This window comes from Panthera uncia (assembly GCF_023721935.1).
Source record: "Panthera uncia isolate 11264 chromosome B2 unlocalized genomic scaffold, Puncia_PCG_1.0 HiC_scaffold_24, whole genome shotgun sequence".
NCBI lineage: Eukaryota > Metazoa > Chordata > Mammalia > Carnivora > Felidae > Panthera > Panthera uncia.
Genome location: NW_026057580.1, coordinates 79,626,920 through 79,771,098, shown reverse-complemented (window position 1 = coordinate 79,771,098; position 144,179 = coordinate 79,626,920). Strand labels below are relative to the sequence as shown.

Genomic DNA, 144,179 nt, shown 5'->3' with positions numbered 1-144,179 from the left:
TTTAAAAATATTTATTGGTTATAGGGACTATCTCCTTTTCCATACTTTCTGTATGGGAGGCAAAGAAGGGACTCTGTATACAACATCCTTTTTTTTTTCTTTTGAGAGAGAGAAAGAGAGAAAGAGACAGAGTACAAGCAAGAGAAAGGGGCAGAAGGAGAGAAAGAAAATCTTATCTGCGTGGAGACTAGTGCGGGCTCAGTCCTATGACTCTGGTATCATGACCTGAGCCAAAATCTAGAGTTGACACTCAACTGACTGAGCCACCCAGGCACCCCTTCATTTCCCTTTGGCAAATACCTTTCCCTGCTCCCTAGTCTCCCTGCCAAGGAGACCATGAAATGTACTTTTGCATTTCTCTTCCCTTAACCCAAACACATAAGCCTTCAGCATATGAATATGTGCATATGTGTATATATACACATATACATACACACATATATAAATACACATACATATACATATACATATATATTATTCACATATATGTCTTCTATGTACATATACTAAAATATATAACCTTTCTATATAACAGTTTGATCAAGTCCATTCACCACTATATAGAAATATGTAAAACTATATGGTACTCACATCCATGAGGCCATCCCTAAAAAAAAAGAAACCATCTGACAATGAACAGGCCCTGTGCTAAGCAATTTGTATTTGTTATTTTGGTTAGTCCTCACAACTGTACTTATGAATAATGCCTTTTATAAATGATGAAATTAAGGTTCAGAAATATTAAATAATTTGTCAAAGATCAGGCTGCACTGTTGGTGAGTGAAAATCTTAACCCAGGTCTACCCAGCTGAGAGAGTTCACAGTGTTTCCATTTATTAATCCATTTGACAAATATGTATTGATAATGTATTATGTGCCATACACTGTGCTAGGTACTGAAGTACATGCATGAATGAGACAGACATAATCCGGGTCCTCATGTACTTACAGTCTAAAGGGGTCAAACGTATTTTTTTAAATAATAGTACAATCACTTAAGACAAAATCTGCAAAGTAAATGCACAAGGACAATTTTTTTCCTGCAAACATATTTATTTGTTCTGCATAGTATTTGTCTGCAGAGTGTCTTTATTATTTGAGTTAATTAGTAATACTTATAAATCAGAAGATTTCATACTCAGGCAGACATACACATGCTGGAAGCCGAGCTATCCCAGCCTGAGTGGCAGGACCCGGGCTGTGGACGTATTGGTGACTGCAGGGCGGCCTGCCGACAGTGAAGCTTCTTGTACTCCAGCTTTTAGGTAATTTGGCCTTATTAAATTTGGTGTCGCCTGTTGGGGAATTGCCCTCGGCAGGCCCCCTGGGAAAAGAACCATTAGAGAAGAAAATAAGGTTCCGCAAGAAATTGTGCAGCCTGGCCTTACGTTTAGCCCTTGCCATCCCCTAAGGAGACTCCTCTACTTACAGGAAGGATAGCCTCATACATTTGCCAGCAAAGAGGGCCTGTAAAGGAGAGACATATGGATTTGAAAGTCCCACTCTGGCAACTAAGGAGTGTATCTCTGGGCCCAGGTGACTTCAATCCCTAGACCCACCTGGCCCCTGGAGGCATTCCAGGTGATGACTGAACCTAGTCGGTTAAGGTACAGAATGGTTCATTGGTTCCTAGGTGCGTTGTCTCTCTGAGAATGTGTGAGGCATGGGGGTTTCTAAGGCTTTTTCGGCCCCTTCCTGGCACCTCAGACCTAGGCAAACACATTCTTCTTCTGGCCTCATGTGGTTAGGAGGTCATGTCCCTGTAACTGTTCCACTTGAGGTGTTGAGAAATAGAGGGCCTTTCACGAGAACAGCAAAGCAAATGCTTTGTAGATTATGGATCTACAAACGCAGGTACATAATGGAATAATGTAAGGAATTAATCAATAATCAAAGGGTATGCGGGAACTTTATGAGAAAATCGCCATGTTATTTCTTAAAGGTTGATTACACATAAGAACATTTTCAAAATTAGGTAATGTTAGAAAAACATAGATGACGTATGTTACAAGGAAATCACTAGCATATATAATGCCACGTTTACTACAATAAATTGGCCAGTTCAACACACTGCTGTTGTCTGTGTCCTTTTTTATTTTAGTTTTAGTTTCTTATTTTAGTTTTGTTTTATTTTCACCGACGCCTTTCTTCCTTCGGGAACCCCTGGACCTGCTGGAGCTGGACTCGGGCATACACATACACACACATAAATCTGGATTTCTGGCTGATCTGAAAAACTCAGATGTGACTCACTGGGCTGGAATTGCCTGCAAGGCAATGATTGGCTAAAGCTGAGGAGATATGTGTTTTTTAGATGGCAAGAGGCTCTCTAATACACCACACGCTCTATGGCTTCTTCTTATCACTTCATTCATTAACAAAACCTGCCAGCCATTGTAGGCATTTGAGCTTATAATCCTTGATTTGATTAGAATTTTGGTGAGTGTTCAGATAAGGAAAGAATGCCCAAATGAAATTACATATCCAAGTGAGGTAGGCAGAATTCTAAGATGACCTCCAAAAAGTTACGCCCTTGGAAACCCCTTCTCTTGAGTGTAAAGCCTGTGAAAGAATCGGATGTTAGGCTATATGGCAAAGGCAAAGAGATTTTGCAGATATAATTTAAGCCCTGAGTCAGTTGACCTTAAGTAAAAGGGAGTTTTTTCTGGGCGGGCCTGTACTAATCTGGTCAGCATTTTCAGAGAGGGACCAGGTTTCAGAGACTCCAAGCAACAGGGAAACTCTCCTGCTCACCTTGAACAAACTGTCATCCTGTGGGGTGAGCAATGCTGCAGGAAACAGCAGGCTACTTAAAGGAGCTGAGGGTCTCAGTCCTATGGCCACCAGGAACTGAATTTGGCCAGCAACCAGTGAGCTTGGAAGTGCATTTGACCTTAGATGAAATCGTATTCCAGGTTTAAACCTTCATTGCAACCTTGTGAGATCCTAAGCCGAGGACTCAGCTAAACGGTGCCCAGACTCTTGCCCCATGGAAACTGTGTCATAAGCTGCTCAATTTATGGCAATTTGCTGCACAGCAATAGAAAACTCATAGATATTTTCTAAGTACACAGGTTAAGAGAGCATTGAGAATGAGAGGAAGCAGTTTATGCAAAGGCTCTATGATAGAGATTTGGGGGGGAGGGCTTGTAGTAAAGATGTGTGTACATGTGGAGGAGAGTGGACGGGAGCTGCTGGTGTGCAGAACATGCAGGGACTCATGGCCAACATTTTATGTCTAATCCCAACATTTTAAGAAAACTTCCTTGGAAGGGTTTTAATTTACAGTATGATACACTCACTTTTGTACTTTAAAAGAATAAGTTAAATATAGGAAACCAAGTAAAAAATTATTGAAGCAGACTATGTAGCTAGGATTAAGAAAGAGGATATAGAAAGGTGAATGGATCTGAGAATTATTTAGGAGGCAAAACCATTATGACTTGGTGATTAGATGCAAGAGTGTTACAGAGTGGGGTCTAAGAGCTAAAATCTAGGTACCTCCGTTCCTAACTTAAATCCAAGTCAGTTTCTGTTTCTGAATGACTTGTCCCTTTGTCAGTTTAATTTACCTGAAAGCCTGTTCACTGTTAAAATTCCACCATTTTCTGTATGGAGTAACCATTGCTTAGTTAAGGTTTTGAAGACAAAGGAAGAATATGGAGTAACAGTGACATTTAGCTTAGGTTCTTAATACCTAAACTTTAAAGATTTTCCTTTCTTGGAGGCTTTAGGATGGTGGAACAGTAAGGGGACCTGGGCTGGTCTCATCCCTTGAACACAGCTGGATCAACATCAAACCATTTTGAACATCTAGGAAATTGATCAGAGTATTAACAGAACAATCTGCATAATTTGAGGAAGAGAACACAGCAGCTTGTCTTAACAAACAGACCAAACACACTTAGGATCTAGCTTCCTTTATTTGATTTTTTTCAATTTTTCAATTTTTATTTCATTCTATTATTGTTGTTGTTGTTTTTCCTTCTTCCAAAATGACAAGAGGGAGGAATTCACCTCAAAAGAAAGAACAGGAAGGAATGATGGCCAGGGATTTACAATGCAGATATAAGTAAGATGTCTGAACTAGAATTTAAAACAATGCTTACAAGGATACTAACTGGTCTTGAAAACAGCATAGAAGACACCAGAGAATCCCTTTCTGTAGAGATAAAAGAACTAAAATCTAGTCGGGCCAAAATTAAAAATGCTATAACCAAGATACAAACCCAAATGGAGGTCATAAAAATAAGAATGAACAAGGCAGAGGAGCAAATTAGTAATACAGAAGATAAAATTATAGAAAATAATGAAGCTGAAAAGAAGAGAGAAACAAAGGTCAGGGATCACGAAGGCAGAATCAGGGAACTCAGCAATTCATTAAAATGTAATAACATTCATATCAAAGGAGTCCCAGAAGATGAAGAGAGAGAAAAAGGGGCAGAAGGTATATGTGAGCAAATTATAGCTGAAAACTTCCCTAATCAGGGGGAAGGACACAGATATCAAAATCCAAGAAGCACAGAGAACTCCCATTAAATTCAACAAAAGCTGGTCATCACCAAGACATATCATAGTCAGTTTAACAAAATATACAGACAAGGAAAGAATTATGAAAGCCGCAAGGGGAAAAAAGTCCTTAACCTATAAACAAAGACAGATCAGGTTTGCAGCAGATCTGTCTACAGAAAGTTGGCAAGCCAGAAAGGAATGGTAAAATATATTCAATGTGCTGAATGGAAAAAATATGCAGCCAAGAGTACTCTATCCAGCAAGGCTGTCATTCAAAATAAAAGGAGAGATAAAGAGTTTCCCAAACAAAAGCTAAAGGAGTTTATGATCACTGAAACAGCCCTACAAGAACATTCTACTAAAGAATGAATGGGTTAACCAGGATTAAAGAAGAAATTAAAAAAAAAAAAACACATGGAAGCAAATAAAAATGAAAACATGACAGTCCAAAACCTTTGGGATGCAGGAAGGTCAGTCCTAAGAGGAAGTATATTGTAATTCAGGCCTTTCTCAAGAAGCAACAAAGGTTCCAAATGCACAGCCTAACTTCACACCTGAAGGAGCTAGAAAAGGAACAGCAAATAAAGCCTAAAGCCAGCAGAATAAGGGAAATAATAAATATTAGAGCACCAAAAAAAAAAAAAAAGATATAGAAACAAACAAAGAAAAACCAGTAGAACAGATCAATGAAACTAAGAGCTGGTTTTTTGAAATAATTAACAAAACTGATAAACCCTAGCTAGACTTCTCAAAAAGAAAAGAGAAAGGAGACAGATAAAATTATGAATGAAAGGGGAGAAATCAACCAACACCACAGAAATATAAACAATTATAAGAGAATCCTATGAAAAGTTATATGACAACAAACTGGGCAATCTGGAAGAAATGCACAAATTCCTAGAAACTTCAAACTACCAAAACTGAAACAGAATGAAATAAAAAAAATCAAAAAAAAAAAAAAAAAAAAAAAAAAACAATGACCAGCAAAGAAATTGAATCAGTTATCAAAAATCTCCCAACATACAAGAGTCCTGGGCCAGGTGACTTCCCAGAGGAATTCTATCAGAAATTTAAGGAAGAATTAATACCTATTTTTCTCAAACTGTACCAAAAAAAAATAGCAGTGGAAAGAAAAGTTCTACACTCATTCTACAAAGCCAGCATTACCTTGATTCCAAAACCAGACAAAGATCACACTAAAAAGGAGAATTACAGGCCAATATCCCTGATTAACATGGATGCAAAAATTCTCAACAAGATATTAGCAAATCAAATTCAACCATAGATTAAAAGAATTATTCACCACCATCAAGTGGAATGTTTTCCTGGGCTGTAGGGCTGGTTCAATATTTACAAGTTGATCAACATGACACACCACAATTGAAAAGAAAAAGGGTAAGGACTATCTGATTGTGTCAATAGATGCAGAAAAAGCATTTGATAAAATACAGCATCCATTCTTGATAAAACCTTTCAACAAAGTAGGGATAGATGGAACATACCTCAACATCATAAAGGCTGTATACGAAAGACCCACAGCTAATATCATCCTCAGTGGGGGATAACTGAGTCTATCCCTTAAGGTCAGGAACAAGACAAGATGTCCACTCTCACCATTACTATTTAACATAGTATTGGAAATCTTACCTTCAGCAGACAACAGAAAGAAATAAAAGGCATCCAAATCAACAAGGAAGAAGTCAAACTTTCGCTCTTTGCAGACAACATAATACTCCATGTAGAAATCCTGAAACGTTCCACCAAAAAATTGCTAGAACTAATATATGAATTTAGCAAAGTCGCGGTATATAAAACTAACCTTACAGAAATATGTTGCATTTCTACACACCAATAACAAAGTAGCAGAAAAAGAAATCAAGAAATCATTTCATTTGCAATTGTACCAAAACCAATAAGATACCCAGGAATACATCTAATTAATGAGGTAAAAGATCTATACTCTGAAAACTATAGAATACTTATGAAAGAAACTGAAGGAGACCCAAAGAAATGGAAAAGCATTCCATGCTCAAGGATTGGAAAAACAAACATTGTCAAAATGTCTATACTATCCAAAGCAATCTACACATTTAATGCAATCCCTATCAAAATACCACCAACATTTTTCACGGAACTAGAACAAAGAATCCTAAAATTTGTATGAAAAGACTCTGAATAGTCATAGCAATTCTGAAAAAAGAAAAGCAAAACTGGAGGCATCATGATTCTGGATTTGAAGATATATTACAAAGCTGTAGGCTTCAAGACAGTATGGTTTTGGCACAAAAATAGACACTTGGATCAACGGAACAGAATAGAAAACTCGGAAATGGACCCGCAACCATATGGTCAGCTCATCTTTGACAAAGCAGGAAAGAATATCTAATGGAAAGAAGCCTCTTCAACAAATGGTGTTAGGAAAACTGGATGGCAACATGCAGAAGAATGAAACTGGACCACTTGCTTACACCATACACAAAAATAAATTCAAAATTGATGAAAGAATGGGGCACCTGGGTGGCTCAGTCAATCAAGACATCTGACTCTTGATTTTGGCTCAGAATTATCTCATGGGTCTCATGTGGGTTTGAGCCCCAAGTCAGGCTCTGTGCTGACAGTACAGACAGTGCTTGGGATTCTCTCTCACCCTCTCTGTGCTCCTCTCTCACTCTTACTTGCTCTCTCTCTTTCATAAACTTAAAAAAAAATGACAAGACAGGAAACCATCAAAATTCAGGAGGAGAACACAGGCAGAAACCTCTTTGACCTCAGCCAGAGCAACTTCTTACTAGACACATCGCCAAGGGCAAGGGAAACAAAAGCAAACATGAACTATTGGTACTTCATCGAGATAAAAACTTCTGCACAGCAAAGAACAATCAATAAAACTAAAAGGCAGCCTACAGAATGGGGGAAGATATTTGCAAATGACATATCTGATAAAGAGTTAGTATACAAAATCTGTAAAGAACTTATCAAACTCAACACCCAAAAAAACAAATAACCCAGTTAAGAAATGGGTAGAAGACAGCAATAGACACTTTTCCAAAGAAAACATCCACATGGCTAACAGACACATGAAAAGATACTCAACATCACTCATCATCAGGAAAATACAAATCAAAACCACAATGGGATACCACCCCACACCTGCCAGAATGGCTAAAATTAACAACACAAGAAACAACAGGTGCTGATGAAGATGCAGAGAAAGGAGAACCCTCTTGCACTATTGGTGGGAGTGCAAACTGGTACAACCACTCTGGAGAACAGAGTACGGAAATTCCTCAAGAAACTAAAAATAGAAATACTCTATGATCCAGCAATTGCACTGCTAGGTATTTACCCAAAGGATGCAAAAATACAGATTGGAAAGAATACCTGCACTCCAGTGTTTATAGCAGCACTATCAACAACAGCCAAACTATGGATACAGCCAACAGATGAATAGATAAAGAAGACTATATATATATATATATATATATATATATATATATACATGTGAATATTATATATATGAATATTATATATGAATATTATTCAGCCATAAAAAAGAATGAAATACTGCCATTTTCAATGACTTGGATAGAGCTAGAATATATTATGCTAAGCAAAATAAGTCAATCAGAGAAGGAAAAATACGATATGATTTCACTTATATGTGAAATTTAAGAGACAAAACAAATGAACATATGGGAAGGCGGGGGGAAGAGAAGAGAGGGAAACAAACCATACTAGACTATTAATGGTAGAGAACAAACTATGGGCTGATGGAGGGAGGTGGGTGGAAGATGGGCTAAATGGGTGACGGGTATTAAGGAGGACACTTGTTGTGATGAGCACTGGGTGTTGTATATAAGTGATGAATCACTGAATTCTACGACTGAAACCAATATTACACAGTAACTAAAATTTAAATTAAAAAAAAAAAAAAAGGAAGAGCACCTGGGTGGCTCAGTTAGTTAAGCACCTGACTCTTGATTTCAGCTCAGGTCATAATTTCATACTTCGTGAGATTAAGCCTCACATGTGCTGTAAGCACAGAACCTGCTTGGGAGTCTCTCTCTTTCTCGCTCTCTCTCTGCCCCTCTCCCTCTCACACTTTCTCTCTCTCTCCCCTTCTCTCAAAATAAGTAAATAAACATTATTTAAAAAAATAAGTAAAATTTTAAAAAGGAAAAAATAATTTAAAAAAGGAAAAAAAAGTAAAAGAAAATAAAATAATATTCTCCCTCTTTCTTGGAAACAAAGAGTGGGTCACTGATAGGATTTATCCTTCCAACTGACCCCTTTTTCCAAGCACATATAAACTTCGTTATGTGTTATGGACATTTTCATTTACTCCTTCATATACTGGCCCCTCTCTTTATCTATTTAATTTATCTGCCATGATGAAAAAAGGAAAATGTCATTACCACAACAACAAAAGATAAGAGCAATACCCAGAATCTGGTTGTGTCAGTGGTGGATATTATCCTTCCCGACATCTCAGAAAGTTAGCATTGCTGGTTCATGAAACAATGGGATGAAGTAATGAGGTGTTCTGCATTGAGATTTGATTTGGAGGTTGGAATCAAACATTCAAAAGCCTCAAAGGATAAACTCAATGACACTTTTAAGAAGAAGTTTATTCAAGAGAATATATGTGTAACAGGAAAAGAATTTGAAATTTCAGAGAGTGAAATTGCAAGCCCCAGGAATCATGGACTTGGCATGGCAGCAACTAAGATGGGAAATGTGGAGGCATACATCATAACCTGAGTGCTCAGTCCCTCAGAAAGTCGCAGGTACCCAAATTTGGCATGTGAACGTAGTCAGTAAGACTGCCAGTTTGAAGAAACCAATCAGAGAGAAGACAAATGGAGCCTTCCCAAATGCGTGGAAGAACTAAACATACCCAAACTTGCCAAGAACCTGACAACCTCCTCTCATATCCTTTCCTCTTCAGTTTGTTCCTCTTCAGCTAAGTACCAATGTATAAACCTACTCTTTTATCTCAGCCCCAAATAGAACAATTCTTGCCCAGTAACTCCTGTCTTAACTAGAAAGAAAAATAGCATCCTCTTATGTCTTCCATCTATACTCCCTCTCTGGAAGATTTCATCTAAGCTCCATAGCATGAAAAATCTATGTCCCACCATTTCCGAATTTTTATTTTCATACCTTGGTTTCTCTTGTGAGCTCACTTCTACCTATCTGCTTATTTCTGCTTACATGTCTAATAACTATCATAAACTCAACATGTCAAAAGAAAACTACTGATTCCATATCACTGCCAAAGTCATTTTCTTCCATTCTTTCCATCTTAATTGACGGCAATGCCATCTCCGTGGGTCCCAACCTAGACCTCAACTGTGATGATTTTCACCTCATTCTCAATTGAACAGTAAAAGTTCTATTGATTATTCATCTGAAATATATTCCAAACACTACCTACCATTCCACCGTCTCTACTGCTACTTGCTAATGTAAGATAAGATTATCCCACCTAGACCTCATTAGTGGCCTCTAGGAGGTCTCTAATTCTATGCTAATGCCTTATAGTCCATTCTCCTTATGTTTTTAAACATAATCTTAAAACCCTTCAATGGTATCTGATTGCAAAAGACCAAAATCCAAATCCTGTCATTTCCTGATTTTATCATTTACTATTCTCCCCCCCCCCCTCACTAATTCCTCTCCAGAAATACTGGACTTCTTTCTGATCTCTTAATAGACCAGAATCTTCTCCTGGATCATGACCTTAGCACTCACTATTCCATGTGCCTAGAACTCTCTCCCCACTCCTCTCTTTTCCCAGATTGTTACGTTTTTCCCTCCGAGGATTAGCTCAGTTGTCACCTCTTCAGAAAGCTCTTCCCTAACCATCCTCACTGAAGTGACCCTTCCTTCCACAAGTCATTCTCTTTGCTATTGCCACCCTTATTCTATTTTCTCTACAGCACTTAGAAGTTATCACACTTACTTGTTTACATGATTATAGACTATTTTCACATTAAAATGTAAACCTCATAAAAACAGAAATGTTGTTTATTCCCTGAACCTAGAACATTGCCCAGGGTGGATAAATCTTTGTTGAATGGCATAGACAGAGTCTGACCTCAAAATCATTCATCAAAGCTTCATGTGATTTGACATATACATCCTGAGAAAAACTTTGAGGAACTTTGTTGCTTCTGGATTATGATGAGATGTTACTTAGTCCCCTGGATTATTTAACCAGATAATAACATCTACCTCAAATTTAATAGGACATCAGAGTAATGGTAAAAGTCAATATGAATTAATAAGGAAAACTGTTTCAAATATAATTCCCTGAAGAGTTATTATCTCTTAGAGTTCCAAGAAAAAAAATTCTTACCCTACTTCAAAAATAAGACCTAAAGTTACTATATTTATTTATAAATTGGCTCAAAATTAAGTACTGAATTATAATTTTTATCTTGTGATCCAGGATAATGAGTAATAATTTTTATATGAGAATATTTGATGAAGCATAGTAAATATACATTTAAGTGTTTATTTTTCCTAAAAGGATATTATTAAGTTATACATCCCCAAAATAACTAAGCTTCTATTTATTTCATAAAATGGTGCTAATTGCTTTTGGATTGAGATTCAGTTTCCCTATGTCCCTAAACTGATTAATAAAAGAGAAAGAAAAATCAACTTTTTGATGTACCTTACCTAGATAAACTCCAAATAATGTATTAGCTAGATGCATATCGATCTGAATTGTCATAAAGCTGAGATCCAGTCTCTGGTTTAAAAGCCTTTACTTGGGCACCTGGGTGGCTCAGTCTGTTAAGCAACTGGATTTTGGTTCAGGTCATGATCTCACAGTTCAAGGGATGGAGCCTTATGTCCAGCTCTGTGCTGACAGTTTGGAGGCTGCTTGGGATTTCCTCTCTCCCTCTCTCTCTCTCTCTTTTTCCCATCCACCCATCCCCCACTTGCACACATACATACTCTCTCTCTCTCTCTCAAAATAAATAAATAAACTTAAAAAAAAAAAAAAAAAGCTTCTGCTTGCTTTACACCTTCCATAGCAGGAAGGGCAACACCACACTCCTTACTTGCCAGCCCCATCCACTACCTGCCCCACTTACCCCATGACCTGGTCACAGTTTGCCTTTTCAGTCTTGCTTCTACACTGTCCCCACAAAACCTCATTTTATAGCCATTGCTGGTGGGTCATTTTCACTAAAATATTTCACACACAGGCCTCCTGTTCAGACATTGACCATGGTTTTCCCTAGAGCTAGAATGTCTTTCTCCACTAGTTAACCTGAAAAATGGTTTTCTCAGGCCTGAAGAACAAGCACAAACATTACCTCAGCTTTTGGTAATTCTGTTTTTACTCCCAACTATCTAATCTTATTCAGAAAAAAAATTGTTTCCTCATCAGGAAACATTTTATGTTATAACTCTACCACTTTTCTGCATAGCACTGGTGCTTAACACATACTTGTGCTTATACGTTTATCTCACGTACTGGGCCTTACGACCCTCAAGACACAAACTATTTCTTACTCATATTCCTATCATGGCAACTAGATGAAGCCCACCAAATATTAGATGTCCATGACATATTTGCTAAGTTGAATGGGAATAAAAGTTTGTCATAGAGGAAATGGAGCCCATAGGTTTTATTTATCTAGGTAACCTACAGAGCAATCAATCTTGCAACAATTTGTAAGAATCGTAAAGGAGTCTAAAGAAGTCCAGCCTTCAGTAGTCTTGTCATTTGACAGAAGTGAGAGCAAGAGTTGATATGCAAGTTACCTAGATTGGTTTCATTGTACATATTTACTATTGTAAATTTCCCCATAATTTGGATAAAATAATTTTTAAAGGGTATTCACTTAATAAATATTTGTTGAGTACAGATTTACAAGAGCTGAGGCATACACAGCCTTGCTCTCTTTAATTTCTCATGGACTAAATAATTTAAATCACAGCAATAAATTATTTTAAGTAACCTGACAGATATCAGCAAAGAATCAATTTTATTATAATGCCTTATGCAAAATTTTTTAGAATTATCATTTCAAATAAAAATGATTTCAATCAAAATTTAAAGTGGCATTCTAGATGCCAGAAAAAAAAAACTTTCTTAGACTGGGAGGTGGAAACAAAAATTTCCTATATTACAAGGTCAAGGATCATGAACCCTAAAGATTCATATACAGAGGGATAAATCAACATATCTCCCTATGGCATTCCTGACAAATAGCTATCTGAACAATATAAATGAAAATTATGTTCTCATTAAATAATGCCCTGGATAAATCTTAACAAATTTTTAACAAAGTCTGGCTTGAAACTCTTTCAAAGCCTTCTAATATCTCCAGGGATGATACATGTTGTTTTCATACCTCAAACTTCTATGGAGAATCAATTATTTACCTAAGTCTAAATCTTACCTTTGAATTAAATTATCTTTTAAAAAAAAATTTTTTTTAAATCTTTATTTATTTTTGAGAGAGTGAGAGAGAAACAGAGTGAGAGCAGGGGAGGAACAGAGAGAGAAGGAGACACAGAATCTGAAGCAGGCTCCAGGCTCTGAGCTATTAGCACAGAGCCCGATGCAGGGCTCAAACCCACAAACCATGAGATCATGACCTGAGCCGAAGTCAGACACTTAACTGACTGAGCCACCCTGACACCCCTGAATTAAATTTTCTATGCACTTTTCCATGGGTGAGATAGAGTTTGGGGCAAATGAAAGACCTAATTTTTCTTTTAATTTGTTAAATTCCTTATTTTAATATATAACAAATACAACATAACACAATAAAATTTGAATTTTGAGTAAGGACCATCTATCTGCTCACCTCATTTCTTCCCAGTTTAATAATATAGTAGTTTGACAGACCCAATATTCAAATACTGAGTAGCTCATCAAAAAAAAGTTAACTTGTTATAAACTGAAATAAGCATATTTAAAAAAAAAAAAGATCTTAGGATATTAAATGTTATCACCTCCTCAAAATATTGACCTCTCCAAAGAAGACATCACAGAGCCATTGCTTTTAATCATTTGTTTTAGGTAATTAATTCTAGCTTGTTAGTAGAAGGTGAAGTACTATTTCTTCACTTATAAAGACTAGTTTAAAAAGTACTCTTTAAATACTACTATAGCATGCATTTGAAATAATGGCCCTCATTTTGAGTAGAGGAAGCTGCCTCTTGCATTTTATGTCATTACTAATTCATAGTAATGAATGAGAACCCAGATCATTTTGAGTAAAGTCACAAGACCATGTGGCCATGAGAGAATACACTGCTGTCTGCTGCTCTTGCTATTTCAATGTACTTAGTGTCACAACCAATACTCATCATGATATGCTTCCACACCACAAACTGGCCAATATGCGTTCTTATTGGTCAGGAAGCCCCTTTCCCTCTGCCTCACTAATTATTAAATAATTTAGATATTACCTCTGAATAACATCCTATTAAAATAAGACTTATATTTGTCCCATTTATCACAAGCTGTGCAAGGCTATACATACCTATATGTGTGTAGGTACATTTATGTACACACACACAGAAATGTATATATTTATTTTATCATCCTTATAGGTTAATTTTTTTTCTCATTTTAAGATAGCATGAACCTGAGAAAAGATAATAACTTTCTCCATATCATTTTCTAAATAAGTGATGCCAGCTACATTAGTTTGATTTAAAATTCAAACAAAATATGACCCGGGTATTAAACAAAATTATCTCTCCAATTGCTCGCAGTATGTGACAAAAAATCATATTTTGCAGTATATAAAATTAAAGGTATATTTTGTCATAGTGCTAAGCCTGTGTTCATTGACACAAGCTGTTGGAAATGCCAGGAAACAATCACGACAACTAGATGAGGTGGGAACGAACCCTCAGGCTGTCGCAGGGAGTATTTCGCCCCTGTCATTTGAAAGCCATGGAAAATTCCGACCAATCCTTGAGGATGTCCACACAATGCAGAAATGTAGCTGGACCCACCTAGCACTGCTGCCAACATGTAACCCCGAGACTTTCCCCAGTGAGGTATCACTTGACTTCAGCATCATTGCTCGCTGTTGCCAGCATTGATATCCCACTGCACTGACAAAAGCCACCACTAGCAACCCTGATGCTAAATGGCAACTATAAGGCCTTGCTTCCAGACTGCAGCTAAGTCCCTCAGTTCATAAGATCACAATCAGGACCAAGCGTACGATGTCTCTCTTCCCCGTTTATAGTAGCCATTGCCCAGAGTCCATACCTCTCAGATTAGTCAATCATTTCCTCCATTCTCATTGCCACAATGCTGGCAACATATTTTCTCCTAGCCCAATTTCTCATTCTAACATTGTTTCCTAAACCTTTCACAGGGACCACTGATATTCCCTAAATTATCTGTTATATAAACTACTTTAACCAAAACCTAGGTATTCCCAGAAAACGTAATTTCCTTTTTATCCTTCTCAGTCCAGGTATTTTTGTTTGGTTTTTGTTTGTTTCCCTCCCACACCCTCAATGCCTAAGTGTGGGGCTAAGAAGTGGCATTAGGGTCCTCAAGGTTTTTATCAGGAAACATCCAAATGCAAAGTTCCAGAACGTTATGACTTAATTCACCCAGCTTCACCACTCTCCCCGATTCCAAATTCCAGGTCCTTCTTAAAGACTTCAGCACCTGTGCACAATCTCCATCTTTACCTTGGTTGCTATAATCATCCAAATGAGTATATCAGCCTCACGGATGAACCAGCCAAAAGTCTTGAGTCTGTGTTCCCTGGGCTTCTGAAGGATTTCCTCTACTCTACCTAAGCCACGTACTCCTTCAATCACAACCTGAACTCTGTCGTCTCAAGAAACTCAAATTACTCCCTGGGGCACCTCGGTGACTCAGTCAGTTAAGCATCTGGCTCTTGGTTTCAGCTTATGTCATGATCTCGCAGTTCGTGAACTTGAGCCCCACCTCCAGCTCTGTGCTGACACAGAGCCTACTTGGGATTCTCTCTCTCCCTCTCTCTGGCCCTCCCCTGCTCTGTCTCTCTCTGTCTCAAAATAAATCAATGAACTTAAAAAAATTAAGAAAGTCAAATTACTCCCAAAGTACCCATTTCAGATATTCCACGCTGACCCAACTCCTGTTCTTCCAGTCACTTGCTAAGCACGCCCTGTACCCCCTGAAGAAGTTGTCCATAGAACTCTGAGATTGCCAACTCACCACTTGGTAGTGACCCTACCATTTTTTACCACATCTAGCAGCCTTTCTGTCTTACCGTCTTTGCCTACACATCTTCAGTTTGGAATCATCAGTTTGGAAGCTACTCACTCACACTGTTACAGATGCTGCGAATCCCGCTGTCCTGCCCTTGATCATCACACCCAGATGAGAAAACCACACCTCCAGACGAATCTAACTATAGATCTAACTATAAAACATCTCTAAAAAAAGCTTTCTGCAAATGTTTCTTTAGTTCTTCACTTTCACTGCACTCTTCAGTTTAGTCTGGCTTCTGGCCCTAGCGCTTGGGGAAAAAAAAATGCTCTTGTAAAGGAAACTAATGCCACCAAATGGCTAAATCACAGGAAAACCTATTTGACTTTCCTAGGATTCAACAAGCCAAGCACCAACTTCTTTTGGCTTTGAAAAAAAAAAAAAAAGATTTCTTTTCTTCTTTAACAAGACATTCTCCTAGTTTTCCTCTTATTTCTCTGACAGCCCCTTCTAGTGACACTCGTGCATGCCTTCTCTGCCTCCAGACTTTTAAATGTTGGAATTTTGTAGGCTCAGATCTAGGCTATGCACATATTTGAATTTACCCTCATTCTTTAAGTGTTTATATCCCTTCCTATTTTTTTAAAATCATCAATATAAAGCACATTTATATCTTGACTTCTCTTCTAAGCCTTAGACCTATAGTCAAATGCCTAAATGATATACCACTTGGATATTTCACAATTAACTTGTTTATTTAATTAACAATTTCCCTCGATCTGCCTGTCACAGTGGCATAATGAAAAGGCAGTTAGTTTCTGTATAATTGACAGAATTTTATGTCACAAATTCAAAAGTTAAAAACTCCATTTAACAAAATAACCTTAATATTTGTTTTATTTTCCTGAATCACCATCAGGCCCCCTGTAGAGTTCTTCAAAGTATATTACACTTGGTTCTTCTGAAAAATACTGTTTTTCATTATTTTTCAAATGTAATTGATCTCCTTTCAAATGCATATTGTCAGCATTCCCTTTCAAAGAGACTTTGGAAGTTAGTTTACTTGTGAGCACAAAGTTCTTTCTTGCCTATGAATTACAAAGTAATTCTTGAAAGCCTGGGGTGGTAGTGGTTGCCCTACACATAAATGAGAACCTGTGGTCTTGATGTGTTAATGACTGAGGGGTGGTAGCTTCCCTATGTCTACCTGGTGGCTGTGTGCCTAATTTTTTGTGTATCTGTAGATCATGAGTAAACAATGCCAGCCATATTTTCAAATTCTGGGTCTGTGGTCCTTTTTTTTTTTTCTGAGAATTATGAATATATTGATGGCCATGTCAGTGAGCCAATGAATATTTCCTGCATGCCTACTATCGGTGTAAGCCTCAAATATGACACCGGAGCTGGGTCACTATATGAACTACAGGAAAAGTAAGTCTGAGGATCCAATTCAAACTATGCTTTGATAAATAACCTGCTAGAGTTCCTCTTGTGTGTGTTTCATTGAAAAGAAAAACTGTGCCCCTAGCACCGATCCATCTCCAACCCGGTGGAGGCCTGGCAGAGTGGCTTCTCTCTGCAAACCTCTCCGTAATGAAGGCCTTCTAGCAGGAAACTGCATCCTGTCTGTCTGCCTCTCACTTTGGAAAACATGTTTATCAACTCAGAGATGAATCATTGCAGCATTTATGCTAAATGGACAATTCAGGGCCACATAGTGATTTTCCACTGCTTCAGCAGACTTTCTCTTCTATTTACATCTGACTCTCAGCCCACTCCTATTGAATAGAGAGCCTGGCCTCCTTCCAGACTTCCCAAATCTGATTCTGGAGTTCCCTGAGGATAGGTCTGATTGGTGTATACTACCTTGAGGGGCAGCTTCAGCTGGCGAGAGGCGTGCTGCTCTGTTCTAATTTGTGTGTTATGGAGATGTCAGCCACTCTGAGTCATCAGCAAACATAAGTTGGAGTACAAAGTGTCCTGAAATGATGTAGAGCAAAACAGAGTCAGTCTTCAGCTTCGTTCTCCCCTGACTGCTGACAATGCACAAGACACTTAGGATAGAGAGTTTCACATTGACTTTTATAATTCCTTAAACGTAATATCTGTCCTTTGTAAAGCAGTGTTTCGTGGTGATTAAACACCTAGGTTTATGAATGAGACAGAACTGGATTCAGATCCTGACACTTACCAGCTAAGTGTCCTTGGGCACATTAATTGATGTCACTAAATCAGTTTCCTTCTGAGAATTTTGTCTAAGTATCCACACTATAGAGTGGTTTTAAGGATTAAGGTTTTAAGGATTTAAATGGAATACAGTATATAAAAGGCAGAACATAGAACCAGGTACAAGAGGAGAGTTCAAAAACTAGTAATACTATTAAGGGCATTCTATTCATTGTCTGTTTCCATAATAATCCAATGTTCTTCCAGCTGCTACTAACATCATTTATTTCTTTTTATTTAGTCATTCCTTTGGCTTAACTCACCACAGCACAACTCTTTAAATCTTACCTTCCCTTTCACCTCAGAACAATCCATTCATCTAAAGGAATAAAGACAGAAAACTATTCACGTCTAAGAAGAGACAGGAAATGAAAAATACTGATATTACTTTAAAACTCAAACACTAACTTTTTGACATTAACTGGACCCAGGGCCTACCAAAAAGCTGGGTGTGGTGTTTGCTTTATTTGTTTGTCTTTTGCTCTTGTTTGTGATTTCTAAAATATGAATGGGCTTCAGAATAGGCCATTGAGCACTAAACCATAGAATATTTATTAATATGCCAACATTCATGGGATGTTACATTAGAAATAATATAAATATAGGGCAAAACTCAAAGAAAGCCCCCATTCATACAATAGCTGAAACAAAATCTATTTCTACCTGTAGATGGGATTTACACTTGGGTTTTCAGCCACATTGGCAATCACTTGATATTTGAATAAGGCAATGGCCCACTTTGATGCCACTGTGGATCTCTCTCTTAGCCAATCCCATACTGCTAAAGACTTTGCTGAGGTAGCTACTTGATGCTCTCTTGGCCTTTTCAGTTTCTTAGATTAACTGACGTTCCTACCTCTGGTCTTCAATCAGTTTCTGGGTTTACAATCTCATATATCCCCAAGTTTGAACAGTTGTATTAGTTTGCTAAAGCTACCATAACAAAATACCACAGACTGGATGACTTAAGCAACAGAAATTAATGACCAAGATAAAGGTGTTGGTACATTTAGTTGCCCCTAAGGCCTCTCTTCTTGGTTTGCAAACAGGCTCCTTCTTGCTATGTCTTCACATGGCCTCTTCTTTGGCATTCTTTCCTCTTCTTATAAGGACACCAGTCCTATAAAGGCCCATACTTACAACCTTATTTATTAACCTTAATTACCTATTTAAAGACATATTTAAAGACCCCCTTAATTACCTATCCAAATACAGTTATATTAGTGGTTAGGGCTTCAACATAAGAACTTTGGAAGAATACATTCCAGTCCTTAACACCCTTGCAGATTATTCATTTGATAAAGATCAACCTCCTTGACCTTGTCTAGTGGTACCTGACATAGCTGGACATTATTCTATAGGTAGCTTCCAAGAAGCATGGAAGCATGACATTCGCCCCAAGGGTAGATCTGGAACTAATGCAATCAAATTACACAGGGCCTGGAAAAGGCTGAGACACGTCAGTTAATTAGGAGACCAATATTTCTTTAGTGAGTTGGATTTAAAAATTTTTTTCTTCTTTATACTGAAATATTTCAAACATATAGGAAAATGTAAAGAATAATAAAATGAAACTTAGGCACTCATCCAACTTAATCAAAACTTAAGAGAAAATATTTTTTTAATTTTTTTAACGTTTATTTATTTTTGAGACAGAGACAGACAGAGCATGAATGGGGGAGGGCCAGAGAGAGAGGGAGACACAGAATCTGAAACAGGCTCCAGGTTCTGAGCTGTCAGCACAGAGCCCGACACGGGGCTCGAACTCAGGGACCGCGAGATCATGACCTGAGCCGAAGTCGGCCGCTTAACCAACTGAGCCACCCAGGCGCCCCAACTTAAGAGAAAATTTAAGACAATTATTTTAAAAGAAATATAATTATTTTCAAAGAATGTATTTGAAGTCCCTGTGATTTTTACTTTATCATACTTCCTTCTTTTCTTCTTACAGGCAATCATTGTTTTGAATTTGGTGATTTTTACCATCAGGTATGATATTCTTATACTTTTGTTTCATTGAATAGACCGTTGTTTTTGCCATTATTAAATTTCATATAAATGGCATCAGAAGATACATGTAGCTGGAGCTATTTTGTTGTATGTCCTTCCAGGGTAGAATATATCACAATGTAACTATTTATTCTTCTCCGGATGGACATTTACATTGTTTCCAATTTGCTGGTTGTTACAAATAACACTTGAAGAATTTTTGAATCCAGCCTCCTTTCCCAGCGTGTTCAAAAGATCCTCTAGAAACTGGAGGAGAGGAAAAAGTGTTCCCAGGTTTCCAGGTTCCCAGGTTTCTTCTTTTTCTCTTCAATCTTTTGCTCAATTTTCTATGGTATTGACTGCCTTTTCTTATTGATTTTCAGGGGTTTATATATTCTAGATTCAAATCCTTTGTTGGATATATTCATTGCAAATAGGTTTTGCTGGCCTCTAGCTCATCAGAAATAAATTTGTTTATGGTTTATAATTAAGTTTATCTTTTTTATGGAGAGAATTTTAATTTTAATATAATCAAATATATGTTTTCCTTTAAAAGTTTGGGGGGAGGGAGTTGAGAAATCCTTCCCTACCCTAGCTTCAAGATATTCATCTATATTTTTCTTCTAAAATTGTAATGTTTTATTTTCACATTTAAAATCTTAATCCATTGAATAAATAAAGGTGTGTGAATCTATTAAGAATACTCAATAATTAAATTGGTAGGCATGCATACTTATAATTCTAATAGTTGAAAATTTAAGGATGGTGATATCCTTGCTGCTGTTTGTTATATCTCATTGATTCTTGTTCATAGTAAATTTGTTCCTCGTGGATTTTAAATTTTGTACTATGAACTTATTTTCAAGATTCCTTTGTATGTGGAAGTCCTGTGAAACAGGTTTAGTGTCTTCCTCCAGAGTGGTTCTGCTTTTGGTTTTCTGGACCACTCATGTAGTGTAAATTGGAACCCTAATTCCATATGGTTACCAATTTTCAGTGGAGACACTTATTTTCCACCTGGGCCCAGAGTAATGCTTGTAAGTTTCCTCATGGGGATAAATTTACCTGCTAAAGTAACTATGTTACTCCTTTAAGGAGGGTGTATCACTTTGCAGGGTTTAGCTAACTGTAGGATCTCATTTCTGATTTACTATCTCTTTCTTGGACCCAAAACCTCATTCTACTTTTATAACCAGAGCAAAATAGAGTAGAAACCTCTTCCACCTATTTCTAATGGCACCCTCCCCTATTCCACAAACCCACCACCCAATGTGATTCTAGAGCTTCAATACTTTTACTTTATGATCTTGGATATCTCCCTTATTTTCTTGCTTGCTCAGCTATGCATTTAAAAGGACTAAAAAAACATTGTGATCATTCTAGTTATCTTGTTGCTATTAAGTGTTGCTGTAAGTTGATGTTCTGCTTTTCTATTTATAAATGTTGTATATCACATAGATTCACTTAGTGATTCACTTTAATTGGGCAAAGCAGGATTTATATCCTAAAATAAATAAATAAATAAATAAATGTTCTATAGTTTCTATTTTCTGCATTTTTATACATTTTTTTTTCCTATTCAGAAGTCACTTGGGAGGTATAGCAAAGGGTTTAAAATTCAGGTTAATTTCCCATAAACAGTACAATATCATGAATTATTTATTTTCAGAATTTCAGCTGACTGCCTAGCTGCCAAATTTCTGCTGTCATGCAAATTGTAAAATAAATACAATAAGTAAAGCCCAATATTGCATAACAAGAAATGTTTCTCATCTCTACCACTTGAAACTGAGAGCAGGGGCAATTCAAATTTTTCCAATTTATGTCAATAATGTTTTGGTGTCCCACACAGAACATCTCAAGGCACTTTCCCAGCTGATCTGTTCCCAATAGCACTTACCTAGCTATACCCAGAATCAAAGGATTCAGTCTATGTAACTTTTCATATCTCATTCTAGAGAGACCATCCAGGAAAAAAAGTAAAAATCAACCAAAAGTTATTTTATGTATCTCATCTATCTTTGCTGCTTTTTTTCTTCAAACCCCCAATTCTTGTTTGCCCTTGGGAGACTAGTAAATGCCATATGAATAATATAATTAACCAAGTAAAGATCTGCTTCAATTGTTAGTATTCCCAGAAATCTGTTAAACACCTTTTTTTTTTTTTACTATGTCATCTCAAGGATTGGATGAGTAGAGACAATATAACAGATTTTCCAAAATTAAAACAAGATAAAAGTAAGCATTTAAGTGCTTGTCATTTATGCCTTTCTTTTAACTCCACAAACCTGTCCTGTGAAGGAAGAGAGCAAGAGACCCTTCCAGTGTCTCCAGTCCCCACTCAGTGGAGTTCGTAATGTATCTTAAGCAAATGCACTTGTTCATGAAGGTAAGTCATCAGAAAGTAGGTTTCTCACATTTTTCTTCTCTTATAAAATGCTTTTGATTAAAAATAAGTCTGTAAAAAGCTCCAACACATACCTGTCACATTTTTTCTCAGTTGTCAGGAACATTAGAAATCATTTCTGATGGTCATCCAAGTAGCTTCAGATAATATATGTTTCCAGCATAAATCTCTTTTCTGAGAACGTCCATTCTTATTTTCAACTCATATTTTTACTTTAGTTTTGCCTTGACATAAAAATAGTGACATTTGCCCTCCAGAACATTCACACCATCAGTCACTACACAGAACTGAAAGCACTTCAATACATGTAGATACATTGTTGTTTTAGGAGATCTTCTGTGTCTTAAATCTGTTTATTGACACATTTTGCAAATGTGCCAATAGTGAAAACTACATTGTGCTAAATAAATATGAAATTGTTTTATTACTATAAAATGACAAAAATCAATTTCAATAGCAATTAAACAATTTAATTGTTTGGATTATATAATACGTGCTATATATAATATGCCTGATATGCTGCATTTTATAACACATGTTATGATACAAAATTTCCATTAATTAGAACTCTTCAAAAAACAGAATATCCTGATCTGATATCTTTAAGTAGCAGAAAATTGTAGTAGAAATAACTTCAGCATTAGATAAGCAGGTTTTAGAATCCTGCTCCTTCTACTTACTACTCTGAACTTGTCTTCACAAAATCTTTACTTCCATCAAAGTGAAGCATGAGTTAAAAATACCTTCTTTCCACAAAAACAAAACAAAACAAAACAAAACAAAACAAAACAAAACTACTTGGCACATGTGTTCTCTCTTTTTCCATGTTTATTAAGAACATTTAAAAAATAGAATAAGCTATGTATTAAGTAATAATTAAGGTAAAGTAATATAATTCTCTCTCTTCAGTCTAATTTCATTTTCTGTACTGGTTATAATATTGAAAATAAAAATAAGCTATTGGGACTAAATCAAAATAAAAAGCTTCTGCACAGTGAAGGAAACAACAAAACTAAAAGGCAACCCTTGGAATAGGAGAAGATATTTGCAAATGATATATCTGATAAAGGGTTAGTATCCAAAATATATAAAGAACTTATAAAACTCAACACCCAAAAAATGAGTATTTCAATTAAAAATTAGCAGAAGTCATGAATAGACATTTTTTTTTTCCAAAGAAGACGTGCAGATGGCCAACAGACACATGAAAAGATGTTCAACATCACTTATCATCAGGGAATACAAATCAAAACTGCAATGCGATATCACCTCACACCTGTCAGAATGGCTAACATTAACAACTCAGGCAACAACAGGATAAGGAGAAAGGGGATCCCTCTTGCAGTGCTGGTGGGAATGCAAACTGGTGCAGCCATTCTGGAAAACTGTGTGGAGGTTCCTCAAAATTTAAAAATAGAAATACCCTATGATCCAGCAATTTTACTTCTAGGAATTTACTCCACCCCCCCCAAAAAAAAAATACTAATTCAAAGGAATACATACATTCCCATATTTATAGCAGTATTATCTACAATAGTCAAATTATGGAAACAACCCAGTACCCATCTATTGATGAATAGATAAAGATAAATAGATATATACAATAGAATATTACACAGCCATAAGAAAGAGTGAAATCTTGCCATTTGCAACAACATAGATGGAGTTACAGAGTATTATACGAAATGAAATAAGTCAGAGAAAGACAAATATACCATATGATTTTACTGATATATGGAATTTAAGAAACAAAACCAAAGAGCAAAGGGGAAAGAGAAAGAGAGAGAGAGAGAGAGAGAGAGGCAAACCAAAAAACAGACTCTTAACTACAGAGAACAAAGTGATAGTTACCAGAAGGGAGATGGATCGGGGATGGGTTAAATAGGTGATGGGGATTAAGGAGTACACTCGTGATCAGCACCAGGGGATATAGATGTATGGAAGTGTTGAATCACTGTATTATACGCCTGAAACTAATATCACACTGCATGCTAATGAACTGGAATTTAAATACAAACTTAAAAAATGATATTGATAGTGAACATAATAACCAATATTATTTAACATTCATCAGTATTTTAAGACTTTGTCAGAATTTTCAATGTTGCTTATAATACTCATCTCAACCAGGAAAGCCTTGGTCCTCTCTGGCTTCTAGTGTCATGACACTGTTGCTATTTCCCAAGTCCCCGTTTGCCCTCAGTAAGTTGCATTCTCCATTGATGGGGCATGAGTTGTTTAGTGGTAAGAACACATAAGGATAGTTGGTCTATGAGGCAGAAGACATTGGTCAAAAGCACTGTAGCAGTTTCCTCTTTCTTCAGATGGGCTTCTGAGGCTTGGAAAAGGATTAACACACATGAAAATATAAAAGATAAAAGAAAATATCTGGAGCAAAAGAGACCTCCTCTTATAGATGTTCTCCTTTATACTAAGATCAGTTTACAATGACAAAAGGGTCAATCCTTCAAGAAGACATACCAGTTATAAGTCTTTAAGTACATAAGAGTAGAGTCCCAAAATACATGAAGTAAAAAACTGACGGAATTGAAGGAAGAAATAAACAATTCAACAATAATAGTTGGAGTCTCCAATATTGAATTTTCAAAATAGATACAACCTCTAAGATCAATAAGGGAAGAGAATACATGAACACTACAAGCCCACTATCTTCAGAACATTTCATATTTTATGTTTTGTTTACCTAAATGTAAAAACAGAGAGCTTCCATTATAGAATAATTAACACTAATAGTTAACATTTGCTAGGTACCAGGTGCTATCCTAAGTGTTTTGCATGTTTCTTATTTTTTTAATAGTCACAACAATCTTAAGAAGTACAAGGATTTATCTCACAGCTGGGAAATGATAAGCAAGGATGTTATAGTATGCATTATGTCCCCCCACTCCCAAATTCTTGTATTGAAATCCTAATCCCCAGTACCTAAGAATGGGACTACATTTGGACATAGTGCCTTTAAAGTGGTAATTAAATGAAAAATGAGACTCTTAGAGTGGGTTCTAATCCAGTCCCACTCCTGTCTTATTAGAAGAAGCTCTTTGAACATGGAGAAATGTCAGGGGAGTTCCTGCACAAGAGGATAGACCATGAGAGGACACAGCAAGAAGGCAGCCAGCCATCTGCAAGTCAAAGAGAAAGGCTTCAAAACAAACAAAATACACCAACATCTTGATCTTGGACTTCTGCCTCCAGAATGGCAAGAAAATAAATTGGTTGTTCAAGCTACCCAAGCTCTGCTTTTTCGTAAGGCAGCCTTAGAAAACTAATACAAAGGACTTAAACTCAAGAGTCTGATCTGAGAGACCACAGTTCTAAATACTACTCTAGAATGACATGGCTTACATGATTATTTTTCTTTGTTCTCAATTTCTAAATATGTATGTGTTATTCTAATCCATCTATATTACTAATTCTTACTTTGAACCTTTTTATCCAAACAACTGTAGAGAGTTATTTAAGAATAAAAGTTACCTTAGGTTCTGAGTAAACTTAGCAACCTCAGGTTTTGTGATGGTTCAAAAATGTTGAATCCTATAAGAGACCACCCCTGATTCTGGACCACCCATTCTGAAAGGCATAAAATGATTTTGTTAAAAATTGTTTTAAAGGCAACCTGGAGGTTTCTGAACACTAAAGAATTTAGAGATAGAAAGAATCCCACTTGAATATTTTGGTTACTATAACATTTCCTCCTATAATCCTGCAATGATTTTATCTTTGTTATATGATTATTTGAAGAGAAGAAATCAGGGGCACCTGGGTGGCTCAGTCAATGAAGCCACCAGCTCTTGATTTCGGCTCCAGTCATGATCTCACCATCATGGGATCAAGCCCCATGTCAGGCTCTGTGCTGAGCATGGACTCTGCTTAGGATTCTCTCTCTCTCTCCCTCCCTCTCTCTCTCTCTCTCTCTCTCTGCCCCATGCCCCCATCTCAAAATAAATAAATAAACTTTAAAAAAAAATAAAGAGAAGAAATCCAAGGGAAATTACTGCCAGTTGAATACTTCCTGTGTATCCATGACCTCAGAAAATCCTGACTAACATTATGAAAGAGTGCATAGAGTGCAAATAAAATCTGAGAGCTTTTTGCCTAGGCTAATACATAAATTATCTGCAAGGGAAAAATAAGTGACAAGGCAATTGTTATTCCAAGAAAACTTACTGTCCATCCCAACAGATGTGGACTGCCTCGCTTAATGTGCACCAACAATGTCTATGACATTTATTATTAAATCAGTAGGTATTTAGCTTGCTACACCCATAATATCTTTTTTTTTTTAATTTGCAATATTGGAACACATTACATTGAGGTACATGTCAAAAATGTTAGTAATAAAAAACACATCACAAAGGGAACTCCCAAACCATGAGATCATGACCTGAGCCAAAAATCAGAGGCTTAACCGATTGAGCCACCCAGGAGTCCCAAATTTCAAAGTTCTTAAAATGGCAATCAATTTAAAAGACTTTTGCACTATTGATATATAAATACTCTGGCAATACCTTCCTCTACAGAACAAGTAGAAATGCTATATTTAAAAAAAACTATTTAAATGCTGCTAAACTGTCAATAAAATAAGGGAAATCCTCAGAGGATAAATATAAGGCAGGTGTGAGAATCCAAAGAAGGATTGATGATAGCCATTGACTTGGGATTTTTTACAAATACTGTTTCACCAGAAGTTTTGGTTTGAATAGTTACTGAAGGTATAGGAGATAAAGGAGGAGGCCCTTACAAGCCTGGAGCATTGGAAACACAGAACAATGAATGAATTCAGGACTGCCTAAGACTGTTAGACACTTGATGGGGGGAAAACAATATTTGATTTCCATCATTCACTACATAGAAACATCAATTCCACTGAGGTTGTCAAAGGCAGAGGTAAAATATTATGAAAAAAAAGAGAAAAAAATCATTTCCTACAAGAAAATCCATAGCTTTAACAATGTTTATTAAAAATAAGAAAGACTAATAGTTCAAAACCCAAATTAGAAATTTATATTAAAAAGACAAGATTCACAAAATTTAACATTAAGAGGCAAATTAAAAAAAGAATATAGTGAAATTAATGAAATAGGAAGCAAAGCTGTAATAGAGTTTCAACTAAGCTACATAAATTTATAAAGCTATATAAAGAAGGTCTAAGACAATACTAATAAAGACACATGTGAATAATCTGAGGAGTAGGAAAAGGAGATGAATACAAACAAGGCATATCTATGTTAAAAGGTAGAGATTATTATAAAATTTTAAAATCAATTTGAAAACCTCATTGAAAATGGTCACATTCCTAGAAAAAGAAAACAGTAACTGAAACTAACTTAACCACAAACTGGAAATTTCAATTGTCCTAAAATCATTGAGGATATAGGATTAAGAGTTTAAATATTTACATAAGGAAAATGCCAGTCCCAGATCATCTTAACTGAGTTCTGCCAGACATTCAAAGAAGAGATAACCCAATTTTACATGAACTAGCTGCAAAACTATGTTTTCTAGAGATATATACATAAGTAGTAAACTAGAAAGTAAAATTAAAAGTCAACATAATTTGAGATAGTTACCTTTAAACAGGAATCAGAGGGCATTATGTGAGACATAAAGGAGGATTTAAACTATTGGTAATGTTCTGTATCTTAGGCTGAGTGGTGGATACATGGTGCTCCTTCTGTTTTCTATATGTATACCGTACTACAAACTTTTTAAATATTAGCAATGTCAAAATGCTTTAAGACAATAAAAAATTCTTAAGCTTTTTTAATTTGATTTTCAATAAATAATACATTCACTAAGTTGAACAATAAAAAAATGTAGAAAGGTGAAGAATGAAAATTTCCTTCTCACCCTTACCTTAATCCATCCAATTTCCAACTCCCCCAACAAACAACAAATGTTATTAATCCTTTATATTTTTCTGCATTTCCTTAATATACAAGCAAATATGAATTTTTTATTTCCCACCCCACTTTTTTACATTAAGCATAATATATTCTCTACAATACTCTGTCCCTTGCTGCTTTTCTCAGCAACATATTTAGAGAGCTATTTCAGCACACACAAAAAATTTTTCCTCATTTTTTAAGATTTGTATGGTATTCTCATTTATTTAAACAGATTATATCAGATCTACATAGTATCCTTTCCATGGATATATCATATATTTTTGTTTTTTCTTCCAAATTTTTGGTTCTTGGAAACCATTATCCTATAAATATCTTTGGAAATATTTATTCTTGGAAACACGTTTGAATATATCTTATGAAATATTTCTCATGTGTGCAAGTATGCCTGAAGGATAAATTCCCCAAAGAGTAGGTGGATCGAAGTACAGTCTCATTTGTAATTTTGATAGATTATGCCAAATTGTCATCCTTCCTAAAAGCAATATAAGGAGAGCTTATGTCCTCATAGCTTCCTTGAAAAAGAGTAGGTTATTAAACTAGTCCATAGTTTCAATTTCTATTTCTCTCATTTTGAGTATGGCATAGCAGTTTTTCATATTTTTAAAGACACTATATTTTCTGGGAACCATCTGTTCATATCAACTGCCTATTTTTCTACTAGGGTTTTCCTTTTCTTATCAATTTCTAGAAACCTTTTAATATATTGGAAAACTTGACTCTATGTCTGTGATATAAGTTGAAAATTTTCCCCAGCTTTTCATTTGCCTTTTGTTTTGATTTTGCTTATGTTTATTCCATGCAAAAATTGTTGAATTTCATTTTTTAATTTAGTCAAATGTACCCTTTTTTAAAACTTTTTGGAATTTAAATCATAGTATAAGGCCTCTATTCTAAGATTATAAAGGCATTCTTTCATGCTTTCTACCAATACTTCTGTGGTTCCCTTTTTTTAATTTGAAATTTTTAATATATTTGAAATTTATCATAATATATGATGTGATGTATGGAGCTATGCAGTTCCTTTCCTGAAGAGAAATCATATCTAAGGTAGATCACTGTCCATTTAGAATATAATAGTATCATAAGTACATTATTTTAAGAGCACGACTCTGTGTATTATTTATATTTTCGGTATGCGTCTAATACAAGGTCTTCACACAGTATTTTAAAAGCCATAAAAAAGCAGTTAAAAAGTCGCATAAATTGATTGTGCCAAGTGATTCCAAAGCCACTGTCTTCCAAAGTCAGCAATAGCAATGCTAAAACAATCTCAAGTAAAATCTGATGCAGAGCCTTTTTTACTCCCTTTTAGTGAACTAAAGATTTTTTATGTTTAGATTAGCCAATTTATTAAGACCCTCATTTCTCTCCATTTTTTTTAAGATTTCAGAAAATCTAATCTGTTCAAAAGTCCATTCCACAAAATTCCTGTAGGATATCCTATGAGAACTGCCCATCATAAATCAATACAGTAGGGAAAACACCTGAATAAACTCATGGGAAGCTCCCAAACAGTACCTCAGCTCTCCTATACATCTGCATGGTTGCTTGACAGGCATCATGGTAGTAACATCCTGTCCCACCTGCCCTAACTTACCAACAAATATAGAGAAGGTGCTCAAGAGCTAAGTGGAGCACCTGTGTTGAGATGTTCCCAATCCCATTTTCTTCTTGAAATCAAGGAACACATGCTTCTAAACACAGTAGTTGGCTTTGTTGAATGACTATTTCTTTTAGAGATAAGCCTGATAAAGTTTCATCTTCCTTTAGGACTGGGCTCATCCTGAAGCTATTGATTGCTAAGATCCTGAATGGTTGGGAATAATGGATATGTCCAATCATCCGCCTCTGATTTGAAAATCCCTGAGTCCTGCCCTCTTTGCATGAGTAGATGTTTACTGAATGTAATGCCAGTGGAGAATTCCAAGCACAGTAAACAGTATGGAGAAAATGAAACAGGTTCATTATGCAGGCAGAACAGAGTTACATAGAAAAAGGGTTAGGGGAACAAGGGAAAGTTATTAAAAGGAACAATATCACTGGAATGGTTGAGTCTTGGTTCTACCCTTAATTTGTCGTATGACTTCCAGCAAGACAGAGTATTTATAGGCCTCCGTTAATATGCTAATAAAATTGGCAGCTTGGATTAATCTCTAAAGGATCTTCCAGTAGTGGCATCTATTATTTTCAGAGAATGCAAGAACAGAGGTAGTTTTTGGAGTTTTTGGTTGAGGTGAGGGTGCCATAGCTGAGGGATAATAATAAACTTCTTTTCCTTTTTTACTGAAGTGTTCATAATAATCTGTCAGTCTCCATTAATCAAATATATTTGTAATTGGTAAATATTCTCATAATTATTCCAATTAAAATTATGTATACTTACATATCTTTAGTTTTTTTTAAGTCTTGAATTATACATAGTTTCTTTTACTACTCTCGAGAATAGATTGTTAAAACATGTTTACAACGCCCATTAAATGACATAAGAGCAGTTGTGGCAAAATAAGATTTGAAATTCTTTTCTATAGAAAAATGTTTTCAATCACCCTTTAGTAATAAAGTTGTGTAAAAATCACTATTTTTTTCTGAGACTGGCTAAAATCCCCAGTATATATAATCAATGAGGGAAATAAATTTATAGAGACTTCATAAACAAATAAGTTCACAAAAGTAGGCAATCTGAATGGTGTCCATAACTTCCTGCTTCTAGAAACAAGATGCTTTATTATGACCATACTAAATTATGTTTTTTTCCTTCATAAATGTAATGAGTCAATTGCTGATGTTCTTAAATATCTCTTTATAAAAGTCAGTATGTGAAATAACTCAATTTTTCTGTTTATTGATTAACATAGAATCAGCCTGCCCTAACACAAGCGCTCACCTTTAGTGATTTTCTATACGAATGAAAATAGAGAAGCTCCGTTTCCTTAAGATAAAAGTCAATTTTTGGGTTTTTTTTTTCCTATATTTCAAAAAGGGAAACTTTTATTTATTCACAGCTCCTTCTAGCTAAGTTATAATCAATATTCCTGATACCCTTATTTTGAGACTTGCACATGGTGAGTTTTTAAGGTATTTTATAATACGACCACTTTATAAAGGCAAAGATTCTCGTTTCACATACCAAGCAGGAAATAATCCTTTTAATGCTACCTACATTAGCGCCTCTGGAGCTACAATGGTCAGAGTTTCCCCTAACAGTGGGACATAGAATACATCCAAACATGTCCAGGAAAATAATGGCTTTGTGGTTCAGATTAAATGGAAAGATTAAATTGAACAGTCTATCGGAATTTGTTTATCTTTGGTTCCTCTTTGTCTTCTGATGAAAATCAGTGTTCATTTTTCAGTTATAATGAGTTAAAGCAGTAGGAAATTGCCTGAAAAGGGGCAAAACTGGGCAAGAGCTGACACCTCTGGGTCACCCCAAGAGGCAGATTGTGAGATGCTATACCCCTGAGTGTCGACAGCCTTGAACTACTACCAGTGCAGAGCAGAAAGGAAGGAACCAAAAACCGTAATAGTATTCCCCAAAACAGCATGGATATGAGGAATTCCCCAATTTTGGGGAATAGTATTCCCCAAAACAGCATGGATGATACTGCATTTTTCCATGAGAAGGAAGGGGCCAGGTTATCAAAAATGAGCTCCTGATTCTGTGCTGACAGCTCAGAGCCTGGAGCCTGCTTCGGATTCTCTGTCTCCCTCTCTCTCTCTGCCCCTCCCCCATTCATTCTCCCTCTCGCATGCACTCTCTCTCGCTCTGTCTCAGAAATAAATAAACATCAAAATTTTGTTTAAAAAATTAGCTCATATTGTTGAAACAATAATTGCCCCATTTCACAGATGAGGAAATAGGGCCAGAGGTCACACAAATTAAATTAGGTGTGTTCATCACGCTTAACACACTATCTGAACACACTTTCCAGAAGGGCAGGAGCTTTGTTTCACTGCCATGTCCCTGGAACTTAGAACAGTGTCTGGGGCAGAGCAAACACTCAATAAATATCTGTTAATGTTAAAATTAAATAAACTGAAATCATCATTCAACCCACTCCACTGCTTCGGGGCTGGACTTTATAACTCATACTGGTTTGTATCTCCATTCCATCATTCTAGAAATCAAGATGTGACTTTACAGTGATTTGGAGTTTATATCAAATTTTATCAAAGATATTGGATCGAGTCAACAATAAATTCAAAATAACATTAAAATATGCCCACACATGTTTAAAATCCATTTGAAAGCATTATATGTTCCCATATGCTAACATCAATGCCATATCTCCATACTTTAATAACAAATTTATTCATAACTATTTAATATGATAGGCTTTCTAAATTTACAGGAGTTTAGTTTATGATAAAAAGATTGAAAGAAATATATACACATTCACATTTCTGAATCTGAAATTTCATTTAGTGACATTTTATTTAGCAGAACTTCATTCATCTTCAGAGATCCAAAGGGACATGAAATAACCTTGACATGAAGTGAAACATTAATATTATGGTTTTAAGAATATAATAGAGGAACTGTAAAATTTCTAAATCCATTTGAAAGCAGATAGAATTAATAAAATTTACCAATCAATATATTCCTAGGATTCAATCATAAAAATGACACATTAAAAAAACAACAAAATTCAGTATAAGATGATATGAACAACAGCATCTTCCATGCACTGTGTATACTTGAACTTGAACCCTTTATTTCTGTTGTAATGCTAAACACATTCTTGGAAACTGGCAAAAAAGGATGTCACAGAGGCAAATACCTCCCACTGTCCAGAGAATTCACACAAGAGAATTCTGCCTTTTCCCAAGCACAGGCCATTTAGTCTCTTCTCTATAGAAGGTTTTCCACATTCCTCATTAACCCTGTCATATATTTGGGTAATCGGCAAGAAATATGATCTACACTGATTACCTATATGCTACATCATGCCTATTACAAAGCCACTGAAAGACTGGTTGTCTTCCGAAACATTTTCAAACATCTATTCTCATTTTTCACATTATAGTTCCTTCTTCAATTTCACATTCAACACCATACTTATTCTCAGTGTCTTGTTAAGAGAAGACCTGGTAGCAGATTGTAAAACTGGAGGCTTGAATTATTACAATGTAGAGAAAGGCACACAGTGCAGTGGAGTAAAGGGAATAACATAGGTTTGGCGAGAAAGAGAAGAGAAACTGCAAAGGATAAAAATCAGAAACCTATCACACCAAGAACCAGTATTGAAGATATTTAGTTACTAGATTATGCCGAAGTCAGTCCAAATTGTAGGGATACAAAGTTTGGGGATAGTTAGGGGTAACAAATGTGATTATGAATTTCAGAAAATGATAGCTGCAATTGTACAGAGGAGAAGGGAGTAAACCAGTTAGAATATATGAACAATTCCTGTCATGTGGTGTCAGAACTAAAATTTCCAAATTAAAAAACATACAAAAGGTATCAAATATAAAACCCGACTGATATGACTTCTGTTAAAGTGTTGCCAGACTAAATAGTTATAATACCTATTTCTAAGATCATGAAAAGATTATTTAGAAACACCATAAAACTTCATTTATCTTGTAATTGTTTCAGAGAAGGAGTGATCATAATTTCTTTTCCCCCTTCTCTTCTCCTCTTTCTCCTTTCCAGTTAAACTAACTATCTTGGTGTTTTCTCTTAATCTAGTTTCCAATATTGGAAGAGTTATGATCTTTTAATTTGCAAATTTTAAATTGGAACTAAGATAATCAACAAAGAACAATTTACTATGGTTTTGACCTCAAAATGACTTTTCATCTGAGCTATCTTGTAGTCTTTCCAAAACTGAGTGTAAGCTATGCATATTATAGGTCAAGAATCAAATGATCTTAGAGTAACTTCCAAAGACAAAGCTCAAACAGTCATGTAAAACTGAAGTTCTGGGGTAGAGACCAGATCTGAGGGAGAGGGGAATTTAATTATTGGTTCATGTTTCCATCATCATCAGAGAGGGAAAAATTCCTCCTTTGAAGATGAATAACAAAAAGAGGTTTCTTATTAAGAAAAAAAAAACTTTTCCTTGGGGTGCGTGGATGGCTCAGTTGGTTAAGTGCCCAACTCATGATTTCAGCTCAGGTCATGATCTCATGGTTTGTGAGTTCGAGCCCTGAATTGGCATGGAACCTGCTTGAAATTCTCTCTCTGTCTCTCTCTCTCTCTCTCAAAAATAAATAAATAAATAAATAAATAAATAAATAAATAAATAGAAAAAAACTCTCCTTAAAAGCATAACATAGCATGCTGAAACAAATTAAGATCTTCATGCAGTCTTTTTGGATTTGCTGCTAAGTCCAGGCACTATTCAAGGCACCAGTAATGAAAGGACAGGCAAAAACCCCTGCTTGTGTGGAGTTCATATTCTGTTAGAAAAAGATGTAAAATAAACAAAATAAATAAGCTATTTGGTGTATTAGAAGGTGATAAAAGTTATGGGGAAGCAATAGACCAGAAAAAGGAAGTATGAAGAACCATAGGGCCATATAATCTTAAATAGGGAAATTTAGAGAGTTCTAAGAAGGTGACTTTTGAGCAAAGATGAAGGAAATGAGGGAATAAGCCACATGGATTTTGGGGAGTTGGGGGAGAGGCAGAAAGAACAGAAGGGCAAAGGTTCTGAGCTGGAGGAATGCTTAGCAAAGTCTTGGCACAGCAAGGATGACAATTTGGCCAGAGTATAAAGAGTAGAAGAAATATTCTTAAGAAATCTCTAGAAAAGCCAAAGTCATGGGTGAGAGGGTATATTGCGTAGAACTTTAGAAGCAAGAAATTAAAGTATTTAACAATTACTTTTGCATTACACAGGTGACAAGATGCAACCCAACCAGAAAATCTGCTATTCTGCTCTTCTGGTGCTTACAAACTTCTTACCAACTCTCCTCATTCTCCATCATAAGGACATTGGTTTTTAGTCTTGCGGGTTTTGAGAAAGTGAAATGATCTGAGCTCACTCTCGCTAATGTGTTATAAATCCACTCTAGGCGCCAAGGGCAGAAGCAAAGAGACCAGTTTTCAGATTATTAAAATATTCCAGGTGGAAAATGTTGAAGTCTTGGGACAGGGTAGTGATGTCCTGGTTAGAGAAGTGGTCAGCATGGATATTACATTTTGAAGGAGAGCCCACAGTGTTAGTGAGCTGATTGGATGTGATTTCGAGACAGAGACAGGGAAGAGAGGATGATTGGAAAGTTTTGAGTCCTGGAACCCAGAAGGTTGAGTTGACACTTGGGGAGATGGGAAGGCCAAAGGGGAAGCAGGCTCAGAGTGAGAGAAGAGAAGTTTGTTTTTTTGTAAATGTTAAACGTGACATGTTCATTAGACATCCAAATAAAAACGTTTAGATAAATTAATTCAAAAGAAAGAATATTACTGGTCTTCTCTGTGGATCAAAGATCCAAAAAACATTTCATAATTTTCTATCATGAAAATCTTATATATTTTTGAAAAACATTTACTTAAGCATTTACAAATCAGTAGGCAAATACCCAATCCTATACAACTGACTGATTTATGTTTTTATGTGTATAATGGCACATTTTTTCTTAAAACATAGCAAAGTGTTTATGGTTTCTGATACTTTTATGATTCCAGTTAGAAAAAAAAAGGGGCAGAAGAGAGCATACTCATTTTTATTTTTAGAGAGAAGTGATATTCAGAGACAAGGGTTTTTGATGTTGTTGCTGTGTGAAGACAGACTACACATCAGAGCCTTGACCATCATGTCCCCATGGACTCTTTTATTGGCCAAGTATTTAAGCCTTGATATCAGAAACCCTTGACATTTTGGAAATGTTTTCTGTATGTACACTTTAATACACTTTAATGTACTTTTTAGTGCGGAAAGAATTCCATATCTCTGGTTTTTCTTGCATTCTTTGGTTGTCCTGAATTCATTACCACTTGTGATGCTTCTTCAGTTGCTGCTAGAAACATGGCCCCTTCCTGACATGGCTTTACAAAGAGGCAGCAATAATGATCCTTAATAATCTCAAAAGCTGTGTACAGGAAAATCATCTGCATCTGAGCCAGAGAAAGTCATAAAGTCTATTACAGAGGGTTCTAGCTAAATGTCTCTTTCCCTCATTAGATAACTTTTCATCTATAGGTAAGTTAAATGAGGGAAACTCACAGAAGACACAAATGTGTATTTATTAAGCATTTTTTCCAAGTCAGGCTGAATAGTTTTATTTTATAGCTTGAAATGGAGTTATGTTTAATAGAATTTATTTAAATCAATGCTTCTTTATAATTTTGAATGTATGTCTAATCTCATAACTTTACGTCAAAAGTGAAAATATCAGCTATTTAATGGTCATCCGCATTGCTATATGCAACTTAAAAGTTAATTCACTTCTTCATTCAAACTATCCTTTGAAATCTTGTCTAAAACTTACAGAATACTAAAAATGACGTTTTGATTAAATGAAATATGTTTTCTCCTTTAAGCTCCAATCATGTAAATGTCAGAAGATCTCAGATATCCTAACCTAAATAGCTAACTAAAATTTCTCTAAAAAGAAAGTTATTGTCCATTTTTAGATGATATTTTAGAAATTTACATTTCACAGGTGCAACAGATCCAATACTACCAAATTCAACATTCACCATATGCAAAATTATTTTTTAAAGCAGAAATGTATTTATTCAAAAATTATATTATACCATTTATAATGTTGTATTGGAATAAATCACTCCCTCAAAAGGTCATAGGTATTTAAACCAAATAGTAAACAGTGTGCTTGTATTCTTATGTAGGACTTTTATAAATTACCTCTTAGACATCTTGTTTTGTTTTCTTTCTGGACCGTTTGGGAAAAAAAAGTATGTGGTTTTGAAATTTTATTTATCTTCTAAATAAGTCTGAAAGCTGAAAACTAGATTAGAAATAAGACAATGCTTGAAACTCTATTATATGTAAACCATTTATAGTCCATTGCAATTTTTCAAAATAGTTGGGGATTGATGAACTCTTGAAAGTTCTATTAACATTTATTTCAATTTTCACTGAGGTCTCTCTCATTCACCACAAAAATAATTTTGACAGAATAAATGAATTGATATCATTAAAGATACAAATATTTGCATTGAAACTTGAAACTAAGCCAAATACTGACCAACACCTTCTGAATTGTAACATGTCCACTATCTACTAGAAAAGTGCATTCATTGTATTTAAATCTATGCATATTTGGTTTTTTTCTTAATTTAAAAAGTATCATTTGCACCCTCCACCTTTGAAAAACAGTAAAATTTGGCTGTTTCAATCCACAGAATTGCTACTTTATATTTTTTCCCACAATGCAAAGGAATAAATTCCCACACTTATCACAGAATAGACTCCATAATAGTATCTCCATGTGTGGGGTTAACCTATGGATGTTTACAAAATAAAAACTTGAACTTGTGAAAACTTACATTCTTTAAGCCACTAAGATCAAGATACAATAATGTTTCAAAGTCAAGTCTCCTTTTGTAGTCTTACTTATTTGCCCCCTTTCAACTAGCAAATAGTGTTAAATAATTCCAATTGCACGTTGAAATCAGTTTTCTTTCAACTAAAATGAACACAAAAAAACAAATCCTTTTTACTACTGAAGATAATTACACATCCTGGATATTTAGCCAATCTTGTACTTTTGTGCCAATACATTTTATGTAACTTGCTGATTCTTAAATGATCTAATGGTATCATAAATTTAAAATGCACCACTATTTTTTAGGCTATATATCTATATAGCATACTTAAAAAGGAATATATGCCTATGAGCTTATTGATGTAAAAATGTAAATACTATATCTGAAAGTTCAAATATCATGCCAGACCTTTGCTCCTTTTATTTTGTGTGTTGAAAATCACTCTAAAATGTCCTGATGGCTGATGGCAGCTTTTCAAGTAATCATTAATAAATACACACAAAATAAGAATCAAAAAAGTTATTAACTAACCAGATCAGTTAGACATTTAGATACAACCACAGAATACATAGCTTCTCAGCAGGTTGTCTTCATATAATTTCTCTAAGGGGTCACAGACACATCCATAAACCTTTAGGTTGTTTGTAGAAGGAAAGGAAATCTGTTTCTGAAGATACACTCTGCCATGGCTCTAAGGGTTTCTTTTTGTGAGTGATAAACATGTTCCCCGAGGTCTAAAACAATGCTCCATTTTCTTGATGCATTAGAGGGACCTCTGCTCCCTCGGGAATAGTACAGAAACTTCAAATGTTTACTTTAACAATGTGACCTAGTTAACAATATTAGAGAGAACCTAGCTGCTTGGCTTTCCTGCTTATGAATGTATGAATTTCAGTATGGTAAAATAAACAAGCATTTTTCTGTGAAAAGACTCAAGCAATGTCTGCCTACACTAAGCAAACTATTACCAAAATAAAAGAAATCATGCATGCCCACTTCAAAAACTTCCTTGAACAAATACTTGTATATTGTTTTAGCATAATGCCAGACTTGTCAATAACGTGTTCAAGTTACGGTATTGAACTTACACAATAAAGACTTATACTCTATGGGAATGTTCAAAGCAAGGCCTCGATATCTTTCTTCAAATGACATTTATATTTCACCCTTATGACATAGATGCATGTATTTACTTTTCCAAAGAGAATATAAATAGAATCCATATTCTAGTATCACTGCTTTATCTCATTTTTAAAGAGGCACTTCTTCATATTTCTTAGAGTATATTTTCACGATAATCTCTTCCTTTAAAAATATCAGGCAAAAATGTGTATAAATATCACTGACAATAAAAGGAAAGTTATTTATTTTTAAACTAGCTTTGGAAGCAGCCACCCCTGAAACAATGGGAGGAAGAAAGGATATAAGAACTAGCTGGCAGAACAGGCAGGGTGAGAGAAGTATGAACAACTGGCCTATTCCAAATGAAATGTGGTAATTCTTTGAGGTCTACTATTTTCAATAACGACGGCTACAAAAGTAAAGCATAGATCTCAAAATAGGCAAATCCATGAGGGCAAACAGCTGTGTGTGTGTGTGTGTGTGTGTGTGTGTGTGTTGTGTGTATGTATGTGGGTGTGTGTGAGACAGAGAGAGAGAGCGAGACAGAGAGAGAGAGAGAGGACTATCACAATTAAATTGAAAGAATATGGGGGTGCTTATTTACGAAGTTATGTGACAATAGATATAACACAGAATATCGCATCAGGGAAAAGCATCCCTAAACGGTGCAAGTTAGCTGGTGCTGAAGGGAAAATTTATAGAGTTGACCAAATATCCCTTGACCAAGCAGCTCCAAAAACATTCCTGGAAAACGAGTCTACTCACAGATTGAACTAGATAAAGCAATTTCAAAAGGCATCATTGTTGTAATTTTTTCATTCATTTAAAAATATTTTACACAATGCAGCCAACTCTGAATTGCTCATTTGAAGAAGAACAGACACACAGCAATGGGAAATGAAGTTTCCAGATGTTGGGCAAGGGAGATAGTGGGAATCATACTTAGATAGGTATGTATACACATAAAATATGCCTTTCTGGTTATTTTTATATATGACACTAGCCTTATGAGAGGGGAAAGAAGCTGGCTATAGTGGTTGACATCTGAAGCCGGTAGAATCCTAAAAAATGCCAATAAATAGTGTATTTCAAGAGAAACACATGAGACTGAAAAGTTGACAATCCTTCTGTACTTTGTTTCTCTTTTATCCTAATGCATCCTATTGCCTAACACTTGCTTCTGTAGTATATGAAGTCCAAGACTATAAAATGTACATCAGGTAGGCAAAAACGTAAGAATCTCATGGGTAGGGTTCTAACAAAGATAAGAGTTGCTGTGGCTTTTTATCCCCAGGTCATTCTAATCTCTATCATATTTATGGGCAGGGCAGAGTACCTGACAGTTGTTATTCTTCTACACTTCCTTGAGGTTGGCATTTCTAAGGTGTATTTCAATCATATTATTTATGTATAGATTATGTATTTTTACAAATGTTAGATAGGCCATCAGTGAGACTGCAGATTGGTGTCCTGATCTTGATTTTAAGCCTTTTGACTATAGAATTGTCACTGGAATTTTTGAAGCTTTTGGCCAAAAATATATAAAAGCTGCTACATGCCTTTATTTCTGTTGGTTTCCAAGAGCTCCTTGAGATATGTTTCTTTCAAAAGAATATTTTAGTGGTAAATTTTCGATCTCAAAAATTGTCACTCTGAAGAGGTGGTAAAAATCTTGCTTTTTCACACTGGGATTTGAAATTTAAAGTAAGATTTTAAAAATGTGCTATAATTGTACAATTTCTATGAAATAAAAACTAAATAACATAAGGATTCCACATCTAGATTTGAATTATAATATGCTATCTCAGATGCCCTCAGAAGCTTTCATTATGTCTTATGGATGCAATATGTTCCTTCAGTCTTTTCTGAAAAGAAAATCTGTACTTACAGAGTCATTAAGATAATTACTTGGATTTTTGAGAAAAATTGTATTACTCTTGGTCACCTAAAACCTATGTTACGTTGAGACCTGTTGTTTTTTAAAGGAAAATTTTTTTTCACTAAAATGGCACAGATTCAAGATTGCATTACAAATTAAATTGGAATTCCCTTAAACAGGTTCACTGAAAGTCTATTTCACTAAACATCATTTTCATTAACTTTAGCAGAAGTAGTTTTCCAGAGTTAGTATCTCACATAATCATTTATAACATCTCTAAGACCATTGAATATTTATGATTTATTTTATAAGCCTGTCACATCAAGAATTTATTAGAGCTCAATAAAAATATATATGTGCATGTGAATATATATGTTTATGTTTCCAACCAGTGCACAAGAATTAGAAATTAGCCCCTTATCCGTACATGGCAACTTTTATGCCCAAAATTAGCTGTCAAAACACTATTCACATATGAGTTCTCTTTCTCTTGGTCAAAGAGTTTTGTGGGGGGAAATGTTCTTAAAGTACATTAGACAGGGATACAATGGGGTCTTAAATACTACATTTGATCTTAGCCAAAAGGCCGAGAAACGATACAATGGGGTCTTAAATAAAAGACACATTGTGAAGACAGCAGTTTAAAAAAAAATCCACTCTCTTTCAGAATTCGACATCTTAATATGGGGAACATATCTTTTCACAAGACTCCAGGAATTAAACAACATGGAAGAGTTCAAGTGTTTAGTTTACCAGCTCCTCTGCCATTCCTTGTCTCCAAAATTCAAGGCCAGTGATAGTCACTAAGACACATTTTGTGTGAAATGAAAATCACTAGACAGGAAATACACTTATCATACTAATTTCCTAGAATCATCTAGTTACCTGTGTCCATTAAAAGTACATTGGAATATGACAATTTCAGAGAAAAACAATGAAACAATCACTACGATAGCTGAAATATGGCTTCATAGGAAACAGGGCTACATTAATTAGCTTCCATTGTGTATGTGTCTTTTCTGGTTTTTGTTATAATTCATATCACTGGTATGGTCTCATGAGCCAATCTTTTCCAATTTAAGTTACTACCAAAGTTTACAAACTTGACATGAAGATTACATTATATTTACAAAGAACTTGGCACTTACAGAATAAATTATTGACTTTTTTCTTTAACTCCAGACCAGGGCACCCATGGTTCAGGCAAATGGGAAAGCCCAATGCCTTATTATATATTATGCTACATTAACATGAATAAATAAGTTTCCAGCTGGTCATTCTTCCACAGTGCTGTCCCTGTTGCTGAAAACAAGTACCTTCCATTTCTAATCCATGGAGAGTGTAGAGAATTTATCAGTCCAGAGAGAGCAAAGGTTGCATGTTTTCTTCTTCATTTTTATCCATGCGTTTTAGTACTGTAGGATCCACTACTGACTGGGATCTGGAAATGATAAGGCCAATGTCAGAGAGTTATTACCAAATAATCATGTTCCCTTCTCTGTCTTTTCTCCATTATTACTGCTCTCATGGATGCGGATTATCTTCCCTACATCAAAGGCTTTATGAACTGAGAATGCTGCACGTTTACAGAAAGACATGCTTACCATGGGTTTTGCATCAGAGGGAGAAAAAAATCCCCTCTGAGCTCTAAATAAAATAATGAGCAGCAAAGAATTCTAAATGTACCATAATAGGCTTAAGTTCTACTCTTCCCAATCGATCAAGAGTCTTTTCTTTGAGAGTGAGAATTTATAGCGTAGGACAGATGGATGATAATAGCACATCCCCAAGTGGAAAATTATTACAGTGAAACTATTGTTATGAGAAATGATGTAGAAGTGATAGGAGCCTTGGTTCCTGTTTTAAAGAGCTCTTGGAAACAAATTCAACACGAATGTGCATTTTAACCACCTTTCTAAATGTTTATTTATTTATTTATTTTGAAAGAGAGAGTGAGAGCAGTGGAGGGACAGAGAGAGAGTCCCAAGACAGACTTTGCGGTGTCAGCGTGGAGCCCCATGCAGCACTAGACCTCACCAATCGTAAGATCAGAACCTGAGTGGAAATAGAGTCCATTGCTCAAACATTCAAGCCACCCAAGCATCCCTAACCATCATTTTCTATTTTGGATGACCACAATAGGAAAAGAAAAGGAATCAAAATTTCAATGTGAGCTTTTGTTTATTTCCCACTAGAGCATCTGAATAAAATCAGTCTTACTCTGGAAAGTTTCATGAAACGATTTAAGGCTTTAAAAGAGTAAAAATCCCTCTTGTTGAGGCAGCAGCACTTTGTGATTACAAGAGCAATCATTCGAACTCCTTATACATGCCTTTGACAGTAGGTAGGGATTATATCTCAATTCATCATTAGGAAACAACTTGAAACTGGGCAGGGGGAAAGTCAATGAAACATACTACTGTTATGGCAGGAAACTGCATTCTTAATAGCTATGGCATTAAAGAAGCAGCTGCCCTTTTAAAATTCTCCTCAGTAATGAAGTCCCCCCCCCCCCCGCTGCATTCCAGCCAATTGGCTATTGCTGTGGCAATATGCCTCTTAGCAGACCTCATTAAGTATCAAAAAAAAAAAAGACTGTAAGCTAAAATACAACTGCACATGCTAATGAAAAAGAACAGCAATGGAACTAATTATCAAAGCAAAAATAATTATAGGATTAACTGATTAATTGACTCTTTTATTTAAATAAACCTAAATTCATCTCTAAAGAGGGAGTGCAAAGAAAGGGGAGGACATTAAAATAGGAATGTTTTATTTCCTAAGTCATTTTCACTATTTTATCTCAGTAATAGGTTATACATGTGTATATCAGAAAGGAGACCAACTAAAGTTGAATGAGCAGATGGGTGAGAGAGAGACAGTGGAGGGAAAAGAGGGAGAGGTACAGGGAGGAGAAGGGGAAATAAAGGAGGAGGAAGGAGAGAAGAAGGAGGAAGAAAAGAAGGAATAAGGGATTGTGTATCATTTTTAAAGGCAATAATAATTTATCTTCAGAAAAATAATTTTTAATGTTTATTATTTTGGAGAGAAAGAGAGACAGAGCATGAGCTGGGAGGGGCGGAGAGAGAGAGGGAAACACAGAATCCGAGCCAGGTTCCAGGCTCTGACCTGTCAGCACACAGTCCAATGCAGGGCTCGAACTCAGGAACCAAGAGATCATGACCTGAGCCAAAGTCAGACCTTTAACCGACTGAGCAACCCAAGCGCCCCATATCTTAGGAAAAATAATTTATTTGATGAATAAAATAACATTTTAACACAGTGGAAAATGGCACAAAACACTTAGGAATTAGACCTTTAACACTGTTTTACTTGGACTCAACTAAAAACAAACAAAAAAATGGTCTCCTAAGAAAAATCCATGTTAAAACAAAAAAAAATTCATTTGATGCCCTGCACTAAAGTATTAACGTGACTACTAGTAAATTCCATAAGCAGGGACATGATCAGTTTCTCTCCTTACAGTAAACACAATGTGTATCACAGTCTGTTACACAACAGGATCTTAATATCTTGAATTCTACCCAATAAATAGTTTCCATAACTGAAAGAAGTTTGGTATTAAGCATTTAAAAGCAAGAGTAATAAAGATAAAGCCATTTATCCTATAAAAAAAGAAATTCTTAACAGAAAATCCATTTTAAAATTCTCACAAAGTTAGATTTATTCTATAAATGTTGAAGCATAACCTAATAATATTGAATAAGTACATGCCAAAGCTCTTCAGGCAGCACAAAGTGCACAATTTAAGCATTTGCCAAAGGGTTCTATGAAAACATATATCATACACACACATGTGCACACACACACATACAGTCTTTTAAATCCTTAAGTTCCTTGACTATTTTTAAAGAGTGATTAGAGAATATGGTTATTTTAATATTTTAAATTACAGTGCACTATTCAACCTGGGATTAAATTCTTAGTTTGCTTTTATCATGAACTACCAGTATCAGAATTGTTGGATGATGAACGCTGGCTCCATATGTAGAACAATTCCTCAACAAAACAAGCCAGGCAGAAACGATTTCTGATTAAGAGTTTTTGGTATTTAATTGTCCCAAGTGTACCATTATTTTAGTCCAGATTTTTTTTTGCTGTGTTATACAAAAACAGCAGGGCATTTTTTTTTTTCAGTTCATTTATTTTTGACAGAGAGAAAGAGCATGAACAGGGGTGGGGCAGAGAAAGAGGGAGACACAGGATCTGAAGTGGGCTCTGCACTGAGAGCAGAGAGCCGGATGTGGGGCTGGAACTCACAAACCGTGAGATCATGACCTGAGCTGAAGTTGGATGCTTAACCAACTGAGCCACTCAGGTACCTCACAACAGGGCTATTTGTGCAGGATCATAATTGTGCGGGATCATAAGTGAATGTGTCTGTTTCAGCTACAATAGAAGGAGTTGTTTATCATTAACTCATAGTATATGGGAACCTTCTCCACATAGCCTCTACTATCTTTGCAATGAATAACCTCTATTTTTTTTTTTGCATGAAACCCAATAACTTAAATTTAATCACTCAGTTGTCATTTATTCATTTATTATGCACCCACAATGTTGCGTTATACCTTTGTGTTTAAGAGGACAGATTTTGGACAGAAGTGGATTCCAATTCCAGGTCTGCTATTTGCTAGCTCTGTGACCATGAGAAGGCTATTTAAACTTCCTAGATTTTGTTCTCTTAACTTTAAGAGGGAGAATACAACACCTACATCATACAGATGTACTAAGGATCAAACTCAATAATGCATGCATAAAGTCCAGCACAAACTTTGGCAGGTCACAAATGGTAGCAGTTAAGGAAACGACTGATGGAATTGGATTGTTGGTTTTCCAATATTAGCAGTGCTACTTTGTGTCTATGTGGCATGTGGGAGTTACTTATCTTCTCTTTATCTGGATCTCCTCACCAATGAGAGAGGAATAGTTCTAACCTATTAGTTATTTATAGAAGCAAACAAGTCAACATATACAAAGCATTAGATGGAGTTTGACATGTAGTAACAACAGATGTGGAATATTATTCAATAAAATCTGAGCTCATATTACCATGGCAATATTAATATTGCTACTCACTCAACTGTTACGTGCCTACCCTGGGCACTATCCTAGGTACTAGAGATATAAGGCAAAAGACATTCCTCCACTTTGAAACACCCACAATCTTTTGAACTTTGTATCTTTTCATGGACTATGGTATTCCTCCACAAATTGACACAGAGGCAGAAAGTCTTCTTCCTACACCTCTAGCTAAATGCCCCCAAAGGAGGAAATATCTACAAGTCTTTGGCAAAGGAATGATTTTTTTCCCTCTCAATCTAATGATAATATAAAACTGGGGGGGGGGATGGAGAAGAGGAGACAATTTTCTCCCATTCTTAACAGGGAACTGCCATTCCCTGACTTAGAGAAGATGAGACTCAAGTGAAATAACTTTCTTAGGCTCATTCTTCACAAGTTTTCAGATAGCACCCTAAGAACTTCACATAATACAAAACCTACCCCAAACAAAGGATGTCTGAAATTCTAATCAATCCATGTCAGAAGCAAGAAACTCAGGGTTGGGAGGTCAATGTGCTGTGAGCCAAGTCGTCAGAGGACAGAACGGCCTAATTAATTGGAGAAGAAAATCAAGATCCAAAAAGACTTCAAAAGGTGGACAGACTGAGCCAAATCTAACAAGATGGTGTTAATCAATTAAAATTGTCTGCTTGGAGGAAAAAGCTAAACACAGAAAGAGAGAATTATGAGGATATGGATCTGTAAGTAAAGAGCCTTCTAGTGTTAGGGAGCTCAATATGAGTCAGCAATGTGCTTTCGCTGCCTGAACCACAGCAATAGAGTCAAAAACAGAAATCAAAGGAAGCCACTGAGGGCAAAGCTAGGGTTCTGGAACCTAAATGCAAGTAGCGATAGCATCAGATGTCACCTATTCAATTCTGGACATGGCATCTAAAAGGGGCCACTGACAGCAGAGCACTCCTTCATTCACTCCACTGGTACCCAGTGAATACCCTCTCTTTGTGCCAGGCCCTACTTCAGGCACTGGCAATTCAGAGAACAGGACAGACAAAGCCACTGAAGTCTTCATGAAGCTTAAATTTGGGGAGAGGAAATAGAATTAAATAAAATCAGTGATTTGACAGACAAAAAAATAAAGGAAGTGACTGATAAGGAGTGACCAGAATGAGGAGGATGTAGAGTTGATTAAGACCAAGTGGTTGAAGGGCACCTGGGTGGCTCATTCAGTTAAGAGCCTTGTTAGAGTCTCTGTGAATATGGAACAAAACTGTGCTGACATTACCTTGTATGACTTTATCTTTGACTTAACTTTCTTAGACATATACTGATGGAGGCATAAAAGGATTTAAAATCCCACCAAATATCTATTCCCCAAAAGTATAAAACCTGGAGTTAACTGGGGGCACCCTCACACTGGCTCCAGCCCACTTCCCAGCCACCTCCAGCATACCTCTTCATGGACTTGGGAGAGAGTTCCTTTTCCACCTCTTTTACAGGCATACTGTAGGAGTCCACATTGTATTCACTGTCATCATCGTACTCGTGATCTAGCAGTGTTCTTGCCCATGTTCCCATATCATAAGGGGGCAGCATTCCTCCAAACTCAGAAGGCAGGATCTCAGGATGAATTAGTTGGTGTAGACTGTTCAGGTTGTTACCATGCAAAAATATCTACAAATGCAACAAGGGTGAGGGGAAACACACACAGGAGAATAAATACAATCCAAAGGCTAGGAGCAGGGAGTGAGGCTAGGAAAAGCAAAAATAAGAGTTTTCCATGTCTGTTAAAATATTTAAGTCCTTCATCCACTCTGTAAAACAGACAGGGATGGTATAGTTATACTAATATTTCATATAAAAATCCTGAGGCATAGGAATTTTAAGTAGTTTCTAGAAAGTCAGAGGGTGGTTGGGTTAAAGAGGTGGAACCCAAAATTTATAGTTTGAGGTCATGAGTAGAATCCAATGTGCATATTGATCTGTACATCATCCTGATGTTAGTTGTGCAGAGCTAATGGTGTGCATAATGAATGCTGTTAAAATAGACCATTCTCATAAGGGACTCATCAACTGTAGAGCCCATCCAAGTTATTAAGCCCAAAAGCTGTTACTACTTTGGCTTTTTCTTTATCATCAATAAAAATAAGAACACTGTAACCACTAAATTACTGCTTTGTAATGCAAAGTGTGTAATGTAAATAAAAGTAGATTAGCATCATCATAATGAAAGGTTGAGTGAAGGTTCACATCCCAAAGGACTTAAGTTCTATAATGTTGCCAGCATCTTCTCTACTAGTGGTTTCTATATTTATTGTTCAAATAAAAATAAAATAATGGAGTGAAAATGTAAAGATGTATGTATACATTAATTGTTGGTATTACTGTCTACATCTAGCTTTTTTTTTAACTGGAAAATTATTCAAGCTACAGATGCAAGATTTATTCCTCCATGAATTACTACCTCTTTCCTCTTCTTTCATTTCAATCTCAAAACTATAGATTGGTCTTCTCTGAAAAAGCATTGTTGTCATCTCAAATAATTTATAGAACATTTGTTTAAGGATTATAGTTTATAAGTAACTTAGAAATAGTCACTTATAGTTTAAAAGTGACTCATATTTCAGGTTCATGATGAACAAACAGGCTAATATATTTATCTTCGCTGTCTGTATTTTTAAAGTCCGCTAAAGTAAATATATGGGAAAACAAAGAAAAACTAGTCTACAGTATTCAAACAAAATGATAGGGATGGGAATGATCAATCAACAAGTAATTTCAACAGATTATGGACCAGTAAAAGCAGGTGAGAGAGGGTCACTGGCCAAAATAGGCAGAGGAAATGGCTGCCTGAAATACTTGATGTGGGGCCAACGGAGGGAGAAGATGCCATCTGCTGCCAAGTACATCAGGCCAATTGCAAACTTCACACACTTCCACTCCTCTTTGCAGAGCACAACAGTCCCCCTACCTACCCCCACCACACACATACACACACACACACACTCTTAGGTTCTTCTTAGGAGAAATTAAAATAATTGAGGCCGGTGGTAAGTTAAGTTCTGGCACCTGAAACTCTTATTTTATTAGTTATACAATCTTATTTCATTAGATGTGTTTCTTCACGTAACAAACCTCCTTTCAAGTCACGCATGAGTTATCATCATAAATCCTTAGGGAGGTAAATGGAATCCTAGCACACTACTTCCTCTCTCTTTGCTAACATTCTGCTACCTCCTCCCTCAACATCATTTTCAGCTTTGGCCTTGCTTCCTCTTTCACTGAAAAAATAGGGCAACCAGATGAGACCCACCCACCAGCATCTGTGTCCATATGCTGTGCCTCCGCTTCTAGTACAATGGAAAGATAAACTCTACAAAGGCCAACCTCTCCACCTGTGCACTAGGATCCATCTTCTCTCCTCTACTCAGTTATACTGCTCAAGCAGTTCTTTCCAGTCTCTCTCACATCATCGCACTTCCTCCGTCTGGTGGATCTTTCCCATTAGAGAACAAACCTGCCAACTCTTCTCTTTCCATTCCCTCTCAAAAAGACACACAAAACCTCTCACGGCCAGATTTCTACTTCCAGTTATTCTTCTATTTCTCTCCTTCTCTTTATAACAAAACTCATCAAAGGAGTTGTTTATATTCACTGTCCAAATACTCTAGTCCCATTTTTCCTGAATCCGGTCCAAACAGGCTTTGCCTCCCACGATAACATGGAGATAGTTCTTGTCAGGCTCTTTCTCATTGCTAAATTCAGTGTCCGATTCTCAGCCTTTATTTTTCTTGAACTCTCAACAGCACTGGATATAAATGACTCTCCTCATTGAAACATTCCCAGCATCTCACGATTTTCTCCTACTTTGACAGATGCTTCTTTTCGGTCTCTTTTGCTGATTATTCCTCATCATCCCAACATCTTAATGTCACAGACTTCCAGGCTTCAGTTCTTGGATTTGTTCTCTTCTCTAAGTGTACTTACTTCTTGGTGACCTCATTCAGTCCAGTGGACCTAAATATTGTCCATACACTGAAACATTTATATATCAAATCCAGACCTCTCCTTTGAACTTTATATCACTATTTCTACTCTCTACTTAACATTTCCACTTAAAAGTTCGATGGGCACCTCAAACTTAATATGTCCAAAACTGACTCACAACTTTCTTCTCAAAATCAGTTCCTCCCTGTTTTCAATGTCAGTTAGTGGTATGACTGCTTCTAATTTCTCAGGCTAACACCTTCAACCCATCCTTAATTCCTCTCTAAGTTGTCAGTAAATCCTTTTGGTTCTTTCTTCAAAATATATCATGAATCTGAACATCTGACCAACTCCACCTCACAACCCTAAATGAAGCTATCATCATCCTTCAAACTGTATTACTGCACTAACCTTCTAATTGTTCTCCCCACTGCAACTCTGGCCACCTGTGCTCTATTCTTAACACAGCGGCCAGAATGACCATGTCAGATGATGTTATTCCACTCACAATTCCCCATTGGCTTCTCCTTTCTCAAGGAGTAAATCCTGTAAGGTCCTCCATAAACCTCTTCTTTGAACACACCTACCCCTTTACTTCCTGGTAAAGCATACCATGCATGCATTTGTCCCAGAACATTTGCAATGGATGTTCTGTCTGAGGATTTTTGCCTTTAGATATTCCTATGGCTTATTCTCCCATCTCCTGCAAGCCTTTTCTTGAAAGTCTCCTTTCAGGAAGACCTCCTCTGGTGAGCCTTTTTAATATCGTAACCCTGCCCAACCTGGAAAGTTCTGTCCACTTTCCCCACATCATGTTTCTTTATATCATTTCTCACCATCTAGCATATTATATAGTTTACTTAGTTTTACTGTGCATTTACTGTTTTGACAATTCATAAAATACTGTCATGTCTCCAAACCCAAGGTTTCTTGAAAAATATATACTATATGAAGATTCCAGAACTCTTAAATGTGAATGCACCTCTGGGATGGGCAAAAGGATGCATTGCAATAATCCAACTATTTAATTTTTGCTTTAGATTTTTCTTTGTTTTAACTAGTTGTTGATAGCGGCATGATTTATTAAAGTTTTGCTATTTTTTTTCTCCTTATATTTTTCTCTTCCACCATTTCATTCAGGAAGTCTTGTCTTTGTGGGCTCCCTAGCCTCAGTGTACCTTACAATTCTATGAATTAGCCTAAATAATGCTTCTATTTTATTTCCCTAAACCATGCCATTAAAGAGATTATGGCAAGTGACCTGAGTGGAAGGGAGGAAAGTGAAATACATTTGGGAATTAGCAAAGAATAGCAGAGTCCACCATATGGAGGAACAGGTGGAAATCTGCACCCATCAGTAGGGAAAGCTATATCCTGTCATCTCTTGGTGAGTGGCAAGACCACAGCCCTAGAATAGCTGAAGGGTGCATGAGAGTTGAAGCCTAGCCATTGGTTTCTAGCTTAATTACAGATAACTTGGGAGCAGAAGGAAACCTTTATTCAAGGAACTAGTACTGGCTTCAACAATGAAGATGTCAAGTGGCCATGATGGATGGGAAGTTTGGTTCTGCATGAAAGACTCCAGATATCAATGAGATTTTGGGAAGAAGGGACCCTTCTACCACTTCGGGTTCATATGCCTATCGTCCAGCATGTTGGAGACTCAAAGTCAGATTTCATTTAATGAAAATAAATAAATAAATAAATAAATAAATAAACAGAAAATCAGGTGTTTCCTTTTTGTGACAAAAGATTCACAATTATTCCTTAAGTTTTCTTTTACCAGTTTTTCACAGCATAGATTTATAACATCTGAGGAAGTGTTTGAGTAATGTGGTGATGCTGAATGCATCACTTGGAATACCTGTAAAGAAATATAATTGCTTTGTTCATTACATTAATTATTTAAGTAAAAATTAAAAGTGTTTTAACCTATAACTATTTATAAGTCATATAGTTTTAATTAAAACGGTAAAGCTCAGATACCTCACTTCCATCTGGAATAATGCTACCAAAGAATTTTTCTAGGCATTGTCAAAACTGTTCAGTTCACTCAAATAACCGCAAACCTGGAACTTTCCTCATTTTTTAAACTTGATCCTCTTTAGTCTTTTTAACAGAGCAGAACATTGTGGTCAGAACAAGTCACCCCTGTACTCATAGTCTTTCAAAGTATTTCTCATTTCACTCTGACTGAAAGCCCAGACCCTTGCAATGGAATACAAAGCCCCATGTGATCTGCCACGCCATACCCCCTTCTATCCCATCCTCTACTACCCTCCTCAGCGGCTCATTCTGCTCCAGCTTTCTGAGCCTCCTTGCTTTTGCTAAGGGTATATACCAGGCATGTTTCTACCTAAGGGCCTTTGTCTTTGCTATGCCCTCTGTCTGGCACTGTCTTTCCCATAAATCCACATATTCAGCTCTACTACCTCCTAGCTGTGATTTAGAGCAATTTGCTTAACCTTCTGTAACTCATTTTCCCATCTATAGAGGGAGAAAAATAACAATGCTTCCCCTTGAGCCATTGTTGTAAGGATTAAATGAGTTAACATATGTAAAGTACTTAGAACAGCATGTGGCATAGAGTGAATACTACAGAAGCATTCACTAGTATAATACGTACTAAAAGCCCCAGCAGGTGTTTTGGATCACCTGATCATCTCTTCATAAAACAAAGTTTGAAAGTGTTACTTGTGAAGCACATCAATACATTTTTCTGAATTCTAACATGTAAATTAATTTGACTCTCACTGGTAGAAACTATTCCTGATATAAATTATAATTGTTTACAGAATTCTTCCTCCTAAACTACTGAAACATTTTCAACAAATTCATATCCAGAAGACCTTCTGCTCACTAATGCTTGATACAAACACATACTTAACAATTACTTCTCTTTTATGCTCACAAGGAGGCTTCTACAACATGGCATGGAAATACCTGAAGTGCCTTCTCATTCATTGGGAAACATGGAAAATTGCCTTCAATAAAGATTTAGAAGTAAAGCATACTTTACTTTGGAACTAATCGTTTGAAAATTGGTCACAGCACGGTGGTAAAAATAGCTCTAAATCTGGAGATGTCTGGATTCCTATACGAGCTTTATAGCTGTGGAACTGAGTAAGCAAGTTACTCCATCTTAAGACTTACTTTCCTTAGCTCCGAGATAGGAGATACTGCTTACTAAATTTACACTTCAGAAACTTTTGGAGGCTAAAATGAAATAATGTGCGTTAAAACACATTTTAAAGTCTGTATTATTAATAATAATGAGAAATGCGTTCAGCATTTATCACGTACCATGCACTGTGCTAAACGCTTTATATAAATCATCTTATTTGCAGAAAAAATGATTATTTTGTTGCATGTACTTTGAATATCCTCATTGTTAAATGAAACCGAGCCTTAGAACTCAAGTAACTTGCAATCTAAACAAATATTAATATTTTTAAACATCAGCATTCTTTCTGAAATGTGTGATCGATCATGATGATCACCACAAAATTATATTAGATTTCACAAAATTCACTATATTCAATATGATACACATTGTGAAATAACTAGCATTCATATATCCACTAATAAAATGATAACTTTTCTCTAGATCTTACTTGAAATTAGGTGTACTAATAACAAACTAGTAACATGGCATAATTTTTTTTTTTACTTTAAACTGGGGCTTTATCATGAATGTACTGACATGTTCTCCCAATTTGTGGGAAAATAGACAAGCAGGCTTGCGGGCTTTTGAATATTTCTTTTATATGGTCTTTAAGAATTTTTAAATATCTTGTATGTTGAATATTTACATGCAATATAGAGGTACATTTACCACACCTGATATTATATACACATTATGCATCATAATTCATTGAATGTGGGAGGAGAAAAAAGTATAAAAACAAAGAAACAAACAAATACCCTTTTCCGAGTCTTCTCCTTTAGGAAAGGCCGGATCACGGTATACAGGGCATGGATATACCATGGCTGATTGACAAAATGAATTCCTCCAAATCGTGCTGGGAAACTATCCTAGAGTAACACGAAGCGGGGAGAAAAATCAAAACATGCTTTAATATATTGAGAAGGCTTAAGGAAATCATATGGTATATAAATTTGTTATTCCACACACTTAAATGAGATTATTTGTATAGTCAAGATGAATAAGAAAGACCCTTACCATATTAAACATTATAATGTTCATACCGAAAGTGAAGCAATATGTAATAAAGCAAATCCTTCTCAAGAACAGTTAATTACTAACTTCAGCGCTTTTAAGAGTGCCATATTTTAAGCCTACAAATTGTTAACAGTCATTATAGGCCAAGAAGAAGAAATAAATACTTTTATTTATTTGTCAAATACTGAATCTAGTTAGATAAGTGTTGTATTTAAATCATTTATATTTATATTAAAGTGTACCTAATTTAAAATATTTTATTAAGTTCACTGTAGTCAACAACAATGTGAGCACCATTATATTTCAAAACTCACTTTATCTTATTTTGTCAACTTCATTATAAACATTCTCCTTCCCTTATCTCAGCCATAAAAAAGGGGAAACAGACTTACGCAAAATAAAACCTTAGCGTTGTAGTGTAAGAAATTTGGGGTTGTATTTTGCTAGGTTAAATTAAGTCAAAACCCTTTGAGCTCACCCCACAGGATGAAAACGGGCCTGTCAGAAAGCCACCCTCCTCTTCAACAAGAACTCACTTGTGTAAGGTTCGAATCTGAAGTGACGTAGAGAGGTAGAGAGGGCTTTTCTTCCTATCTGTAACTAAATAGGTGCATCCCATTCACTCTACAATATGAAGGGAATCCTTCAGCTGAATGAATTACAACATCTCACAGTGCACTTGAGGAAGCCACATAAATGGACTGATTCTTGCTACTAGTTGAAAAATTCCACACTGAACTGACTACAAAAGTCTTCTTTAAAAAAAAAAGGGCTATACCACTAGAAGTCTCTCTCAAGGCGTATCATGATAATTAGCATTCTTCTGGATTCTATTTAGAGCATGAATGGGAACAAATGAAAAGTAAAGGAACTGAAATAATCAGATGCGTTTTTTTTAATTTAATATTTTCTTAAACAAGATTGTCTAGTCAAAAACACACATGGCATAACCCCATTAAAATATTTTAGTTTTGGGGGGACACTTTGGAACATTAATAATTAATTCGTGGTTTTGCATATTGATTTTCAGAGCGAATAAGCATTTTTTTTTTTTGCCAAGCGATATCTATCTCTGAGACTAACACATTATAAAAAGACAACGGTACTGGCTGCCTATGTGGCTCAGTCAGCTAAGCATCCAACTCTTTATCTCGGCTCAGATCATGATCTCATAGTTTGTGAGTCTGAGCCCCACATCGGGCTCTGCACTGACTGTGTGGAGCCTGCTTGGAATTCTCTCTCTCTCTCTCTCTCTCTCTCTCTCTCTCTCTCTTTCTGCCCCTCCTCTACTTCCTTTCTATCTCTCAAAATAAATAAAAATAAACTTAAAAAATAAAAAGAGAACAGTACTAGATAAATAAATAAGAATAACTAAAGATAAAATTTGTCTCCTTTAATGCCAGTGTCTTACTTCTTTTATAAATACATAGTTTTCATTTATCAAGAAGTTATTACAATAATAGAAATGAATCAGATAGAAATACAGACATAGTTTGTTTTTAAGTTATCACATTTTTATACATAAAAAGAAAATAATGTATACACAATAAAGAGAATGCTAAGATAAACACCCATGTGCCCTCCACTCACCTTAAGAAATAGAACATGGTTAATAACCTTAAAGTTTATTGTATTCCTATTCTTTGATCTTCTACATTTTAAAATTTATATTGTAATTCTTTTGCTTATATTTTATTTTATAAACATTATAAATATATAAATATAATATTTTACTTGTTCTATAGTTTATATCTTATATATTTTATTTATTTTTATATATTATAGTTTTTGCTGGCATGTATATATAGATTTTAGGGATATATGTGTTTATATATATGTATGTATATATATATGTGTGTGTATATATATATATAGAGAGAGAGAGAGAGTTAAGTTTTCTAACTACTTAAACTTTATCAAAATGTCAGTGAATATATTTTTCTGTTGTCACATAACATTGTTTTTAAGGTTTCCTGTATTTGAGTTTTCTACATGCATAGGTATAGTTCATGGTCACTATTGTATAGTATACCATTGTATGATACCTCACAATTTATTTTGTATTGTCAATGCATGGTGTTTTCCAAATATTTTGTCTGTTTGCCATTACCAGTACAGCTGCTCTGCAGACTTCATTCTTGGACATGTCTCTTGGGCATGTTCAAGTGTATATGTGGGGTATACATCTGAACTGTTAACACTGAGTCAGAGTGTAGAGACTTCAGCTTTACACAACTGGTAACAGCAAGTATATCAATTTATACCCCTCCTTCCCCCAGCATTGAGGAAAGTTCCAGCTCTTACCCATACCACACTTGGTACTGTCAATCTGTTGAATTTTGCCAATTTATTGGGTATAAAATAGATTTTCATGTAACTTTAATTCCCTAGTTACTTGGTCTTTGCTTATTTTAATTCCATCATTAATAACATTATTTAGTAACATAACCATTTAATTAATACATACTTATTTTGTTTTATAGTCCTTGAGCGCGTGAATTTGCTTACTGTCTCTACTGATCTTGCTTACAGTATCTTGTTTATGGTGAACTTATATTTGGCTAATATTATCCATTGGGAATCCTGAAGGAGCTGGCTTGAGGATGCTTTTCCCCAGATGAGATCTGTATCAGCTCCTACTCAGTGCCATCAGCTTAGTTTGGCTTTAATTTAATTTCCCATCTTGGGGTTTCTGATTGTACAGTGTATATTCAAACCTCAGCCTCATGAGATAATTATGGCCTCAGACTATCACAGAAGATAATTACCATTATTATTAATACCAATATTATCATTATTATTATTTTCCCACCTGCTTATGGGAAAGGCAGAGAGGTTTACCTAAAGGTTTCCTAGCCAGCAGTGATTTTCCTAGCACAAACCTTCCCTAAGGGTGCCACACCTGGAGGAATGCAAAATCTCACATCTAGTCCCCCATTTACCCTCAACTAGTGCAAATCTAGTCTCTGCTTCTGCCCACCCCACACCTTAGGCAATCATTACACTCTAAATCTGTAGGCTCCTGCAGCCAACATTTGCCTCCAGAACCACCCAGGCTTCACTTATTCCCTGGGTTTTTTTGTTTGTTTTGCTTTGTTTTTTCAGTAGACTTTGTGTTCTTGTCTCAGGGTCCAGAGGCAGGTGAGGGGTAGGTGTGATTCTTTTGCTGTGATTTACCTAACACCTTTGTGCTTCCTGGCAGGAAGATCTTCGAGAAATTTTAACCTATTGCATTACCTGAAGCAGAACTACTTGGAATGCTTTTAAAATACACTCTTGAATGAGCATTTAATCTCTAGAACAAAACTGAATAACCACCAGCTATCAAGTTTTATGCCAAGTGTTTAAGACAGTGATTTTTAAACAAAATCACACAGAGGCCACGCTTCTTCTATTGAAAAATGAATATGCACACATATACACAAAACTTAAGCATGAGTTCATGGGCATTCTTGACTGTATCTTTACATAAAGAATGACTTAATCAGTACCAAATCACATTTAAGACAGGGTGAAAGTGGAGAACACTGACTTTGCAATCAAATTAATCCAGGTTAAAATTCTGATTCAATGCCATCTCTCAGGCATCAAAGTCCAAAACAAGGATGACATAATCCGATTCCTTCCTTCTCTTTACTGTGATGCCCTTGTTTCCTTCCTCTCTCTCTTCTACTTGTGGTATTACAATTACACATACGTTATACCTTCTGTAGCTGTCCTCCAGTCCTTGGATACTCTATTCCATTTTTCTTTTCAGTGTTCTTTCTCTTTGCTTTTCAGTTTTGGAGGTTTCTATTGATATATTCCCAAACTCAGGGATCCTTTCTTTAGCCGTGTCCAGTCTAATAGTAACTCCATCAAAGGCATTCTTCATTTGTTACAACATTTTTTATCTCTAGATTTTTTTTTTCTTTTTTAGACTTTCCATTTCTCTGCTTATACTATCCATCTGTTTTTGTGTGTTGTCTACTTTATCCATTAGAGCAGTTTGCTCTGACTCTTCAAGTTGTGTTTTTAGACTTTTTTTAGTATACTTTATAATTTTTTTCTTGATAGCCAGACATTATGTACCAGATAAAAGGAACTGCTGTAAATGGGCCTTCTGTAATGTGGTGGTGAGGTGTCATGGGAGGGAAATGTTCCACAGTCCTATGATTAGGCTTCAGTCTTTTCGTGAGTCTGTGCCTCTGGACTGTGAACTCCCAAGTGTTTCTCAGTTTTTTTTTTCTCTTCCCTTAGGTGGGACAGGTAGCCTAGAGTTGTGTATTTCCCTTCTGCCACCGGAAGGCTGGAGTGTGGTATCTCCCCACCCCTAGGTCAGTTAGGTTCTATTAATACCCTTGCAAATTATGCTCTGGTTAACTAGCTTCTCCTGAGGGCAAGCCCTGTTAGGAACAGAGGATGGCAATTGTGATGAGCACCAGGTGTTTTATGTAAGTGCTGAATCACTAAATTCCACACCTGAAACTAATAATACACTAAATGTTAACTAAATGGAACTTAAATAAAAACTTGGAGAAAAAGGCAGTAAAAATAACAGAGTGCTCTGGCATATTTCAAAGGTTTTCTTCTCCTTTCCCCCTGACATAAACACAAGGGGATTTTTATCTAATATTTACTGTGAGAACCTGGTCCAGCTCCTAGAAGTAAATCTCACAAAAGCGTGGATGGCCCCCCAAGACTGGGCCCCCTGGAATTTTTAACTCTCAAGTTCATTCCCAATGAGACTCCAGCAATTTGTCATTCAAATTTCATGATGTCCTGGCTGGACACTGATTCTCACCATGGTTTGTTTCCTGTTAAGAGTCTCTGCTCCAGTAAGCCAAGACTCCCTGTGTTCACCTGTCTGCCCGTCCAGTCTTGTTGATAGTGGTGTTCCCTGATACCTTACCTCTCTTGTGAATCTAAGAAGAGTTGTTGATTTCTCAGTCTGTTCAGTTGTTTACTTGTTAAGACAAAGTGGCGACTTCCAAGCTTCTCACAAACAGAACTGGAAACCAGAAGTCTGATTCTCTCACTTCCAATCATGCCCGAAGCCCTGCAGTATTTATAGCTTCAGCTCTGTGTAGCTTCATATTTTCATATTCACCCTCATGACCACAATAAAAACCCAAACCCCACTGTGTCCACTCCCCTGTTTGGCACCATGTCACTTCCCTGCAGCCTCTTCATGTCTGTTTATGTTCAAGTGCAGTTTTATAGCATGTTGACTTTGTTCTCTCCCTCATGCCTGACATGGCCTTCCTCCCTCTTTGAATTGTCTTCTTGTGCTGATCTTTTAAGGCCTAGCTCATGCAACACTATCTCAAGGAAGCTCTTTTTGATCTTTTCTCATTTTTTCATGCCCTACTCTCTCCGTGAAAAGTCCATTCTCTGTCATCACGAGCACAGTGTCTAAGTATCTTAGCGTACTTGCCACAAGACCCTTAAATTTTCTCTTTATTTGTCTGCCTCCACTACTAAACTGTGAGCTCTGAGTGCGCGATTGTGTGTTGTATATGGTCTGTTGGTGCTTGGCCTGGCATCCATTTCCACCCACTTCATGCCCCACCCCATAGGGCAGGAGATGGAAGGCTAAAACAAAACAACTTTAGAACTGGGATTCTAAATAACAACGTTCTGTCATTCTGTCGATGAGAAGCCCTTCAGCAAGATTTGAAGAACCAGTCATTACATTTACATACAGAGGCCACCATTACATTGTTGCTGCAGTGGCAGCTGCTAGGCAAGCTCTAGAGGGGCAATTCTTTATCGCAGTGTCTGAACACTACCTTCCACATCCTAGGTGGCACTTTGGAGAGTGAGAGACCCCTGGGATGGGAGTAGTGAGAGGGTGGAGACAGCAGTTTCTTGACCTCTAGATCACATCTGCACGGCTGTGACCTCAAAACCAAGAAAGCGGACATAGTCTGCTAATGACATTGTCATCCCTCGCGTTCTTCCAATGAGGTTTTAAAGCGTGAACTCCCTGTATTTAAATCCATTTGTCTTTGAACTATCCAGAGAGATTTCTGTTTTGTGCATCGAACTCAGTTCCAGACTGTGTGTAATTCATCTTCCCATTCCCAACATTTTGAAAACGTGTGTGTATGTGTGCGTGGGTCTGTGTGTTTGTGTATATGTCCTATAGCAAAGCTAGGTGGATGTTTCTTGAAAAGAATAGATTCTGATATTTATTATTTAAGTAAACTATTTAAGTAAACTGAGCCACAATTTCCTTATCTGCAAAATGAAACATTTAATAGGACTGCTAACAGCCAACCATAGCTGTTAGCCATTAAACACACCTCCTAAGTACTGGGTTACCATATTAATAATCTATTTTTTTACTCTACACATATAGAAATGACTATGGAGGCAATTTTATAATGTGGTTTAATGGGTAGTTATTTGGTCCTAAAACACTGCATAGTACAAAATAATAATCAAAATAACAATATACAGCATGCTGATCATTGACTCTGCTGGCCACAGTGTTATTCATGGGAGACAATGAAATAAGAAGTACATTGCAATTAGTGAGAGTGCAGTCAAGATAGGTGGAAGAAAGTTAACAGAATTTCTACCTTCTGAAAGCTTTTGGCAATTCACCTGCTCCCATTCATTTTCCTCTTGAGTGGTAAACTTTGTTGTGCTGGTTGCACAGATTATCTTGCCTGAATGCTTGAGTTAATGGAAACTTGGCCCACCAAAGCTCCAGTGGAATTCAACATTTCTCCAAGCCTCTGTTGACCATATGCTCAAGTAAATATCTTTCTTTGGGAGAAGATAGATTTGGAAGTACTCCCTTCATGCAATATGTGAGTTTCCTTAAAAGTTGATTGCTATTGCAAACAATTACAAAATGATATCAATCAAAGCAAAACCTCTACCTTCTCCTCATTGGCATATAAACAATATACACATTATAGATATTGGCAGTATGGGCACTATATAGAGAGGTAAATATATGTATATGTATCAAATATACATAAGTAAGTTATTCATATATTTCTAGCAAAAATATGTATGCCTTACATGTCTAGCTATTCAAGAAGAAAAATTAGAAAATGAACCATTAATATATTATTCAATTTTTTAATTGATTCTGATGAAATAAAAAATTACATGTTAGGATAATACTATTACAAGTAAATTGTTAGATCTGAAAACACATAAATCAAAATAATGTCTGGTGTAATCGCAGTACAGTTTGTAGTCATAAACATGAACAAAATGAACTCTTCCGTGAGAATTAAATCCACAACTTTGGTCTTGTTTCACAAGATTGTCTAAGGTTCATAAAACGATCAAGTGTGTTAAGAAGTATCCTCAGTGTGAACATAGGCAAAAATTGTATGTGTAACTCACTCATTCAAAACCAAGTTCATTAGCCTTTTTTAAAAAATATAACTTATTATCAAATTGGCTAACATACAGTGTGTGCAGTGTGCTCTTGGTTTTGGGGGTAGATTCCCATGGTTCATCACTTACATACAACACCCAGTGCTCATCCCAACAAGTTCCCTCCTCAAGGTCCATCACCCATTTTCTCTTCTCCCCCACTCCCCCATCAACCCTTGTTAGCCTTTTTTCAATGCTTGTTTTTCTTTTCTACCTTTACGGCACTTTTCTGAAGCACATAATTTCAACTATTATGTGCACTATGGCAAAGTGCATACAGTGATAAGTCAATACCTAGAAATTACTCTTCTAATTCCATAACTCTCTCTCTAAAATTATACTGAGATTAAAAATATTGCACTATTCTGTTAATGTTTTTAGTACAATTAGAGAACATGATTATTGTAGAAATTCTGAACATCAAATAATGTATAATTTTTTTAAAAAGCTACTCATAACCTTACCAACCAGAGACAAAAGCAATATTTAGGCATCTTGGTGTGTGCTTCTAATTTTTTTTAGTTAAGCTTTATATAGATGACATGAAATTCTATCTAAAAGCCTGGAATTATGAGAATAATTATGAGAATAATTTTTACAATGCCTCATAGGAATACTATATATATATATATATATATATAGTATATGTATATATATGTATACTCTTTAAAAAATATATATATATACAATATACATACAGTATATATACAATATATATATATACTCTCTAAAAGTGTGCCCAGGTATAGAAAGAAGAAGGTGGCTATTATAGCAGATGGTACTACTAGTTCCTTAGATCTTATCAATATTTCCTTCAGATATATTTAAACTTATTAAGATTGGTCTGCTTTACAAAGAAGTGTTAGGAAGAGGAGAAATTGGGGAAGGCATCCCTCAGGCAGAAAGATCTAAACGGCAGCCCAGAACATTGAAGAGAATGGAATGAAACTACAAGAGTGACTAGTGAAAGGTGCCATTGTAAGAATACAGATCTAACATTCTGGATGGTTTTAGGAAAGGCTCAATTAAGAGTTCTGTTAATAGAGAATTCAGAAAATTTTATTAAAAAGTTTTCTTGGCCAATCTAGTAAAGAAAATCAAGACATTGCCAAAAAAAAAAAAAAAAAAGAAGGAGAAGGAGAAAACTTTGATGTGTCTTGATGTGCTAACCACACCATATTTTCCCAAATATGTCTTTTGAGGGTATTCTTTCTAGCTGGTATAATAGCATTTGTATACTTATATCTACCTTTTTGAATGAATGTTGTGTAAGCTATTTGTATACACACTCTACCTATCTTGTAAAAGGTTAAGATTCCTGAAGAAAGTCACGTTTGCCCTACTTCCAAAGCCTTGCTTCCATTCCCCACCTCTAGTATTCTGTGCAGTGTCTGAAACTAAAGAGAATGGAGCTACCTCTATAATCTTACATTTTTAGTCTCATCAATACTAGACAGGCAAACCTAGGCAAGTCATTCCATTGCTTTCATGAGGTAAATAAGGATTGTTACCAAAATATGCTAACCAGCATATTTTGCCAAATTGAAGGAAAATAATCAGGAAACTATTTAATGACCAGCTAATTGGAATGTCTTTTTCGATGCCTGCTTCATAACTGGTAATGAGCCATGTGTAAATGGATGCAAATAACAGATGGAAAACAAAGGCTCTTGACCTGGTACAGAGAGACAGCAGTTTAAACTGGGGAGTACACATACAGAAGGATGCTTCTCCTCCAATCTCTTAACTTCTGAATGCCCCTTAAAACCTCATGCTGCCCAGGTAGCCAGATAATAAAGGAGATGGGTTAGATACAAAGTATTGTGTAAGAAACAAAATTTCACCCAGATAGGTATTGCTCTGACATGTAGGGAAACAATAATTATTAACATTTTCTATAGTTTACTTAACACTTAAAAGGGAAAAAATAAATAAATGGTTAAAAAATGAATAGTCAATTCTTGATAGAGGAAACAATCAGCCTTCAAAGATATATCACATTGTATTTCAAAACAAGCACTTAGAAAGCTTTTCTATTTGATGAGCAATCTCTGAAACAAAATGCACACAAATTACATGCTTAAATTCTAATGATTTCTCAGCAAATAGTGTCTTAATTTTAATAAGTGTTTTAAGAAACATGGATTAACTGTGATGGATCATTTAAAAAAGTAATTAATAGTATACATTAACTTTTCATTAATGGTATTTTTATAATTAAATTTTTTTAAGATATGAGGGGCACCTGGGTGGCTCAGTCACTTGAGCATCTGACTTCAGCAGGGGTCATGATCTCACAGTTCATGGGTTCAAGCCCTATATCAGGCTCTCTGACTGTCAGTGCAGAGCCCGCTTCAGATGCTCTCTCCCCTCTTTCTGCCCCTCCCCCCCAAATAAATAAGTTTTTAAAAAGATTTAAAATTTTATGGGGCACCTGGGTGGCTCAGTTGGTTAAGCGTCTGACTTTGGCTCAGGTCATGATCTCACAGTTTGTGAGTTCGAGCTCCGCATCAGGCTCTGTGCTGACAGCTCAGAGCCTGGAGCCTGCTTCTGCTTCTATGTCTCCCTCTCTCTCTGCCCCTAACCCACTCGCATTCTGTCTCTGTCTCTCTCAAAAATAAACAAACATTAAAAAAATAAAAAAATAAAAATAAATAAATAAAGTAAAATTTTTAAGATATGAGTATATTTTGAAATGATTTTGCCCTCCCAAATGGTAAAATCCTAATCTAAATATGCATTAAAACAAAGATACCTTCTTAGATTAAATTTTTTAATTTAAAAATAATGTCCCTATTTGCATTTGCACACTTTACATACATAATATCTGTTTGTTTTAAGACCTTTGGCAAAATGTCAGCTATTGTTTAAATTGTCTATCATGAATACAGATGTGTCAACATGTATACCTCTTAAGGGTGGTCAACAGAATATGCTCTCCCCAAAGGCAAATACATATCATTTATGACATTTTTAATTAAAAAATAGCCATCTCCCCCTATATACATAAATACTTAGCTAATGAATATTAGCTTCATGACACTGTGACTCCTAGTAATTCTCTTTTGCTCTGTCATTCTCCTTTTATAAAATCCAATTCCTATTATAGAGATGTGTTAGATTTTCTCTTTTTCAGTTTTGTCTGAGGGTGTCCTCTGGTTTAATTTTTAAGTTAATTAGAAGGGCGCCTGGGTGGCTCAGTTGGTTGAGCGTCCGACTTTGCTCAGGTCATGATCTCACGGTCTGTGAGTTTGAGTCCCACGTCAGGCTCTGTGCTGACAGCTCAGAGCCTGGAGCCTGTTTCAGATTCTGTGTCTCCCTCTCGCTCTGATCTTCCCCCGTTCATGCTCTGTCTCTCTCTCTGTCAAAAATAAATAAACATTAAAAAAATTTAATTTTTTGGGGGGGGGCGCCTGAGTGGCTCAGTCGGTTAAGTGGCCGACTTCGGCTCAGGTCATGATCTCGCGGTCCGTGAGTTCAAGCCCCGCGTCAGGCTCTGTGCTGACAGCTCAGAGCCTGGAGCCTGCTTCGGATTCTGTGTCTCCCTCTCTCTGACCCTCCCCTGTTCATGCTCTGTCTCTCTCTGTCTCAAAAATAAATAAACGTTAAAAAAAATTTTAAAAAAAATAATTTTTAAGTTAATTAGAAGTGGTGCCCATGTACAGTGATGCTGCCGGATATTCTCCTTTATAGGGTGCATAAAAGAAAGCATGAAGGGACTTACTGAAGGGCTATGTCTTCTCAACGCAAATCACTAGGAAACCTGCCATAGGATTCTAAGGTGTTAAATAATCATGGCTTTTAATTGTGAGTGGACATATGCTGTAGGAAGCTCAGGTCTCACGCCAACATTTTGAATGCAGAGGGATTGGATTGCATTGCTTTCATGATGCTACAATCAGCATCTATTGTTTGGACTGAGAGAGTCTTTTCACTTCGATTCAAGAGGACTAGGAGGAATCTGCTTGGGTCACTCAGAACACAGTGGTGGTCAAGGGCTACTCCAGTTTATAAAACTGAAAGTCTAGAGAAAAGCAAGGAGTTACACTTTCCTCATCCAAGATAGCACATGATTATCATCTGCTCAAAGTGAAAACAATGTAATCTTAATATAGACCATCATTTCTAAATTTTTAGTTTTGTTTTAAAAATCTTAAATAATGGTAAATTTGGCTTGTTTAAATCTATAAGCAACCCCAATTCCTCTTCAACCAGTAAATTACCATTTATAAATAACAAATACAACAATCGCTTATAAATAACATTTAAATATATTGTAAATAACAATATAATAACTTGTTTTATCCTGATGCCACAGACAAAACACAATGTTATTCCTTTTTTTTCCTTTTCCTGCTAGTTATGAACACATGTATTGAAGGAATCCATACACTCTTGGCTTCTAGGTTCCAATGATAAATCTACTTACCCACAAGATAAATGAGTCTCTGTCAGCAAAATATCCCTGCCACATATACAGAATTACTAAATAGAACAAAGAGACTATAATGGAGAGAAAGCCTCTTAGAGTACACTATGACTATATGGTCAGGACCTCTGAAATTCGTGGACTAGAACTGACCAATCTATCTCAAAATCTCAAGTATATTCTAATTCTAGACAAATCATTATTTTGTTATTTTTTCCTGTGCCCACCATTAATCAGTTAATGCTGGCTAACGGGGCTTCAAACACAACCCTCCTTACCCTACAGGGGTCCCCGGGACACAAATTCTGGTGTATTCATTTAGATAAATCCCTACACCTAGATAAAATTCTTAAATTACACTGATGACTCACTTTGCATGTGGAGAGGAACATCTGAGTCTTTTGGGTTTTCTTTTTTTCAGTAGGCTCCAAGTGGAGCCCAATGCAGGGCTTGAACTCAAGACCCTGAGATTAAGAACTGAGCTGAGATCAAGAATCACATGCTTAACCAACTGAGCCACCCAGGTGCCCTGATCTGAGTCCTGACTAGGGTAAAATATAGGCAATTTAGTGGGATATTAGATAAAATATTCCTCCTTAAAAGAGTTCTTTCTAGCCAAAACTATTTCTTAAAGTAAAACCAACAAGGAAAACTAATTGCAATACATTTAGCCATCATGTAACTGAATGGGCAGGAAGATCTTTCTTTTGTGAACAAATTAAGTGTGGTGTTCTGCCCAGCCACTTTTTCTGTCAGAGAAAGTTGATAACAGATTGAAGTAAATCACAGCTATTGAGCCTTAACATGGAGACACAAGCTTATTTAAGTTTGTCGCTGCGGGTGTGTGCCTGGTACAGGCAGAAGTCAAGACAACCTGGAGAACATGACACCAGCCATTGTCACAACTCTTCACAATCCATGAAATACAAGTTTCAATCAAGTATAATAGCAGGAGAGAAACCAAAGTAAAAACTACCAACTTATAAAATTGTTACATCATCATGTTTCTAAGTCAGGTTCTTCTATTAAAAGTGAATGCATAGCAAGAGTAACAAATAATGGTGACATTTCTAATCAAAATAGAATATGTAGTCATTTTCTATGACCTGTATCTTGAGGCCTGTAGCTCCAATCTCTAAGTCAGCTGCAACAGGCCTTACTATCAATAATGGATTAGGTCTCTCACTTGACTTTTAAACTACTTTAGTAACACACATTCAGAAGTGCTGACATTCTCATATTCAAAATTGCCAAAGGGGAGTTAAGCTGCAGAACTTCAGCTAGAGGAATTGAGAAGAGCAAATTATAAAAAGAATTAGGCAGAAGTCCTTAAGTGGATATTTCAAGACACTCCTGCCTACATCAGGCATGTGCAACTAGACCAGATTGTTTTTAATGATGAAACTCAATCCTGCAAGGGTTTGGCAAGATGGGAGCCATCAGATTCTGTTGAGGGGATATAAATTGGTAAAACATTCCTGAAAGAAACCTCAAAATATACTTCTTTTGTTTCCTAATACCAGTATGAGAAACCAATTATAAGGAAATCATCATAAATTGGGGTAAAATTTTATGTACACCAATGTTTCATACATATTTTGTGGTGAGGAAATCACTGGAATCAATTTAAATTTATTTAAAAAGAAATATAAAAGAAAATATTTAGGAAAATATATCAAAATATTAACCTGGTTAATTCTGTGTAATTGAATAATAGATGACTTTTATTTTATGCTTTGTGTATTTTATACTTTTCAAATGTTCTAACATGACCATGTACCGTACACAAACACACACGCTTGTAAATATGTATAATAGTAAAAACATTATCTACTTTAAAAATATCAACACAAGGACAACAACATAGCCCTCTAAGCATCTATTAAATTTAGCAAATATGTACTGCACACTACTCAAGCTTGGGAAATGTAAGGGGAATGTGAATGAAGCAAAGTCCTAACTGAAGAAACTTATATAATACTGGTAAAGAGAGTAAGTAACATATAGCAAGAAAAAATAATTTCCACAAAATGTGACTGGGTTTGAAGGAGAGAAACAATTCCATACTGAAGAGAAAACTTGGAATGATGATGAAAATACTCTCCAAAGAGGTAGTACATGGAATAGATCATGGGGCATCAGTGAGAATCTGGTACTTGTGGATGAGGCAATGGAGTGAGTGTAAGAGTGTCCCAGGGAGAAGGAGCAGTAAAACCAGAGATGGGAAGACTGGGCCACTTTTAGAATATAGTTTTCAGGAATGTTTGTCAGGAGTTGAGGGGGAATGTGAGGAAATGGTGGCAGCGTGGCTAAGAAGACAGTTATGGGGTCTACTTGGACCGCCATCCAGGTTGTCTTGCCAAAGGGCTTGGAGTGGGCATTCTTGAGAAAAGAGTGGTATGTTACAGTTGTGCTGTAGGAACATTAGTTCAGTAGGGGTGTGTAGTCTGTTATGGAATTCTGACATTTTAATGTTTATGTTTTAGTGCAACCACTTTGATGTGGAGACATTCTTTCTCAGGTTAAAAATAAAAACCAGGTAGACGTTTAGTTTAATTATTTTTTAAAATGACCAAGTAATGTGTGACCCACCATCTACCAGGTCTTCCATCATGGCCACCTACCACAGGGCAGCAGGGATGAGGTGGTGAGGGTTAGGGATGGATAGGGGTGGAGTCGGACTAGGGAACTGTTAGAGTTAAGGATGAAATAAGGGTTATGGGTGTCTCGGGTGCATATTTCTTGAAATAGAAAATGGTGATTTGATGCTTTGACCTGCCCAGTTTGTTTGATGAAGTCTTGTGAAATGTCCTATTTTATTTGATTTCAAGAAGATGGAGACATGCAGTCAAATCTATTATCACTATACAGATAACTAGAGCTGAATCTGAGTCCTATCATGGTGGTAAACCATAAAAGGAAAACACGTGACATATGTTAAGAAATGATTGGATATGGAGAAGACCTGCCATCGAATGGCTGAAAACAGGTTGATACTTTTTAATCTTGCTTAGTTCACCACTAATTGTACTAGAAACATATAACAAAAGGATCATAGTTAAGAGGAGGTCTGAAATGTTGAGCTCTCAGTGTTAGCAGGCCATATGTGTGAGATATCCCCAAGCTTGGATAGCTCACACTGAAATAAAGACATAGAGAAGCAGAAACAGAGAAAGAAATTGAGATTCACGAATACATTGAAAGGCTCCAGTAATCTGTGTACTATTAAAATAGTAAAAATACACATTTTTCCCCTAATTGAAGTCCCTGACCAATATCATGGAGCTGGCTTGAGTAAGGGGTTGGAGAGAGGAGGTCACTGAAGCCAGAATGATGTTTTCCAATCATTTGCCAGAACGCTTTTAGCTCTACTACCGCCTTCCAAGACTGTGTGGTGTCCATATGGGTTGTGAGGCAGTGGATTATAAAGACAGCTTGAGAGAGTCTAAAGATGTTTCAGGCACGTGTCCTTCAGAGAAGCACACATGAAAAACAGCACGACTAGGGCTCATGATGTAGGCAATCCCCCATCCACCTGTCTGCTAATGAGGAATTCCCATTCAGTCTCTGAACATCTCCTGCAGGGCTGGGGATAATGAAGACGATGTCACAGTTTAGCTAATCTTGGAATATTTGCTTGTTCTTACTTGTTAGTTTTATAATGGGAAGGAAGCAAGGGTTCAGATTGGGATCATCATCCCCTCTCCAAAATTCAGAAACACTTAATAAGTGTACCTCTCACTACAAAAAGAACTTTTAAGTTAATGCTTCAAAGATTTCACTGTGCTCTTCTTGTGTTTATCACACAATTTTATAGACACTTAAAAGTTTTCGCTAATTTGAGAATATTCTAATTAAACACCAGGAAATTCATGTGGCCTCAGAAAGATCCTTTTTCCTTTTGCTTTACTCCCTGTTACTTTTTTGGCAAATAATAATCATCCAAAGCTATTCCTTGTAAGTTTTCCTTTCCATTGCTGCAAAGTCTTTCTACAAATAAAGTTCCTTAGGAAGTAATACTCAACAAGTTGTTTACCCATGGTACATTTCACTGGATTAGCAATGTCAGTGATTAGCCTTTACTGTCTCCCCATTGTGGTACAATGCACTCAAGGTCTCCATTCATTCTGGAATCTTGCAGTGTAATTGGAGAGTTCATATTAGTCTTTGGTCTGCCAATTTGTATAAACAAGATATGCAAGCATCTATATCTGATCAAGCATTGACATCAGGGCAACCATACACATTTGCAATCTGTCTTTCCATAATCTCAGTAATGGCATGTAAATAAAAAAACAAAATTTCCAGCCCAGCCACATAAAGTTGCATAAGATCTCAAGGAAACACAGATTTTTCTGAATTAAGAAATGTTCCTGACTATTGCTGTGTGTATGGATATGTGCTTGTGTGGTTAAGAGAGTTCCGTGGCTTTGACTTCTTCCTTGCAACTCATGAGTAGAAGCAAGAGATTACATGCCTCGCCTTCACTCAACCTTGAAACCTAAGCGAACACAACAATTCTGAATTAGTGACAAAGCTGATAGAGATCTGTTTTATGTAACATATGAATCTGACTTAGGGTCATGCATGTCATTTTAGACATTGAAGTATGTGACATATTTAGGCTGCTTTTGATCTATATAATGTTTTAATTCACTCTACTTTTTAGAATAGATTGCAGTTCATCTGTGAGTTACAACTTAAGTGGATTCTAAAAATTTTGTAGACAAAACAGTTACACCTTTTCTCCAACAACTTTATCTTCAATACTCTCCCAACCCCATCCATCTAGTTTGCCATTAGATCAGACTTGATGATATTCCTTTCCTCCTACCATCCACTTCCCATTCCTTCAATATGGATCTTATTTGTTTTCAAGTTCATATGTATGTGTGTGTGTGCGCGCGTGTGTGTGTGTGTGTGTATCCAAAAGAAAGCTGCATTTGAAGGTGTATGTATTAATTCTGAAAAGATAGTCCCCATGCTTAGGTAAAGTCATCAAAACATTCCTTTACATATAAATGTTAACAAAGAGGTGGATTTTTCTTTGAAGAGTTTTGCTTTTATCTTTCTAATATTCTTTCTGTCATATAATCAAAACCAAAATGAAACAGCAAAAAAGCCCCAACTTCTTTTAATAATTCAAATAAAAATGCTTTTTAAATATTATCCCATGGTGTTCTTCAAAAGAGATAATAGACAGTATCTCTTCATTCTCATTCAACAATTATTTATGGTTCCTACTATATATTTGCACAATGCTGGTGGTGGGACCCAGATTCTGTTACTTTGTCACTTTTCTCACCATTCAGAAGGTATCTGTGTCTATCTATTGACTATTTTTTTTTAATTTTGAAATAATTATAGACACACAGGAAGTTGCAAAACTGAACAGGAAAATCCTATGCACCCCTCACCTAGTCTCCCCAAGTAGGATACCTTACTAGAAAAAAAAAATCAAAACCAGGAATTTGATATTGATATAGCCATAGAGCCTATTTAGATGACATCAGTTTTGTAAGTACTCCTTCGTGAGTGTGTATTTATGTACTTCTATGCAATTTTATCACCCATGTAGCTTTCTGTAACCATCACTACATTTCATATTATTGCTGCTATATAGATATGATATTTGTAAAAAGAACAAAATCTATGTCCTTTAAGGATGTAAATTTAAAATACTTTCTGAATATAACCCCATGTTCTCTGAACGTTAAATAAAATGGATTTTTAAGGAAACAATACCTTACCCAGAAAAAGCTAAAAAATTACCTTGTTTTAGTTTCATGAGCCAAATAGTATTGGTTTGAAATGTTTCCTTTAAAACAAAAAAAGATTAATATGCCAACATGGAAAAGATAAAACACAATATTGAGTCAAAATTACACATCTAAAGATTGAGAAAATTTACTAGGAAAGCATACCACCCTAAGGAATAATTCATTTTTAAATATCTCACATAAAATAAAAACTAAAAAAATCTCCCATAGGTAAAGAAACAACAGACAGCAAATAGACTTTTGGTGTTTATGATTTACAGAATGCCCACAGCCTCTTGGACTGGCCTGTGACTGCACCATCTTAATTTTATAACTGAGAAAAATGAGGCACAGAAAGCTTACAGATTTGAAAAATTAAAGTTCCAGTCAAGCTATTACTGCTCAAGGTGATCATGGACTTTACCATGGTTTCAAATCTACTTCTTAGTCCACTCTGCTGTAAGTTTATATTCATTAGTAAGTGCAAAAGAGATCAAAATTTGCCTATTAAGCTAGCTCTATCATCCTAAGAAAACACAGCACACACTCCTACAGCAGTGGCATTGTTCAGTCACTCTACAACCAACATTACCTTTATCATTTTCGTAGAATAAGCAAAGAAGAAGAGCAAATTTTATTGATGATATATTCATTTAAGAAACATGTGTTAAGTCCCATTTTTTGCCATCCCTTAGTGATATTAAGACACCATCCCTGGGGCGCCTGGGTGGCGCAGTCGGTTAAGCATCCGACTTCAGCCAGGTCACGATCTCACGGTCCGTGAGTTCGAGCCCCGCGTCAGGCTCTGGGCTGATGGCTCGGAGCCGAGCCTGGAGCCTGTTTCCGATTCTGTGTCTCCCTCTCTCTCTGCCCCTCCCCCGTTCATGCTATGTCTCTCTCTGTCCCAAAAATAAATTAAAAAAAAAAAAAAAAAAGACACCATCCCTGCCAGCTATAGATTTTACCACTTAGTTGAAATAAAATGTTTACACTCTATTTTACCAGGGAGCATTTCCATGGCTCACAATGATACATAAAATTATTTAAAAGTAGATGAGTATTGGGGGCGTCTGGCTGGCTCAGTCAGTGGAGCACATGACTCTTGATCTCGAGGTTGTGGGTTCCAGGCCATGTTGGGTATAGAGATTGCTTAAAAATAAAATCTTTAAAAGAAAAGTAGATGAGAATTTTCGAATTTAAAATGACTGAACACATATACTTGTTTCCCTTACTCCTGAGACACCATTGAAAATGATGGAAGATGAATATTTTTTAAAGAAAATGAAAACTGTAAATAGTGAGTGAAGAAAAAACGGACATCGCATAAATTATTTCAAAGCATTTTTAAAATAAAAGAATGAGATAAAACTCTTATGAGTAAAACAGAAGCAATGTAGATGTGAAAACCAGGGTAGGGGAGAGAGAGAGAGATTCAACAAGAAATGATAGATTTAAACCAGTTCAGTGACAAAAACGATCCAGAGTGACAGCCATCCAGCAAGATTAGAAAGCAATTAGACAAGTTAGAAGAGAAGGCCACTGGGCTAAAAGAAGAATGGTTTTTAAAAGAATAGAAGAAATCTCATGAGTAAATACTATCAAAAGATAATAATATATTGGCAGGAAATAGTAGAAAAGGGCCTTTTACTTTTTATTATAAGCTCTTCTATTGTATTTTTATGAAGAGGTAAATATCTTGTATGATATAATATTTTTGAATGGAATTAAGTATAAAAGAAGGAAAAATAGGACCGAGAGGCTGAATCATGAGACTAAGGCAATAAAAAATATCCAAATATATATCCATGTGTGTTTTAGCAGCAGAATTTACAGGTGTACTCCCTGACAATCTTCTTAAATGACCGCTTGAAAGCTTATCAGATTCTTTAGCAGATATGTGAGCCAGAGTTAGAACTGGCATTTGCTTGAGAAAACAGAGGTGACCTGTTAGAGACACCTAACACAACAGAAATTTATCCTTCCTCTGCTCTCTGATGAACTAAATGATAAACTTTCAGGCAGGAATAAGATGGCCTTTACTGAATTATTTCAACCTCATCCTAATGCATTGCAAATAAAAGTACCATGTGAAGCCCTAGGATTTACTCCATGTAGTTTGTCAGAGGTAGTTTGAGTTTCAGATACTAACACGAAGAAGAAAGTATGTGTTGTCATTTGGGTCTGCACAGCTTGGTTCCACTCCATTACCTGGACAGCAAAGTTCACTTTGGAGCTATGGAAAGAGACAAAGGGAAGCACATCTAGAAAAAATGTTACTGAAGACTGGGGTGACCTTTATGCTTAGCCAGAAAGGAATGAGCAATTCTCCAAGCATTCATATATGAGTCTGAACAACATATACTTTCAGGTGACATAAAGCTTGACTTCAAAGTGACTCATTCCTACTGCTCACTGCTAGAGCTTTGAGAACATTAAAACAGAATATGAGATAAGGTTCTTGGATAACTGGGACTCCACTGAAGATTAAATATTACACAATGGATTCAAGAATCCTCTTACCTGTCTCTTATAATAGCTCCGTAGGACCAGAAATGAGATCAAAGATCAGGCACAGGTAGAGACGAACAAGAAAAGAACTAAATTTACACACTTTTATTAACAGCCTATTTAAAAACGTGCTTCAAAGAAATAAGAAAAAAATCATAAAAGGAGACACTGGGATATTATAAGACAGCACTATGATGGTGATAAACTGTAACTTCCTGCCGTTTTTGACAGTCGGCATTTGCAGTGCTTTGACAGAGCTTTGCTCTCTTTGTATGGCTTGCTAAATGTCCAGTGTGCAGAGGTTACGAGCATCTCACTAAGTGAGGGTGATACATCTTCAGGTCTAACAGCATTCTCCATGTAAGATGATTCGTGAGAACTATTCTCCCAGTGCATTTGACAAAAACTGCCTCATCAATCTGTGTTTTAATACACTGCTGCTTTGCTATCTATGAATTCATCATCAGGAAGTATTTATTAGAAATATGGTTGATGGCATGCTTACAGTGAACCACCAGCATGTTCCAACTGTTACAATGCTTCCCTCTGCTTAATCCATCCTTTATCACAGGACCACTAGATTTAGTTATCTATTGAAATATACTATCCTGTCAGGTTGAAATTTAACTGATCACCTACAAATAAAAAAACCTTAAAACACTTAAGAGCGGCATTCATGACCTTCTACTATTAAGTATCACCTAGCTTTTGCAGAATACACCCTATTTTACTTCTTCATGAATGTTAAGATACACTAAATTAACATACTTGATAATACCCAAATGTACTGTGTACATATTCATCTCTGTTTCTCCCCCAAACTGTTCTCAGCCTATAATGTTGCTCACAATACATTTTCCTTCATTCAAAATCCTTCTAGGGCCTTCTATGGATATCTCTTTTCTTAATCCTTTCCCTAAGTAAGACCTATTCGCCCTGTCCTTGCTTTCCCTTTGGTATATCATTTTCACTTTTACAGAGCCTTGTCTGTTTAATAATATACTAAATAATATAATAACATATATTAAAATAATATAAAATGATATAATACATGTACATAATATATTAAAATATAATATTTTCTAATAGTGAGAAGTATTTGCCAAACTGATCAAAATATATTGGAGCAATTATACTTTTACTTGGGGATAAATTGACAAAATATTTTGGGTTTAGTAGTCAACCAGAATGATACAATATTTAGAAACTATGTCATGAGAGAAAGGTTGGAAGAATAGGTGATATGTATTTGGAGAAGGATATTGTAAAATGAAAAATATCAGATCACTTCTAATGTTCAAAGGACAGACATTCTATGTTTTTGAAATATTATTACATAAAGGACAGTGTATTCGGTGGTCTGGCATTAATCTTGTTTTCAAGAGCTGGCATAAAGTGCAAAATTCAGAGGCCAGTTTTAGCTGAATTTAAGGAAGAGCTTTGTTGCCAAACTCTTAAAGATGAAAAGGTCTGCCTTGCAAGGAGCTGCACTAGCAGCTGAGTGTGTATAAACAGAACTTGCATAATCATCTCTTAAGACTACCACAGAAGTAATTCTTATGTAAGACGGCCTGTGTGATTTCTAAGTTTCCTTTAAATGCTAAGATTCTAAGATTCTAGACATGTCTATACTAAGCTTTTCATTACAGGATTTGACATAGTACATGCTCCTGTGTCGTGCACCTATTAAAACTGATTTAGATCTGTACTGAATAGCCAACAGCCCAATAAAGAACCACACAACATGACACGAAATAGCATCCCTATTAGATGAGGAAGATCACATTAGGATGCTCTCTGATATTTTAAGACTCAGTTTCCCATTCACCTGGTCTTAATTACTAGTCTAGAAAGTCTCCAGGAAAAAGAAAAATCCAATCATGTATCTGTAACCCTTAAATATTTAAAAGTATACAAATAATACAACAGGCTGTATAAGATCATGTTTTAGGAAAAAAAGTTCTGATCGCCATGTCGAAAGGGGACTGGACAGGGGCAAGTGGGACTCAGGGCCAATCACTTGTCTTTTGAGATTACCAAAGTGAGAGGTTAAGAAAGATTTAAATGATGACAGGAGAAAAAGGTGAATAGGAAAGGACATAGACAAAAAGTACCCTCCCCTTCTTTTCCATTATTACTTGGCCTGCACTACTGTGGACTTGCAGCATCTCTGGGCTGAATTGCTACAAAAGTCTCCTGACTTCCCGCTTTTCCAAATTCTTCCTTTAAAATTATTCCACACAATAGATATTTATAGAATGAAATCATGAGCAGATGATGTCAATCATTAATTTTTCTGTTGTTCATTTCTCATGAGTTATTCTCCTCAAAATACTCATTGATTCTCCATTCTTCATAAAATACAGTTTAAATGCAAAGTCGCTCCTATTTTGACCCCAACCTGTCAGATTCCTCAAGCTTATCTTTCTTGCCTATGTTGTATCAACCCTTTACATCAGACTGCCTAGACTCGCTACATATTCAAAATGCAATATATGCATTTTCACCTCTAAACCTTAGCTCTGTTGTTTCCTTCCTTATGTCTCTCTACAGACCAATACCGTGTCATCCTTGAAGATCTAGCTCAATTTTCAACTCTTCCATAAAACCTTTTTAGCGTTTTTAGTCATACACTATAATCCCCTCCTCTGAACTACAAATAATTTCTGTCTGTAAAATTTATTTAGTCACTTATTTAATTGATTTTAATAACAGGAAATCACTGACAGAAATAGCATGTATTCTCTAAAAATCATGATTGTCTTTCTCAGGTGTAATTTATGTTCACTTTTTTGTCTTTTACTTAGTTCCTCTCTGGCTATCTTATTCAGATTTGCATAAAAGTATTTTTTTAAATAAGGCTTACTGGTGGTTGCTTGAATTCAACTTCCTTCCTTCCTCCTACCAAAAAGTAGTTAATACATGCCAAGTATAGTAGTATAATATTTCGAATTATATGCCAGCCTGGTAGCTTCATAAAACATGTTTTTTTAATCATGTTTGACTTTTTACTCCAAAGCATATTTATATTTCCATTGACTCTGCTTCCCTGAGTCTTCCTGTAAATTTCTTTTGTGGTCCCCAAATGTGACCCATCACAGCCATGAATGTTAGCACTGCATAATTTTCTTAAGATTAGCAGCTGCAGCTGCCTGATTCTATTAATTTACTCATCAACCTATGTTAATATTATTTTAAAATAGGAACTAGCCTTTTTAACATGGCATATTGTATGCTTGTTAAATAATTTGCTTCGTTTTCTACTGTATATCATGGCTATTTGAAATAAATATTTTATATTTAAAATACCATGTCTCCAATGGTAAAATGTATAAAATGCAGGAAGTAGAAAAAAGAAAATGTTACCATAGTCCTACAACTCTTGCATAATTGTTCACATTCCAATGCATTTCTTCTCTTTTTTAATACATTATTAACATAAATGTGATCATATTTTACATTCATTTATATCATACATATTTCACTTAACATTATATATAGCCATTGCCTATATTATTACAAACTCTTTGCAAACATCACTCCTAAGAGTTGAAAGAACACTCATCAGAGAAACAAGTTGGTGTTGCGAGGTCCTTCTTTATGGGGCTCTGTAGTCTTTCTCTTGTCATGAATTCTGAGTCTGAGAACCAGCTCAGCACCTAGAAAACTAGGCATGGTATTGTAATTTTACACTGGGATAGCCGTCTTCATTCCTTTTCATTTGTTTTGACTGAATATTTTAAGCATCACTTATCGTCTTCTCATCTCTCTCTCCCATAGGAGCACCATTGCCCTGTAAAGGCCAGGCCCTTAACTGCCACTTCAGCCTTGCCCCTCATTGTAATAATTGCTCCCAACACACTTCTGATGTTTAAATGCCATCACCTGGCCAATATTGTTTCCGAATCCTACCACCCCCATTGGTCAAGAGGTCCTTTTACTGAGTTACTCTAATGTATGAGCTCTCTTTTCCCCATAGTTCTTTCGATTTCTACTTCCTCTGAATCTTTCAAATGCCTGAGATATTGCATCCTCTAGCATATGCTCTTGCAAAAGTCTCCCATCCTACTTCACCATAAGTGAAAGTTTTAAGAACTGCACTTCTACTATATGCCTTTAGTCCACCCAGAACGAGTGATATGATCCTCCTTGCCAGCCAGCCTGTGAGTCATTTAGCTGAACTAAATGTCATTCTTGCTATGGAGGAGCTTATACAGCTGAGAACAGTGAGGAGAAATATGTATACTAATCACATCTATACCAGTCTCTTCATGTGGTTTTAGTAGAAAATATTTGTGATATTCCCAAGAGTGAAAATCTCAAGAGTCTTACACCACAGGAGTAAACTGATGAGTTCCACATGCCATAAAGCACCCATACTTATTATAATCATATTTGACCACTATCTGACAGTCTGGAAGGACAATGGTAGGGGCTATAAACTTCTAAGAGAAAATTGCCTACAGTTTGTCTTAGAAACTGGGAGGGGGGGTCTTTCTTCTCACATAATTTTAGTTGGTGAGTTTTGTATGATCTTCCAAGTTAAGCTGATTAATCACATTACATAAAAATAATATTACAGTTTAAAGGAATAACCTTCTTGTTACATCAGTTTGCATAGATTCTCTTCTGGAGTACAGGGCAAGAAGTACATGGCCAGAACCAATTTAACCAAGTGCCTTTTCTGACTAGGTATCATGCCAATCTCTCTCATATTATATCTTGTTTAATTCTCATAATAATACCAGGTAGAAGGTATTAATCCCATTTTTAAAAATGTAATAACAAAGACTGGGATCAGTTAAGTCGTCTATCTAAAATTGAAATCTGGATGTGGCAGAGGCAAGATTTAAGTCCAGGAATACCTGATTCTAAAATCTGACCTATTCTGGCAATTGTCAGGAGATGATTTTGCTTTCAACCATATACCTTATCATTGTTCTCCAAACAAACAGTGCCTTCTAGAGAAAGCAGATAATCAGAACATGAGTTTTCCAGCAGTTTGCTTGAGTGAAAGAAACTGATCTCTTTCTTCCTTATATGGTCTCATGATGAAATACAAATTATATCTCCTACCCTAAATCCAACTTAAGAATGGTTCATGTTCTTTTTTTATTATTATTATTTTTAGAGAAAGAGAGGAAGAGAGAATGTGTATGTGCATGTGTGGATAAGGGGCAGAAAGAGAGGGAGAGACAGAATCCCAAGCAGGCTCTGTGCTATCAGTACAGAGCCCCATGTGGGGCTCGATCTCATGAAATGTGAGATCATGATCTGAGCTGAAATCAAGAGTTGTTCAATTAACTGACTAAGCAACCACCCAGGTGCCTAAGAATGGCTCATATTCTTAAAATTAGGTTATAAATAACATGTGGGAAGACTCCAAGAAGAAAGGAAAGGGAAGGCATAGTTCTAATTCCAATGCCAATACATGAGCTTCCAGTAAACAATGCCAAAAATAGGAGTTAAATAATAAAGGAAAAGTCTTAAAAGGAGAACCTTGAGCCACATAAAAAATGAAGCTTTAATTCAAACACATAAACCATAAGACTCAGGATAATGAAAGAAATATTTACTTCTGCTGGTATTGTGACCTATTCTAGAGGTAGATGGGCTTACTTTAGAGGCAGTGATAACTAGAGAAAATCAAAACTGGAAAGCATAAAATTACAAACCACAACAATGGAATTTCTAGGAGCTCTCCATGGTGCTACTCAATTCAGCCTCAGCCTCTTTTGATGATTTTTATGCAGTACTGACGTCACCTTAGCTCATCTTTGGGTTAAGGTCTTTCCCAGATCTAAAGATTTATAAAACTAGAAAACAGCCTTATATTTACAAAACTATGATTTACAGCAGAGTGATTTGACTCTTCTTTCACTAACTTAATCACATCTCTAAGTTTAGCACATAGCAGTAACCCATTATGATGCTGACCATCTACCTTGGTTGAGATAGCAGACCTCAGTTACCACTAAATGTAGTTTGTTTGCCAATTCTGTAACAATACATTATTGTCCTGTGTGGAGTAGAATATGCTTTCCTTATCCATATTAGCAGAGATAATGGGCTGACCAGAGGCATCTCTTTGAAATCTTTTGATGGGGCACCTGGGTGGCTCAGTCGATTAAGCATCTGACTCTTGATCTCGGCTCAGGTCATGATCGCACAGTTGGTGAGTCCGAGCCCTGTGTCAGGCTCTGCAATGACAGTGTGGAGCCTACTTGGAGTTCTCTCTCCCTCTCTCTATACCCCTACGCCCTTGTGCTCTCTCTCTATCAAAATAAATTAAACTTAAAAAATTTAAAAAAAGGTTCTGAAATCTTCTTTTGAAACCAGGTGATAAAGCTGCCTATCTGTCTGAATCACTACCCAGTTGCAAATAAACCCAGCTTTCTGCATTTCAAAGTTTTAGTTTAAGTAGGCCTATACTTATTTATAAAAAACTGTAAGTATATTCTTTAGAATTTTGATTTTGGAAATAAATTTACTCTATATTTCACCTCAGAAAAAATATCTCTGGGAATTTAGATTGGAAAACATAATAATAACAACAAAACTACTACCTCATGAAAGAATAATTTCTCTCTAGACCTATATGTAAAAGTAAAAATATTATGCCTCCTGAACTTTATTTCTATCATTCTGTGATCATAAACCTGATAATGACTGGCTTTAAGGCATTACTTACAGGCATTTAAAAAGACTTTAAGGCATTATGGAGCTTCCAAGTCAATATAGCAAACTGAATGATCTTAATGTCCTCACCTCCCTCTATAAATTTAAATGATAGTAAACAGTTCGAACAATAACAAATTTATAGAAAATTTATACAAACGCTGTAAAAGAGGCGAAGTAACATTATTAAATCAAGCATTTGATAAAATTTTAAAAGATGAAAAATACATGGGGGTCTGACTTCTACTTCCAAGAAGATGGGATAGTCATACTTTTCCTTATTCTTCCCATTAAATATAACTTTAAAAACTGGGCATTATATGCAAACCAAACATAAGAAGACTATGAAAGTAGTTTCTAACCAGCTAGAAACTGTAGGACCCAAAGAATGACCTAGGTCAATTCCCTGGTTTGATTTTTGCCTTATACATTTCAGACTTAGAGCTCAGGAAACTGGCACCTGGAAATTCCAATAGGCACAGACAAAAAAAGCCCTAACAAAAGCTTGCCCTCACTGGGCAAAGGACCAGGAAAGGTATACTCACAACATACAAAGCTTTTAGGCAACAGCTACTTTACTCCAGCTGTACACCACAGGGAAAAGAAAACAGAAGAAAAAGAAAAGAAAAGAGAAGAAAAGAAAAGAAAAGAAAAGGCAAGGAAACGCAAGGAAATGCAAGGCAAGGAAAAGAGAAAAGAAAAGAAAAGAAAAGAAAAGAGAAAAGAAAAGAGAAAAGAAAAGAAAAGAAAAGAAAAGAAAAGAAAAGAAAAGAAGAGGCAAGGAAACGCAAGGCAAGGAAAAGAGAAAGGAAAAGAAAAGAAAAGAAAAGAAAAGAAAAGAAAAGAAAAGAAAATCATGTGACCTCACCACCATCCATACCAACAAAGGGGGAGAAGGAAGCCTGGAAGTGGCACATTTCCAGGCTGTTATGAGGCACCCCATCCCCCACAGAGTAATGTCAGAGCAGGTTGAGTGAGCAGTCAGGACTTTCATTCTCTATTCTATCAACATTAACACCCTAGTTGTGAGATGCTATAGTATTTTTACAAGATGTTATCACTGAGGGAAACATGAGATTTCTCTGTACTGCTTCTTACAACTGCACATGAATCTACAATGATCTCAAAACAAAATTTAAAAGTTTAATAAGAAAAAATACATGTGATCATGAAACATTATGATATGCAGAGGATTAAGACCACAGACATAAAGTCCATGCTATAGAAATACAAGAAAAAGGATCAGAGAAAAATTCAGAGGAAAGAATAATAAAAATGTTTCTTTTTCTAACTAAAAGGAATAATAAAAAGTTTCATTATGATCTGGTACACACATAAAAGATCTGCTCCCAAGAGCATGCTTGCAAATGCCAAAGGTGAAGAAAATCCTAAAATCTTTTACAAAGTGTAGATACCTACAGAGCAACAAAGGTTTATCTGAAACCAGCCTTCTTATAAAAAATAATGGATGTCTAACAACTATGAAATAATGATTTCAAAGTTCTAAGGGAAAATTATTTTGAATTCACATTTCTATATCTAGCAAAACTATCAATAAGTGTGAAAAACAGAAGAAACACATTTAAGAGAATGCAAATACTCTGCCATTTTACCTCCTCTGTACTCTTTCAGGTAAAACAAACCAAGAAACAAACGAGGCATATAAATTGCTAGCCCTTTACCTAGGCAGAACTAGTCTGGTACAGAGTCATATAATGAATTGTAGGAAAGATGCATTTATTCCATTGTGCTTGAATGTAGCAATTAAACTTCCTTGAAACACTGTCTAATTATCACCTCTTACTTTCAGAGAGCATAAGCAAACATTTAAAAAAAAAAGTTATTTTAGAGACTCAGTTTTCTAAAAGAGAATACAAGATGTCCACCATTCCTCTTCTTCGTATGATCACAGCTAACCTACATTTCTTCACCTCCTTTATAGTTATGGGTGTCTACTTGGCTGTTTTTTCTAGCCAATAAAATTTGAAAGAAAGCAATGTGCACTGTTTTCAGGTCTGTCCCAAAGAAATATATAATGTGTGATTCTCCATGCTTTTTCGACCTTTAGGGAAATAGAATGGAATTGAACAAAGTGACCCTGAAGACTATACCTAGAAAATGGCAGGACAGTACGGTGGAAGGAACGTGGGTCATTGATTCACTAGGAGAAGCACCTTATTGGACTGCATGGCAAGATGTTTGAACCAACGTACACATTTTGATCTGTTTGTTATAGCAGCTATTAGTACCTTATGTAACTACCTCATATTCATTCACATCTTAAAATTCCAACTAATTGGGGCTTTGCAAAATGCAGTCAACTTTAAGCTATAGAAACACACTGTTATTAACTGTGCATCAAATAGTATTCTAGGAGGCATTCTTCTTATGAATTTATTGTGGTTTCTCTAACTGCAGCTCTTTTCAGAATAGTTATGATGAAGGATAAAGAGTATTTTATTTCCAGATAAATCTTAAGAAAATATAGCAAATGGGAATGCAAGCTGGTGCAGCCACTCTGGAAAACAGTATGGAGGTTCCTCAAAAAACTAAAATAGAACTACCCTACAACCCAGCAATTGCACTACTAGGCATTTATCCACGGGATACAGGTGTGCTGTTTCGAAGGGACACATGCGCCCCCATGTTTATAGCAGCACTATCAACAATAACAAAAGTATGGAAAGAGCCCAAATGTCCATCGATGGATGAATGGATAAAGAAGATATGGTGTGTGTGTATATATATATATATATATATATATATATATATACGTATATATGTATATATATATATATATATGTATATATATATATACAATGTGTGTGTGTATATATATATATACACACACACACAATGGAGTATTAGTCGGCAATCAAAAAGAATGAAATCTTGCCATTTGCAATTATGTGGATGGAACTGGAGGGTATTATGATAAGTGAAATTAGTCAGAGAAAGACAAAAATCATATGACTTCACTCATATGAGATGAACATAAGGGAAGGGAAACAATATAAAAACAAGGAGGGGGACAAAACAGAAGAGACTCATAAATATGGAGAACAAACTGAGGGTTACTGGAGGGGTTATGGGAGTGGGGGATGGGCTAAATGGGTAAGGGGCACTAAGGAATCTACTCCTGAAATCATTGTTGCACTATATGCTAACTAATTTGGATGTAAATTTTAAAAAAAGAAAAAATAAAAAAAAAAAAAGAAAAGAAAATATAGCAAGAGTGCTACCCATGGAAGAGACAGAAGAATCACGTACCTCCATGATTTGGGCAATATGGTACCAGAATTTTAAAATTTACAAAAACAAAAATGACACCTCAATTTGATATTCCAAAAAATTTTGATTTAGATGTCCATGAAGTTATATTTATGAAGGTAAAATGGCTAAACATTTGAAAAATAAGCATGTCAATTTTATCAACATCTGTAGGAGAATCTGATGACACTAGGGTCCTAATATTTCCCCAGAATTATTTAGTAATGACTGACAAATAAAAATTGCATATATTTAAGGTACACAGCAGATTATGTTACATATACACATTGTAAACTCATTGCCACAATCAAGCTAATTAACATATGTTTCACCTAACATAATTACCGTGTGTGTGTGTGTGTGTGTGTGTGTGTGTGTGTTAAAAACACTTAATGTCTACTCTCTTAGCAAATTTCAAGTATACAGTATACCACTACTAACTATAGTCACCATGCTGTACATTAGGTTTCCAGACTTATTCATCTTATAACTGAGACTCTGTATCCTTTGGCCAGCATCTCCCCATTTCCCTCATCTCTCCGCCCCTGATAACCACCATTCTATTCCTGTTACTATGAATAATTTTTTTTAGATTCCACGTATAAGTGAGATCATGTACTCATTCGTCTTTCTGTGCATGGTTTATTTCACTTAGCATAACGTCCTCCAGGTTCGTGCATACTGTTGCAAATGGCAGAATTTCCTTCTTTTTTAAGGTTGAAGAGTATTCAAAACTAATTTTTTGAAAGGATAAGTGAATGTTCATTTTGCAGTTTAGAATTGAAGAGAGTAAAAAAATAAAGTGCCATTGGGGAAGAGGGATATATCAAGATGCATTTGCATTGATACTAAAAAGAATAAAAGAGAACTTGCACTTACTCATCTTTTTGTTCTCTAGTTAAGGACATGTCTAAACATAGCAAATAAAATGAAATGCAGAACAGCTCATATGGTTCGTTCAGTTTTTCATTACAGATAATTACTTTCTATCCATTTATCATTATCTCACTGACTCAGACCAAAAGATTGCTATTTGCTTCTTTCCATTTTGTCACTGCAATTATTTGGCCATTTGAAGCAAAATGATAAGTAGTCTCTTCCTCAGTAGTTGAAAGTGTACACGTAGTAAATTTTATTGATAATACTCTCTACTTTAAGTCAGTAAATACGTGTTGAATAACTCAAGAGCACCAATCTCTTCATTTTTGTCAAAGTTGACACCTACTTCCCACAACTAGACATTTTAAACAGATTTAGCTGCTAATCAAAAAATAAACAGCAATTTTGGGGCACCTGGGTGGCTCAGTCGGTAAGCATCTGACTTCGGCTCAGGTCATGATCTCATGGTTTGTGAGTTCAAGCCCCACGTCCAGCTCTGTGCTGACAGCTCGGAGCCTGGAGCCTGCTTCAGATTCTGTGTCTCCCTCTCTCTCTGCCCCTCCCCCGCTTGTGCTCTGTCTCTCTCTGCCTCTCAAAATTGAATAAATGTGAAAAAAAATTTTAAATAAAAAATAAACAGCAATTTTAATACAAGAAAAGATAATGATATATACATTTATATATACATGTATGTGCTGTGTGTGTGTATATGCATAGAATTAACCTAGCCCATTATCAAAGATTATATAATCCTTAGCTTGCTTGCTGAACTAAATATTATATATAGCTTTTACATGCCTATTGTCAGCTTTTAAAAAGACTTCCAACGTCCTACTTCTGGGGACTAAACCTCTCAGCCAAACCACCACATTATCACACCATGAAATAAAGCAACTTCAAGGGTTTCACTCATTTGTTTTAGGTTAAGTAACAACTGAAAGGAAGCACACTTAGCTCAGACAGCTATGCATGTGATGAAGAAAATGTCACTTTTTTTACACACTGCCCTTGTCACTGTTTCTCAATATGGTTCTGCCTGTGCATACACAATGTGGAAATAAACTCTCCCACCTTCAGGCTGTCTGAATGAATGCAGTTCATGAATCTGTGTTCATTTTTAAAGACAGGCATTGTTTCAGCCCTCTCCTATCAATGCACCATAATGCTGCCTTAAGTTTACAAGGTAGCTTGAATGCAAGAAGTTTCTGCTGCTGTCCAAAGCACTATAAGCTTGCAAACTATTGGCAGGTTAACAATCATTGCAAAGAACACTGTTGCAAAGCACAGAGCCTTTTTGTTTTATTAGGAATTCCTAATTAACTCAATATCTCACTGAGTTCTTTTTGGATATTCTCTCTTAACCATTCTACACACACACACACACACACACACACACACAAACACGTGCAATTTGGAAGCTGCCAGAAATTGTAGGTAGGATTTGGAGGACTGCACAAACTAATGCTGGACTGAAGTTAATGGGCCTCGTCACCCACTAGCCTTGGACAGTGATGTTCCAAGTCATTAGCATGTCTTCTGTTTTTGGCAAGCTCCCCCTGGTAGGACTGGGCTTCCAAACAGTCAGAGCCAGAATTTGTAGCAGCAGCACTTTCTGCCTTCCACATGAATGACTAGAGCTCTCAAAGCTAGCAGATTGGTGACCGCTTCTAACACTAGACCCTTTAGACAGAAGAAAGGGCTGCCATTAGGTACTGTGAATTGATTACATATTCTTTATTCTTTCACAAGTCCTACTTATTAAGGGCTCTTAAAATATCTGGCACTGATTTAGGCATTTTGCGATGGCCCTTACATCTGAGTCTTAAGTAGAAACTCAAAGAGCTATTCAGTTCCTTGTTACAGCCAACCCCCCTGACAGCAAGCTGCGCCTTGACTACATTATGTACTTTTCAGCAGATGGAGTTTGGGGATTCCTGTGAAATTGTGAAACAAAAGCACTGAGACACAGGAGAACAGAGCTGGGAGGGAATAACAGATAGATATATCCAAAGAACAACAAACAACACAGGTAGGGTTAGGATAAGTTAAAAAAAAATGACAAGAGATTCTGGATTCATAAGAGTTTGATTTTTTCATTACTAAAGAGTTTTAAGAATGCTAGTATTTTAGAAAAATAGAGCAACAATGACAAAAAATATTAAAAAGGACATTGCTTCACTGTAAATTCAAGCAGTCTAAGCTGTGCCAGGTATCTCCAAACATTTCATGTTTTAATTGGCTTCCCAGGGCTACAAGTCCACTTAATCGTGTATTGATTTTCTAAGATGCTTCCTGTTACTATGACTACCCCAATCAATGAACTTCTTATAAGTAGCGAGATAATTTTCTTTCTTGTTTCTTTCCAATGAAGTCTGAATAATTTATTTCCACAAAAATATCTGATGTTGCTTCTCATCTATCAAGGAGCTACATTATATTGGTAAAATTGTTTGATGCCTCTCATTTGTTTATTTGTTTATTTATTTATTTAATATTTATTTATTTTTGAAAGAGAGAGAGAGAGAGACCGCACACATGCGAGCAAGGATGGGGCAGAGAGAGAGGGGGACAGAGGATCCAAAGCAAGCTCTGTGCTGACAGCAGAGAGCCCTATGAGGGGCTCAGACTCACAAGCTGTGAAATAATGACCTGAGTCAAAGTCAGACACTAAACTGACCGAGCCACCCAGGTGCCTCTGATGCCTTTCATTTAAAGAAAAAATTAACAACTCAGGCAACAACAGATGTTGGCAAGGATGTGGAGAAAGAGGAACCCTTTTGCACTGGGAATGCAAACTGATACAGTCACTCTGGAAAACAGTATGGAGGTTCCTCAAAAAATTAAAAATAGAACTATCCTATGACCCAGCAATTGCACTACTGGGTATTTATCCAAAAGATACAAAAATGCTGACTCGAAGGAGCACATGCTCCCCAATGTTTATAGCAGCACTATCAACAATAGCCAAATTATGGAAAAAGCCCAAATATCCCTAGACTGACAAATGCATAAAGAAGATCTGCTATATATACACAATGGAATATTACTTGGTGATCAAAAAGAATTAAATGTTGACATTGGCAACAACGTGGATGGAACTGGAGGGTATTATGCTAAGTGAAATAAGTCAATCAGAGAAATACAAATACCGTATGATTTCACTCATATGTGGAACTTAAGAAACAAAACAGATGAACGTAGGGGAAGGGAAGCTAAAATAAGATAAAAACAGAGAGGGAGACAAACCATGAGAGACTCTTAAATACAGAGAACAAACTGAGGGTTGTTGGCAGAGTCTTGGGTGGGGGATGGGCTAAATGGGTGATGGACATTAAGGAGGGTACTTGCTGGGATGAGCACTGGGTGTTACATGTAAGTGATGAATCACTAAATTCTACTCCTGAAATCATTATTACACTATATGTTAACTAACTTGGATTTAAATAAAATTTTTAAATTTTTAAAAAATTTAAAAAATATTTACAGATTCTGCACAGAGAAAGCATACAGAATTATCTTGGACCATGATCATGAGTGGTTTATCAATCTGTGGTTGTGTTGATAAAAGTTCTTTTTGGCTATGAGAAAAGTGCCCTTCACGTGGGCCTTCATCACAGGGACTGAGGGGCTGACAATCACTCAAAGTGGATGCTCACTGGGAAAGAAGAAAGTGGTTCTGCCACTAGGAGTCAAAGAAAGTGCAAGGCCACGGGCCAGCCATTTGCGACTTTGTTAGTTAGAATTGTACTCTCTACCCCCAAAAACAAATTGTATATTGTGAGGATTTTGGCATGGGGGAGGGAAGTCACTCTAATCTGAGCCTACCCACTTTTTCTGAAGCACAGCCCTAGAAACAATAAAACAAGATTCAGGAAACACATTGGTCTTTGGAGTCAGACAACCTGGACTCAACCCTTCATGTCAGGTGAGAAAAATTGGTTAAGTCTCTTAAACTTCTTGAAGTTTCATTTCCTGTCCTATAAAATGATATCAACATAGTTACCACCACGGTAGTATGGAAGCTCTCTAAAATTTTTTTTTATGTTTATTTTATTTTTGAGAGAGACAGACAGGGCACAAGAAGGGGCGAGGGGGAGAGGGAGACACAGAATTTGAAGCAGGCTCCAGGCTCTAAGCCGTCAGTGCAGAGCCTGACATGGGGCTCGAACTCACCAACCATGAGATCATGACCTGAGCTGAAGTTGGTGCTCAACTGACTCAGCCACCCTGAATCTTGTTTTATTGTTTCTCTACTTGAGACATCTTTCCAAAGCAGAAGAGTGACCAGGTCACTTTCCTGTCCCAAACCTCCCCAAGTCTGGAGAAACACAGGCCAAACCACATAGGGTGCCATCCGCCACCCCACTGAAACAGTTCTCAGCCAGTCTTTCTTTGCTCATCTCTGATCATTTGCCTCAATTCACTTCTTGGTCTAGTTTCCTCAAAACAGATTTGTCATGTACTTTTGACCCCTTACAGCTGTGTGTTTGTTCAAAACACCTCCCCAAAGTTTTCCTGTCTGACAGGTTCTTCCTGTCCTCATCCACTTAGTAAACTCTTGTTCATCCATCCAGGCCAAGGATATCCACATATTTGCTATCTTTCCCACCGTGCCTGGAGTTTCTCCCCCAAAAAATAAAGATTAATTTTCACCAGGTGAAACAATTTCGTTTTTCATTTGGTTTCCAACATAAACAAATATTTTATTTGGCGTCTAACGTGAAAATATCTAGATGTTACTTAACCACACAGTGAAGTGATAAAAAAAAAAAAATGCAACCTGTGTATTGAAAACCTGAACACTAAAAGCAAAATGTGATGTTATTCAGATTCCCAAAGTCAATCAACTTTAAGTCTTCACAGTCTAAGTAGTCACTGAATTGTAAGAAAAACAGCACACTTGCAGAAAAATATGCCGCCTGACAAATGAGCTTATCCACACCAATTACTTTGAGCATTGCTATCATCTCCTAAGCAAAAGATGTATCATTTCTAATTTAATACTCTAAAATTGGTATAAGTGAATGGACTGAGATTCAAACAAGGTGCGTCATTTGCCCAAGTATTTAATATGTAGCATTGTTGTCATCCAAACCCGGGTCTATCTGCCTCTAAAGACCATTCTATTTCCACCCCTCTGCATTATCTTTCTATTGACCTTGCACTTTGATCAAAGGTGGATCTTAAAAGCAATGGTCTATGTGTCTTTTTCCCAGGTGTCAGGTGCTATGTCTAGCCAGATCATTCAAAATCCTCTTTGCTTGAGAAAAGGGGGGGTTGGTGTGTGAATTTAGAAAGGTTATACAATCATTTGAAAAGGAAAAGAGATGGGGCCTCTTCAAAACACAATTACATCATCCTATTAATAACACACATAATTAAAGTAAGTGTTCTTCCTGGCACTAGACCCATTGGTAGCCTTTCTTATTTTTGGTTCAAGTACCTTGAATATTTATTGTGTTCGCCTAAATAAAAGTAACATATTATAGCAAGATTATAGCATGGTATAAATTCTCACTGAGTTGTTACAAAATATCCTATCTCTTCATTTCCCTGACTAGGTTCATTGGAAGGGGTTTACTATTGTGGTAGTGGTGGTGGTCTTGATGAGGGTAGTAGTTGTGTTTAGCAACCTGACATTGTGTATATACCTTACTTCAAACTTTTTTTGGACTTACATTAATCTCAAAAAAAAAACAGTTTAAATTGATGCTTAGAGTGAAACATGTATCAATACGCAATAATATGTCATACATAATATATGCAAAGTAAAACAGAGTCATGATTACGAAAGCCGTAAAAAAATGTTACTTCAGTAGAAGACTATGAAATGCCCCATGCCCCAATGAATGGAACGTTTTTAGCACATCTTATATTCTTATTCAGAATTACTATTGTTTTTAGATCTAGATATAGAAGTAGTCATAGATACAGACAGAGACAGAGATACAGAGCATTTAAAAATCAATCTGAACTTGAGAAACATCTAGTTTAAAGATTAGTAACATGTCAAATTTATTCCCAGAAAGAGTTCCTTTAGATGGCTTCCCAGTTGGCAATTAGAGGAAATCAACTCTCTTACTCAGTCTGGGTCCTGGGAGAAAGGTAAGGGGACTGAAACATTTATGGGAAATAGAAACAAGGCGGGTCCCTACGTGCAGCCAGCACAAGGGATCCTTCCCTCTCCAACACAAACACAAAGATTTAAATTGACGGTAGCTCCTGTTGTGCTGACACCTAGCACTTAAAGAAATTCTGATAGTAGCCATGCTTATAGGGAAGTTCCCAAACATGTCCAAGTTGTCAGTTTTCTCTCCTGGAATGGCTTACAATGTTACTGTTAAATGACTCCAAAAACCATGTAAGTTGGTAAATAGCAAGATACTGAGTCTATCCTGAGATGCTTTTTTTATTTTCAATTTCTTACAAATAATATGAGTTCTCCGGTCCTTCATGTAGCTGAAGGCCTGCCTATCCCTAGTGCAGAAAGAAGACGACGGCAGGTAGGGGCACCTGGGTGGCTCAGTCAGTTGAGTGTCAAACTTCGGCTCAGGTCATGATCTCACAGTTTGTGAGTTTAAGCCCCACATCGGGCTCGCTGTTGTCAGCACAGAGCCTACTTCAAATCCTCCGTCTTCCTCTCTCTCTTTCCCTCCCTTGCTTGTGCTCTCTCAAAAATAAATAAAACATTTTTAAAAAGCTAAAAAAAAAGAAGATGGCAGGTTAAAAAAATTATAAAAGGCTAGATTACCATTATGTGTTAAGTAGCATGGTTGTAGAAGCCAATTTTCTTTACAAAGTGACACTTTATTTATTTTTTTTAAATGTTTATTTTTGAGGGAGAGCAAGTGGAAGAGAGAGAGAGAGAAAGAGAGAGAGAGAGAATCTCAAGCAGGCTCCTCAATTCAGTGCAGAGCCCAACGTGGGACTTGAACTCACCAACCGTGAGATCATGACCTGAGCTGAAATCAAGAGTTGGATGCTTATCGGACTGGTTCACCCAAGCACCCCACAAAGCGAAGGACACTTTACACACTGCTGACAACAGGGTAGAATCAGGAGTGATTCTACATGATATACACATTTCCAAACATGCTTATCCTATGTCCTCTCCCAACACCTATTATCTATCTCTATGGAGTTTTAAAAAAGGTGTTGTTGAAGAAAAGGCAGCAGCAAGTCTGACTCACCAAGAGCAAGTCAGGAAACCTGCATCAGGAAAAACCTATATAGAGAAAAAGGATCAGTGTGTCTCATTCACTTCAGAGGCAACATCCAAACTGTGAATTCAATTTGGTTATGATGTCCTGCTGCCTGGAGAAGAGGACCATTTTTATTGAGTCATCAGCCATCAGTTTAGGTGCCTACAGACACAGTCAGAAATTCCTATGGAGCAGAGGTCTGCATGATTTTGGCTCTTCAACATAAAAAAATAAAGTCTGACCTTCCAGCCTAATGAATGACAAAGATATAATTAGTTATTTTAAAACGAGTGGTATTTTCAGTGGTAAAAGTTACAAAAATTGACTGTTGACTTGCAAACCTCTAAAATGCATGTTGAATACACGGAAAGTAAACAGTAAATAATATCACTGAAGAGTTACTTCTCAAATCTTTTTTAGGAATTTAAAATTTATCCCATAAATATCGTATACAAAGTACCATAAAGCAAACTACAGAGAGCAGAAGGACATCCTAAAAGTTAAAAAGAAATTATCACTAGTAGGTTTATGACATGTCACTAATTAATAATTGATTTTCCATTTTATAATTCCTAACCAGGTAAGTGTCATTCCCTGGAAGAAGCACCATTCCTATATAAATTCTATGTGATAGGCTTTCCACCAAAAATAGCAACAACAACAACAGCAGTAGCAGCAGCAGCAGCAAAAAAATCCCCAATTAAGTCTAGAGAAGTAATTCAAAACAGTTATTCCAAATCTTAGATATCAAAATACATACTGACCGATTGCCTTTCTAACAGCTTTATTGACAACACGAAGATATTAATAATCATATCCTCAATTCATCAGGTTAAATTGAGTAGTAAAGCAAATAGTTACCTAATTAATTAATACACACAGAAAAAGAAAGAGAAACAAAACAAGAAAGCTAAATAGCTAATAATTAAAATCGAAAACGTGCTCTTTGTTCTGCTTCTCAAGATAAAAATCTCCAATTGGCACCCACATTTATGTTTAGATGTAGTAAGATTTGCACTCAGTATTACAAACTCCCATCTACGAAAAGGCCACATCTTTCAACTTTCCTTCTATAATCCTTTGTCCAGTTATGGTTTTAGTGCTTGTGCTTAAAAACTATTTTTAAAAAAATGTTTTTATTATTCTTTTTTAAATTTTTTTATTTTTAATTTTTTTTTAAGTTTATTCATTTTTGAGAGAGACAGAGACAGAGTGTGAGCAGGGGAGGGGTGGAGAGAGATGGAGACACAGAATCCAAAGGAGACTCCAGGCTCTGAGCTGTCAGCACAGACCTTGACGCAGGGCTCGAACTCACTAACTGCAAGATCATGACCTGAGCTGAAGTCGGACACTCAACCAACTGAGCCACCCAGGCTCCCCCTTTTATTATTCTGTAAGACATTTCGTCATTCTAACACATCAGATGAGAGAAATCAAACGTGAAAGACTGAGAAACTGGGTAATTTATAAATCTTTACCTGAAGGCCTTCAATAGCCAGTCGCAGCATGCTTGGTGTAAGTTTGGAGGCTTGCTTGAAGGTGAAGTTACTCCAGTCTATGATCAAAACAAATCCATTCACTTGAAGCTCAGGATCTTCAATCATAGCTTCTAAAGAAAGTAAGATGGCACGCAAAATATCCACCAGTGTGTACCTATCAGCAATAGAAATGTACTGCATTAAATTTGACAACCACTTTCACCAAAACTATAGATAGTGTTTACCACACTGTAAATTTCCCTTAAGATACCTCAGGAGTCTTAAGATTATTTTATTTAAAAATCTTCTCCTAAGAGGACATTTATTTACTGCACTCAGGGGACATATTAGAATTTAACATGTATTCTACCAACCAAACTAAAATGCTTTTGAAAACATACACTGTTTCATATTTTACAACCATTTCTTTACTTCCAGGCCTTCCTATGATTTTCTAAAATCTCATTTCGACTATCCTGAAAACTAGGCATGGTAGTTTTTTAAGCAGCTCAGGAACACTCTCAGTAATTCTAACACTTTGTACCTTCATATTTCCAAAATTTAAAAAAAATGAGATTTGAAGAAATTTCACCAATAAACAAGAACACTAGGGTTAAATAACACTAGGGTCTAAAACTGTCAACAGATTTTAATTACTTGTACTGAGTTTATGTCATAAAGCTGCAAGAAAAGAAAGGTGATTGAGTCTTGATCTTTTTCAGCCTTGCACTTAGCACAGTGCCTGGCACATTGGAAGAACCCAATGAATGCTCTTTATGTTGCTGTAAAATGGGAGTAGACTAGAGCACAAGAACACTAATTGTGGAGTAAGACACAGCCTCAGTGAAGGCAGCAGAAAGAAGAGCAAAAAAAAAAAAAAAGGCAAATTTGAGAAGTATTTTAGAGATGAACTTGTTAAAATTTGATACTTGATTAGATGCTGAGACTAAGATTAAAGGAAGAGTAAAAGATGACACACACAAAGATTTTCTAGCCTCAGAGCCTGAGTAAATGGTAAAATCTTTAATCAAAATCAATAATGCAAGAAGAGGATACCTTTGGGGATAGTTGGAAATGTAGAGTTTAGAATAAAACCCATTGTATGAGAAATATGTGGTACACTCAGAAAGATATATCAAGTAAATATCTGAAAAAGTAGATCCTAAACTCAGGAGAAAGCTCAAGGGTGCAAATTCCAGAGTCAAAAACATACAGATCTTAAGTTCAAGTAAGTGAAAGGGTAATGTAATCAGAGCTGAGAAGAAAATGAGATAATTATTCAAGAAGGAAATCCCAGCATTTCAAGAGGAACCACTGAATTTATGAAAATGTTAACAATTTCAATTTTTGAGCAGCCTGCATTTTAAGTTTTCTCCCCTCATATATTCAGGTGGACATGTCTAGGAAAAGCTAGAGAAATAAATCTTGACCTCAGGAAACAAGTGAGATGAAGAGGATTGCTGGATTAGGTGAGTGGAAGTAATGGGCTCACCAGGAAGACAGTATGAGACAGTGAGTACATATGAGGGAGTAGTTCTATTTTTACTTCTAAAAACATTTGGAGGCAAATGGAGAAAGCATAGTAATTCAGAAGGAACTTCAGGTGATTTTTCACTTGCTTTGGGTATCATTTCCTCATCTGTAAAATCAGTTGTTTGGAATAGAATCCCTTTGGGATCCCAACATTAATCAAGCATGGTGTCAGAAGACTTCAAGATGGAATTCCTTCCCTGTCCCTCATTAGCTGTGTGGTCCAGGACATGTCATTGATCTGTAATTCTGAGCCTCAGTTCCCTAATATGAAAAATGGAAGTACCTATTATTATCTTACTATATCTCACTGGCAATGGTGGGGTGGGGGGTGGGGGGAGGAGAGGAAAGTCAAAGACATGATGCAGGTGAAAGCACTTCCATAGCGCTAGGTGTACAGAAAGTGCTCAGTAAATGTTGGTTGGAATACATACAGAGCATGCTTTTTATTGTAATGGTAACCATAGACATAGTGTACTAGGCAGGATATAATCAGAACTGAAGGCTGTTTATACTTAAAAATTATTGATGATCTTTAGATAACTTATTCTTATAAAAGGCGAGGATCAAAAAATTATTTTTAAATCTTTGGAAAGTATACAGGCTTTTTATATGCCTAAGGATATAACATCTCAAAATACTTCCTGAATACATAAGACAATAAAACTTTGTGTAGAGCTCTGTTACCTATTTGTCTTTAAATCTATGAAATATGTATGGCTGAATACCTTTATTTGTCACGCCATGGCTGGCCTATCTCCTTTATAAATATAATAGCCTAACTTAGTGTTATGACAAAAAGTCTATAGACCTACACAGACTGGAAAGATGAAGGAAAAAGGTTATATTTCTGGTTTAGGCTTAGAGCCCCATTTAAAATATATGTTCATTTTAATTCCTGAAATTCATCATAATATCATGCTAAAGTATTTTTAATTAGAAAAGCCCAATTTAGAATCTATCTCCGTTATGATCATCCTTATGTTACCTATAGAAATACCAAATAGCATTAATACCAAAATAGCATTAAGTAACACTTGAATCTGAAATCAGCTTTGGAAGGATGATGTACTATTTGCAGTGAGAATAAACCATAGCACCAGTGAAGGCAGAATTCAAGAGGCATTTTGTTTCAAATAACACACTTTGAGTATGGTTTTCCAAAACTGAGGCCAAGTCAAGAGAAAAATTTACACATATATTGTTATTCCAAAGGAAATAAAACAAGGCAAATCCTATTATCAGCAATGAAGAAAAGCATGTTTGCAAAGTTTTCAAGAGTAAATTTCATCAAGTTTTTAAATTTAATATCTTGCTTCAAAAAGAGAATCAAATGATCTTTATCTAAATCATTATATGTCTAAATCAAAGAAAAGAAACATTAAAACATCTTAGCTAACTGTATTCAAAGGGCAGGTCAAAACCACTCTTGACACGCCAGTCCTCTGTTGTCAAACATGTCACATTACTACCATTAACAGCTCAGCAGGCTATTCATAAGCAGAATCTTATTACATGAAATCTTGCCAAAGTCTGTAAAATATCTTCCAAAGAAATGAGGGATTTTATATCTTCAGGAATCCTACCTTCATCCTTCTCTTTGAAATTATGTTTAGCTGTTGTACTCTACAAATCTGAGGTCACTGCAATAAATATGTTCATGTGTGAGGTTTACATCCCAACAACAGGAGCTCCACCATTTTTCTTCTTCCCTCGTATGTTGGAAGAAAGCCATAAATAACAAACTAGCACATTAATGCAGCTCTTGACTCTGGATTGTGCTTTCCAAAACAGCATTAAGTAAATCCTGAATCTGAAATCAACTTGGAGAGGATGATGCATAGCATGTAGTAAGAAGAAATAATAACACCAGAAAGGGATTTTACAACTGGGACACCAAGCTATACAGACCATGGCTCTTGAAAGACAGCAGAGCTGCTAGAATATGTAAAAACTGTATGGAGAAGACTGACACCTATATCTCCTATTTACTACCTGTACAATCAAGACCAAGGAAGCGTGTTCTCCTGCCTCAGACCACGCAAGGATTTGGGGGGCTGACTGGCCTGTGCTCTCCTGGGGCATCCTCTACAACTTACAATCGGTGCAAAGAGCAAACTAAATCACAAACAAGTCATTACCTTCCTACTTCCCAATCTTTTCTTCCAGCCTGACAAGGAAAAACTGGCATCTTGGCATCACACTGAACAGCACAACAGCAAGCAATTTCCCTTTGTCACTAAATCAATCAGCCATTATTAAATTCTTCATTAAGGCTGCCCCTCCCCTCAGTTTTCATTAAGCCATGTTTCTAATGTCTGAAGCACTTCCTATTAGAAAGGTGCTAAGGGGAAAGACAAAGGCGAAGAATTGCCTGTATTAACGCCTCAGGGTATCATCAGTACTAAAGTTGATGAACCTATCTAGGTGTTTTATATTACTCAGTGGCAATAATAACACCTCTATCTGTGTAATCATTTAAGAGTTCCAAGGCGATTTCAAATGCATTATCTTAATCTCAAAACAAGCCCAGAGTCTCTGTGCTGGCTTTGTTCCTATTATTTTGGAGATGAGGACACAGGGTCTCAGGGAATTTGAACAGTTTGCCCACAATCACCATGGGAGTAAAGCGGGGAGCCTAGATGAGAAGCCGGGTCCTTCTGAATCCTCAGTTCTCTCCACACCCCATGGTGCCTCGTACCTAGAACGCAGTCTAATGAATAGCTGATCTGCTTTTTCAGGTCTCAGCAGTATGTATGTCAGAAGACAGATCAAGAAGTCAATACCAACGTGGCACCATGCCAGGTTCCAGGGCATGTTCCAACCTGGCCCCAGCAGCAGGCTTTGGTGAAGGAAAGGCAAGAAGACATTCATAAGAGTCTGAATAGAAAGAGGAGAAGTCTACAAACCCTGGAGAAAATATGAACTCTGAAATATTCATCTGTCTGGCTTGTGTCACTGAGTGCAGAAGATTAGCTGTCTGAGCCTTGCTTTAGTTTTACTGCTGTGGGAGTGTAGGTGAGTGAGAACAAGTGAATCACTGAAAATGAAACATCTACAGGAATAATGTCTTTCTTTGGGGGAAAAAAGTTTTAAAAAATGTGCACCTACTGCCACCAAAATAAAATAAAGTAAAACAAAACAAAATAGAATTGTAATGGAAAAAATGCAAATGTCAGAAAGGCAACTCTTCAGGGTAGAATACTCTAAGCAAATGTCTGCTAAGTCTTTGTCTTCAGAAGATTATTCTAGCAATTTAACTTTCTCATTGTCTATTCTGACGTTCAATCAAGATTTTGTAAATGACAGATGGAATTTTTCCGCTAGGTTTATGTTTGTCCTTAGACTTACGTTGATAGCTGTCTACACACACAAAAAAAGTTTGACCAATTCACCTACTAGTTGTATGATCATGGGTGAAATATTTCACCGCCCAGTGCCTCAGTTTCCTAATCTGCAAAATGTGGATGTTAATAACACTGGCCTTGTAGGATTGTGATAAAGATTTACTACGTTAATGTTTGCAAAGGACTTAGAAGAGTGCCTGGCACATCACACATGCTATAAAAGTGTTTTAAATCAATGAATAAATAAAGTAATTAATTAAAGCATTAAAATGAGACAATAAAAGGTTGAATTCAGTTAACAGAGAAGGCGATGTTCTCTCGGCACAACACTGTGTAGTCCACAGCTGCCCCTTTGCCCTGAACTTCGAGCGCAGGCAAATGGTACTCTCATTAAGCACTTACAATCTTTCTAGTAGTTATTTAATGTTTCATGTTTTTTCCTCCCAGAGGTCATATATCTCTTGACGGCACAAAGAATATGTCATATGTCTTTATTTGCCCTGTCACCTACTAAATTTCTTTTATATAACAAATGCTCAACTCAGGTGTATTTCAGCATTTATTTATTTATTTATTTATTTATTTATTTAAAATATTTATTTTAGAGAGAGAGGGAGAGGCAGAGCATGAGCAAGGGAGTGGCAGAGAGAGAGGGCGACAGGGGATCTAAATCTTGACACAGGGCTCAAACTCACGAACAGTGAGATCAGGACCTGAGTCAAAGTCAGACGCTCAACCACCTGAGGCACTTTTTGTTTTTAATGATTTGAATGGAGTACTGTTTGTTCAGTTATTTGATGTTATAAGGACCTGACGTACAGGGACATCCTTTCCCTCATGTCAGTAGTACTGTTTATTATGTTAGTAAAATATATGTACTTGCCCTCAGTCATGTAAAAGAGCTCAACCTTTCTAAGAATGGAAGAAATGTATTCATTGACTAAGGATAACAGTAATTTACTAACTATTGGCTTATGTTTTAAAATATCTTTAAACATTTCTTTAGAGGTATCCTGTCAGTGCAGTGTAGTAAACGTCAAATCCTTTGCTTCTCTTCAACTTTGTTTAAAGTTGTATATCTAAAATATGAAAATAGCCCAGTTCAAGTCAGACCCAATCAACATCCTACTTTAAGGTTGGCACTCTTGGTCTTTGCTGTTATTTCAAGATTATTTCACTAATTACTGTATAATTGCCCCAGTTTCTAGAGACCGTCCTATTTTTTTCCAGAGATTCATTCCAATATTCCACTAACATTTCGCAGGACAATTTTTTTTTTCTTTCCCATTTTCCATGGTATGAACCAAGGGCATAGTCTGGAATAAGATGCAGTTTCCAGAATCTTTGTTAAAAGAGCCTCCTTATAAGGAAGCAATACAGAGAGGTTCTGCTGGAACAGAAGTGCCATGGAATCCACACATGCTTTTCCAGTTTTGACTGAATCTCAAAACCCACCCATAACATAGCACAATGATGTCTCCAGGGTTTGAAAGGTAAGGATTCCTGACCTTGACACGATATATAACACCGTAAAACAAAACGTTGAAACACAAATAAATATAAACTTTAATAAACTGAGTCTTCAAAAATCAGGCCTCAAGATGAAGCCTATTTTCTTTTGTTTGTTTTTTTTGTTTTGTTTTCAAGATCACTGAGTGTGAGTGTTTCTCCCTAATTATCTAGTTAATTGTGCTTGACTGTTCCTAGCAATTTTTACTTCATTTTGTTTTATTTCATAGCACACTTCCAGAGAAGAATAAAACTTCATGGTGGGATTAAAACAAATCTGTATAATCTATGTCTATCTTAAAATTTTAATCTATTATCAACTTAACTGTCTTTCAGTTTGGAGACTGACCACATTATTTTAATAAATGTGAGCAGAATCATAATTCAATCTGAACTTGCAAACATTATCATTGTCTTTTTTGTGAAAAAGCCACACAATAGGAACAAACAAACTACAATGATATGTTTTTTAGGCAAATTCCAGGATAAGTTAGAGAATCATAGCATAATGTTTGACCCGCTAGTCTTCTATCCCTTCCAGAGCTTCAATACTGTAAGTGATAATCAATGTTTATCATGACAAGCCAAACATAATGCAAGACGGTCAGTGCTTCTGAATTGCCACTATATTAGGAGTCGTTTATTTTAGCTGTATGTAATTGTTTTCTAAAGGTTATTAACCAGCTTCCAGATAAATGCTTGTTTGCTGTACAAAAGTGTAGAGGACTACCCTGAATTCTAATGAGGTAAAATGCTACTTGCATGCTGACAGCCTACGGGCCAACTATCAGAATGGGTGTCATCAGGACGTTTCAGGTGACATAATTTCCTCACGAGTGTTTGCAAGAACTACGGTCCAGTGAATTTCAACTTCTCAGATACCTGCTCTCATGCTCTAGGGTCTAAACTGTGATCTACTTTCATTCCAAACGTCCTTTTCTTAAAGTAGTATGATCCCTTCTAGCTTCAGTGTTACATTATCCTCATGTTCTGTTGTTGCAATCAAATGGACAGTTTGAAGGTATCTGTAGAGTCCTAATCAGGGCACTATCATCCAGGAAAGAAATACAGCACATGATATGTGGAAGATTATTGCATCCTAGTGATGTGGTGTAACGATTCAATTGTTTGTAATTTTGTGGAATTTACTTTTGTTTTCAGAAATTATGTTAGACAAACTGAAAGAAATGATATGAAATTGTATGAATCTTTACCAAGGTAGAGCCTACTCAATAAATGTAATAAGTAATCTGAGCCTATTCTATCCTTTTGAGAAAAACCACAAATCACATTGAAAGTCATTTTGACATTTCAGTATTTTAAATATTTTTTAGATATATTAGAATGTGATAATGCTGTGAATATTATTATTTTACCTTAGTCTTCCTGAAGATTCCATGTCTCTTATAAAAGCTTTGGAAATGGTCCAATTCTTTGCAATAACCTGAAACTGACCTGCACTACATTGCAGTGGAAAGAGCCACTATTTTATTTATAGTCACAGCTCACACACATTTACTTTTGCTAGTCTCCCGAGGAGCACAGAAAACTGTCCTACAAATTTAACATAGGAGAAAGTATATATAAGATAACTTCCTACTTAGAATTCTTTCTTTTTAATGCGTAACTCACTTCAACTCAATATAGATTTGCATTAACTCTAGGTCACATGCTATTGTAAATATAATAACATAAGACTTCATCTTTGTTGTTATACAGATCAGTTATTTCAGAGATCTTTACAAATTTTTTCAAAATTCATTAAAAAAAAAAAATCTTGCTTTTCCCTTGGGAGGTTGGAAATAACCTTATTTCCAAATAAAGGAGACACTTTCTTCTACCTCTTTTCTGGAATTTCCCTGTGTAATCTTGGACATTCCCACCTATTGTTTCTTTAAAACAATGCTATTTTATTTTCTTTAAAACAATGCTACTTTTCAAAAAAGTTGTTGAAAGCCAGGCAATTCACTGAACAACACAAGGAAGGTGGTCCAAATCATGATCAGATGTGCAGTCTTCTCAAGAGACCCAGGTTGTTTGGTCTGGAAGGATGAGAGCAGGATCTGACTCCCAGAACAGGGAAGGCATGGGAACGAAGAGAATTTGGCAGGTAGCATGTTCACCTAACAGAACAGCAGTAAGGTAAACATCAAGGGAAGGTGACACAGACTTCTGTAGAAGTCGAGTCAGTTAAAAATTGAGGCTGTGCAGTGTGGGAAGGAAAAGGATTCAGACCAAAGGTAGGAGAAGGGCTGGTGAGACCCTGATACTGCCAGAAAGGTATTGCCAGAAACTGTCCTGCAGGCTCCAGGGCAGTTCTTAGACACATATCTCAATGATAAAAGTTTACAGAGAATGTTAAGACGATAGAACTGATGATCCACTAGTCCTTGTTATTGGATACATGTAGATCTGAGATAGGGGGCAGGTAGGAAGAAGGAGGGAATGATTTTTTTAAGAATATAGGAGGAATTTTAGACAAGCTCAAAATAACTTGTGTACCTTCTGTTCTTGACATTCTATAACTTCTTGATTATACCTGTTTATTTCCAACCATAGAAACAGAATTTACAAATTTTAGCCTAAGGATCCTGATAGAGTATTTTTATAAGAAATAGCTTCTCATTTTTAATTTCACACATATGAGATTTTAATGTTTAAATTATAAAAATAATTTTATATACCAATTAATAAATCATCACCCATTATGGATTTCCAAGGAGATAGATTCTGATTACTAGTAACCTATCCTTTCTATGAAAGAATGAGATAGAGAACTAAAACATATTCTTTAAATCTGGAATATTAACTTCCCATATAGAGGAGAACTCTTTCATCTTAATTAGATTTATGTCAGTGTGAATATTAGTTCACTTATAAAGATAAGTGAATAAAGGTCTGATGTATATGCAAGTTTCACTGAATGCAATCTGCCTCTCTAATATCTTTAACAGAGAGATTTTGAGATATATTTAAATATAAAATTTCCTCAGCTCCCATTTTACTGTAGCTCACAATAAACAAAATGCCACTCTGATATATGGATTAGGTTCTTTCTTGAGGAAATTTTTCAATTTTGATATACACAATAATTGATTTGCATAACCCTACAATGTCCATCTCAGACGGGAAACAAAAATTTCTTAAAGATAAATTGTGGCCAAATAGTGGCTTTTCTTGGTCCTTTAAACTTTGCCACCTCATAAAAAGTACAGTGAGATCTTTATAAATAACCAAAATAAGAAACAGAACTCTATTCCCCCTCAATAGCTAACTCTAAGTTTCTTAGCTTTATGATTCTTCAGGTAGTAATTTGTCTTTATATTTATCTAAAAGAAATCAGAGTAGTTCTCAACTTAGAATTACAGGGAATAGGTGACTATATAAAGAGTAAAAAAAAAAAAAAACCTGTTAGGGGCATCTGGGTGGTTCAGTTGGTTAAGGGTGGCTCACTCAGTTAAGCATCTGACTTGGCCCCAGGTCATGATCTCATGATTTGTGAGTCTGAGCTCTGTATCTGGCTCTCTGCTGTCAGCACAGAGCCCACTTTGGATCCTCTGTCTCCCTCTCTCTCTGCCTCTCCCCTGCTCGCTCTCTCTCTCTCTCTCTCTGTCTCTCTCAAAAATAAATAGAAATATTTTTTAAAAACTTAAAAAAAGTAAAACCCTGTTTAAAATATTAGCTCACATTCTAAGGTTTCAATAATCCAAGAAGCCTATCTAGAAAGCTGTAAGATCAATAAACTTTCTCAGTAACTGTAAAAGTCTTTTACAATTGTTCCTGAGATGTTTTCAACTAACCAGATGCATCAAAAGTCACCATTCACAGAACTAAAAATACACCAATGTTATAACAACCAGCTTCTTATGATTCATAGTTCTGCTAACATTTTTAAGTCCCATGAAATATATTTAGCTTTGAACTTAATTGAAACTACCTTACACAAGAGTCTTTCATAATTTTTTATATCTTTCAGTCTGAGAAAATAATTTTGACTGAGCAAGTGGAAGAGTCCCTCTCTGCATCTTGCTATTATAATGTAGATGAAATAAAAATATTATTTCCCCTCCGTTAAAAAGCAATAGAGCTCAAAAGTCTACCAACTGACATATCTGAACATTTTCCACTCCCTTACAAAAGATGAGAAATCACATCAGACAGGAAACACATTCTTTAGATTAGTGGCAGGTGTAGAACACACACACCAGTCAGCCTTTATTTTCAGTGTCAGCAGGCATGCTCAGCGAGAGGGCACAACTCTTCCTTTTCATTGAGGTGACACACATCGTATTATTCCTTCATCTACACATCACCAAGCAGAAAAGTTTCCAAGCCACAAAACTACTTGATCTTGCTTGAACACCACGCTATTCTTTAAAAATAAAACTTCAGTGCTAAGAAGAGGGATGATGGTGATGGTGATGGTGATGAGGAGGATGATGGTGATGGTGATGACAGTGATGATGATGATGAATTTAGTTTAAGAATTTCTTTAGGAACAAGGAGGAAAAGTGGTCTCCACTCTCAGACTCATTTTTCCATAGAACAGTAAACTTATTCAAGAGGTGAAAAATATAGCAGCTGTATTTAGAAGGCGAATGATTCAGATTGCAGCACAATAACACAGTTCTGGAAAACACTGAAAGCTGCAGTAGAAACTAGGTGCTCACGAAGCAAGAGTTTCAAAGGTAAAAAGAAAAGCCTTTCTTCCACTGCCCAGGATGGCCACCAAAACCTCATTTTGTAGTTTCAGTTTCTTTTCCCCTCCCCATGAGCCAAATAAACAAAAACACCAAGGCTGTAAAACTATGACATGACTCAGGGTAAAATCCGGAAAATGGGGGAGTAAAAGAATCCCTAGTACAAGTTTGAATTTAGGATTTACCTGCTCTGATCCCAGTTGGCTGCAAAAAGGACTAGAATCTTCCTGCCATAGTGGTCCAGATTGGCCAGGCCCCCAGGGAAGCCATCTTTCAGTGCCTGCTTGATTCCAGGGTCAGTGGCCTTGAAGCTTTTGAACATGTCCAGGTTCTGCTGCCGGTACTCAAAGTACTGGGCCAGAAGGCGGAAAGCTTCAAAGTGATGAAACTTCCTGGCCCGCAAGAAGCGTAAGATGAAGGCATCATCTGTGCGCAGAAAGCCAATGTCCGGCCTGGTGATGACCATATCCCTCACCTCCTGGATGTCCTGGTGCAATGTGTCTGGGTTCTCGTTCAGCTCCAGGCGAGCTTTCTCCAGGGTCTCAGGAGAGAGACCAGCTTGTAAATGAGTCATCGTCCCGCTTGTTCCTGAACCTTCCCTTCCTCCTGCTGACTGTCCCACAACAGACCTGGCCCTTGCCACCACCACACTCTGGCCTCCAGACCTCCCTGCTGCCTGCTTCCTCTTCTGTACAGGAAATTGTTTGTCTTGGCGTCCAGACCAGTACCCTGTTGCTCCTGCCTCTCGGCAGCTCTTTTGTGGGAGTACGAACTTCTTTTCCCACCGCCTAAAAACAACACCTCACTTTGGTTCCCTCTTCCCTTTCCTTTAAGGAGCTGTGGACCTCTGGCGGGCCCGACACTCCTTGTCCTTCCTCAACCCTAACAAAACACCCCTAAGCCCACCCAGCACGGTTGGCACTGATCTTGATGCTGTCCTCTTCTCTTCCAAGATGCAACAAAAACAACCCCCACGCACATCTCAGCCCCAGCTCTGTGATGCTTCTGCGGTCCCTACTGAAGGATGCGCCTGCCAGGGATAACGATGGGAATTCTGATTAATAATAAGGTGGCTCTTCAGCGCTGAGCTCCAGGGCGGGGAGAGAGCGTCTTTGCCAGAAAGAAAAAGAGAGAAGGGGGGGGGGGGGGGGAAATTATTTTTCCTTATGCTTATTTAAAGATGTTATTCTTAAAAGGCATTTGTGGGATTTTGTTTAAAATGATTATGTTCCAATTAGGCGGAGACTCTGCAGATAGCGCACCTTCCCTCCTCCCTTCCTAGATACACCGTGATCTCAGAAGGCACCAGAAGGGTTTCGGTGGCGTTGGCACCAGCGTGGGCTACCCACCCCCCAGCCCCACCCGCAACTTCTGCCTTCCTCTAACCCTTTATTTCGACGGAATTATCCCGGGGGTGGAGGGGGGGAGGTGGAGGGAGGAGGGGGATCTTTCCCAGAACACACATTTCAAATGCGAGGTTGGGGGCGGGGGACGGGGGGAGAGAAGGCAGAGAAGAGGAGTGGAGGATAAAATTAAAACGTCTCTACCTTTTCTACAAAACCCCAAAGCAAGAGAGAAGAGCGGCGGGCTCCTACCAGCAAACCCGGAGGCGGGGACGCTAAGCAATGCGGCACTCCCTGGCATCCATCAGCCCCGGCTTCGGCGGCGGCGGCGGCGGCGGCGGCGGCGGCGACAGCAGCATCAACTCCTCTCCGCGGGATGGAGCGAGCAGCGAAGAGGGGCGGCAGCTGGGACCCGGGCCGGAGACGCACTGGGGAGCAGCCGCGACCACATCGTCAGCCAGCAGCCCGCTGCCTCTCCCAGCGGGAGGGTGGGGGTGCGGAGCTAGGGCCACCGGCGTCCCAGGTCCTCGCCCGGCCCGGCCATTCGCGTCCCTGGGAGAGGAGAACGGAGGGAGCGGGGTTCGAACGCCTGGATGGACAAGGCCACGCCGGCTGCCGCCGCCTTTGTGCGCCGGAGCCGCGGGGCGGTGGGCGCGGCGGGGCGGCAGCTGCGGGGCGCGGGCCTCTCCACGGGGGCCCCGGGCGGCGGGAGTCAGGCGCGCCCCTCCGGGCTCTTGCTGCCGCTGCTGCTGCCGCTGCTGCTGCTGCTGCTGCTGCTGCGGCCCCGGCTGCCGCTGCTAAAAGAGGACTCGGCTCAGCCCAACTCCTCTCTAATTATCCCAGCACAGATCTGGCTGCGACGTAAGCGCTCACTCAGCTCGCGCACGCACCCCGCTCCTCTCACCCTGACTCCGCTGGGGAGGACTGCGATTTCCGCCGCATGCAAATATCCTGAGCCCCAAGTTTAGCCTTCCCCTTGTCCCCACTCCTCGGCAGGCTACTCGAGCGGGCATCACCTGGCCAGGCGGGCCATCGACGCCTCGCGGCCTCCCCACGCCCCTCTCTCACCCTTTGTGTGCAAGACCCCGGAGCGGCCGGCGAGTAGCTGTTGTAGATGGCAATGCACACGAACACACATTTTCTAAGTCCCTTAGGAGATCATTTCGATGTGGGAAGTACACAGAAATATTTTGTACTTTTTGCATTTGTTGTTGACAGATATGTTTAATTTAGAAAAGGAGACCAGAGTGGTCCCAAAGCTTTGTGTTGATGATTACACCTCTGGAGGAACTTACATGAATAGTATTTCAACGATGAATTCTGGCTGCTGACTTACTATTGAACAGAATGGAAATGAGCACCGGGGCAAAAAACAAAAACAGTCCCAGAGGAAGGAAAAATAGACACTTCTCATCTCGTAATAAAGCATATATTTCTGGAGACACATGCAATCATTCTTTTTAGTGTTACACACCTGTATACTGGAATTATCATTAAATGAACAGTCTTTCAGCCTCAGATGACTGTCTAAGGGTTTGAGGAAAAGGATTGTTTTCTCTTTTCAAAGCACAGCATGTTTTACTGCGCATGTCCCTAAGAGCAACTTTTGGTTTACAAACTAGAATAGGGTCCTAAATTCAAGTCAACTCAATGCAACAATTATTTCCTGAGCTCCACTGTGTGGGACGTTCTTGTAGATTCTATGGATTGGCGGTCTTGCGGACAAGTAAACATTGTCATCCTTGATGACTATTAGAACCCTCAGATTACAGGCACACACTTCTTATTGTTCTTTAGCAATGATGTTTACCAAAAGAAAAAGGAGAAGGATGACAGACCTCTGGCATTTTATTCATTAATTTAATGCAAAGTTTAGTAAGAACCAGAATAAAAGAATACATTACATACACACACACAGTCATTACCCCCAAGGAATTTACACTTTAAATGGGAAGGCAGAAAATTACACACACACTCACACACACTATATTTTTTAATATAATATATATATTTATTTATTTAATGTCCTTCTAGGACTTTATGTAATTATGACTCTTCAAAGGCATTCTGAATATAATGTGAACTATCAACATAATTTAATTCACAGTTCAAAAGATTTCGAAAAGTTTCTTTTTGGCCAATATTCTAGAACTTGAAGAAAATTTGTCTCCTGTGGATTCTATAAAGAGATTTTCTGAAGAGGTTTCACCAATATTGAGAGACAGTTCTTCATGGCTCTCTTGTGTTTCTGAATGTCATAGGAGCAGGGCACAAACTGCCCTTTTTCTCCTATCTTTTCAAGGCTGTGTATACAGTGTTAGTACACAGACTTGGAAGAGATTGGAAGCTAGAGATAGTACCTCCATCTGAATGAAAGGTTTGCTTAGAGTTTGGGAAGATAGAGGTAGTATCTCCCTTCTTAGCACAGGGCAGGCAGGTTTATTTTGGTCCCCTGTTCTCAAAGCTACTGTCCTGTAACACCACCTACTATGTGGGCCAATAACATCCGACCCTCTTCTCTTAGGCTTGTGAGAATCAGGGCTTAGAAAACAAGCCTAAAATATGTTGGTGCTTAGACTACTTGCTGTTCCTGAGTAATAAAGTTGTTTATGTCTAACTCAGAGGTTTTGCAACTTCCACAGCACACATGAAACTCTGGCCAGCTAACCTGTTAGCATGCAAGTAGGCTTAAATCTTAGAACCTAAAGGTACTTAAAAACCAATTACTTAATTTTGCTCTCTGAGATGGAAACAGTAGACCATATTTTTAGAAAGGAATTATAAGATAAAATTTACTTTGTTACTCCAAAGTATGGTGTGACCTATATTTAGTGATTATATTTTTATTATTTATAAATGATAGGCTTCTTCAAATAGGTTCATTTTACTATATCAATATATGGTGTAAATTGCCTCTATCATGCAGTAGGTTTGTTGGAATAGGTCAGACAGGTATATATAAAAATTTTCTTCATTATATTTACAAACTATTAAGTCCTCACTCTGATAATTTTACTATTATTCTCCCTCTACTCTTACATTTGAAATCAGTTCTGAAACCAAAATAAATATGCAAAGTAACCTAAGAATTAAACAAGGTGTTTATCCAGATGACTTCAGAGTGTTTGATTCTTATTCAATATTAATTTACCTTGCCAAATTAATGCAAAGTAATGTAAGAACTAGAATAGAAGAATAAATTAACTAAAGGATTAATTAAAGTATTATTGGAAAAATAATTAAATTAAGGACTTCTGGTGTTTTCAAGCAACCTTAAACCACAATTTGGTTTGCTATTATATTTAAAGTGGACATAGTAAGTAATTTACATTTTAAAATACTTTATCCCATTTGCTGTTAAATAAAATACACATACAGAAAGGGGCACAAAACAAGATGCACAGCTCAGTGGTATATTACAAAGCACGGACTTGTGTAAATGCCCACCCCAGTTAAGGAATAGAGCATTGTCAGTACCCACATAGCCCTTCTCTCCTCACCTCCTAACTACTTGCCTTGCCTTCCAACAAAGGAAGCTACACCATCTTCATTTTGAAGGTCATCACCTCCTTGTTTTTCTTTAAAATTGTATAAACTAGGTGGCTGTGCACTACAATTTAGTTTTTCCTGTTTTTTTTTTTTTAACTTAAATGAATGCAATCATTCATTTTAACTTTGTGATTGGCTGTTTTCATTCAGTGTTACGTCTGTGAAAGAGGGCTCTTTTCTCCATGGTGTTGCATGTAGTTAGTTCATATTTGGTGATGGTGCATGGAATTCCATTTTATAAACAATATTCTTGTCTATTCTACTGTTGGTGGAGATTTGAGTTGTTTTTCTATTTTGGGGTATTATGAATCATGACGTATAAACATTCTAATATATGTCTGTTGGTGCACATGGGTTTATGTTGGAATGAAACTGCTGGGTCATGTGGGATGAGTATCTTCAAATTTACTAAATGACACCAAACTCTTTTCCAAATGGTTGTGCTATTTCACCCTCCCCCCAGAAGTATATGAGATTTCTCACTGTGCTACATTCTCACATATCTTATTATTATCCATCATTTTAACTTATCCCATCTGATTTTGAACAGGCATGTTTGCATGGTAGTTTGAGTATAATTTCCATGATTTTTAATGAGGTTGAGCAAATTTTCATGTTTTTTGGCCATTTGTATAAACTTTGTGTGTGAAGTGTCATTGCACTTTTAATATGGTCTCTGATTAGTATAATTTTAAATTTTAAAATAGTTCAATTTTTCTTCAATGAATAGTATTTGGGGGGTTTTGTTTAAGAATATCTCAAGGTCACTCACATATTCTCTGATAGTACCCTTTAGAAGTTTTATTATTTTTGCCTTTCATTTTAACCTACAATCTCCCTGAGACTGATTTTAGTGCATGGTGTGAGAAAGGGATAGAGTATTGTTTTGTTTTTTTTTTTAATATGAATATCCAGTTGACTCAGCACCATTTATTGAGACTGTTTATTGAAAAGACATCTTTTTCCTATTGAACAGAAGAGCTACCATTGTCACAAAATAATTGTGCATATATGCATAGACTGAATTCAATACAAATTTTAAATTTCACAAGGCATCATTGTTTTATAAACCAGCGTTCCTCAATGGTTTGCAAAATGTGAGCTTCAGACCAGCAGCATTGGCATTACCTGGGACCTTATGAGACATGTAAATGCCCACCTCTGACATCTTGAATCAAAATCTTGGGATGGGATCTCACAGTGTTGTCTGGCCAGCCTTTAAAGTGACTCTAAATTACATTAATATTTGAGAGTCATTGCTCTAGATTTACATACATGTGTATCCTTTTCCATGTTCTTTATTCCTTCTACACAAGGAGTTTCCAGAAATTCTGAGTTTCCTGAAAGAATTGTTCTTCTTTTACCAGACGCACACCCTTTAATATGTCCCTCAGTACAGATCTGAGGGTTATAAATGACTTGTTTCATCTGCTTGAAAGTCACTATCTTACTTTCCTTCTTGAATATTTTTGCTAGGTATGAGATTCTGGATTTGCAGCTATTTTCCTTCAGCACATTAAATATTTTAATTCATTTTTTTCTGGCCTATAGTATTTCTGTTGTAAAGTTAGATCTCTTTTCATTTCTCTTTTGAAAGTGATTTTTTTCTAGCTGAATTTATTTTTTCTTCCTGTCTTTCATAATCAGCAGTGTCCTGTACTCTTTTTATTACTTTGCTGTTTCACCACTTTTTATTCTTCTATTCCTTTATACATTTTTTTAAAAATCCTTCTTGAGTTTTATCAAGCTTCTTGATGCTATCGTGATGTCTTTCATGTGTTTTGGAATGATTTAAGTCATACTATCTCCATATGTTGCCTCTATTCCATTTTCTTTCTCCTCTGTTTCTGGAATTCTGATTATACAGATATATATCCTCACTGTTTCCTCCATGTCTCCTTAATGTATCTTCTGCATTTTCCTTCAATTTTCTCGGCATCTTTCCTTTTGGATATTTTCTGTCTGAACTAGTTTCAATTTATTAAATAATTTTTCAAATCTCATTAGCCTGCTAGTCTGCCTCATAACTGTCTCTTTATTCAATCCTTAATTTTAGTTCCAGGATTGCTGCTTAATGCAAAGAGAGATACACATATGTCAATTATGTAGGAATTGTCAAGCTCAGTTTTTATCTCTATAAGCATAATAAACATAGTTATTTTAAATTCTTTGATAACTCCACTATCTGGGTTCTTGGTGGATCTGCTCTATTATTAATTATTGTTTCCATTGTTTCTGCTGGTTTTCATTTGTTATTGTATTATCTATCCCCTTGAGTTTCCACCTATTTTAAAAATTGTATCTGTTCTTACTTCCCTCTGATCCTGTTTTTGTCTCTCTAATATCTTTAGGCAGGGTTTCCTTTTGTTGATTGTCACTTCTAGATGTTCTCACTCAGCACTCTGATCAATCTCCAAAATGCCCAAACTGAATCTTTTTTCTTAAGAAACTATCAGATAATTTAAACCAGTTTCTGAATTTTCTTATTACTGATATACTTTTTTAGATGTTGAAGACCATAATTTTATATCTACATCTATAATGTATAATTAAGAGATATATGAAGACGTTTTACCTGCACAAACAATGCCTGCATAAGTAAATCACTCCTAGGAGCTCATATGTTCATGAAAAGAACAAAATTTTACTTAAACATTAGAACACATTTCTAAATTTTTCCCTTAGTATTTATTTCCCAAGTGTTTTTTTATTTCATCATCTGTGAGTCTCATTTGCAGACAAGTGACAGCTGAACTCTAAAATATAAGAAAACATTTGTATGTTTCAAATTTTAACTAAATTAAAATTTTAAGTTGGGAACTTTTATTTAATTTTTATTTTGATATAATTTCATATTAATATGCAGTTTTATGGACTAATACAAAGAGATTTCACTCACCCTTAACTCAGTTTATCCCAATGGTAACACATCACAATCACAATATTGATATTGATAATCAAGAGACAGACATTTCAATCACCACAAGGATCCCTCTTGTTACCTTTTTATAGCCACACCCACTTTTATAAGCTCTACTTAACTCTTAGACCCCAAACTCCAGTGCCCCAATATATCTAAATACACCAAAATTTTAGAATCTTCTTCCTTCCACAATTAGAGGATTCATAACCAGTAGTCTCTCTAACATAGGAGAGCATTAGAGAACTTTGAAATAATACCTTGACAATCCATTGTCACTTGTACACAGTCTCCATTATGGTAGTTAATAGGCAAAATTCTTTTTTCCAGAGGTTTATTTTAATTTTTTTACTTCTTTTTGTCATATCTATGTAGTACTACAGATAAGTTAAAAATTAAAACAAAGGTATTGCCTTTAAAAACATCACATTGACTGGTGTTGCAGACGGAGTTGACAAATTCTCATTTCATCTTAGTGTTGTGTTACCAATGATATCACACCTTTACAGAAACTAGTAATAGGAAATTGATCCACCTATTCCCCTCATGATACAAATGCTTCCCAGAAACCCTATTAGATGCAGTGGAGGCGATTGTATTGCTCTTCTTCCTTTCAGAGGAGTAAATGTGATCGAGGAGATGATTATATTAAGTCTTATTAGTCTGATAAGTTTTATTTAAAACCATAATAAATAATATATATGACAATTTTAATACTATTTCATATTACAGATCTATATTAATTAAGTTTTGCAATTTTGTTTTATTTTATTTTGCCAAGGTTCTCCCTACTTTTAATAAAGGCTTTTCTAAATGGATACACCTTGCCCAGGTACATTGCCCAGGTAGTTCCAAGTGTCAACAGTTTCCATATAGTTGTACAGGTGAAACTAGATTAAAATAATCACTAAGGACCACCTCGAGGAAAAACACTCCATTAAAGATTGAGAGGTGTGTGTGCACATGTTTGTATGTATGTGTATAGGTAAAAGAACCGGTGAAGTTCTGGATGGATGTATATAAGCCTCAGCTATTTTTAAGACAGCGTGCAATCATGTGTCACTCCCTGGGCAGCAGTTTGGGATCAACAATGCTAACCTCCCTAAAATGTGTTTCCCTATTTACAATACTAAAGAGTCTGTCAGGGTGAAGGTCCTTCGACAGATAAACACGGTAAAAACTACTATTTTGCTGGATTTCCCAGAGTTGTCATTTCTTAAATGAATGCACTTGTATTCAGACTTGCCGATGTAGTGCACATGCCAGTGAGTAAATGTCACCCTGTTGGTGATGCCGTGTCAGTAGATAAGAACAAATTCAGTTCTGCCTCATTGCTCTTGTTTTGAGGCATATAATTTCGGTTGTAACATATTTTCAGACCAACTGCTCAAACTTAAATCTCTTTCATTTTCTCAGGAATGATTTTGTCCTTCAAAATATTGACATTCCTGTTATTGTATCATATCTACTAATAATCATGGGATAGGACCTGAGTTTCTTTTAATGGAATATAATTAGCTAAACTTCACAAGAGTTAGAAGTAAATTTTCTACAACAAGCACATAGCAACGATAGGTGTTTGCCCTTCCTTACAGTCCCAATGCTAAGTACACATTAAACACTCAAAGGCCACCAGTGAAAACAAGTGGAAGAAAAGTAAAATTTGTAAAGTTAAAAAAAAATCCCTATGTGTTTCATCTGTATGTTTTTTTAAGTGGAAATAGTCCTCAAAATATACAAGTAACATATTTTAGATTCTTGAAAGAAATTGTCTTTGACATTTGATTCAATGTGTAATAAATTGGTTTTCTATGATTTTTTTTTTTTGTAGTTCACTTAAATCATCTTTTGAAAGCGTTTCCCTTAGATTTCCAGTGGTTCACTTCCTCTCAAGCTGCAGTTACAGACATTCACGTGTCTTTCCCAAAGTATTTATCTTCTGGCTTACTAAAGAGGATTATATTATAGAAGAAAGCCTTGAAAATGTCTAGCCGAGTATGTGTTAATGGATTATTAAGATGAAATTCTTAGTGATACGAAGAATGATTTAGGAAGTCATGGATTAATCCTCCCATGAAGTTTGAAAAAAAATGTTGTTTAAAGATGCAAATGCAGTTTCAATCCTTTACTAATTCATTTGTTCTTTCACCAAATATTTATTGAGAACCAATTATGATGTGCTCCCTGTGTTAGGCAACTCTGCTTCATTTTCAGCTCACCACCGTAGGATATACTATAGATAAATTATCTGAACTATTAGAGGTTTATTTTGCCAAAGCCTCATCTTCAGAGTTGCTAAGGTGATGTTTTCTAGTTTAAGATAGGCATAGTTCCGTAAATTTAAACAGAATCCTTCAGGATAATGACCACTACTGGTGATAGTATAGCTTTTCACATTGATGCTATGACCAAAACGTTCCCCTTTTAGCATCTTACACACTGATTGGCTGTCTGGTATTCTGGCTTTGCTTAGTCTGGTTGCTCTCCTTGTTGGCTAGAACACTGCCTTTTATCTGATACCAGGCACCAGTCATCAATAGACACTTTCTCCAGAAGATGACTGTGAACTCTCTGCCTTCCAAATGTTCTCCCACCAGTCGAAGGACTGCAGGCTGTTCCTTGACTACGTGAACATGAGGCCAGGTCCCAGAGCCTCCTGCTTCCAGAATCATGGTCAAGAGCACATCCCTCCTCCAAAACTGTGTGAGAAAGAGATAGGCCCCTCCAAAAAAGCACCAGGGGCCCAGCAACATCTCAGAGAGTAGATTTTTTGGCTCCATCTTTCTTCCCTTATCTAGCCAACATTGTTCCTCAATCTACCAAAATTGCAACTCAAGGGAGAATATAACTTGAACAGCCCAGAATAGGTCGTAATGTGGCAGTCAGCTCAAACTGTTAACCGTCCATTTTCACAGTACTTGATTATAAAAGTTTAGAGACAGGTTTATGATAAAAGTTTCCCATACCTCAGCAACTCTGCAGTATACGCCTGGGTACTATGAAAAGTAACTATGGAAAAAGATTTGAACAACGTTCACAATGAGGTAAAACATAATAAGACAATATCATAATAAGAAAAAAAACTGTGAGTAGTAATTTATACAGCTAGGGTTTCCAAATTGTATATTTCCAGAACACTAATCACTGAAAATCATATCCTACTTCTATCTTCTGATCTTATAATCCTTTGGAAGTTACAAAACAAGACTCTAAAGACAGTTGCAAGTTTTCTAGGGTCCAAGTTACAAGGGAATACCAGAAGAGTTTGATGAATATCCACTCTAGAGCAGAAAAAATAAAATATTGATGTCATGATTTCAAAATTAATCAAAGAGTAAGTAACTTTATAAGGTTATGAGAATTCCTAAAATATAAAACAACTGAGGAAAAATAAAATTTGCAGCTCGACTCTTCAAAATGCCCCTTGCTTCATGCGCATGGATTTACTCATGACTCCCGATAAGCATACTTTCTCCAAAGGCTACCCGTTACTTCTGCTCACAGCCTTGGAGTGGAGCTCCAGCCAGATGGGGGCAGGCTTCCCAGCAGAGGGAGCCACAAACTTGCTAGAGCTTGACCAACATCCTGGGGCCAAAGGGGCAATGGTCACCTGGGGTCTGGGCTGTGTAATGCCATCTAAAAGTAGGGTTGCCTGTTTTAGGGGGGAAAAAGGTTCTTAGATAAATTTAAATTTCAGATCAACAACAAATAAATCTTTTTTTAGCATAAATATGTCCCATGAAATACTTGAGGCATACTTACACAAATTTTTTAAATTAAATTCAAATCTAACTGAATATACTGTATTTTATCTGGCAGCCCTATTTGAAAAGTCTGTTGCCTACAGAGGGAATGAAAGAAACTTTAAGAGTAAATACAGGACCTATTTTACCAACATGAGAAATTTAATGGAAACAGGAAAGAAATAGGGGAAGAAGATGGAAAGCAAGACCAGCCTCATGGTGATGGCTCTGCACCCATTGGTAAGGTAAGCAAATGCCTGGATGAGGTTGGGGTGATGGGGAGTATGAGCAGTAGATTGGAGAAGCAGTGGATATAGGAAGTCAACAAGGTGCCCACAACCTGGAAAGCTGCTCATTTGATTTATCTGGTCCATCTTACTTGTCTGCCTGGACTCTTAGCGGGAGGGTAGACTCCAAAACATGCCTCTGTCTCCTGCAAAGAGAACTGGGAGCTGGAGAGTATGAAGTTCAGAGAAACTCAGTGAACGAGTGAAATGTGTCTTTGAGTGTAATCTCAGCCTTTGAAATGTGCTGTGGCTTAAAGGACCTGGAATCATCAGGCATGACTGTGTCTGCTTGTCTCCACAAGGAGATCCTTGGACTTCCTGAAGAAAAGGACCAAGTCATATTGATACTGACTTCTCAATACCTGATGCGAGCCAGTCTCAAAGGAGCTTGCTGTGGATGTTTATGCTGATTTGATATTTTGTGATTATGAGACTAAAAATTGTTTTTCTCCAAAGAAAAGAAATAGGCCTTTCAGAGCATCAAAAACTATATATTTATTTCAAAAATGATCAAGAAATCAAAATATAACTCAGACTTTTAAAGGGGGGAAACAAGTAATCTGGTAAAAATGATTGCAACTCTTTATTAATATAAAATTCAACTATTTCACTTTCTTTGAACATTAAAAACTATTGAAGCTGTCTCTGAGAAAGACAAAACACTCCTGTGTTACAGGAAATAGTTAGCTACACTCTGGCATAATGTGACCAGGATTTAAATTATTGGATGGATGAGGAGTACCATGCAGAGAAGCAATGAGCTTGATTAATTTCTGCTGATGTGCCTCTAGAATAATGTCCCATCTTATCTCCCTTCATGTCACGCCACCAACCAGGTGCCTTGACTGCCATGAGACTCACTTTTATAAACAGCACATCCTTTCCACTAAATGAACAGCATAATGCACAAGGCAGACGGGTGCTTCAGCCTAAGAAGCTTAACCTGGAAAAAAATCATTTTGAGCATAAAATTTTATATTAGACACTTTGACAATAAGGAAACGGCATGCAATTAAGAACATCAGTCAGAGCAAAAGCTCTGGTTTATCTCATAAGTTTTATCTTTTGCTATAATGCCCGGACTGCCTGGTTTACATAAAAATTAACTTAGCTGGTGTGGGTTAAATCACCCTCTAAAGTTCATTTTACCACGTGTATAAAAATATCTTCTGAACTTTTTCAAAATTGAGCATTTCTCACAGTGTCGAATAATCGATCAATATTTTATACTAATGCCTATTAGCCGTCATCGTGCTTCCGTGAAAATGTATTCCTACAAAAAATTTTACCTTCTAAAGAGAAGTCACCAAGTTCATAATACTGGCAGCTGTTCAGGTGAAGACAGAGAGGCAGGGTCAAAGAGGGATACCATAGGGCTTTAAGTAATTTAGTACCATTTTATTTTTTAGTATGTTAGTGGGTATAAGGGTTTCCTCATAGTATTTCCATTTCTATGTCTTCTTGAATGTTTTATACTAAGCTTTCAAGAAAGAAGACATCAGAATTGCTTTAATCATATGCATACTTTGGTGATGCTTATATACAGGTCATGGTATATGAGGCACATTTATTCAGTATGTAGTATTTTGTATAGTATTTAGTATTTTATTTAGAATTTTGTCTTGTTTTTTCACCCATCCTTTCTGATGTTTACATATTCATTCAATTACAAATCAAAGGAAAGCATTCTGATGAACTATAAAAATGGCTTGGATTTTAACAAATGGTATCGCTTATAGAGTTCTTCAACCTCAGAAACCCCTCCAACTACCACCCTATCTTTTTCCTCTCCTCTCCTTTAAAAGGTTTGAAAAAGCTGGTTAAGTCCCCATCTCCTCTGCATCACCTTCTAGTCACCTTCGACCACGCCCTCTGACTTGCTCCATTAAAATGTATTCACCAGGCATTAGTGGTTGTCACTAACAGGTTCTTGCTAAAGATCACTTCATCTCTGCAGCATTTGCACTGCTAATACCCCCGTCTTTCCTAGCACGTTGTCTTTAGGCCTCCGACGTCTGACATGTATTCAGCTTCTCTCTCTTGAGTCCTATTTCCACCATTTATTACCATTTTCCCTGACAATTTTACCCTAAGCCTCTTACAAGCCTCATTTTCTTCACTGTGAAGATTACTCATTGTAGCATTACTTGAACTGTGTTTTGCATCCTTACAATGGAATACGAGGCCGCTATTTTAAAATATAAATCAAATCTGTTGCAATCATCTGGAAAAATTAAGCTGCACAAAGGTAACACAATGCTTTAAAAGAATTATCAATAGCAATATAAATATGCAAAATGTAGGAAAAGTTAGAGGGATTTGCACTAAACTTCACCAAAAGTTTTTTATAAAATGGAATAGATAGTAGAGTTACATCCTAAATTATGTATTTGTATCATTGTAAATTTCGTGAAAGCACACATTACTTTAGCAGCTATAAAATATGAAAGTGAAAAATATGGATATAGTAGACATCATTTTTGTCTGATTAAATGATGTAGCACTTGGCACTATGGTATATGGAAAGCCCACAACACACATTTACTATTATTGTTATCTCACTGCACCTTTGTAACAGTTCATTATGACTTCCTCCAGTCCTAAAATGTTTGTGTTTCTTAAGCTTGCATTTTCAGCTCCTTCCTCTTACTCTATTCATGTGTCCTGCCACTCTTATGTCAAAGACTCACACCTCTCTAGCCAAATTACCCTAAGAAGCTCCGGACCCTCATACTGGCGTCTTGAGCATATTTTTGCTTGTAGATCCTTCAGGTCTAAAGATGCATCATGCAGGGGCCCTGGGTGGCTCAGTCAGTTGAACCTCCAACTCTTGGTTTCAGCTTAGGTCATGATCTCATCATTGTGGGATCTAACCCCATGTCAGGGCTTGCACTGACAGCGTGGAGCCTGTGTGGGATTCTCTCTCTCTCTCTCTCTCTCTCTGCCCCCCCCATATGTGTGTACACGCTTGCGCATGAGTGCACTTGTGTGCACGTGTGTGTGCACGCGCTTTTGCACTTATTCGTGCTCTCCCTCTCAATTTAAAAAAAATTAAAAATACAACATGCATAACACTGAAGTCTTGAATTTAACCTTCTATAAGGACTCTGGCTTTGAGCTCCCTGTTTTAGTGACTAGTACCAAGACATTGCACAAGCTAGAAACCTAAAGATCAGCCACTATTCTGCCATCATCCTTCACAGCTGATCTCTGGTCCAGTCAGGTCTTCCCCTTTTTATCCTTTACAGCCCTAGAGATCATCCCCTTCCGTCCAACTCCATTGCCATTCTCTTGGTCAGGCCCTACACCACATCTGTAACCACCTTCTATTGGTTTCATTGTCCCAGCTTTATACCAATTCACTTATTCAACAAGCATTTACAGAGTCAAGTTTATAGCCAGTGGGGAGAAAAATAAGTAAATCTGTAGTTACAACTTATGTTTTCATCAGTGTCAGCTCTATTACTCTTATTTCATAGAAAACCACATACACATTATTCAGGTTCAATTTTCTTAAGAACACAAGAATCTTAATGCAATCATATGATAGGATGACAATGATATTACAATGATAATACAATTGGCCTTGAAGATATAGAGTAGACAAAAACTGGCTTAAGGATTGGGAGATTTCAGAGAAAGCTTCCTGGAGGAAGTGATACTTGAGTTGAAGCCTAAAGTATGAGCAGGTGCTGTCTGGACAAACAGAAAGATGAAAAATGTCCCAGGTAAGAAGCACCATCTTCAATGTCCCAGAAGCCAATTTTCTTAGCATGAAGCATTCCGTTCTAGTATAGCTGAAATTTGGCATCAAGATGGAAGAAACAGACAGATCCCTGTAAATTCTGTAATAAGATTAGTTATACTCTGTCCTATGGAGGCTGGCAGCCATTGCATGATTGAAAGTAGGAAAGTCACATAGTAAGATGATCACCCTGGCTACAGGGGTGCCAGTTCCAGCCCTTGAATCAGAATGAACTTTGCATCTCCTCTTTAAGACCTTTCAACAGATCTCTATTTCCCTCAGCTTAACGTCCAGGTATTATCTGACCCTGGCTTACTTCTCTAACTCATTTCTCTTGTCATTCACTCAGCGTCAGCAAAATCAATCTCCTAGCACATCCTTGCAAGAGTACTGCACAGTCTTGCTTCTGAGCCTTTTCACACTCTGTTCCACAGTCTGTTCCCCAATCCTGAAATATGCTTCTTGCACCCTTCGTCACTGGTTATTTCTGGTTATTCAGGACTCAACTTGAAATCAACCTCATTATAAGACCTACCCACCTCTGCCCAAGATTGATCTGTGCTCCTATTCTGTACTCATAACTTTGTATGATAACCTCATATCATATCACATATCATGTTCTAGTGCAATTGCCCACATTCTCTTTTTTTAATCTCATTCTCTAGTGTGCATAAGTTCTGAAAAGTTAGAGCTTTGTCTTTTAGGGATGTGATAAATATATGTTGAATTAATGAATAGCATCATTTGGTTTTCTGGTTCAGAGTCAATGCCAAGTTTTTCAAGGAATTCAAAAGCTCAAATAAATATAGCAAATAAAATATAATAACAATGATTTAAAACAGATAAGAAGTAGCTTTATAAATTATATGGTAGAAATTACATTAGTAGGAGTCAAGATACCCGATATTAGTTATGTCTTTCTCACTTGCTGTGCTGCTAAGCTTGATTATTTAAGATCACTTAACCACTTTTTCTCCACTTGTAAAGTAAGAGTGTTCAGTTAAATGATTTCTAACATTTCCTTCAAATTTAAAACCCTTTGTTCAGATAATAACATTAAATGTAAGTAGAATATATGTAAAAGTACTAATGTTTACCAGACTGCTTAACTAACAACATGCTTTATTTACTTCTATTCAGTTGTGTAAAATGGGAGTAATGGAAAAAAAATATTTATCTCTATAAGCCATCATGGTTTGACTAAATATGTTTCACACTCTCCTTAAAAATCAGTTTGTCTCTTGTGATTTTGCTACTGAATGAAAAATCTAATTTTTAAATAAAATTGAAGTGGAATACAGTTTATCTAAACTATAAATGGTGACTTGAAACCTACTTTTAAATCTATTCTCAGTAATTCAATTCTAATCACTATGATTCAACTTTAGATAGAAATTCACTTATCAATTGAATGATCCTTTTCTCTGTGTTTTATTAATATATTTTCATGCATCACCTTCTTTGATTAGAGCAATACAGAAACTGGCATGGAGAATTCAAAGCCTTCGGATTATACTTCTTCAAATGAGTATGATTTAATGTCAGAGCGTTGCCATATGGCTTATAGATGTAAAACTTTCAGTTTTGGATGAACAAGGTAATATCACCTTTGAGAATCTATCCACAAACTGTCAGAGCAAAATTAAAAGCAATTCATCAAAAGAGCATGCTGACTGTCTTAGTAGAATGGACATTGATTATGTACCAATTAAAGCAAACATGACTCACACTGAATGGAAATCAATTGACTCCATCCATATAATAAGCTTGATCCTCCCCCTCACTGTCTAGGAGAAGGGGACTACGAAGGTGGCTGGGGGAAGGAGAGGTGTCTGCATGTTACACAGCGCTGTCCTGAAGTTCAGGTAAGCTGAATATAGTCCCAGAGAATGTGTGGCCAAGTTGAAAACAGACAGGCCAGCATACAGGCTCCACTCCACTTAGCGGCTCGCTGATCTGAAGAGGGAACTGTTCAGGGACCCCTGTGCAGTGCTGGCCCCCAGGGAGAGATCCAGTGCTTCCCCATGGAGGAAGACTGCACTAATGGGAGATCTGGGTGAGGGGCAGAAGAGGCCCCTTTCCCCATTAGAGCCAGTGATGTGCATTCCTCAGGGCAAAAGCATAAAGCGCGTGCTTTCTAAAGCGTTGGGTGTTGGGGCCCCTGGGTGGCTGAGTCCATTAAGCGTCCGACTCAGTCTCAGGTCATGATCTCACAGTTCCTGAGTTCAAGCCCCGTCCCCCTGGATCAGGTTCTGTGCTGACAGCTCAGAGCCTGGAGCCTGCTTCGGTTCTGTGTCCCCCTCTCTCTCTGCCCTTCCCCCACTCTCACTCTGTGTCTCTCTCAAAAATAAATAAACACAAAAAAAAATTTATATAGTGTCAGATGTTGACATATCCCTCACAGCAATGGGAATTTCACGACGCATTCTCCCAGTGCTGCTATCACACAAAGATTCCCAAATGCATTTTTTAAATGGAAAAAAAAAAATCTGTTTCTATATAGTTTGTTACATAGTGCTAGAATGGTGAGAGCAAAAGACTTAAATCTCATCAACTCCATTTATCAGAAGTTGTAAACCTTTTCTGGTTTATACAGACAATTGAGGATTGCAGTGGGAGAAAACAAAAGCAACCACTGTGGTGCCTGAGAAGCTCTCTGAGTAGCGTGAATTCAGTAAACCTTACACAAAATCATGACTACATGATTGACTAAAAAAGCTTACTATAATTCTATGCCCTTTTTCCCACAGAAACTGTTTAATTACATGATGTGATATAGCACATTTAGAAAAAATTGCAGATTATAATCGTCTGTTCTCTTATTTTTATTTTAAAAGGTGTTCTCTAATATCAATTACAAATACAACTCTATTTTCAACCTTCCTTTGAGCTTGTGGATAAAAAGAAGAAAGGAAAAATCTGCATATATTTCTTTAGACTTCACACTTGTTTCATGCAATTTTTTTTAAATGGTCTCTCAGGGCAAGAAAATATATTACCTTATATTTTATTTTTTCAGGCTCTGATTACAATTGCAACCCATTAGTCCAACATTTTGTTTCTTTACCATTCAACTTTTCCTCTGGATTTAATTGCATCTTACTTTGTCCTAACTTATTTGCACCTCCTTCAAGTACATGTTTTATTCTGTCTAGCAGCTGACGCTTTTTTTTTTTTTTTGCATGTTTTTCTCTATGACAGGATTGCAAATTCTTAAAGGGCAGTACCCATGGGTCTTTCATCCCTTACAGCAACAAAAAAATGATACTCTCTGAAGAGAAAAAATACTCAATATTTTTGTGTCTAATTGAAAGGACTTTAACCATTCCAAAATAATCTTTTTTTTTTTTAATCATTTAGGAAAAAAACTAGTTTCTTGTAAACAGTCGATCATGTTCACCATGAACAACCAATGATCTGGAAGAGTCTTTGTGAGAAGATCCATTTAATCACCATGTGAGGCAGCAACACACCGTAAACTGAATGCAAAGATAGGATGCTTTAGTGTAAGCAGCAATGCACGAAACATAGCACTTTTTTCTTGCTATTCCTACATAACAATAAACATCTAAATGAAAAATAGAAATGTCTGTTAATTATATGGTGTTTTATCGACAAAAGACCAAAACATCAAATGGTCTAAAGGTATACTTTATATACACTATATATTCAATTACTATTTCTAAATAGCTACCTGCTTGACGTCAGTTGAAGTGACTCACTTTATACTTTTCATACAACCCTGTACAGACTATATCTTTAATTCATTTTTTACATACTGGTTCTGCCATTTAGCACATTTTTATTTGGTACTTACATACTCAAGCCTTGATAAAATGTGCCTTTGTATTTGAGGTTTATAAAGCCAATTTGCATTCTTTACATGTTGCATCCTTGTAACAATGCAATATTTGGCTCTGTGATAAAAGACATTTTAAAATTCTCACCTTAGAAACAAGAACTGAGGGCCCAGAGGTTAAGGTGCATGACTGAAGCCCTGTTGTCAATACTGAGTTAGGACCAGTAACTCAAGGGAACTAAAAGTTTTCAAAGGCTCCTTTCCACCCTCTAGGACATGACTGAAGCCCCATTGTCAATACTGAGTTAGGACCAGTAACTCAAGGGAACTAAAAGTTTTCAAAGGCTCCTTTCCACCCTCTAGGACATGAGCATCTATAGAGGAATAACTGTGATTGTCACATTCATTTGAATATTTTCTTGCATAATTCTTACCCTTTAGCAAGAGCTCTAAGCGCATGAAATTATTGACAGGTGAAATGACGTGATGTTATGCTAGGAAATGGGGTGCCTGGGGGGCTCACTGGGTTCTTGATTTTGGCTCAGGTCATGATCGCAAAGTCACGATCTCATGGTGATAAGATCCAGCCCAGCTTCAGATTCAGCACTGGGCATACAGTCTGCTTAAGATTTCCCCGTCTTCCTCTCTCTCTGCCCCTCCCCCACATGTGCACATGCTCTCTTTCCTCCCTTTCTCTCTCTCTCTCTCTCTCTCTCTCTCTCTCTCTGTGAAAAAAAATTGCTAAGGAAAAAAATTGAGAGTAGTAGAAAGTTTAAAAGCAATGGAGAAAATGTTGATAATTGTTGAAGCTGGGTTATGGATATTTGGGACTTTGTTATGGTCTTCTCTCTAGTGTTGTGTATGTTTGAAAATTTCCATAATGAAAAGTTAAAGAAAATAAAGAGGATTTTGAAACACCCACTTGGGAGCATAGACGGTAAATTATTCAAGTGAATGGTTCCTTCTGATGCTTACAGGAAAGTAAGTTTGGAGAAAGTCCAAGGTTACAACTCAGAATTTTAGACCTGGATGTTCTGCTTAAATCCATTCCCTTTCAATAAATAAAACTTTGACTTTCCAAAGCATTCACTGACTGCTCAAATTATTCCATGGACTAACCAAACAAATAAACAGTCCAAGGTACAATTAGGCATAAAAAACAAAAATTAAAATTCCTTTTCAGAACAATGGTGAGAATTATACAGAAGCGGGAAATGATAAGAAAACACCATTTGAATATGTTATTTTCAAATTCTATCTTCTATGGCTTGGCAATCTTTAAGTTTAAGACATTTTTTTAAAATTATTTTAGGGAGAGAGAGAGCACAAATGAGAAAGAGAGACAGAGAGAGACAGAGAATCTTAGGCTGTCTCCCCACTCAGCACAGAGCCCAAAATGGGCCTCGATTTCATGACTCTAGGATCATGACCTGAGCCAAAATCAAGAGTCTGTCTCTCAACTGACTGAGCCACCCAGGTAACCCTTAAGTTTAAGCTTCTTTAATGAGACTTGGAGAATATCATTTTAAATAATTCACAAATAAAACCAAGAACATATATAAATTTAACATATTATTAAGAAGAAAAATGAAGGGCATTTGACTGGCTCAGGTCAGCTGTGTTCACAGCTCAGAGCCTGGAGCTTGCTTCAAATTCTGTCTCCCTCTCTCTCTGCCCTTTGCTCACTCATGCGCTCGCTCTCTCTCTCTCTCAAAAATAAATTAACATAAAAAATGTTTAAAGAAGAAAAATTAAATTTGAACTTGAAAATCATGATATTGGACAAGTACTTTGAGATCCTTCTACAGCAACATGAAGAAAGGATGATACAGGAAAATGGCTACGGATTCTTTACTGCTGCACCACAGGGTAGGTGTGACAGCCCTCAGCATGCCACCTATGAAGGAAAAGGAATGTAAAGTAAGAATCCAAAAGTAAAAATGGAGATGTAAAACATCAGGCTTGCTCCCACCCGGAGTGACACAAGAGTAAGACTTGGCCCAAGAGATTAAATGTCCCCTGAGAAAAAGACAATTTTTCCCATTTCTTCTAAAGACACACAGACCTGAACTTTCTGTGGAGTGTAGCTAAACTACCTCAAATGATTTATGGCCACCACTTTGAGCATTTAATTGTAGTCTATGTCTATCAAAGTAGGCAGCAATTAAGAGAGAAAAATAGACATATTAATAGTTTCTAACTGTTTCTGCATTAACTAAGGCCAGTAGAATTCAGTTTTTTTCAGGAAGTCAGGAACATACCAAGCTTGAAAACTGAAGGAGAAGAGAATATAAGTTAGCAACACATCAAGTGAGACCAAACATAAACGGTAAGTAATGCTCCTAGCTCTTTCCTTTACCTTCACATCATAGCCCAAGATGCTGTGAATCAATGTCAATATTTCTGTTGCTTTTGAGCCGCCATAGTGACTTTGCCAATCATTTAAGGAAGGCTAACACTAATGTAGATTTTCTCCTACTAGAACCCTCGTTAGCTTTCTCTCTCATGTTTTAAGGGAATGGACTCTGCAGTTATGCTGCTTGGGCTTGAATTCTTCCACACATCACTTAGCTGGAGCAAGCTGCTTAAACTCTCTGATCTTAATATATGTACAGGTAAAATGGGCATAATTGTATCTACCTCCATAAAATTTTTATGAGGGTTAAATTAGATAACACATGTACAGAGCTTACCAAAGAATTTGACATAAAAGTAGGTACTTAGTAAATGGTAGTTAATAATATACTGCTCAATATAACATATATTCCTTTCTCCTAATTTTTTTTTTTTCTATTTAAGTGAAAACTGTTGGTCACAGGCCAGTACATCCCAATTTCTTTTTTTTTTTTTAATTTTTTTTTCAACGTTTTTTATTTATTTTTGGGACAGAGAGAGACAGAGCATGAACGGAGGAGGGGCAGAGAGAGAGGGAGACACAGAATCGGAAACAGACTCCAGGCTCCGAGCCATCAGCCCAGAGCCTGACGCGGGGCTCGAACTCACGGACCACGAGATCGTGACCTGGCTGAAGTCCGACGCTTAACCGACTGCGCCACCCAGGCGCCCCAGTACATCCCAATTTCTGATGCTAACATATAGTCTTGATTCCCCAGGAATCAAAGATCCTATCTTATTAGAATATAATCAACTTCATTGTTTACTTACCCAGAATCTATCCTAAGTCCCTTTTTTCTTCCTAATAGGACTTAATTGATTTTTATTTGTTTTTATAGTGGTAAAAAAGAAAAGAAGAAAACACAAACATACATGTGAAATCTACCTTCTTAAATGTTTAAGTGTGCAGTATAGTATTGCTAACTATATCCACATTGTTGTACAACAAATCTCTAAAACATTTTCATCCCATTGAAATGCAACTCCCCATTTCCCCATCTCTCCAACCCCAGGCAACTAACATTCTACTTTCCGTTTCTATAACTTTGCCTACTTTAGATACCTTACATAAATGGGATAACACATTATTTATCCTTCTGTGACTGACTTATTTCACTTAGCGTAATGTCCTCAAGATTTTTCCATATTGACAGCATTTTTTCCTTTTTTTTTTTTTAAGTTTATTCATTTATTTGGGAGAGAGAGCACTGGAGAGGCAGAGAGAGAGGGAGAGAGAGAAAATCCCAAGCAGGCTCCACACCGCTAGAGCAGAACCAGAATCCATGAACTGTGAGATCATGACTTGGGCCGAAATCAAGAGTTGCATGTGCAACCAACTGAGCCAGCCAGGTGCCCCAATTTTCTCCTTTTTTAAGGATCAGTAATATTCCATTGTATGTATACACCACTTTTTAAAATCTTTTCATCTACTGATGGAAATTTAGGTTGTTTCTACATCTTGACCATTGTGAATAATGCTGCAATGAACATGGGAAAGCAAATACTTTTCTTTCACATCCTGTTTTCATTTTTTTTTTTTTGATATATATACCCAGAAATGGGATTTCTGGATAATATGGTAGTGTTTTTAATTTTTTTGAGGAACTTTTACATTGTTTTCCATAATTTACATTTTATGTTCCTACCAAACAGTGTACAAAAGTTCCAATTTCTTCACACAATGACTCATTATTTTATCTTTGTTTATAATGGCCATCCTCTTAGATGTGAGGGTTTTGACTTGCATTTCCCTGATGATTAGTGTTAGTGAGCATCTTTTCATATACATTTTGATCATGTGTATGTATTCTGGATAAATGTCTATCCAGGTCCTTAGCACATTTTTTCATTGGTGTCTTTGTTTTTTTGATATTGAGTGTTAGGAGTTCCTTATTTTTTATTGGAAATAAACCTTTTATCAGATACATAGTTTGCAAATATTTTCTCCAGGCTGTCTTGTCTTTTCACTCTGTTGATTGCTTCCATTGCCGTACAGAACTTTTGTCCGAAGTAGCCTTACTTGGGTTTTTTAAGATTTGTTTGTTTTGCTTTTGTTACCTATATTTTTGATGTAATGTCCAAGAAATCATTGCCAAGACTAATATTATGAAGCACAGCCTATATATTTTCTTCTAGGAGTTTTATAATGTCAGGCTGTGTCTTTAAGTTTTTAATTCATTTTGAGTTGACTTTTATATATGATATAAGGGTCCAATTTCATTCTTTTGCATGTGGATATCACGCAAAAGATACGTGGATATCCCAACACCATTTGTTCAAGAGACTGCCTTTTCCCCGTTGTGTAGTCTTGGCACCCTTATGTGGACACTTTAACAATATTACTTCTTCCAATCCTTGAAAACAGGATGTCTTTCCATTTGTTTGTCTAATTTCTGTTGCAATTTTTTGAGCTACAAGTATTTCCACCTCCTTGGTTAAGTTTATTTCTCAATTATTTTATTCTTTTAGATGATATTGTAAATGGAATTGTTTTCTTAATTTCCCTTTGGGATTATTCATTTTATTGTATGGAAACAAATAACTTTTGTGTATTGATTTTGTATCTTTAAGTTTTCCTGAATTTATTTGTTAGGTTTAACAGGTATTTCTTTTTAATTAGTCTTTAGTATTTCCTTTATGTAAGGTAATGTCATCTGTGAGAAGAAGAAATAATATTACTTCTCACTTTCTAACTTTGGTAACTTTTATTTATTTTTCTTGGCTAATTGTTCTAACTAGGATTTTTATTTGCTATGTTGAATAGAAGTGGTAACAGTGAGCCTCACTGCCTTATTCCTGATGCTAGAAGAGAAGTTTCCAGGTTTTGTCATTGATAATGTCAGGTATGAGCTCTTCATATATTATAGCCTTTATTATATTGACATAAATCCTTCTATTCCTAGTTTTTTGAGGTTTTTTATCACAAAAAAATGTGTTGAATTTTGTCAAATGCTTTTCCTGTGTCTATTGATCATGTGATTTTTGTCCTTTGTTCTGTTAATATAGTGTATCACACTGATTCATTTTCATATGTTTATGCTTACTTCACAGGGATAAACATACTTCATATGTTTATGCTTACTTCAGCCACAGGGACCTTCAAAAGGTCATGGTTTATGATCCTTTTAATATGTAGTTGAATTTTATCTCCTACTATTTTGCTAAGGATTTTTGCATCAATACTCACTGGGGTTACTAGCTTGTAGTTTTATTTTCTTGAGGGTTTTTTGTCTGGCTTTGATATCAGGGTAATGCTGATCTCATAGAATGAGGAGTGTTGCCTCCTCTTTCATCTTTTGGCAGAGTTTGAGAAGACTTGGTGTTAACTTTTCCTTAAATTTTTGGTAGAATTTGCCAATGAAGCCATCTGGTCTTGGGCTTTTTTTTATTTAAAGTTTCTTCCTTCCTTCCTTCCTCCCTCCCTCCCTCTCTCTCTCTCTTTATTTCTTTCTTTTTCTTTCTTTCTTTCTCTCTCTCTCTCTCCCTCTCTCCCTCCCTCTTTCTTTTTCTTTCTTTCTTTCTTTCTTTCTTTGAAATTTTCTGATTACTGATTCAATCTCTTTAGTAGTTAAAGATCTGTCCAAGTTTTCTATTTCTTCATGATTCAGCATTGATATGTCATATTTATCCATTTCTTCTTGGCTATCCAATATGTGGGCACATAATTGTTCATAGAAGTTTGTAGAATGCTTTTTATTTCTGTGACATCCACTGTAATGTCTCCTTTTTTATACCTGATTTCATTTATTTGGGTTTTCTCTCAGTCTCTCTCTCTCTTTCTGTCTCTTTTAGCCTAAAAGTTTGTCCATTTTGTTACTCTTTTCAAAATACAAGTCAGTGTCATTGATTTTTTCAATTGTTTTTCTATTCTCTATTTCATTTATTTGTTATGATCTTTATTATGTCTTCTGTTCTGCTAACTCCTGGTTTTGATTGTTTCTTGACACATAAATTTAGTTTATTTGAATTCTTTCCTCTTCTTGAACATAAGCATTTACTGCTATAAGCTTTCCGGTTAGTACTGCTTTTGCCACATCCCATAAGTTTTGCTATGTTTTCATTTTCATTTGTCTCAAAATATTTTTTTAATTTCCTTTTAGATTTCTTATTTCATCCATTTATTGTTCTAGGATATATTATCTAAATTCCACACATTTGTGTGTCTTCCATTTTTTCTTTGGCTATTAATTTCTGGTTACATTCCAGTGTAAGGCAAAAAGTTATTTGGTGTAAGTCTCATCTTCATAAATTTGTCAGGACTCATTTTGTGACCTAATATGTGATCTACCCTGGAGAATATCCATGTGTGCTTGAGAAAAATATATTTTCTTCTGCTCTTAGGTGGAACGTTTTGTATATATCTGATTCATTTAGTCTCTAGTGTTTTTCAAGTCCTTTGTTTCCTTATTGATCAGTCTGGATGTTCTATCCATTACTGAAAGTGGGGTATTAAAAATCTTCTATTTCTATGTTACTGCTTATTTCTCCCTGTAGTTCTGTCAATGACAGCTTCATATTTTGGTGCTCTGGGGTTGGGTGCGTATATGTTTATCACTGTTATATTTCCTGTTAAAGTGACCCATTTATCATTACATAATATTTTACTTTGTTTCACGTTGTGATAGATTTTTACTTCGTTTTTTTTTCTAATGAAAATATGGCAGTCCTTACTCTCTTTTGGTGACTATTTACATGGAATGTTTTCCATCCCTTCACTTTCAGTCTAGGCATCTCCTTAAATCTAGAGTATTTTCTAGACAACAACATATGGTTAGATCTGTTTTTTAATCCATTCAGCCACTCTATGTCTTTTGATTGGAGAGTTTAATCTTTTTTTTTTCCAATATATGAAATTTATTGTCAAATTGGTTTCCATACAACACCCAGTGCTCATCCCAAAAGGTGCCCTCCTCAATACCCAACACCCACCCTCCCCTCCCTCCCACCCCCCATCAACCCTGTTTGTTCTCAGCTTTTAACAGTCTCTTATGCTTTGGCTCTCTCCCACTCTAACCTCTTTTTTTTTTTTCCTTCCCCTCCTCCATGGGTTTCTGTTAAGTTTCTCAGGATCCACATAAGAGTGAAATCATATGGTATTTGTCTTTCTCTGTATGGCTTATTTCACTTAGCATCACACTCTCCAGTTCCATCCACGTTGCTACAAAAAGCCATATTTCATTCTTTCTCATTGCCACGTAGTATTCCATTGTGTATATAAACCACAATTTCTTTATCCATTCATCAGTTGATGGACATTTTGGCTCTTTCCATAATTTGGCTATTGTTGAGAGTGCTGCTATAAACATTGGGTTCAAGTGCCCCTATGCATCAGTACTCCTGTATCCCTTGGGTAAATTCCTAGCAGTGCTATTGCTGGGTCATAGGGTAGGTCTATTTTTAATTTTCTGAGGAACCTCCACACCGCTTTCCAGAGCGGCTGCACCAATTTGCATTCCCACCAACAGTGCAAGAGGGTTCCCGTTTCTCCACATCCTCTCCAGCATCTATAGTCTCCTGATTTGTTCATTTTGGCCACTCTGACTGGCGTGAGGTGATATCTGAGTGTGGTTTTGATTTGTATTTCCCTGATAAGGAGCGCCGTTGAGCATCTTTTCATGTGCCTGTTGGCCATCCGGATATCTTCTTTATAGAAGTGTCTATTCATGTTTTCTGCCCATTTCTTCACTGGATTATTTGTTTTTCGGGTGTGGAGTTTGGTGAGCTCTTTATAGATTTTGGATACCAGCCCTTTGTCCGATATGTCATTTGCAAATATCTTTTCCCATTCCGTTGGTTGCTTTTTCATTTTGTTGGTTGTTTCCTTTGCTGTGCAGAAGCTTTTTATCTTCATAAGGTCCCAGTAGTTCATTTTTGTTTTTAATTCCCTTGCCTTTGGGGATGTGTCGAGTAAGAGATTGCTACGGCTGAGGTCAGAGAGGTCTTTTCCTGCTTTCTCCTCTAGGGTTTTGATGGTTTCCTGTCTCACATTCAGGTCCTTTATCCATTTTGAGTTTATTTTTGTGAATGGTGTGAGAAAGTGGTCTAGTTTCAACCTTCTGCATGTTGCTGTCCAGTTCTCCCAGCACCATTTGTTAAAGAGACTGTCTTTTTTCCATTGGATGTTCTTTCCTGCTTTGTCAAATATTAGTTGGCCATACGTTTGTGGGTCTAGTTCTGGGGTTTCTATTCTATTCCATTGGTCTATGTGTCTGTTTTTGTGCCAATACCATGCTGTCTTGATGAGTACAGCTTTGTAGTAGAGGCTAAAGTCTGGGATTGTGATGCCTCCAGGTTTGGTCTTCTTCTTCAAAATTACTTTGGCTATTCGGGGCCTTTTGTGGTTCCATATGAATTTTAGGATTGCTTGTTCTAGTTTCGAGAAGAATGCTGGTGCAATTTTGATTGGGATTGCATTGAATGTGTAGATAGCTTTGGATAGTATTGACATTTTGACAATATTTATTCTTCCAATCCATGTCTTTCCATTTCTTTATATCTTCTTCAATTACCTTCATAAGCTTTCTATAGTTTTCAGCATACAGATCTTTTACATCTTTGGTTAGATTTATCCCTAGGTATTTTATGCTTCTTGGTGCAATTGTGAATGGGATCAGTTTCTTTATTTGTCTTTCTGTTGCTTCATTGTTAGTGTATAAGAATGCAACTGATTTCTGTACATTGATTTTGTATCCTGCAACTTTGCTGAATTCATGTATCAGTTCTAGCAGACTTTTGGTGGAGTCTATTGGATTTTCCATGTATAATATCATGTCATCTGCAAAAAGCGAAAGCTTGACTTCATCTTTGCCAATTTTGATGCCTTTGATTTCCTTTTGTTGTCTGATTGCTGATGCTAGAACTTCCAGCACTATGTTAAACAACAGCGGTGAGAGTGGGCATCCCTGTCGTGTTCCTGATCTCAGGGAAAAAGCTCTCAGTTTTTCCCCGTTGAGGATGATGTTAGCTGTGGGCTTTTCATAAATGGCTTTTATGATGTTTAAGTATGTTCCTTCTATCCCGACTTTCTCCAGGGTTTTTATTAAGAAGTGTTGCTGGATTTTGTCAAAGGCCTTTTCTGCATCTATTGACAGGATCATATGGTTCTTATCTTTTCTTTTGTTAATGTGATGTATCACGTTGATTGATTTGCGAATGTTGAACCAGCCCTGCATCCCAGGAATGAATCCCACTTGATCATGGTGAATAATTCTTTTTATATGCTGTTGAATTCGATTTGCTAGTATCTTATTGAGAATTTTTGCATCCATATTCATCAGGGATATTGGCCTGTAGTTCTCTTTTTTTACTGGGTCTCTGTCTGGTTTAGGAATCAAAGTAATACTGGCTTCATAGAATGAGTCTGGAAGTTTTCCTCCCCTTTCTATTTCTTGGAATAGCTTGAGAAGGATAGGTATGATCTCTGCTTTAAACGTCTGGTAGAACTCCCCTGGGAAGCCATCTGGTCCCGGACTCTTATTTGTTGGGAGATTTTTGATAACCGATTCAATTTCTTCGCTGGTTATGGGTCTGTTCAAGCTTTCTATTTCCTCCTGATTGAGTTTTGGAAGAGTGTGCATGTTTAAGAATTTGTCCATTTCTTCCAGGTTGTCCAATTTGTTGGCATATAATTTTTCATAGTATTCCCTGATAATTGTTTGTATCTCTGAGGGATTGGTTGTAATAATTCCATTTTCATTCATGATTTTATCTATTTGGGTCATCTCCCTTTTCTTTTTGAGAAGCCTGGCTAGAGGTTTGTCAATTTTGTTTATTTTTTCAAAAAACCAACTCTTGGTTTCGTTGATCTGCTCTACAGTTTTTTTAGATTCTATATTGTTTATTTCTGCTCTGATCTTTATGATTTCTCTTCTGCTGGGTTTAGGCTGCCTTTGCTGTTCTGCTTCTATTTCCTTTAGGTGTGCTGTTAGATTTTGTATTTGGGATTTTTCTTGTTTCTTGAGATAGGCCTGGATTGCAATGTATTTTCCTCTCAGGACTGCCTTAGCTGCATCCCAAAGCATTTGGATTGTTGTATTTTCATTTTCATTTGTTTCCATATATTTTTTAATTTCTTCTCTAATTTCCTGGTTGACCCACTCATTCTTTAGTAGGGTGTTCTTTAACCTCCATGCTTTTGGAGGTTTTCCAGACTTTTTCCTGTGGTTGATTTCAAGCTTCATAGCATTGTGGTCTGAAAGTATGTATGGTATAATTTCAATTCTTGTAAACTTATGAAGGGCTGTTTTGTGACCCAGTATATGATCTATCTTGGAGAATGTTCCATGTGCACTCGAGAAGAAAGTATATTCTGTTGCTTTGGGATGCAGAGTTCTAAATATATCTGTCAAGTCCATCTGATCCAATGTATCATTCAGGGCCCTTGTTTCTTTATTGACCATGTGTCTAGATGATCTATCCATTTCTGTAAGTGGAGTGTTAAAGTCCCCTACAATTACCACATTCTTATCAATAAGGTTGCTTATGTTTATGAGTAATTGTTTTATATATTTGGGGGCTCCAGTATTCGGCGCACAGACATTTATAATTGTTAGCTCTTCCTGGTGGATAGACGCTGTAATTATTATATAATGCCCTTCTTCATCTCTTGTTACAGCCTTTAATTTAAAGTCTAGTTTGTCTGATATAAGTATGGCTACTCCAGCTTTCTTTTGGCTTCCAGTAGCATGATAAATAGTTCTCCATCCCCTCACTCTCAATCTAAAGGTGTCCTCAGATCTAAAATGAGTCTCTTGTAGACAGCAAATAGATGGGTCTTGTTTTTTTATCCATTCTGATACCCTATGTCTTTTGGTTGGCGCATTTAATCCATTTACATTCAGTGTTATTATAGAAAGATACGGGTTTAGAGTCATTGTGATGTCTGTATGATTTATGCTTGTGGTGATGTCTCTGGTACTTTGTCTCACAGGATCCCCCTTAGGATCTCTTGTAGGGCTGGTTTAGTGGTGACAAATTCCTTCAGTTTTTGTTTGTTTAGGAAGACCTTTATCTCTCCTTCTATTCTAAATGACAGACTTGCTGGATAAAGGATTCTCGGCTGCATATTTTTTCTGTTCAGCACATTGTAGATCTCGTGCCAATCCTTTCTGGCCTGCCAAGTTTCAAAAGAGAGATCAGTCACGAGTCTTATAGATCTCCCTTTATATGTGAGGGCACGTTTATCCCTTGCTGCTTTCAGAATTTTCTCTTTATCCTTGTATTTTGCCAGTTTCACTATGATATGTCGTGCAGAAGATCGATTCAAGTTACGTCTGAAGGGAGTTCTCTGTGCCTCTTGGATTTCAATGCCTTTTTCCTTCCCCAGTTCAGGGAAGTTCTCAGCTATTATTTCTTCAAGTACCCCTTCAGCACCTTTCCCTCTCTCTTCCTCCTCTGGGATACCAATTATGCATATATTATTTCTTTTTAGTGTATCACTTAGTTCTCTAATTTTCCCCTCATACTCCTGGATTTGTTTATCTCTCTTTTTCTCAGCTTCCTCTTTTTCCATAACTTTATCTTCTAGTTCACCTATTCTCTCCTCTGCCTCTTCAATCCAAGCCGTCGTCGTTTCCATTTTGTTTTGCATTTCGTTTAAAGCGTTTTTCAGCTCCTCGTGACTGTTCCTTAGTCCCTTGATCTCTGTAGCAAGAGATTCTCTGCTGTCCTCTATACTGTTTTCAAGCCCAGCGATTAATTTTATGACTATTATTCTAAATTCACTTTCTGTTATATTATTTAAATCCTTTTTGATCAGTTCATTAGCTGTTGTTATTTCCTGGAGATTCTTCTGAGGGGAATTCTTCCGTTTGGTCATTTTGGAGAGTCCCTTGCGTGGTGAGGACCTGCAGTGCACTTCCCCTGTGCTGTGGTGTATAACTGGAGTTAGTGGGCGGGCCGCAGTCCGACCCGATGTCTGCCCCCAGCCCACCGCTGGGGCCACAGTCAGACTGGTGTGTGCCTTCTCTTCCCCTCTCCTAGGGGCGGGATTCACTGTGGGGTGGCGTGGCCCGTCTGGGCTACTTGCACACTGCCAGGCTTGTGGTGCTGGGGATCTGGCGTATTAGCTAGGATGGGTAGGCAAGGTGCATGGGGGCAGGAGGGGCAGGCTTAGCTCTCCTTAGGTGATCCACTTCAGGAGGGGCCCTGTGGCAGCGGGAGGGAGTCAGACCTGCTGCCGGAGGGGTAGCTCCGCAGAAGCACAGCGTTGGGTGTTTGCTCGGAGCTAGCAAATTCCCTGGCAGGAACTGGTTCCCTTTGGGATTTTGGCTAGGGGATGGGCGAGGGAGATGGCGCTGGTGAGCGCCTATGTTCCCCACCAAACTGAGCTCTGTCGTCCCAGGGCTCAGCAACTCTCCCTCCCCTTGTCCTCCAGCCTTCCCACTTTCCGAGCAGAGCTGTTAACTTATGACCTCCCAGATGCTAAGTCGCGCTTGCTGTCGGAACACACTCCGTCTGGCCCCTCTGCTTTTGCCAGCCAGACTCGGGGGCTCTGCTTGGCCGGCAGGCTGCCCCTCCGCCCCAGCTCCCTCCCGCCAGTCCGTGCAGCGGGCACCACCTCTCCTCCCTTCCTACCTTCTTCCGTGGGCCTCTCGTCTGCGCTTGGCTCCGGAGACTCCATTCTGCTAGTCTTCTGGTGGTTTTCTGGGTTATTTAGGCAGGTGTAGGAGGAATCTAAGTGATCAGCAGGACGCGTGGTGAGCCCAGCATCCTCCTACGCCGCCATCTTCCTATCGCCGAGTTTAATGTTTTTATGTTCTAAATACTTACAGATAGGGAAGGATTTACTATTGACATTTTATTGTCTTTCGGTGATATAGATTTGCTCCTCTTTTTTTCCTATCTATTTCCTTCTTTTGTGTTTTGTGATATTTTGTAGTGACATTCTCTGAATTCTTCCTCATTTTTTTTCATGCATCTTCTATAGTCATTTTTTTGCATTGTTATTGGCCTTACATAAAACATCTTATAGTTATAATAATCCATTTTAAGCTGAAAACAATTTGAATCACATTCAAAAACTACTCTTTTACTTCACACCCCCTCACACACATTTTATGTTATTGACATCACAAATTTTATTTTTTATATTTGTATCCATTGACATATTTTATTAATCTATCTATTTATTATTTATGTATTTATTTATTTTTGAGAGAGAGAGAGCACATGTATGTGCATGTGGGGAAGGGGCAGAGCGAGAGGGAGACAGATAATCTTAAGCAGACCCTATGCCCAGCAGAGTCTGATATGGGACATGATCTCATGACTGAGATCAGAACCTGAGCCCCAATCAAGAGTTGTCACTTAACCAACTGAGGCACCTAGGTGCCCCTAATATATTTTTTAGAGTTATAGTTATTTTTTATACATTTGTACTTTAAATTCCATACCATGTTTTTAACTCAATGATATAGCACTGTGTTTAATGTATCTTAATGAATCTGTCAAGTAGCAGCTTAGATACATTTTGTAAGAAGTGTTCTTCAAGAGTTATGTATAAGCTTTGGAGAATGGCCAGGTGTTGAGTCACATGCTTATACATAACTCTTGAAGAACACTTCTTACAAGATATATTAAGTGAAATGTGTCTTGAAAGACGCATTACTTGATTTATGTGCCACCAGCATAGTATTACTGTATTCTTTTTCTGTATATTTATATTTATCAGCAAGCTTTATACTTTTTGTTTTTTGTTTTTTGTTTTGCTTTCTAGAATCCTTTCATTTCAACTTGAAGGACTCTCCTTAGAATTTCTCATAAGGCAGGTCTAATGGTAATAAACCTCTCCTACTTTTGTGTATCTGGGAAAAACTTAATGTCTCCACTTTTGAAGGACAATTTTAGTGGATATAATATTCTTAATTGGCAGCTTTTTTCTCTCAGCACTTTCAATATATCATTCTATTCCTTTCTGGCCTATAAGGTTTCTTCTGAGAAATCTCCTGATAAGTCTTATGGGGGCTTACTTGCACTTGACAAATCCCTTTTATCTTTCTGCCTTTAAAATTACACCTTTGTTTTTGGCATTTGAAAACTTGATTATAAAATGCTTCATTGTAGACATCTTTGAATCGTTCTAATTAGAGTCTGTTCATCTTATTTAATCTAGATGTCCATTTCCTTCTGCAGATTTGGATTTTCAACATTATTTCCTCAAATAAGCTTTCTGCCCTTTCTCTCTCTCTCTTTCTGGGATGCCCATAAAGCATATATTGGTTCATTGGATGATATCTCATATACTCATAGTCTCATACACTGTCTTCACTCTTTTTTATTTTCTTTGCTTCTCTAACTTGATCATTTTAAATGTTGTCATCTAATGAATTTTTCAGTGCAGTTATTGTATTCTTCAGCTGCAAAATTTCTGTTTTGGTCCTTTGTATATTTTCTTTCTCTTTGTTGATATTCTCATTTGGTGTGGACATCATTATCCTGAGCTTATTTAACAAATTTATGACAGTTATTTTGAATTCTCTGTCAGGTAACTCATATGCCTCCATGCCTTCAGCATGAGTTTTCTTTCTTTTTTTTTTTTAATATGAAATTTATTGTCAAATTGGTTTCCATACAACACACAGTGCTCATCCCAAAAGGTACCCTCCTCAATACCCATCACCCACCCCCCCACCCCCCATCAACCCTCAGTTTGTTCTCAGTTTTTAAGAGTCCAGCATGAGTTTTCAAATATTTTTTTTCCTTTGTATTGGGATCCATACATTTGAAAGAGCAGCCAGATCTTTTAGTCTTTACAAACTGACTTTATACAGGAAAAGACTTTCACCAGTCAGCCCAGCTGTAGATTATGGGAGCTTCTCAAACCTTTTCTGTTGATGCATTTTCTCTGGACTTGTGTATGTGCATTCCCAATTATAGGGATTTTCCATTTATTTTTTTCAGCAGTTTGTAAACTCTTGTTTCCTATGTTGTCTGTCTGTAGTGCTATAGGTCCTCTGGAGCTGTCACAAGCCATCGTCTTCTGTTCTCAGTGGCTCATAGGCTTCTAGAGTATGCCAGATCCTATCAGTACTCCCATTCAGGTGAGATAGAAACTAATGCCTTTAACAGCCCCCTGAAAAGCTGGCAGTTTGGACGCATGCTCTATTCTTGTCTTCTTCCCCCACCCCAAAGGAGAGTCCACCAGGCTACATCTACCCTTATTCTCTGGAGGAGCAACAAGCCATACAAATCTCTTTTATTCTCAGCAGCCCTCAGGCATTGAGTATGCTGGTCCTGTAAGCACTCCAAGACAAGCAAGACAGAAATCTGTCCCTTGGTCAGCCCCCTGAAACATTGGAACCTTGTATGTATGCTCTAACTCTTCTCCTCAAGGAAAAGCCAAGAGGTGAGGATTTTCTCCTGCTTATTCACACTGACCTGGGAGTAGGGACTATGGCAAGTGTCTGTGTGCTAGTCCAAACTGTCATGTTTATTCTTAGAAGCCCCCAACCTGATGCCCTTTCCTATCAGTGCTTAGATTCAGGGAAGACAGAAACTAGTCCCTTGGGCAGGCCCCTGAAATATCTGAGTGTTGGAAATATGTCAGTCTTTTTCTTCCAAGATTTTATTTAAATTCAAAGTAATTAACATATAGTGTAGTATTAGTTTCAAGAGTAGAATTTAGCAATTCATCACTTACATATGACACCCAGTGCTCATCTCAACAAGTGCCCTCCTTAATGCCCATCACCCATTTAGCCCATCCCCCAACCCCCTCACCTCCATCAACCCTCAGTTCGTTCTCTGTATTTAAGAATATCTTATGGTTTGCTTCTCTCTCTGTTTTTATCTTGTTTTATTTTTCCTTCCCTTCCCCTATATTCATCTGTTTTGTTTCTTAAATTCCACATATGAGTGAAATCATATGGTATTTGTCTTTCTCTGACTTATTTTGCTTAGCAAAATATACTCAAGTTCCATACACGTCATTGCAAATATATCTTTCTCTCCTTAAGGAGAAGCCAGGAGCTTGCAGTTTTCTCCCAGTCATGCTGCACTGTGCCAGCGGGTTGGGACTATGGTGAGTGAGCACCACAACTTTTCCTCCCAGCTTCCAAGCAGTTGTTCCCACACTTGCTTGGGGCATAAAAGCTTCTTAGTTTCTGGATTTCTCACAAAGGCAATTGGTCCATGTATTGTTATTCAGTGTCTCTGTGGGAGAAGCAAGGTTTGGGCCCTCCTGTTCTACCATCTTGTTCTAACAGAACCCAATTTTATTCATTTACCAATTCTACCCATTCAGTCCCTGACTCTCAAGGGAACTGACTCTACTCCCCATCTTTAGGGGTGGACCTAAGTGCTCTAAGTATCATCTTGTCTCTTTTGCTAATGATAAGATTAGTTGGGTTTAAGCCAATGAAATTCAAAGAAAGGGCTGCTGCTGTTGGAAGGTTATAGGAAAATCCGCCTTTTTCTGGGAGAGCCTCCTGAAGTGATGTTCTCTCTCACTCTCTCTGCATGTGAATGAGGAAGCATGAACCTCAGGCATATTTTAGGCATATCTTAGCAGGCATATCTCAGGACCATGAAAAAGTAGGTCTTAGGTTGAAACCCAAACCGTGTATAGCTGCACAGACAGACCAAAGAACCAGACTCCTTGGCAACGTATTTTGTTCATTGAATCCATCAACTCTAAAGCCCATTCTTAGCTTTAGGTTTCATGCTGTGTGGATCCTTATTATATAAGTTTGAACTATATACGCTGATAGTTGCAGAACAAAGCAAATGGGATGAATTAGAGAATGTCAATATCTCTAAAGTTCAGTTCTCTGATCTGTAAGGTTCTTGTCATGACTAAATATGATAATGTTTGTAAAGATTCTATCAGTGTAACACATTCAGTTCTCAGTAAGTATTAGTTCCGTCTGCTTCCTTGTAAAATGAAACCTAGGATTTCTTTCTCCACATACCTTTAGATTTGTCAAGGAAAGTGCTTTCTGTTTCTTGTTTACTAAGATAAAAATAAATCTCATATGGTTCCTAGAAGGAAAGAGTACAATTTCTCCCCCCAGAAAAAAAATGTTTTTTTTCTCTTTTGTTCCCAGGAACAAGCTTAGTACAAATCCCTTGTCAATTCTCACCCTTATACCTCAGCCTTATTATTTTTTTTTTACAAAATTTTAAATTTGCATGCCGAGAGAACTGTTGTTCATGATGTTATAGACATTGAGGCATAGGAACGTAGGATCCAGGAGTGACAGTTTGTGTTCCAAGTCTAAGACAAGAAAGAATATTCCCCCAGCAAACCCTACAGACCAGTTAGGCAGCAGTGTTTACATAAAAGCAAAAGAGAAAATGTACTAACATGGTAGGCAATGGACTAGATTCCAGGTTTTAGCCAAATATACATAATATACAAAAATGCAAAAGTAAGGGGAGACTTGAGTCCCTGCAGAGTATCATTTGTAGTTTGTGGAATCCATTGGTTCAGTAACTTCCACTCTGTAAGTTGTTATTGAAACTCCCACCTTTTTTCATAGAGACCTTGGAGCATCAATCAGATGGACATTATGCCAGATAATAAGCTAGAACAGATTTACACTGATACAATAAAAGTTTAATATTTCATGTCCCCTCGTGAAAGATTTGTGCATTTATGAACTATATTGTTTATATGGTTTCTGGAGTCATTGGATAAATGGCACTGATACAAACAGTGCCCGTTGTGTAACATAGAGAAGATTCTTAATTTTGTGTGTTGTCAGGCAGTGTTTATGATACTTTAAAACTTCCACACAGCTAGTGACAAATTGTAATGGAAGAGACAGCTAGCTCCAATATAACTCTACTATAGATTTTTGCTCTCAGAACACATTATCAAAGATATTTTTTTCCAACGTAGCACACATCACTGCCCTGCACTTATGGATGTAGCTTCCTGCAAGTTGTTTTTATTTCTCCTACCTACATTTTCTTTTCGGACAAGAGCTGTGCTACTTTAAGCATCTTCAATGTAGCACGCAGTTTGGGACTGCATGGTTTCAAATATTGGTCATATTACTTTTTAATCCATCTATGTCTATAGCTTTTAAAATGGACTAAAAGCTCTGTAGAAAAGAAGCATACAAATCTAACACAGAAAGTTTTGGCATAGCATATCAAACTGTATATTCCCTGTGTATAACTGTTGCTAATAAGGCGCTTTAAGAAGTTCATTAACTCTGAGACTACTTCATCACAACTCACAAAGGACCTTGTACTTATCATGTACACAAATAGCTGTTTATACCTTTCTTCTAGATCTCTGATATAAGCTTCCAATTTGGAAGCAAAAGATTATAATAAGCCAGTGGGTTACAAATTAATAGAGCTTAAACAATTTCATGTCAATTCAAGTATTTATTAAATACTGTAGCATCAGACTAACTTGGGAGTAACAAAGAAATTATAAAACATAGTTCTTACTTTAGAATTTAGTTGAGAGGCACCTGGGTGACTTTGGCTCAGGTCATGATCTCATGGTTCCTGAGTTCGAGTCCTGCGTCAGGCTCTGTGCTAACAGCTCAGAACCTAGAGCCTGCTTCAGATTTTGTGTCTCCCTCTCTCTCTGCCCCTCCCCTGCTCACACTCTGTCTCTCTCTCCCTCAAAAATAAATGTTAAAAAAAAATTTGGTTGAGAAAGGACAATAAATGTAGATATATATGTGTATGTGTATATATTATATAGGGAGAGTTTCATACAACTATAGCTATATATCATCATATAGTTATATATAATTATGTAGTATAGTTACATAATTATATATTGTTTATATATTATATAACATACTTTTAAATGTACCTAATAATATGTAATAAATATTATATTTACCTATATGCTTACATGTATATGTATACATTGCACATTTACATTTAATATATAATGTTTATTATGTCATATACATATATTGTCCATAATAATATAATTATAAGATAAAGCACCAAAATCTAGTTGTTTTATTCATTCACCCAACAACCATTTGTGGAGTAGAACAGAGATTGGCAAACTTTTTCTGTAGAGGGCCAGATAGTACATATTTTAAGCTTTGAAGGGGCCGTATAGTCTCTGCTGTGCAGTTCTACAATACACAAATGAATGGATGTGGCTGTGTTCCAATAAAACAGCTTTTCCTGTAACCAGCAGGGCTCTATGAACTAGCCTTTTGCTTGCCCACTGTCATCATTGAATCCTTGTTTGCTCATAGGCACGAGGACTCCTTGTCTGTGGCCACCACCATGAGGCTTAGTATTTGTTTCTACCCAGAATTCTATTTCCCCAGATATCTGTATGACTTGTTTCCATGCCTCCTGCAAATCTCTGCTCATATATCACCTTCTGAATCAGGTGTTTTTTACCATGTTATTTACTACCACAGTATGTGATATTGAGACCTTCCCACAACCTTGTCCAAAACCCTGTATTTTCTCCACAGCACTGATTTAGCCCAGTGGTTAGTAAGAGCATAGATAGACTGAGGCAAAAATGTCTGGGTTGAATTCTGGTTCCTTTACTGCTGATGGTATGACTTTAGGCTAATCATTTAATCTCTTTAAAATTCAGTTTCCTTTATCCATAAAATGAGCATACTAACAGTATATGACTCATGGAGCTATTTGAAATAATTAGTGGGTATACAGTTAGTATAATATATATATAATGTCAAATGACTATTGAACTGAATTAAATTTCTAAAATAATAGAGGAAGAAAAAGAAATAACCAACAGAAGGCAGGAATGCAGGAAAAAAAAGAAAAAATATGAAAAGCGGAAAACACAAAATAAGTTGCAAAAATAAATCCACATAGTTAACCAT

General features: G+C 36.7%; 1 protein-coding gene across 1 annotated transcript; it reads right to left on the bottom strand.

Moving 5' to 3' along the window:
- Nucleotides 1-41,941: 41,941 nt before the first annotated feature.
- Nucleotides 41,942-105,687, bottom strand: CLVS2 (clavesin 2). Its single transcript, XM_049654295.1, has 5 exons — nt 104,793-105,687; nt 93,522-93,696; nt 53,677-53,787; nt 47,219-47,439; nt 41,942-42,163 (listed from the first exon to the last, which is right to left on the bottom strand). Exons 1-5 carry the CDS (start codon nt 105,179-105,181, stop codon nt 42,076-42,078), a joined length of 984 nt encoding a protein of 327 aa, XP_049510252.1. The 5' UTR covers nt 105,182-105,687; the 3' UTR covers nt 41,942-42,075.
- Nucleotides 105,688-144,179: the final 38,492 nt, after the last annotated feature.

Bases quoted from the DNA above. Each gene is read 5' to 3' on its own strand.
- CLVS2 (XM_049654295.1), bottom strand. From the start codon at position 105,181: ATGACTCATTTACAAGCTGGTCTCTCTCCTGAGACCCTGGAGAAAGCT. The intron at 53,788-93,521 runs GTAAAGATTTAT...GTGTTACTCTAG, and splicing joins TGGCTATTGAAGGCCTTCAG to GATAGTTTCCCAGCACGATT. The intron at 42,164-47,218 runs GTATGCTGGAGG...TATCATTTCCAG, and splicing joins TCTCCCAAGTCCATGAAGAG to ATCCCAGTCAGTAGTGGATC.